This window comes from Trachurus japonicus, chromosome 2 (assembly GCF_045865225.1).
Source record: "Trachurus japonicus isolate A0001 chromosome 2, Traja_1.0".
In the NCBI taxonomy this organism is placed as follows: domain Eukaryota; kingdom Metazoa; phylum Chordata; class Actinopteri; order Carangiformes; family Carangidae; genus Trachurus; species Trachurus japonicus.
Window position 1 is genome coordinate 3,206,071 of NC_140908.1, and position 138,510 is coordinate 3,344,580.

At 44.1% G+C, this 138,510-nt stretch overlaps 12 protein-coding genes across 20 annotated transcripts; 8 read left to right on the top strand and 4 right to left on the bottom strand.

Moving 5' to 3' along the window:
- Nucleotides 1-1,264: 1,264 nt before the first annotated feature.
- Nucleotides 1,265-7,841, bottom strand: dnpep (aspartyl aminopeptidase). Of its 2 annotated transcripts, none has more exons than XM_085795441.1 (15): nt 7,766-7,841; nt 7,260-7,350; nt 6,439-6,527; nt 5,591-5,704; nt 5,359-5,484; nt 4,765-4,889; nt 4,460-4,544; nt 4,236-4,343; nt 4,046-4,123; nt 3,835-3,915; nt 3,480-3,640; nt 2,813-2,852; nt 2,616-2,717; nt 1,884-2,051; nt 1,265-1,433 (listed from the first exon to the last, which is right to left on the bottom strand). In XM_085795441.1, the coding sequence occupies exons 1-15, from the start codon at nt 7,769-7,771 to the stop codon at nt 1,383-1,385; spliced, it is 1,425 nt and encodes a 474-aa protein (XP_085651567.1). In that variant the 5' UTR covers nt 7,772-7,841; the 3' UTR covers nt 1,265-1,382. The 2 variants fall into 2 exon arrangements, with proteins under 2 accessions (XP_085651567.1, XP_085651576.1); XM_085795450.1 differs by having other exon boundaries at nt 7,629-7,841.
- A 3,959-nt stretch (nt 7,842-11,800) lies between these two features.
- Nucleotides 11,801-18,756, top strand: desmb (desmin b). Its single transcript, XM_085795463.1, has 10 exons — nt 11,801-11,986; nt 12,789-13,216; nt 14,616-14,676; nt 14,796-14,891; nt 14,993-15,154; nt 15,769-15,894; nt 15,969-16,189; nt 16,811-16,854; nt 17,051-17,139; nt 18,616-18,756. The coding sequence occupies exons 1-10, from the start codon at nt 11,837-11,839 to the stop codon at nt 18,655-18,657; spliced, it is 1,419 nt and encodes a 472-aa protein (XP_085651589.1). The 5' UTR covers nt 11,801-11,836; the 3' UTR covers nt 18,658-18,756.
- Nucleotides 18,757-21,057: 2,301 nt separating this feature from the next.
- On the bottom strand, nt 21,058-38,626 carry tmem198ab (transmembrane protein 198ab). 2 transcript variants are annotated; one of them, XM_085795484.1, is made up of 5 exons: nt 38,403-38,626; nt 26,896-27,178; nt 24,584-25,165; nt 22,910-23,103; nt 21,058-21,465 (listed from the first exon to the last, which is right to left on the bottom strand). In XM_085795484.1, exons 2-5 carry the CDS (start codon nt 27,050-27,052, stop codon nt 21,313-21,315), a joined length of 1,086 nt encoding a protein of 361 aa, XP_085651610.1. In that variant the 5' UTR covers nt 27,053-27,178; nt 38,403-38,626; the 3' UTR covers nt 21,058-21,312. The 2 variants fall into 2 exon arrangements, with proteins under 2 accessions (XP_085651610.1, XP_085651601.1); XM_085795475.1 differs by lacking the exon at nt 38,403-38,626 and adding an exon at nt 32,408-32,643.
- A 3,042-nt stretch (nt 38,627-41,668) lies between these two features.
- cyp27a2 (cytochrome P450 family 27 subfamily A member 2) lies at nt 41,669-51,162 on the bottom strand. The gene is made up of 9 exons (XM_085795510.1): nt 50,926-51,162; nt 50,001-50,191; nt 48,800-48,999; nt 47,938-48,135; nt 47,688-47,851; nt 44,721-44,887; nt 42,989-43,070; nt 42,044-42,265; nt 41,669-41,955 (listed from the first exon to the last, which is right to left on the bottom strand). The coding sequence occupies exons 1-9, from the start codon at nt 51,154-51,156 to the stop codon at nt 41,839-41,841; spliced, it is 1,572 nt and encodes a 523-aa protein (XP_085651636.1). The 5' UTR covers nt 51,157-51,162; the 3' UTR covers nt 41,669-41,838.
- Nucleotides 51,163-53,024: 1,862 nt separating this feature from the next.
- nhej1 (nonhomologous end-joining factor 1) lies at nt 53,025-70,817 on the top strand. The gene is made up of 9 exons (XM_085795496.1): nt 53,025-53,236; nt 54,443-54,603; nt 55,224-55,438; nt 56,288-56,515; nt 57,012-57,150; nt 57,974-58,032; nt 69,904-70,120; nt 70,236-70,324; nt 70,456-70,817. Exons 3-9 carry the CDS (start codon nt 55,241-55,243, stop codon nt 70,531-70,533), a joined length of 1,008 nt encoding a protein of 335 aa, XP_085651622.1. The 5' UTR covers nt 53,025-53,236; nt 54,443-54,603; nt 55,224-55,240; the 3' UTR covers nt 70,534-70,817.
- Nucleotides 70,818-73,985: 3,168 nt separating this feature from the next.
- Nucleotides 73,986-82,155, top strand: LOC146990579 (indian hedgehog B protein-like). Its single transcript, XM_085795523.1, has 3 exons — nt 73,986-74,701; nt 78,927-79,188; nt 81,184-82,155. Exons 1-3 carry the CDS (start codon nt 74,384-74,386, stop codon nt 81,876-81,878), a joined length of 1,275 nt encoding a protein of 424 aa, XP_085651649.1. The 5' UTR covers nt 73,986-74,383; the 3' UTR covers nt 81,879-82,155.
- Nucleotides 82,156-82,565: 410 nt separating this feature from the next.
- bin1b (bridging integrator 1b) lies at nt 82,566-100,743 on the top strand. Of its 6 annotated transcripts, XM_085795572.1 has the most exons (20): nt 82,566-82,794; nt 82,834-83,012; nt 89,761-89,841; nt 89,940-89,994; nt 90,130-90,224; nt 91,256-91,291; nt 91,453-91,548; nt 91,870-91,977; nt 92,344-92,436; nt 93,512-93,597; nt 94,323-94,398; nt 94,492-94,547; nt 94,652-94,696; nt 95,272-95,314; nt 95,503-95,646; nt 97,956-97,982; nt 98,221-98,489; nt 99,173-99,224; nt 99,620-99,721; nt 99,821-100,164. In XM_085795572.1, the coding sequence occupies exons 2-20, from the start codon at nt 82,932-82,934 to the stop codon at nt 99,920-99,922; spliced, it is 1,647 nt and encodes a 548-aa protein (XP_085651698.1). In that variant the 5' UTR covers nt 82,566-82,794; nt 82,834-82,931; the 3' UTR covers nt 99,923-100,164. The 6 variants fall into 6 exon arrangements, with proteins under 6 accessions (XP_085651698.1, XP_085651659.1, XP_085651682.1 ...); XM_085795533.1 differs by lacking the exons at nt 95,503-95,646; nt 97,956-97,982; nt 98,221-98,489 and having other exon boundaries at nt 99,171-99,224; XM_085795556.1 differs by lacking the exons at nt 92,344-92,436; nt 95,503-95,646; nt 97,956-97,982; nt 98,221-98,489 and having other exon boundaries at nt 99,171-99,224; nt 99,821-100,743.
- A 3,260-nt stretch (nt 100,744-104,003) lies between these two features.
- On the top strand, nt 104,004-106,932 carry LOC146990581 (tyrosyl-DNA phosphodiesterase 2-like). Its single transcript, XM_085795606.1, has 6 exons — nt 104,004-104,131; nt 104,231-104,365; nt 104,820-104,914; nt 105,440-105,558; nt 106,345-106,515; nt 106,625-106,932. Exons 1-6 carry the CDS (start codon nt 104,076-104,078, stop codon nt 106,904-106,906), a joined length of 858 nt encoding a protein of 285 aa, XP_085651732.1. The 5' UTR covers nt 104,004-104,075; the 3' UTR covers nt 106,907-106,932.
- A 354-nt stretch (nt 106,933-107,286) lies between these two features.
- Nucleotides 107,287-118,636, top strand: rpgrb (retinitis pigmentosa GTPase regulator b). Of its 2 annotated transcripts, none has more exons than XM_085795586.1 (15): nt 107,287-107,523; nt 108,504-108,629; nt 108,734-108,826; nt 109,838-109,900; nt 110,007-110,165; nt 110,267-110,416; nt 111,543-111,701; nt 111,805-111,960; nt 112,055-112,179; nt 113,008-113,202; nt 113,317-113,482; nt 114,392-114,486; nt 114,605-114,664; nt 116,809-118,095; nt 118,126-118,636. In XM_085795586.1, the coding sequence occupies exons 1-15, from the start codon at nt 107,493-107,495 to the stop codon at nt 118,522-118,524; spliced, it is 3,264 nt and encodes a 1,087-aa protein (XP_085651712.1). In that variant the 5' UTR covers nt 107,287-107,492; the 3' UTR covers nt 118,525-118,636. The 2 variants fall into 2 exon arrangements, with proteins under 2 accessions (XP_085651712.1, XP_085651722.1); XM_085795596.1 differs by having other exon boundaries at nt 113,317-113,457; nt 114,397-114,486.
- A 597-nt stretch (nt 118,637-119,233) lies between these two features.
- LOC146990583 (uncharacterized) lies at nt 119,234-121,762 on the top strand. The gene is made up of 5 exons (XM_085804216.1): nt 119,234-119,296; nt 119,382-119,609; nt 119,676-119,886; nt 119,982-120,079; nt 121,031-121,762. The coding sequence occupies exons 1-5, from the start codon at nt 119,234-119,236 to the stop codon at nt 121,262-121,264; spliced, it is 834 nt and encodes a 277-aa protein (XP_085660342.1). The 3' UTR covers nt 121,265-121,762.
- Nucleotides 121,763-122,562: 800 nt separating this feature from the next.
- On the top strand, nt 122,563-126,182 carry LOC146990584 (dynein light chain Tctex-type 3-like). Its single transcript, XM_085803099.1, has 5 exons — nt 122,563-122,759; nt 123,213-123,254; nt 123,926-124,049; nt 124,161-124,238; nt 125,706-126,182. Exons 1-5 carry the CDS (start codon nt 122,736-122,738, stop codon nt 125,777-125,779), a joined length of 342 nt encoding a protein of 113 aa, XP_085659225.1. The 5' UTR covers nt 122,563-122,735; the 3' UTR covers nt 125,780-126,182.
- A 1,220-nt stretch (nt 126,183-127,402) lies between these two features.
- On the bottom strand, nt 127,403-136,630 carry cybb (cytochrome b-245, beta polypeptide (chronic granulomatous disease)). Its single transcript, XM_085795619.1, has 13 exons — nt 136,491-136,630; nt 135,945-136,037; nt 134,809-134,919; nt 134,606-134,690; nt 133,378-133,526; nt 132,689-132,870; nt 131,418-131,550; nt 131,162-131,254; nt 130,727-130,980; nt 129,229-129,391; nt 128,999-129,145; nt 128,700-128,824; nt 127,403-128,124 (listed from the first exon to the last, which is right to left on the bottom strand). The coding sequence occupies exons 1-13, from the start codon at nt 136,533-136,535 to the stop codon at nt 128,007-128,009; spliced, it is 1,698 nt and encodes a 565-aa protein (XP_085651745.1). The 5' UTR covers nt 136,536-136,630; the 3' UTR covers nt 127,403-128,006.
- Nucleotides 136,631-138,510: the final 1,880 nt, after the last annotated feature.

The following is a 138,510-nucleotide window of genomic DNA, read 5'->3' on the forward strand; positions in this document are numbered from 1 at the left end:
AAAGGGAGGGAGAGAGAGAGAGAGAGAGAAGGGAGAGAAGGAGGGAGGGAGAGAGAGAAAGGGAGGGAGAGAGAGAGAGAGAGAAGGGAGAGAAGGAGGGAGGGAGAGAGAGAAGGGTTGGTGTGGAGACGAGAGGAGGCGCCACACTGTAAGAAATGAACACAGCCAGTAAAAAGCAGGTTGTTGTTCCACTACAACACTTCCTGTCTGACCTGCTCATCAACCTCTGGACCTGCAGCACCAGACCACACCTGGTCACTCACCTGTAGCTCCTCCCCCTCCTCTTCCTCCTCCTCCTCTTCCTCCCTGGAGGAACTGGAGTCTGACTTTCAAAGTAAAAGCATAAAGAGTGTTTTAACTTCTTATATCTTATCTATCTATCTATCTATCTATCTATCTATCTATCTATCTATCTATCTATCTATCCATCCATCCATCCTTCCATCTATCTATCCTTCCATCCATCTATCCATCTATCTATCTATCTATCTATCTATCTATCTATCTATCTATCTATCTATCTATCTATCTATCTATCTATCTATCCATCCATCCTTCCATCTATCTATCCTTCCATCCATCCATCTATCTATCTATCTATCTATCTATCTATCCATCCATCCATCCAATGGACAATATGAATATAAATATATGTATAAATATCTACATATAAAATCAGTGGTAATGTTATATTTTGTGTATCAATATGCAGACACCAAGTACTGATCTTTTATGTCAATTGCTCATGTGACTGATAAACAGACTGAAAACTTTATCAACTAACAATTCACATGAATCACAAACTTTTCTTCATGTTGTGGTTTTAATATTGTGATGTCGTTATTCACTGCTCAAATAAAAGTCAATGTTATAAAAAAAAAAACCACAGTCCTGTGGTTTAGTTTCAATCAGCTGCAAAAACCGTATTTTATTTGTTCTATTCTTGAAGTTTGCTGCATTTCTGTGTTGCAGCACTTTCTTTGCATTTATTTTGTTGTTGTTTTATCTTCGTGTTTTTGGAACACTGATTATCATGATTATAGATAAATAATAAAATGCACAAGAATAACATTTTCCATCCCCATGATTCATATTTTAATGTTGCTTTTATTTTTAAATGTCACTTTTTGCAGCGTGGAGCTCTGGTGTCTCGTCACTCTGCATCATGACGTGGCTCAGGAGGAGCAGCTCCGTCTGTCCAGAGCGCCACATCTGGACGGCTGCGTTTCCACAGAGACAGAGGACAGAAGACAAGAGACGAGTCCACGGGAAAAAGTGCTGCTCAGCGTTTTAATAATTTTCTAAACAATTTCAGTGTCGTCATGGTTACAGATCTGGGATCAGGAAGTTTTAGAGAAATCACAGTTTCGCGGTTTTTGCTTCTAATCGACGACCAGTGAACTCCTCACGGCCGGGAACAGCTCGAAGAAGCCCTGCAGGAGGAAGCAGACAGGAAGTGGAGTCCAAATTAAAACAATTAAAAGTCAAAACATCTGCAGCGATGTCAAAATAAAAGTCAAAGATTTAGTTTATTCAGCTGGAAGTTTCTTCTTCCTCTGATCCGTGAGTTTTAACAAACCTTAAGTCAATTCTTTGTCAAATATTAAAAATATTTCCAGTGTTTTACGAAGCAGGAGTCGTTGTCTTCATAAAAACACGACTGCATGATGCATTCAGGAGCCAAATTTTTGACTGGGACAATTGTTTTGGATAAAATCAATCATCATATTGTCCATGAAATGACAAAAATAACCAATATCTGTTCGGTTGCTTTGTGTTCACTTCTCGTTGAGACTGTCAGAGACTTTGAACACACCGGATCACAGGTTTGATTCCTGTGCGCGGTCAGAGTTATGCGAAAAAGGGTGCGTTTGTTTTCTCACCTTGAAGAGGGTGGTGCTCTGCAGGACGCTGGAGGTGCAGCACATCTCCCTGATGGAGTGCATGGAGAGCTGCGGAGCGCCGATGTCCACCACGGGGACGCCGAGGCGGGCGGCCAGGATCGGCCCGATGGTGGTTCCACAGGGACTGTCGTTACGCACCATCACGTCCTGCAGCGGTCAGAGTTACAGGTCACTGGAGGCTGTTCATTCATACGTTTTTCAAACATGGCCGCCACTTCTAATGTTTCTATTTCAATTATTTTACATTAAATAATTTCAAAATAATACAAATATAAATTGATATAGTGCATCTTTTTGTTTTTTTCAGCCAAAACCACTTGAACACGTAAGCGCTGGGAATTCCCAGGAGGACTTGAAGGCATCAGGCAGATCTCTTTACTCACTGACTGGATTCATTATGAGACCATAATAATTTACAAAATAAAAGTCTCAAATGTCCATCACTTCCTGCCACACTACACAATGATTCTCTTTTATTTTGAAGGTCTAATAAGGTTTTATTGTTTCCTGTGTCTCGTTAGTGGAAAAGAAATCAAGTTTTTTCTCCTTTTTTCCTCTCGTAGTGATTCAGACTCGTCACAGGTAAAATTAATAAACCTGATTAATATTTTTAAACGAGTGTTCACTTCACTGTCTTTGTTAAACGTCAGGATTTTAGAGTTTTCTTGGATGACAACAAATCTCAGGACGTTTTCTTATTTTCTTAAGTACCTGCAGAGGCACGTCGACCTGGCTGGCGACCTCCCTGACGACGGAGGCGGTGACGGCCGTGGTGGCGTAACGCTGGTTACTGTTGAACTTGATCACTGGGCCCTGAGAGGAAAAGCAGTTAAGTTAGTTCCTTTGTGTCAGACAGACTCTAAATCAGGATTTATAAACCATAATCGATCAATAATTGATCGGCTCACCTTGTGGAAAGACGGGCGGTGGTTTTCTTCGTGTTTCTCCCTGAGGACAGATGATCAGAAAAATTAATTATATATATATATATATATATATATACACACACATATACACCTCTGGAAAAAAATAAGAGACCACTTTCACAAATGTTTCTTAAAAGCATCTCTACATGTATGACAGTCATTCTTTTTTAAATACCAACACAAACACAACTCATTCTCCTTAATGAGACACTGATGAGGTCATCACCTGAACCACATCTGGTTTTATAGGAAGATTATAAATAAAAACCACTGCTGGGATTAAACATTAGACATTATCCCACAAAAACTGTTTAGGAATTAATATGAACATGTTTTCTTTGCATTATTATTATTCAAGGTCTGAAAAGACTTGAGATTTTTGTTATTTAGACTAGTTTAGTCATTTTCAGCCAATAAAAGCTCTAAATGACAATATTTTTATTTCAATTTTGGGAGAAATGTTGTCCGTAGTTGATAGAATAAAACAAACACATACCTATAAATAGTAAAACCAGAGAAACTGATCATTTTGGGAGTAGTCTCTTAATTTTTTCCAGAGCTGTGTATATATACTGTATATATTTATTTTTATAGTTTTTAACTTCATTATTTTTGATGTCTTTGTTTGACTGTTGTCATGGAAACTGACTGGTAGTTGGGATGGATGGCGTGCGCCATGTCAGCGCTGATCATGAAGGAGAGTGGCGCCGCCTGCTGGAAGGCCGTGAGGTTGGAGGCGGAGGCGGAGAGACGGGTGAGGATGAGCTCGGTCAGGTTGGACTGAGCTCCCTGAGCGCTCTCGGAGCCCACCTACACACACACAGACACACACGCACGCACACACACACAGACACACACAGTCAGTACAGGAAATATCTTCTCCATCTCTCTGGAGTTCAAGACTTTTATTTTGTTGAGCTTAAGCAACCAAATATCTTTTTAATCAGTTATGCGTTTCAGCTGTCGTGAGGCGTTCACTGTCACAGTGAATCGCAGTGTCTCACCTCCTCGTTGTCGTACAGCGTGATCATGCGGACGTTGGGGTCTTTGGACAGAGTGTCTCCGGCGCAGGAGTCGACCAGAGCCTGAGAGACGGAGACACAGAGAGAGAGACAGGAAGTGGAGTGTGAGTGAGATGAGCGGCTTCTCAGAGTTCAGAAATAATGAAATAAATAATGAAATAACAAATAAAACTCTGGTGAGTCTGGTCGTGACCTTCAGGGCGCAGTAGCAGCTGTGCAGGTTGTCCAGACGCGGCGAGTAGATGAACTCCTCGTAGACGCCTCCCAGAGCCTGAGGAGGAGGAGGAGGAGGAGGAGGAGTTTACTTCAGATTTCATCTTTGACCATTCTTATATTTCCTGAAACTGAACAATTGATGGTCGGTTGTGTCCTGTCAGACTCACCGCCGGCTGTGTGTCGGTCAGACAAAGCTCAAAGTCCATCAGCTCTTCCGGCTCGACCTTCAGCTCCGAACACAGAATCTTCACCAGAGCCGGGTGGTGCTTCTCCGCCTGAGGACGAGGACCAACAACAACAACAACAACAACAACAATAACAACGATGTGTTTAAAGTCTCACGTAAATAAAAGATTTCATGTCGTTTGTGTTCGTGTGACGTTGGTTTTACCGTGGTGGTGGCGGTGGAAGCGTCTCCAGAAGACGAACTGCCCGTCTCCAGCTCCTCCTGGACGACAGTGGCGATGATGGGAACACTGAAACACACACACACGGTACTAATTATTATTATTATCAATATTATTATAAATTATTAATATTAATCGGGTCTAGTATTGTTACTTTGTTTTTTATTTCACATCTGGAGAAAAAACTTTGATTTCTTTTTAAAATCATTGATAATAACAGTAATGACATCATCAGGCCAGATGTTTTCCAGGTGTGTAACTACAATAAGCAGCTGTGTGTGTGACTGACAGGTGGTTCTCCTTGTTGGGGCCGAAGGAGTCGTTGATGTCTCTCTGCAGGTGGATGGCGAGGTGAGGGACCCTGAGCAGAGGCCGCGGGACGTGGACGAGACGGTGGAGCAGCCGCCCGCCGCTCTGAGGAGGAAGAGGAGTGTCTCATCATCATCATTATCATCATCACATTAAAGCGATAGTTCAACATTTTGGCAAATTGGCCCATTGCCATAATCCCTATAGTCATAGCAGTAGGTTTGTTACCTTTAATTGTCGGTGCAAGATGTTTTTTTAAAACAACTAAGTAACGTTGTGTTATTATCTCATAGCGTGGTGAATGTGCAGGTCACAACTTGTCCACCAGAGCGTTGTGGAGTTGTTGGATTGTGTATTTGATGAGTTTGATGAGGGAAACCAAGAAATCCCATGAGCCTCCGTAGCGTAGCTCTGAGCAGCTCACGGCTCTGCTCCGCCGTTCTAAAAATAGCTTGCACCGACAATTAAAGTTAACAAACCTACTGCTATGACTAAAGCGATAATAGAAATGGGCCAATTTGCCAAAATGTTGAATTATCCCTTTAATTAATGATCAATAATAAGTATCAGGTACCTTGACCATGACGCGGCCGGCGATGGTCAGGTCGCGGTCGAACCAGGTGTTCCAGATGCCGCCGCCGTAGCACTCGACCCCGACCTGCAGGCAGCCCTGCTTCGTCCTCTTCGACCGCGGCTTCACCTGAAACACACAAATCAACAGGCCGATCAATAACTTCGATTCATGCATGCATTTTTCATCACGTGACTAATTCTCTGCTGTGATTGGACGGTTGTGTTGTTCTCACCCTGAGGCAGGGGCTGTCAGTGTGGGCTCCGATCATGGAGAAGCCGTTTCCTGGCAGGAAGCGTCCGCCCACGGCGAAGGCGATGAGGCTGGAGAAGTTCCTGGTGACGAAGTACTGCAGAGCAGAGGCAGCAGAGGTTCTACTGGCGGTTTCTACCTCTGGGGTCGTATCTATCGAGCTTCTGAGAATCACTCCGAACAACTCTGCTAGGAGTCGACTTACGAGTAAACTAATTATTCGCTGAAAGCTGCACTTAAAAGTTAGTTATCAAGCCACTATTTAGAGTTTTAGTGAAGTGTAGGACTGAATCAGAAGTGTCAGTCTCAATTAAACTGAATTTCAGATGATGTCACTGAATGGAAATCCTAATCTAATAATATAGAAATGTCTTAGAAATGTCTCAGTGAATAGTTAAATGGCCAATGTGAGCGTATATTTAACTGTATTTTGGCGACAATCTACAAAATAATACAAAATATAAAGGCCTACATTGGGAATGAATCAATAATAAATGTTTCCTAATCTTCATTAATGCAGCGTTACGTTGTTGCATTTTTCCAGTGGCGAGAAATCAAAGCATTGTGATGTGACAACCTTTAATTCTTCTTATTAAAAGGATGATCCTACTGGCTACTACGAACCACTTAGGACACCTCCAGTTCAGAGGTATCTTAAATATCTGGAGGAGTAGGAGTGATTCACTTGAGAAAATTGATAAATAACTTTTATTCTTAAATTTGAGAGTGAGGATTAAATTCCACTCATTCTCAGCACTTAAAAGACTAAAATGGCCTCGAAGACACTTGATAAATACGGCCGTCCCCTGGACTTTACTGACTCTTGCTCACCTTGCTGGCCGGCTTGATGTCCCATTGCTCCGTCTCCTTCAGCTCGATGAATCCGGCCGCCAGCAGACGCTGCCGGCACTCGTCAACCACTGCAGAGACGGAAAATATTATCAAAGCAGTGATTGAAAGAGCCGATGAGAGGATTTTAAATCATCAATCAATATGAGTTTCGCGGAATAAACACAAATCTTTTCTTCTGGTCATAAAATGAAGATCTTTTTTCCCACATTTTATTTTGAAGTTGCTTTTGTATCAGTTTGTGAATTTACTTCTCAACCACTTTATCTTTTGTTTCCAGGCTGGTTCATTTTTATGACTTTTAACAGCCTCTGGTTCAGAGAGCGAAGGTGAGAGACATGATGAAACATATCTGCTCTTATCTGGAGCTCAAAGTCGTGTCGGAGCCGTTTAACGCTGACACATGAACATGGCTTGGTTTAAATGTTACAGGAGGACAGAGAACTAGGTCGCTGTTATCAAACTCAACTAGGATAATCTGACCTGTTAATCTCTGCTAGAATAAACTAGAAACAAGATGACACCGCCATAAATTAACAGGACTCATGATTACTAAATTATACTATGAAAAACAAGTGGTTGTGTGTTAATTTAAGACACAAAACATTATATTATATATTATTTACACCAATATATGGGATTATTCTAGTGGATTAAGAAGTGCAATACTTGAATATCAAATCACATATAATATAACACAGATTTTCTGTTGGAAAAGTGCAAGTAACAGAGAAAAGGGAGTGTGTTTATAATAGAAAATGTAGAAAATTAAAAGGATAAACCCCCAGTTTTTGTGTCTGTACCATGATATGGAGACACGCCTCTGTTGACAAAGTGCAGGAACTCTTTGGCAGCGGACTGCACGGCCTCTCTGGAGCTCTTCATGATCACAGACTGAGAGAAAAAGACACCAGAAAGAGGAAGAAACATTTAGATTAAATAACAAGACATGAGGCAGCAGAGCTAACAGCTACCGGCTAGTGCTTCCAACCTCGGACACTCGACTAAACTGCAGCGAAATCGTATCAAACCTCACACAAACTATGAATACAAATCTGCTGCTGGTTAAATACATAGAAATAATTATGAAATATAATATGTTCTCCCTAATAATAATAAGTTTAACCCGGTTTAAGCCGGTAAAGGACGTTCATGTCCGATAAAGGGCGCACCGGTTTGTAGCTTAGCTTAGCCAACTCGCGCTTCCCAGCCTCTGCTTCTTCCCGTGTCGTCCGAGGTGAATGCGGCTCTCGGTGGGGGAGCAACACAGACAATTACAGTCATTGTTTTATTATTTTATGACTCTTACCTGCATTAATTGGACTTTCAAAGTCTGAACTCCGCCGCACAGCCACAGGAAGGAAGAGGATCAGCTGACGCACAGACACAGCGCCACACTGACGCCCAGCGGCCAGGCGGCGAACTGCAGCTATGCATCTCTTATACTTTGTTGTTTTCACCTTTAATTTCAGGTGTTTGTCTATTTTTTTTAAGTCATTATAATTGTCATATGATTACAGTTTACATTTTCCTGCATCCAAGGTGAGTAAAAAACAAACAACATAAAAATGTACAAATTAAGGCAAACACAAGAGTTTAAAATTGATCTGAATTCCCCCAGGCTGATAATTTCAGTCAGTTTTATGTCCTTCTGCAAGTCCTTACAACTTTACCAAGCACAATAAAAAATACGAAATGATCACACAAGATAATTAAAATCAAACAAAAACTCAATATACACAGACATGGATGTAATTAAATGGATAAAATGATATAAGAAACAAGGGAGGAGCAGCTCATAGATGTAACCTGGTGCTAGTCAATATTGAAGTGGATATAGTGAAGAGAAACCAGAGCAGAGATAAGATAAACTTTATTGCTCCAAAGTGCTGCAGCTTCAAGGTACACACAATATACTGCAGGTGCACAATCTCTGTGTGCACACTATTTGTAAATGGGGAAAAAACATAAAATAAGAGCACTTAAAAAGATATAAAACAAGAAAACCAGATGTGCACAAGAGGAAAACAGTCTGTGCATTTAAAACAAATATCTTTATTTTTATTGAATATCTGCAGAAATCTGTGAAATAATGAATTAAAACAGATAAATGATGACATCATCAGGTGGGAAACAGAAACTCAACACAGCAGCAATTAAAAAATGTCATTTGAATCATTAATTATTGTAAATATTTGACTTGAATTCCTTCACATGGAACATCTGTGTTAGTTTCACTGTAAGTCAGTGTGACTTATAAATAACAGGAGACTGAATGCTCAAGGGAGCGATGCAGTGTTTGGGAGATTTCTAATCAGACCGATGAGAAATGTGTGGAGTCTGTTAGGAATCAATCAGCAAATCAATGGTTTGGTTTTTAAATGAGGATCGTGTTCGTTTACAGACATTTATCACCGTGTCACCGCGGGAACCGGCCTTATATAGGAATGAACCCTTCGGGGGTAGGAAGAGGAGGAGGAGGATGAAGAGATGTTTGCTTCAGCTGTCAGCTCACATCGTCTCCTCTGCTGTTGAGGAAGCCCAGAGGGATGAACACACACACACACACACACACACACATTAGGATTCAGACTCTATTAATAGCGATGAGAGCAACAGGCTGCAGTGGAGCCGCAGCAACGGGACTAAGTGAGTTGGATCACATTTTTAAAATAAAGTTTAGCTTTTCTGGTTTTTAGTCATTTAGTCTTTGCCTCATGGAGTTTCTAAAAAACCACAGTACAGTGAACGCAGCATCAAATCACAGCCTCAGCTCTTTAGATTAAAGCGTCAATGAGGGACATTTTTTTCAGAAGTGTCAATATTTAAATGTCACATCACAACAACCAGGAACAATTGATTTAATAAGAGAAGCTTGACCACACAAGGTGCTCAGGTGCAAAGGATGCTGGGAAACACTGGGGCCTGTGGGGGGGTTAAAGGTGAATGAGGTCATATCATAATTAAATACTCATTTAGATAATCTAAAACTGCACCAGATCAAACCAAACGTGCACAAACAGTTTAAAGGACACGCAAGACCCTGAACACAACACAATGACACTAATTTAATCAAATGCAAATCGTGGTTTTTCAGAATAAAAGTTGTGACATATGATATCATCATTAATGACACTTATTGTCTGGGAATGTGGGTTTTCTCCTGCAGGCCGTGTGTCGTCTCTCCTCAGCCTCCTCAGGATAGTTTTCCTTTTTAAGGCAGGTCAGTCAACCCCCCCCCCTCCTCCTCCTCCTCCTCCTCCAGGGTGTCGTCATTGACAACCGGCGCCGCCACCTCACCATGTGAGGACGACGGAGCATCCTCACATTGTTATGTCCTGAGATCACGGAGGACGAGGACGAGGACGTTTTCTCATGAAGCAGCGACGTCATCGTCATCATAAAGTGAAGCGTCGTCCTCCGGCTGCAGTTCCCCTAACGGCCACTAGAGGGAGTCAGAACAAACATGTTCACTTCCTGTTGCAAAATCACTCAGATCTCCATGACAACTCACGTGTTTACATGATTATTGCGTTATCATGGCTATAAAATCCTGGTTTCTCTTGATATTGCATTGCAAACTGAAACTTATGTTTAATTTCATCCAAAACGTCAAAACACTCGGTTGTGAATTCCGTGGCGGCGGACGGTGAAAGTTAAAATATTCCAACTTCGGACGCCATTGCCTCCAAGTTTTTAGCGTTGTTCTCTCGTCCACTAAAATGACATCCCGTGTGTCGTGACTGTCGGACTCCATGTGAACGCAGCGTAAGTGCAAGAAAAAAAAAGGTCTTTGCCATATTTGGATTAGCAGGGAGTTAGGGGGTGGAGTCAGACCAGTGGCGTGCACAGACTTTTTGAAGGGCAGGGGCGAAAAGAAAAAAAAAGGGCACATAATAGCGCGTCCTCGCCACTGAAGAGGGCACTTTAGCACGCGTCTTGGCTTCCCTGAGGGAAGAGGCCACTTTAGCACATGTTTTGACTCCTAGATGTGGCTCCTAGAGGGCACTTTCAGGGCTGCCAAGTTTCAGAAAATGACAAGAGTGAGACTGTAGCGACACGGTGCAAAATTTGGCCTTTTTTAACGTTGATTTGGCCTGTTTTATGATATGAATACCTTAAGACTAAAAAACGTCGATGTGGCCTGTTTTAACATGTGTTTTGGCTCCTAGAGGGCACTTTAGTACACGTTTTGGCTACCATGAGGGCACTTTAGCACACGTTTTGGCTCCTAGAGGGCACTTAAGCACGCGTCTCAGCTCCTAGAGGGCACTTTAGCACACGTTGTGGCTCCTAGAGGGCACTTTAGCACACGTTTTGGCCCCCATGAGGGCACTTTAGCACACGTTTTGGCTCCTAGAGGGCACTTTAGCACACGTTTTGGCCCCCATGAGGGCACTTGAGCACACGTTTTAGCTCCTAGAGGGCACTTTAGCACACGTTTTGGCCCCCATGAGGACACTTTAGCACGCGTTTTGGCTCCCAGGGGGCACTTTAGCACGCGTTTTTCAACAATTGGGCCACGAGCCTGTGCACGCCACTGAGTCAGACGCACATGTGGCGTCCATCTTTAAAAAAAAAACCTGTTAAAATCCAGATTAAAGGTTCAGCATGTTTTGCAACAAATCCAGTTTTATTAAAACCCTCCTGTTGTCCTTTGACCCGATCTGTTCCCTTCCTCCATCCATCCTTCCTTCTTTCTTTCCTTTCTCAATTCCCTTCCTTCCTTTCTTCCTTTCATCCTTAGGCTACTTCTTCTTCCTTCCTCTTTTGATCCAATTGACCCTCCATCTTTCTTTCCTTCCCTTTTCCCTTCCTTCTTCCTTCCTAGAACGAATCTGTTCCCTCCCTCCATCTTTCTTTCCTTCCTTTTTCCCTTCCTTCTTTCCACAATCCTTTTTCTCTCCCTTCTTTCCGTCCTTCCTTCCTTCCTTTTTGACCCAATCTGTTCCCTGCCTCCATCTATCTTTCCTTCCCTTTTCCCTTCCTTCTTTCCTCCCATATTTCCCTTTGTCCTTCCTTCCTTCCCTTCGTCTTTCCTTCCTTCCTTCCTTCCTTCTTTCTTTCCCTTCGTCCTTTCTTCCTTCCTTCTATCCCTTTATCCTTCCTTCTTTCCCTTTGTCCTTCCTTCCTAACTTCCTTCCTTCCTTGACCCAGGTGGACAGCAGGAGGGTTAAAGGGACTTGAATGTGTCGTGATGTTTGAGTTGTAACAGACGAATCTGTCGTGATGAAGAGGAGGAGAGGAGGAGAGACGGAGGGAGGGCGGTTCAGTGGGAGGCGGGGGCAGGAAGCGAGGGAGGGGGGGTAACTACAAATAGCCGGGGGGCAGGAGGTTCTTCTTCAGTGCTCCTCTCTGCTGCGGCTCTCAGTCCTCCAACATGGCCTCCTCCTACAGCTCCTCCTCCTCCTACCGCCGCACCTTCGGCCAAGGCGGCTACGCCTCGCCGTCCCTCAACCGCTCGCTGCTGGGCCACGTTGGCGGCATCGGCGGCGGCGGCGGGAGCCACGTCTCCTCCAGAGTCTACGAGGTAGGGCTGGGATTCTTTCTTCTGAAACCTTTCTGATAAAATGAGATTTCAGACTGAGGTAAACTGCTACATTTGAACATTTATCTGCACACAAACACTGTAGGAGCCTAGAAATTAACATACTCCATTATAAAGTGAACTGAAAGGGATAGTTCAACATTTTGGTAAATTGGCCCATTGCCATAATCCCTTTAGTCATAGCAGTAGGTTCGTTACCTTTAATTGTCGGTGCAAGCTATTTTTAGAACGGCGGAGCAGAGCCGTGAGCTGCTCAGAGCTACGCTACGGAGGCTCATGGGATTTCTTTGGTTTTCCCTCATCAAACTCATCAAATACACAATCCAACAACTCCACAACGCTGTGGTGGACAAGTTGTGACCTGCACATTCACCACGCTATGAGATAATAACACAACGTTACCAGACAGAGTTGAGACTAGAGGGAAATTCATGCAAAACTGCTGATGCACGTTGCGTTCGGGGACAGTTTTTCAGCAAGCAGTCTCTGTATTTACCTCGAAAACCGACACCGACAATTAAAGGTAACAAACCTACTGCTATGATTATAGGTATTATGGCAATGGGCCAATTTGCCAAAATGTTGAACTATCCCTTTAAGTTCACTTTATAATGGAGTATGTTAATTTCTAGGCTCCTACAGTAAACTATCCCCTTTTCAAAACCTGGACTCTCTGTATGTAAAAACGGCAAACAAATGCACATTGCACAATATAAAAAAATAAATAAAATACCGCGATAGGCTACTTATGTGAATCGATTTTTTCTCCCACCCCTACTACAAGGTGAGCCGCAAGTCTGCCCCGGCGGCGTACCGCATCTCCTCCAGCTACTATGGCGGCGGCGTCCCGGTGTCGGCGTCCAGGGTGTCACGGTCCTACGCCGGCATGGGCGAGACGCTGGACTTCAGCCTGGCCGACGCCCTCAACCAGGAGTTCCTGACCACGCGGACCAATGAGAAGGTGGAGCTGCAGCACCTCAACGACCGCTTCGCCAGCTACATCGAGAAGGTGCGCTACCTGGAGCAGCAGAACCAGGCGCTGACGGTGGAGGTGGAGCGGCTGCGCGGACGCGAGCCGACGCGGATCGCCGACCTGTACGAGGAGGAGATGAGCGAGCTGAGGAGGCAGGTCGAGATCCTGACCAATCAGAGGTCGCGCATCGAGCTGGAGCGCGACAACCTGGTCGACGACCTGGACAAGGTCAAAATCAGGTGGGCGGAGTGTGTCCCTTTAAGAAGAGATCAGAGTGTGGGGCTGTGTGTGTGTTATCTGCTATTTTTAAACCTGCTGTTTCCTACTGCACTCGAACGCATCACGTCACCGCTTCTATTTATCATTATAAAGTTTATGAACAGAATGTAAACAGAGCAAATCCAATCAGAGACGCTGCTGTTGGTTGATCCACCAGTTTAAGTTTGTAGGATCGTTGTTGACAAAATGTTTTCTATAAATTGTTAATTTTGAGTTAAAAATAATGAATCTATTCTACGAGGAAGAACATGAAGAAGAAGAGTGAGGATGAGAGATTACAACAAGCATCACAGGAACGTGTTAATCTCCAGATAATCAAAGTAAAATACATGAAAGTATTAAAGAACCTGCATTCAAGTTATAATATTAAATTTTTCTGCATTAAAGATTCATATTTTTTCATTTTGGACAATAATATATTTTAATTTTACATTATTTTACTCTTGAAGATGGAGGTTTACTACTTATTTTGCAGTTTCTATTTATGTATTTAATCTGAATCACAAATTCTCTTTTCTCTTTTTTATATATTCTCATTACATTTGATCTTTATCTTGTTTTTTAGCCATATTCTCTCTGTTCTCTATAAAAACAGAACAGCAGCAACGTGACCTAATTATTCTGACTCTTAAACATTAAAACTACAATTTACTAATTTATTCATGATAATTAACATACTACAAATGCAAATGCTGCTTTTTCTTTTTACTATGTGGTTCAGTTGTTGAAGTTGTTCATTTATGAAGAAAATTTAAGATATAAGTGACACAAGATAAAGTCTGATTGATGATAAATGTGTGTGTGTTGCTGCAGACGTCTGACCAAAGTCAGAGCACACACACACTCACACACACTCAGAGTGTTTACAGTTTGCTCTTCTATAAAAGGAGAGGAAAGAGGAGTCTCTGATGCTCTGTCCTTTCTCTGCCTCCCGGTCGTTTACGTCTCCACTGTCACACTGAAATCCCCTCGACGTTGAAACTCAACATCACAGATTAAAAAAACATTCACCTGAACGCCTCGTGACTCAGACTGAAGTCAAAACGCAGCTTTTATCTCAGGATTTTGTCCAGTTTTCCATCTCTCCTCCGTCTCCTGAAGTTTCCTCAGCAGGTTCTGATTTAAAGATGTTTTTTTCTAACATAATTAAATCTAAATAAAGCGTGTTTGTGTTTTAAAGGATCACAGTAACGTCTGCTGCCACCTTGTAAATGTGCTGTTTCTGATTTTACAGTTCGAAGGATCATCTCTCAAGCTGCTCCCGCTGCATTAAAAAAACATTTGCAAGCACAAGACATTTAAAAAAATCAAAGGACTTTAGAGAAATATGTAATTGCATCTGTCTTCTTCCTCCTCCAGACTCCAGGAGGAGATTCTCCAGAAGGAGGAAGCAGAAAACAACTTGGCTGCGTTCAGGGCGGTGAGTCCTCTGCCATGCTTTTATTTTGAAGGATTAGAGGAGGGGTAGATCGCTCTGTGAGTCTGTGATGTTTATATAATGTTGTCTGACACCGTGTGTGATTCACTGACCCCCTGCAGGACGTGGACGCTGCGACTCTGGCTCGTCTGGACCTGGAGAGACGCATCGAGACGCTGCAGGAGGAGATCGCCTTCCTGAAGAAGATCCACGAGGAGGTTCCCTCTTCCTCTTCCTCTTCTTCTTCTTTGTCGACCACCTTCTTAGGACATGTATTAACCTCCTCCTCCTCCTCCTCCTCCTCCTCCTCCTCCTGCAGGAGATCCGGGAGCTGCAGACCCAGATGCAGGAGACTCAGGTCCAGATCCAGATGGACATGTCCAAACCGGACCTGACGGCGGCGCTGAGGGACATCAGAGCTCAGTACGAAGGCATCGCCGCCAAGAACATCTCCGAGGCCGAGGACTGGTACAAGTCCAAGGTGAGAGGAGGAGGTGGAGGCAGCTTTAAAGGGATAGTTCAACATTTTAGTCAGATCCTCCTCACACCATAATCCCTATAGTAACAGCAGTAGGTGTTGTTTTGCATGTTGTTTAGAGATCTCAAACTCATCAAATACACAATCCAACAACTCCACAACGCTCTGGTGGACAAGTTGTGACCTGCACATTCACCACGCTATGAGATAATAACACAACGTTACCAGACAGAGTTGTTTTAGAGGGAAATGCAGCCGGAACTACGTTCAGACACGGCTGCTGGGCGGAGGGATTTCAAAAGCGCAAGTAGTAGCGAGTATTTGCTTCATGTGTCGTAACGTTACATAATTATACATGATTATTTCATAGCGTGGTGAATGTGCAGGTCACAACTCGTCTACCAGAGCGTTGTGGAGTTGTTGGATTGTGTATTTAAGTTGATGAGTCACAAAACAACATGCAGCGATAATTAATGGTAATGAACCTACTGCTACGACTAAAGGGATTATGGCGATAAGAATTTTCCAAAAATGTTGAACCATCCCTTTAAAGGTGCAGGTGCAGGCAGCTTTAACAACAGCAGCAACACATGACCTTTGACCTTTGACCCCTCCAGGTGTCTGACCTGAACCAGGCTGTGAGTAAGAACAACGAGGCGCTGAAGACGGCTCGCCAGGAGACCATGGAGTTCAGACACCAGATCCAGGCCTACACCTGCGAGATCGATTCCCTCAAAGGCACCGTACGTCACACACATGCACACACAACACACACGTACACAACACACACACATACTCACTCTCCTCTCCTTGACAGAACGAGTCCCTGATGAGGCAGATGCGGGACATGGAGGACCGGCACGGACGCGAGGCCGGCGGCTTCCAGGACACCATCGCCCGGCTGGAGGCGGAGATCGCCAACATGAAGGACGAGATGGCGCGTCACCTCCGCGAGTACCAGGACCTGCTCAACATCAAGATGGCGCTGGACGTGGAGATCGCCACCTACAGGAAGCTGCTGGAGGGAGAGGAGAGCAGGTGAGAGGAGAGAGGAGGCTTTCATTGTTTTAAGGGGAGACACTACAGGTGAATAGGGTAAAAAAATTTAACTAACAGATTTCACCATGAAACTTCCCAAGTTTATCACTCACATTAAGACAAATATTTCTTGTATTACAAGTTTTGTCAAATGTTATGTTTAAATATGTAAATGAGGCAATATCTGATGAAATATGCACTAATTTGCATACATTTCCAGAACAGAAATCTGAACAATGGATAAAGCTTCTTAAAAAATTCTTGTTTTATTTTGTCGACATATTAGAGTCAGAAGTTTTTACAGAAGGGATTGTGGATATCTCTTTTTATCACTCTGTAAATGAGAAAATACTGTCACCAGCCCTAAAAAATCTAATTTCTCCATTTTTTAGAGATAAAATATTGTATAAATGAGGCTGTGAATGATATATCAACAATCCCCTCTGTAAAAACCTTCAGAATATATAGACAGGAATAAAACTGGAAGGTTTGGTGTCTGTAAGAGATTTCTCAAAATTGATCAGTGCATGAAAAAAACGTGTTTTTGCCTGTTAGTGTCTCGCCAAAATAAAAGACAGGAAGTGAGGTTTTATTTTGTTAAATCTTCTTCTTCTCCTGCAGGATCACTCTGCCTGTGCACAGCTACTCCACCGTGAGCTACAGAGGTACGACCCTGTCCACCCGTACCTGAACACACCACTAGGGGACTCTGTGACCCACAATTCAGTTCAGCTGCATGGATTTCCCACCTGACCTTCATAGTTTCAGATACATTACAACATTATTTAAATATCCTGAACAAGTTCATCCCATAATAATCTATTTACAATCAATTAACTTGGTTTCATGTTGTGTGAACAGAGACGAGCCCTGAGCACCAGCAGCGCTCCTCTGAGATGCATTCAAAGAAAACCGTTCTGATCAAGACCATCGAGACCCGTGACGGAGAGGTAAACTGATATCTACTGGTATTTGTTGTTTTATTTTGAAAAATATCCCTACAAAATAAAAGTATCTGGGTTCAGTGTGTAAAAACAAAGTGATTAACAAGTTAATCTTCAATGACCTGGTTCAACAAAACCTCAGTTGACACTTTAAACCACGTATTGATCTGTTTTGATTGATTCGTCCTAATGGGTTCAGGGATCAATACTCAGACCGGGTCACTGGTCACGTTTAGTTTAAAGAGTCTGATGCTGAAAATAAAACTAAGTCGACATCTTTTTCTTTTTTTTTCCGGGGCCGTGACCTTTGATTCGGTGCGAATGAGCGTCTCATTCAGAAAGAATTTCAGATGTTTCCAAGTAAACACATCAACACATGCAACGACTCGTCCCACAAACACGCACGACCCACCGCACGGCATTCTGGGAACACGTGTCGAGACAAGTCTTCATCTCTTATCATCACTAGCTACTGTTTAATCTGAGGTCAAATCTAAAAAATGATATGCTCTCTCTCAGGATGAACGACAGAACAACAGAAACCAACTTGTTTTGAAGAACAGTAGAGGAATTTGAAGCAATTAGACATTTTCTGTCACATCAAAGCAACAAATATGATAAATAATATGATCTATAAGAGTGTAAAAACGGAGTAAAACCACAGGGTTAAACAGAGAATCCACAGAGCAGCTGCAGGAATGGGAGCGAGTGAGGCAGCGTCTCCTCTGATATAAAACCTGCTTTGTTTCCACGGAGATTCTTCGCCACCGTCCACAATCTGCCTCATTAGTTTCAGCTATGCAGCAAAAGGAACGTGCAAGTGAACGCACCACAGAGCTCAGGGATACTCTTCCCAGAGGTTCCTACCTGAGACAAAGGTTTCAGCAGGAACCTTGAAAGTGACGCACACACTTTGTAGTTTCACCAAAGACGGTTTATAAACTATATAGAGCAGGGGTATCAAACACGTGGCCCGCTGGCCAAAACCGGCCCGCCAGAGGGTCCAATCCGGCCCACGGGATGAATTTACCAGATTTAAAAATTACATAGAAGAGGCATTATGTTGTTGAAATTCAATGTATTTTTCTCAAGAAATTTCAGGTTGGTCATAATATGTTTTGTAATATAGTTCTTTAATGTAAACATCTTAATAATGCACTTCTTTGCACTAAAACAAAAGAGAAAAGTTTAGAGTTCTTATTATTTATAGGATATTATACTATTATTTTACCAGTCTGGCCCACTTGAGATCACATTGCACTTAATTTGGCCCCTGAACTAAAATGAGTTTGAGTCTTTGGTTTCACAACACAATTAATCATTTTAATGTCTCAGCGTTCTCTTTCACTCCCGTTTGTTTGTCCATGTGTTATAAATAAAGTTAGTTTAAATAAAAAGCAGTTAAAAAGCAGATGTCTGGTGCATTCAAGTGCCCTCACGTGTCTTTGTGTTTTTGACCTTCACTGTGTCTCCGTCCTGCAGGTCGTCAGCGAGTCGACGCAGCACCAGAAGGACATCATGTAACACCTGCAGCAGAGGAAGAGGAAGAGGAAGAAGAAAAGCCCTCCAAGAGATGGACGCATGAAAAAAAAACAAAATAGAAAAAAGAAAAAGAAAAAGAAATAGATGCACGAATAAAAGTAGACAAAAACAAAAAGAGACTTTACAAACTCATCTGTTTCAACATGAAGTGGTTTGTTTTTATTCGTCTCCAGCTCTAAACTTCAGAGTCTGGACGATGCACAGGAACTTTTTAAAACCTGCTCAGGTGAATTCAGCCTAAAAAAAAAAAAAAAATTAAAGTCGACATTTAACCACAGGTTCTTCTTCTGTTGTCTGTAACGTAAACGTGTCTCGACTGTTTTCGTCCAATCGGAGCATCAGGAGGACGAGAGAGATTGTCCTTTATCAGCAGAGAGAGAGAGAGAGAGAGAAGATGGAGGAGATAGAGAAGAGTCTGGAGATGAAGTGAGAGGTTGAGCGAGGTAGAAAAGAAACAGAGAGAGAGAGAGAGAGAGAGAGAGAGAGGAGCGTCCATTTTTTCTGTCCCATAATTAATTTCACTGAACTTTTACACTTTATTTTTCCGTCTATTCATATTTCATTTGAGCGATTAAACCTCACTGATCAATCGATTTGACAATATTTGTTTTTAATTGACCACTTACATTACAAGATGTATAAAATGTGAGTGCAACTTATTTATTTTTGATTTAAACTGCAGAAATGTGTTAATAACTATCAAATAAATGATTAAAAAAAGCCAAAAAACAAAGTGCTGAATAAATATTATAAATTATTGAAGAAAAGTGGTGCTCTTACTCTTATTTTGGAAATAATACATTTTTCCTGAAGAAAGGAACATGGTGAGTTCACTGTCTCCTGTCAATTATGGGACATTTCTGTACAATGACCCAGGAGTGATAATAAAAAAAACACAATAATATATTTATAGATCTCTAATCCTCAGATGATAAAGCGAAGTGGACCTGTGATGCGTTCGAGTGCTTATGTTAAAGACGACGCTCAGGCTGCAGCTGTTACACAGGCCCAGAGGAAACACATGCTTTAATGATCACAGTCAGAGTCAGTTTAAATAAAACATCAAAATAAATTAAAATTGGCAAATAAATAACGTCCCACAGGAAAAAGAGGAGTGGTGGAGGAGGAGCAGGTTCGATTCCCGACAGGAAGTGGTACAAAAAATAAATGAACTAAAAAAAAACCCAAATAAAGTCACTAAGTGTTGTGTTTATGTACAAGTTTCACATCGATGCACGTGATGAGGGGGGCGGGGACAAAGCCACGAGTGGGCGGAGCTATCATGCATTTCAGTCCGGATGAATTAATTAAAAACGCCCCCCCCCCCCTTCTCCCCCCCTTCACACATTGTCTGTTTGTCCTTTACAAAATAAACGTAACAAAGTGTTTCCACGGATAAAGAAGAAAGAAAAAAAAAAAATCAATGCACAAAGTGGGAGGAGCCTGAGCCGCGTTCACGCCGACACCTCAGGCAACGAAGGAAGGTGCGTTCAAGGAGGCACGTTTTCTTTTTTTTCTGATCGTCGCTAAAGAGGAAAAGAAGATTTATTGCTTCACAGCAGAGAAGAAGAAGAAGAAGAAGAGTTTTTTAGTGAAGAAAATATACCTGGTGTCACGGTTGCTAGGCAACAGCTCATCCAGACATTGCACCAATCACATTACAGTACACATTGATTTTAATTTTGGTCCATTTTGAACGCGCTGCATTTTTATTTTATGTCTGTTTTTTTTTTTTCATCCGTAAAATCCTATAACCCTGAACGCATCGTGAATGTGTCGACGACGTGTTGTGCGTGAACGCGGCTCGTGAACAAACTCTCCTCGCACACCGAGGCCACAAAGTGTCGTCCAGCACCAAGGATGAGCCAGGTTCAGGTCCAGGTTCAGGTTCAGGTTCAGCCCCCCCACCCTTTCAAAATAAAACACTTAAAGAGGATGTTGTTGTTGTTTCAGTCCAGATGGCACAGAGAGCAGAGAAATAGTTCCCAGGATGCATTGCAGCGCCCTCGTTTCCCTTTGTGGACGAAGTGTCGAGTCGTTAAGAGGCCGAGGAGCGACGGCGGCGGAGTGTGTGAACCTGAGGCTGGTTTTCACCGGACCCCCCGATCCCTGATCTGGTTTTGGCTTTTGAGATGGAGACTGACGGGTCGGGAGCCGGATCGGAGCCGGATCAGAGCCGGATCGGAGCCGGAGCAGAGCCGGATCAGAGCCGGAGCAGAGCCGGAGCAGAGCCGGATCAGAGCCGGAGCAGAGCCGGAGCAGAGCCGGATCAGAGCCGGAGCAGAGCCGGAGCAGAGCCGGAGCAGAGCCGGAGCAGAGCCGGAGCAGAGCCGGAGCAGAGCCGGAGCAGAGCCGGAGCAGAGCCGGAGCAGAGCCGATCAGGTCTTGGCTGGGTTTCCTCATGTGTGTGTGTGTGCATGCATTTGTGCATCTGGATCAAACCGGTGCAGCGACGGCTGCAGCAGGTTTACGACCTCAAACTGAATTAGTAAAGGGTTAAACTGTGTGTTGCATTGTGGGTAAATCCAGCCCCCTTTGAGCGTGTCCGAATCCTCAAACCCAGATTGTCTGAAAACAGAATCTGTTTCTGCTTTCTAAAGCCGGCCGGCGCTGGCGGTCGTGCGTTTTGTGGTGCTGTCAAACCCGTAGAGAAGGTCCCGCCGCCCCGGTGAGCGGCGCCGTGGAGCCGCAGTCGTAGCCGACGTCCACCACGCCGTGGGGGCCGCCCACCAGTCGCCCGGGGAACGGCTGCGCCTGCACCTGCCGGTCCCGGAAGCTCTGGATGTAGCTCTGGAGGAAACAAAACACAGAAGTTTAGTTTCTACGACTCGACCACCTCCAACCCGCCACGGCCCCGACTCTAGTCCAGTAATTTTTGTCAACCTTGAACAAATTGCAACAGAAGCAAACTCAACTGATTTTGTATCCTCAACATGTCCTGAGTGAGGGAAAAAAGCCCCGAAGAATCCCATTAGGGGAAAAGACCAAAATATAACCCATTCATACACCTATTAATTTATTTTATTTAATGTGAATAGGGTTAAATTTTTAACCTTTAGAAAATTACCCAGTTGATTACTTACATTTAGACAAACAAAAAATGTATAACAAGTTTTTTGAAAATCTTTGTGAACATGAGCAAATTTGCATAAATTAGCATAAATTCCACCGTTTTGACTGCACGGGTATATATAAAGGTGCTGTGGTGGTACCAGCTTGAAAATTGGGATGAGTTGATAATAATAATGAATAAAGACTGGTTTAAAGTTCCTTCTTCCTCCCTGTCTCTATGTATTAATGCTCATGGGTAGCCAAATGGGTTCCATTCAGACCTTAATATTAAGTTTTTTTACTGCAATATGTCAACAAGATTGAACAGAAGAAGACATTTTCACCTACTATACACCCAGTGTTTAGATCTGGTGTTGTATGTATGCAAATTAGCCATACGTAATTAGATTATGCACTGTTTGCTCATGTTAACAAAGAATTTCAAAAAACTTGTAATACATTTTTTGTTTGTCTTAATGTAAGTAATCAACTGGGTAATTTTCATGGAGATATCTAAAGGTTAAAAATGTTACCCTATTCAAGTGAGAAAAATAATTAAAGGGACAACGAGGAGTTTCTATTTGGTTATAAAAAAGTCTCACGTTAATGTGGATGAATCTACGTTACCCACACTTGTTAATGGGCCCATTTTCGATAAATAAATCGTTTTGTCTCTATCGTTATTTTGTTATTATTAGTGGTGGCGGAAATGCTTCTTTACTTTCGGTTTCGTGGCGAGTAATGAGAATAACGCCGCCAAATCGCCGTTTATGGTCGGAACTACGACGGAATGTGAACCTCTTTGAACCTCTGACTTTAATTCTTGATGAATGAAAACATGAGTCTGTCTTGCGCCGGTCAAAGAATTTCACGGTGCGCGGAGGCTCATAAATGTAGTGTGAAAACACTTCACTTTTCCAAAACTCCTCGTTGTCCCTTTAATGTAAGTAATCAACTGGGTAATTTTCATGGAGATATCTAAAGGTTAAAAATTTGAGTGAGAAAAATAATGAATAGGCGAATGAATGGGCTATATTTGGGTCTTTTTCTAAACTTTCCCCTAATGGGATTCTTCTGGACTTTTATTCCCTCACTCAGGACATGTTGAGGACACAAAGCCAGTTGGGTTTGCTTCTGTTGCAATTTGTTCAACCTTTATTCATGAAATGCCTGGACTCCTCACCGGTGACAGGACGTCGGTGTCGTAGCGGCGGATGGGGTTGGGCTTGCGGCGGTAGGCGGGCTCTTGGAGCTGCTTGGCCTGGTGGTGGGCGGCGGCGTGCTGCTGCTGCTTCTTCTTCTTCTTGTTGCGGAAGCGGTCGTCGCGCTGGCGGATCCGCATCACCTGCATCCGCCGCTGCTGCCGGCTGATGATCACTGTGGACGACAGGAGGAGGAGGAGGAGGAGGAGGGGGCGGAGTCAGCGAGAAGGAGACGCTAGGAGCCAAAAGCAAAGACGGTTTATAAACCAAGACCTTCCATGACGAGTCAGCTTCCTGTATGATGTCACTAGGCTTCTGCACGGCCACGCCCCTTTAGAGAGACCAGAGGCAGCACAGAGTGTATTGACTCCAATGGGACAATTTAACGTGAACACCGATTATGGTTGATTCTTTCTCCCCACGGTCACTGAAGTAAATTTTGGACTCATCTTTCACAAGCCACATCTCTTCTGAACAGTTTGACACCAAAATGGTAATTTTCAGACGGAGAGATCCGGAGAAAATCCACTTTGTTCCAGACCTGTCTCTGTCTCTACGACACACTCTCGCCAGATTTGGCACAGATCTCCTAGGCAACGTCAAACAAACGGCCGCAAACTCCTGTGAAAATGATTGAAATTATTTTTGTCATGCTAAATATTACTGTTAGTAGTGTAAATATTGAATGTTATCATAAGAAAATATAAATATCTCACTTTCATCTACCTAAAAATTGTATAAATCCACACACACACGTTCACAGACGAGGTGGTGACGGTTGGCCACGCCCATTTAGAGAGACAGGAAGTGAAACCAGTTCTATCATTGGAGCAGCCTCTCATGGAGGATCTTCCCATATAGAGTGCCGAAGCGGAAGCAGGAAGTAACGGCACCATGGGTCCTCACTTCGAAAAAAGTCTCCATACAAATGAACGGGAGTCCAAGTTTTATTTCGTGATCCGTTTGAATTGTGCCATGAGAAAAAAATATGACCTCTACCTGTTTAAAACATCACGTTTCATGCCGAGAAATCAGCCGTTTGTTGTAAAGCTATTGTAGAATAAAATTCCGAAGAGTCCATAACCAGAAAGACTATGACGTATTTTCTGTGGGACACCAGATTTGTAGTCCGCAGAGCGTCGTCACACAAAATACATTCTTCTGTTGCCGTTTTATGATAAACGGCTGATTTCTCGGCATGAAACGGATCACGAAATAAAACTTGGACTCCCGTTCATTTGTATGGAGACTTTTTTCGAATTGAGGACCCATGGCGCCGTTACTTCCTGCTTCCGCTTCGGCACTCTATATGTGACTGACTGTGAAAGAGCCAATATTTTAAAATGTACGGACAACAATCGACCCGGATCTTGATGAGTTTTTTAATATAAGCTCTTTGTCAGCAGATACAAGTGATTCAAACTAAGACATGACAGCGGACAACCGTTAGACAAAGGTTTAAAATGCCGCGTTTTTACACGTATGTCTATGGGGGAATCGGTTTGTTTTCCCCCACGGCTCTGAGCGGAAGTGACGTTTCCTTGGTTACCGACTCGTATACCACTGTATACCATTTCTATCATTGGAGCAGCCTGTCATGGAGGATCTTTCCATATATTGAATATCTTTGCCATAAGCTAGCGGCGGTTCCTCACCCTTGGTGTGCGAGTATCCCTCGGCGGTCACCTTCCACTGGACGACCACGCCGAGCAGCGTGAGGGCCGGCCACACGCCCAGCACCACCCAGGTCAGCCAGCACACGGGCTTCCCGGGCGCCGCCTTCATCCGCTCGTACATGTAGAGCACGAGGGCGAAGAGCTCCACGAAGTAGTCCAGCGCCACGGTGATGACGGCGGCGCCGAAGACGGCGGTGGACAGCGTGGTGAAGAGGCGCTGCCACTGCAGGGTGAGCACGGCGAACAGCATGCCCAGGCCAAGCAGCACGCCAAGGGGCACCCAGACGGAGCGCGGCGGGCTGTCGGACAGCTCCTCCATGCCGACCAGCGTGGCCACGGCGACCAGCAGGCCCAGCAGCAGGCCGACCATGAAGAGGCCCACGCTGCGGACCAGCATGGTGACCAGGCCGCAGAGCGTGCCGATGCCGAGCCCGATGCCCGCCGACGCCTCCACGCTCAGCTGGGTGTCCAGCACGCGCTCCTTGTAGCACAGCATGAAGATGACCACGGAGCCGAACATCAGCCCCGTCAGGAACATCACCGCCTTGAAGCAGCGGTAACCTAGGAGACCAGGAGCGAGGGAGGGAGAGTTACTTCTCATTCACACATGATAGTTCAACATTTTTGGCAAATTGGTCCATTGCCATAATCCCTATAGTCATAGCAGTAGGTTTGTTACCTTTAATTGTTGGTGCAAGCTAGTGTTGGGCGATTTTGACATTCTCAGATCGTCCCAATCGCCCTCCCAGGAGATCGCCGATAGACCTATCTATCGCCGGGGTCCGGGGGGGGGGTCGTTCCACGTGTTCGTTCGAAGGGGGGGGGGGGGGCATATGAGTTCCGCTTTTACCGTGCCCTGCTGTCATGCATGCGCGCTTTGTCACTACCCGATTTGCAACGCTACCCGATTTGTGACAATACTGGTCTGCGCATGGGCAGACCGGCCACCATCTTGGACAGCTGCCTACGGCAACTCCACTTGGACAAACTTCATTTGGGCACTGCCCAATTTGCGTACATGCTTAAAGTTCTGTGAATTTAAAATACGGTACTGTGAAAATGATTAAAAAATAAAATAAAATAAAAACCGCGGAGGTCCGTCATAAGACAGCCGCGGCAGACTCGTTTATTCAGTGAGTGTTGTGGTAACTTAGTTGTGATTGTTTGTGGTTGTCATGGTGATGAGGCCGGCGAGAAAAGACGAGAGTAAACACTAAAAGTCTCTGCCTCTGTTCCTGTTTTCTGAGCATAAAGATCCAAACCACCACAACCAACCCTCAGTTTACATTACTGATAAAGTATTTTTTTTTTTTTTTTTATAAAAAGATAAACCGTCTCTGGCGACGCACATAGGGCAGTGATCCTAAGTCAATTCAACTAAGTTTGTCCAAGTGGAGTTGCCGTACGTAGCTGTCACAAATCGGGTAGCGTTGCAAATCGGGTAGTGACACGCTTCTCTGTGTGTGTGTGTGTGTGAGGGCTAATAATGGAGAAAGAGCACTATGATCAATGAACGGAACGATATTGCGTTGCCGAAAGCCGAAAAATCTATTCATGGCGGACGTAATTTATTTGTGGCATATCAACATCAGCTAAACGTGTTTCCTCAAATTTGAGGCGCAGTGGCCACCCTGTTTACCACAGAGATGTTGTGTGCGGTCATATGACTACCTGGCTCCGTCTGATTGGACGTCGCCTGTGGCTGCATTTGATTGGTGAAACACTGTCATTTGACAGAGTATCTGTTGGAAGCAGCCAGAGAAGCGGCTTCATTAAAACAAAACAAACAGATTGCGCATTGGATCAATAAAAAAAAGTAGCGAGTATGTGTGTGTGTAAAATCGGCAAGAAAACAAAACATCGCCGATCATCCTTCCAATCGCCGATAGACGATTGGATCGCCAATTGGCACAACCCTAGTGCAAGCTGTTTTTAGAACGGCAGAGCAGAGCGGCGAGCTGCTCAGAGCTACGCTCCGGAGGCTCATGCGATTTCTTGGTTTCCCTCATCAAACTCATCAAATACACAATCCAACAACTCCACAACGCTCCGGTGGACAAGTTGTGACCTGCACATTCACCACGCTATGAGATAATAACACAACGTTACCAGACAGAGTTGTTTTAGAGGGAAATTCATGCAAAACCACTGATGCACGTTGCCTTCAGGGACAGTTTTTCATCAACAGTCTCTGTATTTGCCTCTAAAACAACTCTGTGTGGTAACGTTGTGTTATTATCTCTCATCTCATGGGCCAAACATTAACGAGCTGCTAACGAGCTCCAACTCACCGAAGAAGCAGTAGATGATGCCGAAGAGGCAGCACATGGAGCAGACCACCGAGGGAACCACCTTGTAGCGGCCGCCCGTGTCCTCGCAGCCGTCCAGCCAATCGGGGCTCAGCTCCGGCTCGGGCCGGGCCAGCAGCTTCTCCAGCGTGGTCGTCATGGCGACCAGGAGGAAGAGAAAAAAAGAGAGAGAGAGAAGGAGTGATGGAGGAGGAGCAGGAGGCGATCAGGTGGGAGGCGAGGGACAGCGGAGGCTACGGAGCACCGTCCATCTGCGTGGCTTCACCTGTGGACAGACAAAAAGGAAAACTTTCAAAATAAGACTCTCTCGTGTCAGCCAATCAGAAGAGAGGAGGCTCTGAGGTGGGCGTGGCTTGCCGACTGCTCAGTTGTGACGTCACAGAATCACAGGAAGTCCTGACGCTGGGTTTGAGGCTCAGTTTCACAGCGGTAGCCGCATATATGAAGAAGAGAAATCAGCGTGGTGCGTTCAAGGAAGCTCCGACAAATCAGGACAAAACATTTCCAGCTTTATCGGGAAAATAATCAAACAGTAAAACTGAGCTGATGTGATCCATAATCACATAATGAGCTCAACTACGGATCAGTGAAGTGGCTTTTAAATCTGCTGCAGTGAAAACAGATTTTGTCTTCCGTCCCCACACACACACACACACACACACACACACACACACGCCTCCCCCTGACAGCGGAAACAGTGGATGGTAATAATAGCTCAGATGGCAGCGGGTGTTGGAGTCTCGTGTCTGACCGTGATGCGTTCAGGGTGAACGAGAAGCGTCAAACTCCACAAAACAAACACATTCACCCTCGTAGATCTTTTCCTAACGACTTTCCTGCCTCTTTATGTTTTTATTTTGAAAAAACACATTGTCTTCCTGTGAATAAAGTTTGCTCTAATTCAGCTTCTCCCTCCCTCCCTCCATCCCTCGTTTCCTCTCCTGCAGCCTCATCTGTATTCCGCTCATGTTTTCTGTCTGAAGCAGCTGACTCTCCCCTTCTTCTGTTATTCAGCTCGTGTGTGTGTGTGTGTGTGTGTGTGTGTGTGTGTGTGCACCTGTCAGCTGCAGCCATTCCTGACATTCCCGCTCAACCTCACCTTGCGTTTCACCTCCTCTCCTGCTGTGCTGCCTTCACTGTCCACACCGGCCTCCTCATTAATCTGCATCACTCTTGAGACGCTTTTATTGTGAAATTACCATCACATACAGTATTATTATATCTACTGGTCACATGATCGACTAAAACTGCAGGTACTTCGATTTTAAACCTTAGTTATCTGCATTTTGTATATTATTTAGAGACGGTTAGATCTTCAGAAGTTAAAAATAATGTTAATATGCTTGAATGATAACAGATTAAAGGTTGATTTTGCTCGGCTAACTTTAAGACCAATGTGTATTTCTGTTGCAGGTGTAAAACTATGGCATTCACAGAGCAAGGAATTGAAAAGCTGTACAAGCATATCTCAGTTTAAGAAGATGTTTAAAAAAGAAAAAATAAGTGCCTATTAAAAGTAAGTGTATGAGTTAAAAGTTAAAAGATAGACAAATTGTTTTTTGTTATTATATGTTTTCTCATCTTTAATTCTCTGAAATAATGTGTGGTAGTGGTGTTAATGCTTGGTATATAAGCTAATGTAATTATAACTTTAGAAAGGGGCTTCCTGCTCCTTAACATATGTAATCATGTAATGTATGCATTGCATGTAATCCATGGATGGTATGAATATGAAATGAAATGAAATGTTACTGTAAAATCTTTAAGGTTCAAACAAAAATAAAACATTTATTACATAAGAGGTGAAAGTGAGCGAGCGTGGACAGTGAGAGGACGATGAGTAAACTCTATTATATAAGAGAGAAAACTATGATTCACTGAATTTCCTGAACTCTTCAGGATTTTTCAAGATTTCACTAAGAAGAGGCTGAACTGGACTCCCTCTTCCTCCTCCTCCCTCCTCCTCCTCCTCCTCCCCCTCTCGGAGTCGGGGTGAGTCCAGTCCAGCTGTGGGAGGTTTCTGGGTCAGAGGTGTTTATGTAAGTCCTGTCTGGGGAACTTTACTCTCATTATGAGGAGCTCCACCACCGCTCCTCTCCTCCTTCCCTTCATCCCTCCATCTTCTTCTTCTTCTTCACTCCCTCCTCCCTCTTTTTCCTCGGCCCTGAGGCTCCAGCCACGATGGAGGAGATAAAACTGAAAACCACATCTGTCTCGAGTCTTGAGTGTGACCAGGATGCTAATTTGGAGTCGGTTTCCAGGGGCGCTGCTGTTTTTGTTTTTTATGGCGACTCTGAAGGCACTGTGTGTGAAAACATCCGAAAACTACGTGCAACTCCGAAGGCATCTTGAGTGAAATGTCCAAAAAACATGCAACTCTGAAGGCATCACAAGCAAAACGTCAAAAAACCACATGTGACTCTGAACGCACCATATGAAAAACAACACATGTGCTGCTAATTTTCCACATGTGAAAACCATGTGACTCTGAAGGCATCAAACTATAATAGTTATTTTACAGTTATTATTCTTATTTTCTCCTCTTGTTAAGCACTTTAAGTTGCATTTAATGTCCTGAAATAATCTTTTTTTGTACTTTATGGAGTTTTAATTGAATAAAGACAGGAAGTGGAAGACAATGACGTTTAAAATAGATAAAACTGTCAATAAAACCCAGAGAGGGGGCGGAGCCAGTGAACATGTCACTTTCCCACAGGGAGGGAGGTTAAAACAGGACGGACAGACGCAGCTGTGGGTCAACGCCGCCGGGCCACAGTCTCACACACAATCTCTCACATCACACACACACACACACATCACACACACAATTTCTCTACATGTTCATCCCCGTTTTCATCCAAACATGTCACATTCATAATCATCTTTTTTGTGGAGGATTAGCAGGTCGCTACCGAGTGACCCTGGCCCCGTGTGTGTGTGTGTGTGTGTGTGTGTGTGTGTGTGTGTGTGCGAGGCATTAAGCCGTGTCGTACGGCTGCAGATCAAAATGTGCAGCAGACGGATCATCCTCTGAGGAGTTTCTTCTTCTGCTGTTCAAATCAGCAGCAGCAGCGGCGACAACAACACTAACACTCTCCTCCTCCTCCTCCTGCTTCCTGTCTGTTGCTATGACGACGGTGGGATGCTGACAGACAGACAGAAAGCCAGTCGACCGACCGGCCGGCCGGCAGTCAGTCAGTCAGGCCCCGGTCCACGGCTCGACCAATGGAAGAGCAGCTTAAACTCCCATAGCAACAGGGTGGGAGCCAATCAATGGGCTCGTCTGTTCCCTCTGAATGTACATCAATGTGTGTGTGTGTGTGTGTGTGTGTGTGTGTGTGTCTGCTCCAACAGCAACACTATTATGAATAAAACATAAACACACACACACGACCGAGATGTCACAGCAGCAGGTTACGTTTCTAAAGGAACTGGTTTTATATTAATATTCACATTTATTATTATTATTATTATTATTATTAATAATAATAAAGGAGTCACGCTGGTCACCAGGTGGCAGCAGCGTGCACCTATAAGACATCAAACAACGCATCATTTCCTGCCGGCTATCACAATGTCACAATTTTCTTTCTTTTAAAGTACATAAGTACATAAATCAATCAATCGATCAATCAATAAATCAATATAACCTTTGTCTTTATAGTGAATTTAACTGTTTCACTCCACACGTTGGATTTAAAGCCAGCGGCGTCTATTTACGTTTTTCCTCGTGCAAAGGTCGGACAGAGAGAAACAAGATGGACCTGTGGACTTAGGGGAAAGGGGACAGGTGGCGGTTGACCTTTGACATCATGACATCACCGTGGTAACGCGTCCATGAGACTGAGACGGAGCAAAAAAACAACAAAACAAACATGGCCGCCGCCGCTCTGAGTCAGGTTGAAATAAAATCTTATGATCAGTCGACGCGGCGCCGACGACACACTGACACACATGAGCAGCCATGTTGACTGATGACATCATCATCTTCATCATCATCATCATCTTCATCAGCGGTGGCGGGAAAACAGAGCGGGCTTTTCATGAATAAAGAAAACTGTGTCTATTAATAAACACAGAGCTCTGACCTACATGATGGAGGCCCGCGATGCCTTCGAGGAACCAGCTCCAGGGTCGGAGTTTTCAGCTCCTGCATGAGAGCGGGAGCAGGTGCTGAGCGGCGATGATGCGTTGGCGAAAAACCTTCACTAGTGACTCTTTGTTTGTTTGTTTGGTGGTGGAGGAGGCGGCCACGCTTCATTAACTCTTCATCTCCTGCATCTTAAAGAGACGGCGACCTCAAAAAATGTTGATGTTGTTTTCGTTTCACCTGCAGACGTGTCGTCTTGAGTCTCGGCTGGTTTCATAACCCGGCCGGCGGTGACTCACGGCCTCATTTAAATATATTTCTGCAGACGTGTAGTGATGCGTTTAGGAAACTGAGACAAAATAATAAACGCCCGCGGCCTTCCCACCGTGTCGCGTTACGCAACAACCTCCTGATGCATTAGTCACCGCGCCTCAGCTGCTCCACAAGCAGCTTCACAACCACCATCCAAAACAACACGCACACACAGACACACACAGCTCCGTCAGCCCGGAAACAGGTGCAGCATGGGAAAAAAAAAAAATCTGGTGGCATTCATAAAAAGCGCACAGACTGGTGGCTTGTTAAACTCTGCAGGAATCAGTGATGAGCAGGTAATGATGTCACAGTGAGAGGATTAATGCTGATCCTTAAAACTGGGGATTATCAGCCAATATCTGATTTTACACTAACTTTTTATGGCGACTCTGAAGGCATCGTGTGTAAAAACATCCAAAAACTACGTGCAACTCTGAAGGCATCACAAGCAAAACGTCCAAAAACCGCATTTGACTCTGAACGGATCATATGTGAAATGCCTGGAAAAAAAACACATGTGCTCCTAATTTTTCACATGTGCAACATCCAAAAACTACGTGCAACTCTGAAGGCATCATGTGTAAAAGGTCCAAAAGAACCATGCAACTCTGAAGGCATCACAAGCAAAACGTCCAAAAACCACATGTGACTCTGAACGCATCATATGTGAAATGCCTGAAAAACAACAACACATGTGCTGCTAATTTTTCACATATGCAACGTCTGAAAACCATGTGATTCTGAACGCATCATGTGTGAAACAGCTACTACATTCCACAGTTTTATAGTTATTTTACAGCTATTATTCTTATTTTCTCCTCTTGTTAAGCACTTTAAGTTGCATTTAATGTCCTGAAATAACCTTTTTTTGTACTTTATGGAGTTTTAATATAAACATCAACCTTTAAACTTTAAATAAATCACACAAAATAAACTGAAATTTAACCAAACTAATGTTTAAGTCGATCAGAAACGATGCACAACAACCAAACTAAAACTTTTTTGCTGTTAATTCAGATAAAATCAGATCGTTACTGTTCCCAGCTCAGCGTCCAGACTGAGGTCAGACACCGCTCCATCGCCACTGACCTGAGGAACGAGCCGCTTCCACCGAGGCTGCAGCATCTTTTCATCCGGACTCTGGTCCCTGCTCTCGCCGTCTGAACACTGAGCTGCACACACACACACACGAACACACACACACACCTCTCTCTCTCTCTCTCTCTACCGGTGTGTGAGCTGCCAGGAACCGGAGTTGTTCACCACGAGCTCGGAGCGGAGCTGCCAGCTTCCCGTCGCTCCGAACGGAAGAACGAGTGTGTCATCAGGGCTTCCGGAGGAGGAGGAGGAGGAAGAGTCCCCTCTGCACGCGGCGATCGATGCTGGTTGCTGTGGAAACGTGGCAGGCAGGATGCAGGATCATGACATCTGTGAGGTCACGTGCCACAGAGAGACAGAGACACCCTCCGTCTGTCCAACCGTCATCATCATCTGCTTCACCTGTCGGCTGCAGGTAAAGCCACTCAGCACAGTGCCCCTTCACAATAAGAGTCCCCTGATACTCATTCATAATTAGCTCATTATCTCAGTCTGTAGGTTAAAGGGATAGTTCAACAATTTGGCAAATTGGCCCATTGCCATAACCCCTATAGTCATAGCAGTAGGTTCGCTACGTTTAATTGTCGGTGCAAGCTATTTTTAGAACGGCGGAGCAGAGCCGTGAGCTGCTCAGAGCTACGCTACGGAGGCTCATGGGATTTATTGGTTCATCAAACTCATCAAATACACAATCCAACAACTCCAACAAGTTGTGACCTGCACATTCACCACGCTATGAGATAATAACAGAACGTTACCAGACAGAGTTGTTTTAGAGGGAAATGCAGAGACTGTTTGCCGAAAAACTGTCCCTGAAGGCAACGTGCATCAGTGGTTTTGCATGAATTTCCCTCTAAAACAACTCTGTGTGGTAACGTTGTGTTATTATCTCATAGCGTGGTGAATGTGCAGGTCACAACTTGTCCACCAGAGTGTTGTGGAGTTGTTGGATTGTGTATTTGATGAGTTTGATGAGGGAAACCAAGAAATCCCATGAGCCTCCGTAGCGTAGCTCTGAGCAGCTCGCCGCTCTGCTCCGTCATTCTAAAAATAACTTGCCCCGACAATTAAAGGTAACGAACCCACTGCTATGACTATAGGGATTATGGCAATGGGCCAGTTTGCCAAAATGTTGAACTATCTCTTTAAAACTGGGAGCTGCTGCTTGCCAAATAGTGAGCCCACATGTATCTGTACTGTTCAGCTTCATCCCTTTGTTTACTCCATCACCATCATCATCGTCATCCAGTTTCTGCACCTGCTGCTTCATCACACAACTTCACAACCAACCAGCCAACTCACGAATAAATGATCATGACTAATAACTGAGCTGTGCCATTTTGTCCTATTCAGATTCTTCTCTTTCTCTCTCTCTCTCTCTCTCTCTCTCTCTCTCTAACAAACGACGGCACGACTCGTCCGTGGAGGATTAGACACGAGCAGCAGCAGCGGCGGTGGCGGCGGCGGTGCCAACAGGGCCGAGGCGTTCTCACACCTCCTCAGACGCTCGCTGGGCAGGTTACATAAGGCTGAGAGCTGAATGAGCTGCTCCACTTCTGAAACTCCTGTGATTGGGCAGAATGTGGAGAATCTGCTGATGGAGGAGGAGGAAGTGGAGGAGGAGGAGGAGGAGGAGGAGGAGGAGGAGGAGGAGGAAGAGGACACTGAGGTCTTTGTCCATGTCAGACTGTTTTCACCCCGACAGACTGCAGAGAGGACAACGTCCATCCCCGGTCTCCACAATCTGCTTCAGTCTCTAAAAGCTAAAAGAAGCTCACTGTCTCTTAACCCTCCCGTTGTCCTCCTGGGTCAAGGAAGGAAGGAAGGAAGGAAGGAAGGAAGGAAGGACAAAGGGAAAGATGGGAGGAAAGAAGGAAGGGAAAAAGGAATGAAAGATAGAAGGAGGGAGGGAACAGATTGGGTCAATTGGGTCAAAAAGGAAGGAAGAAGTAAGGACAAAGGGAAGGAAGGAAGGAAGGGAGGGAACAGATTCGTTCAAGGAAGGAAGAAAAAGGGAGGAAAAAAGGAAGGGAAAAGGGATTGTGGAAAGAAGGAAGGGAGAAAGGAAGGAAGGAAGGATGGAGGGAAGGAACAGATTGGATCAAAAAGGAAGGAAGAAGGATGAAGGGAAGGAAGGAAGGAAGGAAGGAAGGAAGGAAGGAAGGAAGGAAGGAAGGAAGGAAGGGAAAAAGGATTGTGGAAAGAAGGAAGGGAAAAAGGAAGGAAAGAAAGATGGGAGGGAACAGATTCGTTCAAGGAAGGAAGAAGAAGGAAGGAAGGATGGAGGAAGGGAACAGATTGGGTCAATTTGACCCAGAAGGACAACAGGAGGGTTAAACACAAAGATTTTCAAAATAAAAGCAACACCATTTTCCCCTGCTCCATATGTGTCCCACTTCCTGTGTTTTATTTTGAAGGGTTCATTCCCACAAACAGTCTGCCTCTGCATGATTCATGTGTTTATTACAAATCTTGCATGGTTATTGTTGTGGTGGTGAGGGGGCGGGGCTTGGCGACTGTTTTGTTGTGACATCACAAAGTCACAGGAAGTCCTGACGGCTGAGTTTTTCCAAGGCTCAGTTTGTGGCTGCGTTCGGATGGATGTCGACATGTTTTTTTAAACAGCTCTGGTGGAAAATGAACCGACTTCACGCTGATCACTTGACACCGGGGGCCTGTGGTGCGTTTGAGTGCCGTAGGATAATCCTGGTATCAGTGTGATGGCGGGCTAATGAGGTCGTGAGCTCTGGGTAGCGACGATAACGACTCCAGCTCTATGCCTGTCTGTGCCAAAAAAAGAAAGAAAGCAGCAGCAGCAGCAGCAGGTTCCTCTCAGGTGTCTTCAGACCTGCAGCGACATGTTCAAGGACCGTAGGAACTCTTGCGCAAATGTAATAAAAGGCTCCTTCTTCTCTTTTCACACGGCTTAATCCTGTGGCGCCCTGAGAGAGCTGCTCAGGAATATCAATGACGTTTGTTCCCTTGGAGGAGAAACCAAACGCAGCGTCGGAGGAGCCCTGAACACACCACAGCGCCTCTTTAAGCTCTGATCACGCTAAACGTTACACGTGACTGCGTTGTTGTGACATCACAAAGTCACAGGAAGTTCTTTGGTTCATCAACCAACACAAGCGAACAAACAAACAACCAACCTCCTCCTGGCTCGTGAAAACCAAACAGAGCCGATCAATGACTCTAATTAACAAAAGACAACTAATCACACGTGCAGGAATCACCCATGATCCTCTCTGTCACATGGCGCAGCCCCGTGCGACCACGCAGCACCGGGTCGATGGTTTCCAACGTGAGGAGCTGTGATGATCTGTCTAATTATTCCCTGTAATCATGTCACTAAATAATCAATAGACGCATTGATGAAGATGATCTACTAATAATGTACTAGTGTTTTAGTATTTAACCAGTTCTTTCTTTGTTCCACAAAACCAAAAACTTTTCATAGCATGGTGCAAAAACTCAAAATCTAACCAAGAATATTTGTCTTATTTCTAATCAAAATGTCATTTCTAGTCAAAACAAATCTATTTATACTTAAAATAAGACTCATCACATTAAAAAGCAGCTTGTTTTTAGACACTTTTTACTTCTTTCAAGCATATTTTCACTTGAAATAAGTAGAAAAATCTGATAGTGGGGCAAGTTTTTCTTCACTGTCAGATTGTTCTACTTATTTCAAGTGAAAATTTGTTTGAAACAAATGAAATTATCTAAAAATTAAAGAAAAGTTAATTTTTAGGTGATGAGTCTTTTTTTTTACAGTGGAAAGAGATTAGTTTTGAGTAGAAATGAGACATTTTGACAAGAAATACGACAAATATTCTTGGAAAGATTTTGAGTTTTTGCAGTGTAACTGGGAAATAAAATGAAATTCCCACAGACAGTGAATGTTTGGTGGTTTTTCCTGATAAACGGCCCGATCTATGTTTGATCCTGAGTGTGGACGGAGGCTGCAGGCTCTGCTCCGCCTCCCGCACCTGTCGGCTCCGACAACAACAGGCTCCTCATCCTCCAACAAACATCTGGCCCTCAGAGCTGCAGGCAGGCAGGCAGGGCCTCCGCTCGCGCTAATGAGCTGGACCCTGAACGCCTCGCAGCCAGGAAACTGACACAAACACGTCTGAGAAGAAGCAAAGCTGCAGGAAGCTTCTACATACACTGAGCAGCAACTGAACGCAACACGACCAGATCACGACCTGATGATCAATCTGTGCAATCTGGTGTGGACATGACGCAGGCCGTGATGCATTCAAAGATGACAGGACAAATGAGACATGTTTTCTTGGTTTGACTCCAACCTGCTGCTGCTGCTGCACTTAGGAGGAGGAGGAAGAGGAGAAAGGAGGGGGGAGGAATGCGAGAGGCACCATGCTGGAGATGTTGACCCACTAGTGGATCCGAGGCGACGTGTTGTGGCATTTTTCATTCCCCCGGCGGCCGCAGAGCTCGAGCTGTGCCGCCTGACTGCGCTGATAAGACGGCGGCCTGACGCTCAGTGAATACACAAAGAAGCAGCAGCAGCAGAGTCTGCAGAGTCTGTCACAGGAAAGTCACCGTTAAATCTGAAAAACAACGTCCAGGATTATTTCAGTACTGAACCCCCCCCCCTCTCTCCGATTTCTTTCCCAGGAGGCCGTGCAACGACCTCCAGGGACCATGAATCCACTCGTCTGTCACCAACTGGTCTGAGAACAGTCCTGTCATCCATGTTTTTGCTGAATTGTGTCCCTGGAAAGACAAGAGACTCGCGCTGCCTTTGTGTGACACTCACAGCGCGGTATTTTTCAGGGTGCAAGGTTAAGTGCAGTCTGCGTGAGATGTTCAAGTGCTTCACTGCTGCTGATAGAATCCTTGAATAAAAGCGTTTTGTTCTGAGACCAAGAAAAGGCTCAGAACTCCAATCTTCCACCGTTACATCCTGTCGACCCAGAGTCATGTACCGGAAGACGTTTTCTAACCTTTTTCTGAGATATCAATGTCCTCAAGAATGAGAAGGACGAAGTAAACAACACGAAAAACATGAATCTTTTAGTGAAAATGGTAAAAAACCGAGCCTCTTGAATGCATCACAACACGTCACCCATCAACAACACTGGACATGACAAGATAAAATCCAGTCAAACACATCCAAGTCCATTTGAACCTGCTGCTGATGTCATGTTGGGACCGGTTGGGACGAGGTGTCATGTGACGTTCAAAGCACCAAAATAAAATAGTTCAGATCAGTCACCTCCAGCACCGACTCTTCAACTCTCTCTCCTCTTGTCTAATGAACAAAATCAACATCAAGATGGAGCTGGTTTCTCTGAATCCTCTCACACATTTACATCAACCAAAGAGAAACGTGTTAAAAAACCTCAGATTCTGAATTCTGAACTGAACTAGAAAAGACTATTAAATGTCAATAAATCACCTTTTCATTCTTTATTTACACTGAAATTAAATGCAGAGCAGCTGAAAATCTTCTGTACTAGTTTTTTATGTTTATCAGTTGCTATTGATTAATTTATGATTCATTAAAAAATAGGTTTAATCGATTCAACCAGCCTTTAGTTTGATTATTGCTGCCACACACTGTTCAAAATGAAGGATTTAATAGTTAAACACACACAGGTTTTCAGTTTGTTTGAGAGCCCTTCAGGGACCGCTGGGACAGCTCAAACTCGACCACCACCACCAACACGGACAAACTCCCCTCTCTTCTGTAAACACAGCGGCCCTTCATCCATCCATCCATCCATCCATCCATCCATCCATCCATCCATGCACTCATCCGTTCATCCGTTCATCCATCGACCCCGACATCACCTGACCTGGATCCGCTCCGCAGAGAGGCCCGGTCCCTCGGCTGTCAAACATCCGCGGTGTTTGACAGCAGGTGTGTGCGTGTGTGTGTGTGCGTGTATGTAGCCTACGTGCGTGCGTGTCTGAGACAAAAGAGACGCACCGTGCGCGTTGCTGGTCCACTCACCGTCCTCCACATGACGGTAAAAGGAGGCTCCGCCGCCGGGGACACCGACCATCATCACCGCTTTATCCCCGACCTGGCTGCTCTCCCGTCGGCGTGGAGCTGCCCGTCTCCCCGCTGGATCCAGACCTCCCTCAGTCCTCCATGGGGGGCGGAAAACCAGGACGGAGCAGCCGGTCTGAGGTGAACCACAGCCCGGGTTACATGCCGGAGCTGGAGCTGCAGCGGGGCTGACTGGGTGGAGGGATGGAGGGATGGATGGATGGATGGAGGATATGGAGCCTCTCTGTCTCTGAACGCGGTGGCCTCCGCTGCAAAAAGTGACGAGTCCGGACTCGTCAGAGCCGAAGTCCGCATCACATTTACAGTGTGCAGTTATCATGAAGTCCTGCAGCGCCCCCTGCAGACACACACGCTCATCATTTACTTTATATGGTCACTTTTAATGTATTTTAATGCATTTTAGAAATATTTCACACGCAGCTCTACAATACACTTACAAATCACTCATTCTTACTTCATTTTCGTCCTCAAACGCACCAGTTTTAAGAAATACTCATTGAAAATCCCATTTAAGTCAATGTTTATCTTATTCATTTACTTATTCTACTGCTGAAACATGTTTCCTCATGTAAAATATAAAATACCACTGTCAGTGTCGATGCTCCTGTGTCTCACCTGCAGCCACAAAGAAGCATTTTCATCTGCACATCTGCTGCAGCTGCATCACATCATCATGGCTCTAGCCTCCTGAGACCTGAGCTTTTTTCTGGTGCATTTTTTATTTCTCCTTGCTATCTGGGATGAGTAGGACCTAATAAGTAGCCTACAATACCTAAAGTTTGTCTTTGTACAGGAAGTAGCCTAGTTTTTGCAAAAAATGATGTCCTCATATGAGGACACTGGGATTATCACAACATAAAAAAACTGTATTTGTTGTTTGGGACCAGAAGGGCCCAATTTGTGTAAATTCAAAATTTCTGCTTTCTACAATAAGTACAATGAATCCTACTTTTCAAAGGCGGTTAAATCGAAATCATGTACGCATCATGTACGCAACTGACCAGTCCCAGCCTGGTCAGTTGCGTACATGAACTGATGAAGCCTCTTGGATGAGAGGTGAAACGTCTTCCTAGACAAATAACTAAGTCCAGTTGCTTTCGATTTAACCTCCTTTGAAATACTACGACCTGGACAAATGAGAATATGCACCGGCTTAATGAATCCTACAGTGACATATGGAAGTTCAACGGGGTTTTATTCTAAAATGCCACATCAGATTGGCCTGATTTTTTCTGAGTGTCACCCTGAGGTCAAGTACTATCAGGCTGAAGTGGAACGGTCAAGTAATAACGAGTAGTTTTTAAGAAATGTGAATCCTCCTGAGACCCTGCGTCCTCATACGAGGACATTATTTTTTGCCTCTTAGCACCATGATACTCCATTTTTAAAAACTTTGACCTATTAGCCACATTTAGGGACACTGCCTGCACCATCTTGTGGTGATGTCACAAAAAAAAAACAATATGGTAGGCTACTTTAATAACATAACATAGTCCCAATGTCCTCAAACGAGGACGTGACATTTATTGATGTCCTAGTCTGCTACTATTACTAAAATGTGTCACATTTTAATGCCATATGAAGACAGAGACATTGTTGTACATAAAAACACTGGTTTCATTCATAAAATTTGGATTTAATTCTTACCATTTTTTTTACCCCAAAGAAATTGGTGTAATTTGTGATATCACCACAAGTTGGTGCAGGCAGTGTCCCTAAATGTGGCTAATAGGTCAAAGTTTTTAAAAATGGAGCATCATGGTGCTAAGAGGCAAAAATAATGTCCTCGTATGAGGACGCAGGGTCTCAGGAGGTTAACATCTGGAAGAGGGAGGAAGACTAAACACAATAAAACAATGCAATGCAAAATGCATTTTAATTAATGTGTTTTATTTTATATTTGTGCAGAAAGAATCACATAAAAAGGGCTGTTACATAGTAAAATATAATATTAGAGACATCAACATGAAAAATATAGAAACTATTTTATGTACATGTTATTTGTGACTTATTAAAGTAAAATTTTTAGCTGCTGAATAAAAACCAACTTCAACTTTTCAACTCAACGTGTGAACATCCTTTCTCTCAATTGTTTCCTGCCTGTCTTCCTGTCCTCCGTTCCTTTCCTGCTCAATAAAACTAGTTTTTATCTTTAAACTAAAATGAACCGACGCCTCATGTTGAACGAGTCTTGACTCATGACAAGTTGAATAAATGTGAATAAAGCACACAGAAAAAGACTGTGGAGAAACTGTCACCAGGTGGCGAGAGGCTGCTGTTGCACCTCACGGTCAGAGGGGGGCACTGTGGTCCCTGAACGCACCACCATGATCAATACTAGATGACAAATAAAAGTGGATTTAAGACTGTGCAGGCCTTGGCTGGACAAACACTGCAGATATTGAGATTATTGTGCAAGAGGCAAAGTCTTTGAAGGCTCAGACGGACAGTGTGTTTGTGTGTGTATGTGTGTGCGTGCGTGTGTGAAGGCAGCCAACATCATTCCTGGACCATGGGACGGAGTTAAATCAGCTGTAAAATAAACCAGTCTGATGATCATGTCTGAACTCTTTCTGAAATTTGCATTAAAAAAAACTGATAAATGCTGTTTATTTGTCTCGTGCAGGTGATTTATGGAGGAAATACTTAGCTTTTTGCACAAACCGTTGATTCTTCAGTGTGATATTTGTAGTGTTTCTGTTTTTATGTGGATTTTTCTGCAGCGTTTTGCGGAGTCAACATAGTTACATGTGGACGATGCACAAAGATTCATTTGGCTTTTTATATGTGAAACATTTAGACAAGCCTGTTACCTGGAGGAAGCATCACATCACCTGACCTCCTTCTCTTTTCTTTACTTTACTTTTCTTTATTTTTTTGGTGAAAATTGATTTTCTTTAGACAAAATCTGGAGTTGTAGCTTCATTTACAGTAATCTGTAGTCTGTTTTTGTTTTTGTTAGTGAAACCAGAAGTCGACACGTTCTGTTCTGTTCTGTGTCTTGTGATGAATTAACTTATTATAAAAGCTGCTGTTGTGTGTGTGAGCTCATCTCTGATTGGCTGCTGTGTGTGCGTGTGTGGGGGGGATTGTGGAAAGAAGAGAGGGAAAAAGGAAGGAAAGAAAGATGGAGGGAGGGAACAGATTCATTCTAGGAAGGAAGAAGGAAGGGAGAAAAGAAAGAAGGGAAAAGGAAGGAAAGAAAGATGGAGGGTCAATTGGATCAAAAGAGGAAGGAAGAAGAAGTAAGGATGAAGGGAAGGAAGGAAGGATTGTGGAAAGAAGGAAGGGAGAAAGGAAGGAAAGAAGGAAGGATTGAGGAAGGGAACAAATTGGGTCAATTTGACACAGAAAGACAACAGGAGGGTTCATCTCTTCAGGCTCTGGACAGGAAGCGCAGGTTGATGGGCTTCGCCGGGATCATCAGGATTCGGACTTTGGGCTCCACAGGCGTGGCGCCGTCCTCGGGCCGGACCTCGTAGTGCTGCATCAACTACACACACACACACACACACACACACACAGGTGAGCGTTGTGTTTGTTCAGTGAGGCGTTCAGGTGTCAGTGTGTCTGTGGCTCACCCTGCTCAGAGCGAAGTACATCTCCAGCTCCGCCACCCTCTTCCCCACGCAGGCGCGCACGCCCACGCCGAACGGGATGAAGCTGTACGGGTGGTGCTGGTGGAAGCCCAGCGCCGCTCGGGACTCAACGTCACGGAGCCAGCGCTCCGGGATGAAGCTCTCCGGTTCGACAAACTCTGTCCCGTCGTGACAGGCGGCGTAGTGACACAGGTGGAACTGAGTCTGAGAAGACAGAAGAAGAAGAAGAAGAAGAAGAAGAAGAAAGGTTAAAGGGATAGTTCATCATTTTGGCAAATTGGCCCATTGCCATAATCCCTATAGTCATAGCAGTAGGTTCGTTACCTTTAATTGTCGGTGCAAGCTATTTTTAGAACGGCGGAGCAGAGCCGTGAGCTGCTCAGAGCTATGCTACGGAGGCTCATGGGATTTCTTGGTTTCCCTCATCAAAATCATCAAATACACAATGCAACAACTCCACAACGCTCTGGTGGACAAGTTGTGAGCTGCACATTCACCACGCTATGAGATAATAACACAACGTTACCAGACAGAGTTGTTTTAGAGGGAAATTCATGCAAAACCGCTGATGCACGTTCCCGTCAGGGGCAGTTTTTCATCAAGCAGTCTCTGTATTTCCCTCTAAAACAACTCTGTCTGGTAACGTTCTGTTATTATCTCATAGCGTGGTGAATGTGCAGGTCACAACTTGTCCACCACAGCGTTGTGGAGTTGTTGGATTGTGTATTTGATGAGTTTGATGAGGGAAACCAAGAAATCCTCTGTAGCGTAGCTCTGAGCAGCTCACATCTCTGCTCCGCCGTTCTAAAAACAGCTTGCACCGACAATTAAATGTAACAAACCTACTGCTATGACTATAGCGATTATGCCAATGGGCCAATTTGCCAAAATGTTAAACTATCCCTTTAAAGCTGAAGGACGACGTACCTTCTTCGGGAACCAGTAATTGTCCAGAATGACCTCATTCTCCGACACAAAGCGTCCGTTTCCGGGGACGACGGGATAAAGTCTGGAGGAGGAGGAGGAGGAGAAACCAGATGGTCACGTTCAATCAACGCTCTGTGACCTGCAGGTGTGAACTCACCACCTGGGCCGTTGCACCACACGTTGTGTAAGGTTTGTGTTCACATGCCTGAACCATACACCTCTGGGCTGTGTGTGTCTCTGTGTGTGTACTCATGTGTGTCACGTTGGCCAACATCCAAAACACTGTCAACTCTTCATCTGACTCATTAACACTCAGAGAGCAAACAGCCTCAGCCCTGACTCTCACTAATCCTCCAACTGAATCCAGTCCAACGCTTCCAGTGTTTTGATTTATCTTACTAATCTTTATTTGTATTAAAAAGGTCAAATGAGTAAAAAAAAAACAAAATTTTAAACATTTTAAAGATCCCATTTCACCACACCAGAGCTGGACTCTGAGTAACGACGCCTACAGCATTAGTGAGTCAGGCTGACTCCGCCCACTTCCTGCATAACGACGACCATCATCACACGTCCACGCCTGAACAGAACTTCAGTCACATGACCACGTGCTGAGCGTTTGGTAAACAGGAAGTGGAACGTGCAAAAAATACTCTAAAGTGGACAAAACTTGGTTGGCGAGACCCGGTCAGGAGGGTCTCAACCTCTGGCTTTTCAAAATAAAACACCGTAGCTACCGGGTATTATTAATATTAGCTATTATTAAAGGGATAGTTCAACATTTTGGCAAATTGGTCCATTGCCATAATCCCTATAGTCTTAGCAGTAGGTTCGATATCTTTAATTGTTGGTGCAAGATATTTCTAGAACGGCGGAGCAGAGCCGTGAGCTGCTCAGAGCTACGCTACGGAGGCTCATGGGATTTCTTGGTTTCCCTCATCAAACTCATCAAATACACAATCCAACAACTCCACAACGCTCTGGTGGACAAGTTGTGACCTGCACATTCACCACACTATGAGATAATAACACAACGTTACCACACAGAGTTGTTTTAGAGGGAAATTCATGCAAAACCTGCTGATGCACGTTGCCGTCTGGGGCAGTTTTTCATCAAGCAGTCTCTGTATTTCCCTCTAAAACAACTCTGTCTGGTAACGTTGTGTCAAATACACAATCCAGATCAAATAACAGAACGTTACCAGACAGAGTTGTTTTAGAGGTAAATACAGAGACTGCTTGCTTAAAAACTGCCCCTGAAGGCGGTTTTGCATGAATTTGCGTTGTGGAGTTGTTGGATTGTGTATTTGATGAGTTTGATGAGGGAAACCAAGAAATCCCATTATCCTCCGTAGCGTAGCTCTGAGCAGCTCACGGCTCTGCTCCGCCGTCCTAAAAATAGCTTGCACCGACAATTAAGGTAACAAAATCTACTCCTAAGACTTTGGAGGATTATGGCAACGGGCCAATTTGCCAAAATGTTGAACTATCCCTTTAACATTATTACTGGAGGCTGGAGAGGTTCAGTTCATTAGATAAAGCATCTGTAGTGAGAGTGCAAATTTTAAAATGGAGGATATGTTTAATCCACTGGCTTCCTATAACGATAAAAGTTTAACATTTTGAATAAGATAATCAAATGCCAAGTCAAATTGAATTCAAAATAATAAAAAGAAAAGAAAAAAGGAATATTAGTGGTCGAAGGTCATGCTGTCAAAATAAGAGCACAGACCGCAGCGTCTCCTTGATGACGGCCTTCAGGTACGGCATCCTGCTCAGGTCCTCGGTGCTCGGCTCCCGTCTGTGGGGACACACCGAGTTCACCTCGTCGTACAGCCGCTGCTGAGCCCCGACGTTTCTCGCCAAGTGGTACAAGGTCCAGGACAAGGTGTTGGACGTCTGGGGGGAAACACACACACACACACACACACACACACACACACACACACTGCTTTAACGCATTTTCTTCTGTATTTCTCTCGCCTGGTCTCTTTGTGCGTTAATCCTTGTAAAACTTCAGCCCTGTGATGCACAATCATGTAATTGACATCCTTTTTTTCAGGACAACCTGGGCTTTCAGAATATTCATCCTGTAGCGGAATCATGTGAATGTAGAAAAAGATATATGATCAGAAAAAGAAAAGAAAATTAAAAACGGAAAATAAATTTAACATATATTTGTTAGAAACGCACAGAAAATGATATGAATGTCTTTGTAGACACTATATAACTGTTCTTTGAGGTCTTGGGGATTAGGGGAAAAAGAATGAGGGCTCCAACTATGACACAAAATATATTATTTACATTATTTACAAAAATGCCTCATTCGCTGGCATGAAAACATCATGTGTCACAGGCTTTTTTGTGAACGAACTTTCCTTCCATATGATCCCATTTCTTGGTCTTAGTTTGTGTAAAATGCGTGCATGGTAATCTGTGCATTATTTATTGCATCTACGGCTGATCCGGGAGATAGAAGCGAAAGAGTAAAACAACAACACCACCGTCGTAAATGATGGCACCACCGACCTCATCACGCATCTGGAGACAACGCTGCAGCTTCTCAACATGCACACTCAGAGGAAACATGATGGTAAAATGATCTCATCTGTTGTGATGGGAGGAGGAGGTGGTGATGATAAGACCTGGGTTATTATGGCTGCAGGGACCCAGGTCTACGTTGTCAAACCTCCAGCCCGAGGATAAAACAGTGGCAACAAGTCTCAACCTCACCTGGGAATGCAGCCAGACAGGCTCTGCTGCGATCGGCTCTGGATCTGTGTTTTTCCTGCAGCCTGACGTTTCTGCTTCCCTCCAGTCAAACCTATCTGCTCTGCCTGGATGTTAACCTCCACTGTGCGCTGGCTGCTCAGCCGTGCAGAACACAAGTGGTTTTGGTTTTTGCCAGCGTGTTTGGTTACACAACGTTCCTGCTCCTGCAGCTGGAGCGTGCACGCCGCTCTTGTTGTTGTTGTTGTGGTTCTGCAGATGTTGTGTCACATGTCACAGACTCTGGCAGCGAGTCGAACATCAGGACCGACGGGTCGAGTCCACCACGCCTCTGACGTTAAATACGCTGCAGGCCGGGGCGTCCTGATGGACCAGTGGTTAGAGTGCACACACTGAGCCCTGAGCTGCTGCAGGTTGCATGTTTGATTCCCAACACGCTGGACCACAGCCAGTGGACAGCCTCTGTCCTGTCTAATTCATGGAACTCTGCATGTTACTGGTTGTTCCTCTATGTAGATATATTTATATGCACATGTTCATTCAGGGTTCTCACACCCACTCCGGCTCTGTGCTGCTCCTCTGGGTCCACAACTGGAAACACTTATCAACCCAGAGTCGTCAGTTTTGGAGCTGGGATGTGATGAATCTTTTTCCATTCATTGACTTTTTTTCTCCTTCAATTTCCATGGAAAACTGGTCAAGCATTTTCCAGGTTTTCTTAATTCTGTTATTTACTTCGTACATTTATCCCCCACAGCAGCATTCTCCCATTCTCGTTATCACGCGATCTCCTGGTCGGCGCCTCGATGGAGCATTTCAAACTTGACCCAGATGTTCAATCAGACTCGAGAGTGAACAGATAAGATCGACTCTGAGCCTTCGACTTCACGTAGACAGCGTCAAACAAACGGTTAATATCTGACCTGCCTGTGAATCAACAGGCTGCGATGTGAGACTCGTGAGTTTGTGAAACACTGGCAGGAAACATTGGTAAAGAAGACAAAAGCATGTTGAGAAATCACAGCTCATTCGCACTTTCGCCATTTCCGTGAACCTGCTCCCTGAATAACAACTAAATAAGGTCAGAGGGAAATGATCTGCATCTCTGTTAGTGGAGTGATTTATGTCACTTCCTGTCGTTTGCCAGGAATACCATGGATGGTTGGGCCTCTCCGTCCAGACTCCTGGGCCAAACACAACAGCTTCCAACCAGTGGTCGGGTGTCAGCAGCAGAGCGAGGCTTAAAGACGCAGGCACAGGTTTAGATGTTAATGCCGAGTTATAAAAAGTCAAATTCACCCGTTTCAGGTTTAAAAACATCAAAACTTCCAGGTGTTAGAAAGATAATGAACCCAGCGATGGACAGAGGAGACGAGGACGATGATGCTGAGGTACACGCGAGATAACAAACATGTCAGATTGGAAATAATAGACGCAAGATTACATCCCTAGGGGCCTTGAACACACCGCTCCAGTCTTATCAGCTGTATGGTTTGTCCCCAGGCGACATTTACTCGACATGTAGCGGCTTGTAACCTACGACTTTGATATTGCTCCATGTTGAAGATTTAATTAGGAGATTTGTTGCTGTGTCTCTTTTCATCTCATCAAGATAATTAAAGCAGAAGTAAGCGGAATGTTTGTGTTAATATACTGTAAGTCTTAAATCGTTCTATCTTCCGACAGCAATCACTTCTATAGAGTGTTTGGTCTGAAACACGGGTCTGTCAGTCACTCTGCTCTGCTGTAAGCCGAGGAGAAAACTTTCCTTGTATCCTACAACCTTTATCCAATGAGGAGAGAGAACGGCATAAAGCGGCGGTCCTCTCTGTGTGTGCAGCCAAGGGATGCGCGTGAATGTGGTGACGTAGGGACGAGGGCGGGGACTGCTAACTGCTAACAGGAAGTTAGCCAAAACCACCGGATCGCTTACTTCTGCTTTAATAATGTTCTACGTCATCATCCTCACCGTGTCGACTCCTCCGAGCAGCAGCTCTGTGACGCTGATGTAAACCTCGGCTCTGCTCATCTGGTCGGACGACAGCAGGTGGGTCAGGTACATGCCCTCGGCCGGCTCGCCGCCGCTCACCTGGGCCTCGATTTCAGCCACTCTCCTGTCGATCAGCGTCTGAGCTGAACGCGCAAACACATGGGTGAGAAAAGCAGAAACCGAATCCACACCTGGAGGCTGGACCGAGTCGTTTCCGCCGCCTGCCTACCGACGTCGTAGAGGTCGTCCCACGCCTCAACGAAGCGTCTCCAGAAGGGGAGGACGCCGCGGCTCCAGCGTGGGAACAGGATCACCATGTCGGACAGGCTCAGCATGTCGTTGACGGCGGCGATGAAGCGCAGCGTTTCCTGGGGGATGTCCTTCTGCAGGCAGCCCAGCCGGGTCTCAAACAGGATGGAGGAGATGCCTGCAGCAGGAGGAGGAGGAGGAGGAAGAGATCAGGGAAAGGGTCAGAGAACCACTTCCCTCTGCGCCAACAACCCTCTTACCACTGTTCCCTCTAAGGTGTTTTACTGTGCAATTGCACACTCAAATGTACCCGACTAGTTTACTGTTTATTTCAGAGGGGAAAGTGTGGCGTGGACAATGTTTCCATCCCTCTCTTTCATTGTTTGGAGCCCATTGGCAAAACATAACAGTTACAATTTTGCAAGCTCTCTCTCACACTCACACTCACACAGACACACACACGCACTGTGGTCTGTAGTGCAACTACGATTTAAGTTTTTGCTCGAGAATTATTATTACTGTTCATATCAAGAATGCTTCAGTGCCAAGAGTTGATGACACCAACTTGATGGTCATATGGCAATAAATGCAAAATCTATTTTGCCAAAACAACATTGTATTTTGTTCTCATTAACTGTAACTGACCTAGATATGGAGTAGCCTTTAATGTTGTCAAAATAATCTGTTATTAATCATTATAGTAATAGCCAATTGTATTGATATTTGGAGTTGGAGAGGTGAGGCCATAGCACCAGCATGTGGATGTACTGTGTAAGCTGTTGCAGTCGCTCAAGCAGGTCTTCAGGGGAGTTGAATTTCTGCTCAGGAACATTGCCTCTTACCCTCAAAACCAAACTTGTAGAGCTCGGGCGCCAGGTCAGAGACCGTGACCCCGTCCTGGCTGCGGTGGCGCAGGAGCTCGATGCGCTGCAGCAGGTCTCCCACCACCAGGTGGATGGTGGAAGCGAAGGCCGACACCTCCCGCAGCTTCAGCATCTTGGGGTTCAGGACGCGGCGGAGCCGGTACCACTCCGGTCCTGTTCTAGAGAGAGACAGAGCTTTTAAAGGGATACACCAACATTTTTTTTGTGTGTGTCTTGCCTCACTCCCGAGTCCATGACAAGCAGATAGACACCATCCTTTCGACTGTGCATGCACAAGGGAAATACGGGCAGAGCTGCCACACAGCTCATTAGCTTAGCTCAAACGCTGGAAGTGCATAGGTAATGTTAGCCGGCCTCCTACCCGAGGCATTTCATTTTAGCTCTAAACTCTGTAAATATATCACTTTATCGACATTTCAAACATTTTTAGGTGAGAAAGTAGCCGTTAATTTGTCAACAAATACAATTTTGTCCGGACGAATTCAGCGCTACTCAAGCTAGCCGTTGTGACCAACGCACTTCCGGTTACTTTCACAAAATAAAACACCCGTTGCCCTTTACATACAGAAAACCATGATGATAGAATTTGTGCTTTTACTTTGAAATAGGAAGCTAACCTACCCTCCATGTAGCTAGCTTGAACCAAAATAAACCGACTTTGCTTGAACCCTCCGTTTTGACCGATCTCGTCCCGTTAGCGGCAAGATGCCTTACCGGAGAGTTTTGTCAGCTCTGAGACGAAGATCGGCCCGCCGGTTTCCGTTTAGAGTTGCTGAAGAGTGTCTCTGATGACTTTAGGTGGAGGCAGGCTAACACTACCCATACACTTCCAGTGTTTGAGCTAAGCTAATTAGCGACTTTAGGTGGAGGCAGGCTAACACTACCCATACACTTCCAGTATTTGAGCTAAACTAATTAGCGGTGTGCCAGCTCTGCCCGTATCTCCCTTGTTACTGCACACACAGTCGAAAGGATGGTGTCTATCTGCTGGTTATGGACTCAGGAGTGAGGCAAGACACAAAAAAATAAATCTTGGCATATCCCTTTAATGGTTCTTTGAATTACGAACCTGAGGGGACCCATGAAGGCACCATGAGGAACCCCCCACACACACACAGACACAGGAAATGACACTTGAAGGTTTAGTGTTAGTCCTCACTCCACGTGCAGACCGTAGGCCTGTCCTCTCAGCTCCCTGTATTCCTTCCAGTGCGACAGCTCGGCGCGGACCGGGTACCGACCCTCCTGTTGGATCACCTGGGATATGAGCGCCGGACTCGCCACGTTGACCAGGTCGAACGGGCCGAACTTGGAGCGCCAAATGGGCCCGTACAGACTCTTCTGTAAACCCTTCAGCACACACACACACACACAGAGGGACAATTATTATTACAGTAGACGTTCAGTTCAGTGACTGTGTAAATGAATTCTGCAGCTCTGCAAAGTGCTGGAAGATGTTGTTCACTTCAATTCCTGCAGTAATCAATATATCACTAACACTAACTAACTACACAGGATTCTGGGTAATTATTCAACACAAACTCAGACAGCCCAGACTTTAAATCTGAACATTACCACAATATGCAAATTACACTCCCTGTCATGTTGTAATTCTAGTTTTTAAAACTCTTCTGAACAGAGTTATTAGACCTGAGAATGTTCCTGATGTTATCATTAAATACTAATAATTATGGTGTTAGTGTCAGTTTTGACCTGAGTCTTAAATCAGCTGTAAAATACACAAAAACTATTATTTATCATCCCATTAGTTTCTCATCTCTTGGTTACATTGTTAGGCTTCCTTAAGGTTGGTTTTGCACATTTCAGTTTTAACTCTAATTACTCTAATTTTAACCAGAGCATTTTAGAAATTTGTGGAAATGTTTTTGTTTGTTTGTTTTATTTTGTTAAAATAGAGGTTCCTGACAAAGTCAAAAAGCCTTGATGCTATAAACCAATTTATGTGGTACTTGTATGCATTTAAAACCTGAAAACGGGTCACCGGTGACCCGAAGGTTAAACACAGATAAAACTAACATTAGACAGTGTATAATCTCACTCTGGAGGCAACACACGGTGATTACCTGCAGTAGGTGACTCTTGTCCGCGTATCCTTTGACAAAGAGCCAGTACAGAGTGGTGGACATACTGGGTCCGGGCAGGTCATCGATGCTCTTCAGCCGTCCTGCCTCTGAAGTGGTCTGACTCTGGACGTTCAGGTTTCTTCTGGCCGAGGCGGCACCGAGACCGGACCGAGCCGCGGGCTGGATCCGCGCGCAGAGCGCAGAGAGCCGCAGCGCGCGGACAGAGCCCATGGTGGTGGAGACGGAGACGGAGCAGCGCGAGGCGAGCGGAGAGTCGGAGTCAAAGTGGTTGTTTCTCGCCAAAAACTGATTTCCGTCCGTGGGAGCGCGCACAGTCTGTTGAAAATTGTAGTTTACATAGCTCTACAGCTGCTTTCATCAGGATCTAACACCTGTACACGGTTTAGCAAATCTTTAAATAGCTAAATGACTGTTGTCTTGCTCGTAAGGTGTTTGCCAGTCCAACAGACCGAAGGCTGTGTATTCCTCTTTTCTCGACATGTGAACCAGGCATTCCAGCCCTGCTGCGTCAACAAAGACATTGGCACACAGAGTTATACTGTATCTAGAAGATACCACTTGAAAAACGAGTAAAGGGCCATATTAATGCATGATTTGGAGTTTTTTTCTTTGCCAAAAATTGATTCAAGCTCCTGATGTTTCAGTGAAAGGGAGTTTCTGCCTCCAAATGACTTCATGTCACTCACCAGAGCTATATTAAAAAGATTTACCTTAACCAGTAGGCTACTTTAGGCTACTTCTTACCCGTTATTACTCGACCATTCCACTTCAGACTGATAGTAGGCCACTTGACCTCAGGATGACGCCCAGAAAAAATCAGGCCAATCTGATTTGCCATTTCAGAATAAAAGCCCTTTGAACTTCCATATTTCAATGTATTCTATGTACATTAGGATTCATATTTCATAAAAACTACCCGTTATTACTCAACCATTCCACTTCAGACTGGTAGTACTAGACCACAAGATGACACACAGAAAAAATCAGGTCAATCTGATTAGGAATTTCAGAATAAAAGCCCTTTGAACTTTTAAATTTGACTGGACTATATGTACAGTAGGATTAATTGTTTAAGAAACAAACAAAAATAAACTACCCGTTATTACTCAACCATTCCACTTAAGACTGATAGTACTAGACCTCAGGATGACACCCAGAAAAAAACAGGCCAATCTGATGTGGAATTTCAGAATAAAAGCCCTTTGAACTTTTTTATTTGACTGTACTATATGTACAGTAGGATTAGGCCTAATTGTTTTTTTTTTTTTAAACTACCCGTTATCACCGTTTCTTCTCTCCCCTCCCCGTTTTCTTCTCTCCCCTCTTCCTGTGTGATTGTCAGCTGACCTCAGCTGCAGTGATGCCAAAGTCTGTCCCATTCCAGTGGCTATAGTGACGTCCATGAGTCTGTTTCACTCATGCAGTCTATGGTTTCACCTTGTGTTTCTGAGCAGGAGATGTTGCCCTCTGCTGGTTCTTCATAGGAAGAAGCAAATAAAGAGCTTCGAGGGTTCCTTGAGGAGGCTACAGCGCTGGATCTGTGCATCAAAGTCAAGATTCATGCAGCTGTAGCACAAAGTGGAAATGGAAGGTTTGTTCATTGGGGTCATAAAGTAGACTTAGGTGTTCTGTTCTAATACAAACATATTGTTCTAATACTATATTTTAAAGGGTGGAGTTGTGACCCAAGAGGAGGAAGAGAGAGGAAGAAATGTGCAGCAGGAGATGCATCTGAAGGAGAAGAGGCAGCACCACCAAGAGTACAGAAAAAGCTTGCAGCACTTGGTCAGCTCTTTGAGGATGAAGACCAGGCCCTGCTACTGCAGACGGAGGCAGATGTCAGTTCTCCCTCAATGACTGAAAAGGTGAAGAAAGAGCTGCAGACCTACAGGAGCTTTCCAGCAATCCTCAGCTCTGTCAATCCCTTCCTTCCTTCCTTTTATGTTGGAGTTACTTGATGTTATTCAAGAAATACATATTCAAAATTAAGTATTTGGTTTGGGGTCAGTAGGTCACATAACTTGGAAGCTATTGTAATAAAAAAGTTTATTTCTCTTGTAAAAAATATTCATATGAAAGCACTTATACAAAGTGGTGTGTCTTGTTATTCATCTAGACTAGTTAGACCATTCTGCTTAAATGTAAAAAATAAAATAACCACGGATGTGTGAGGTTTACAGTAGAGTGTTGAAAGCGGAACCTTTGACAGGTGCTGTTGTTTGACGTCGGCGCTGCGAACCGGAAGTGTCAACCTCAACAGGAACCGACGTCGGAGCAGCGAGAACTGCTGGTACATTTAAAGTCCAGATACTCGTTTGTTTACACATGTTAAATGTTGTTTTGTTCTGTTTTTATAAACCGCTGTGGCTGAAGGTTCACTGCCATCACTTTATTTATTTACGTCAAAGTTCACAGCGACCGCAAAAGCAAACTACGCTAACGTCATCACGTTATCAGCCTCGGGTTAGTTAGCATTTTCGAAAATTAGCATTTTAGCAGTAAATATTAGACAGTTCATACAGATACAGACACAGGTGAATAGAATTAGCCAGATCATAGCTGTGTTGGCTTATAATATGAATAATATAATAATAAAAAACTATTAATTCAGTGATTTGTGAATTCAGGTCTTTAGCAGTTTATTTCCACTTTAATTTGAGGGAAGAAGTCTCTTTTAAAAACTTGTACTTCTCGGTACTGTGCATCGTTTTTTGTCGGTTTTTATACATTTATACATTCACTGTTCGCACCGGACAGTGTGTCGACTTAAACACCAGCTTATATACCTTTTTTAAATATAACACTATTATTAATGTGTGCTTGGTGCTAAGAAGCAAAATGTAGCCTATTTTAAATGGTAGTACTTTTAAAAAAAAAAAAAATCTTTATTTATATTCAACAATGAACAAAGTACAGTGGGTATACAATACATAAAAACAATCAGACATGACCAAACATGAATATAAGAGACAAAATAAAATAATAATAAAGGATAATGAGATGAATATATAATGGAATTAAATAAATAGGAATAACAGAAGCTATATAAAGTGGCAGACAAACTAAAATTAGGTATTCTGAATAAAGATTGAGAGGCTGATCAACATTTCTTTATTATTATTATCATTAATATATTTCAGAGACTCAAAAGTTCAATTAAAAACAAAGTAAATAATAGGGCTGCTTGTTTTGGACATCTTAGCTTTGTGGCTGTGAAATAAATGAATTAAAAGGTTTAAAAGGATTTTAAATGGTGAGGTGGTTTATGAATGAGAGTTTGTTGCTGCTGTTGTTTTTGTGTCAGGACGACTTCCGGCCCTGACACTTTCTCTGACCACTGGCATCCCATTCCCGACTTTGTTTGGCTCTATATTGTAGTCATAAAGTCACTGATTTGGTGTTTTTGCACTCTCCAAATTGGCCTGAGTCACCCAGTGAAACACTCTCGGTGTGTCAAAAAAGCGACTGACGAGAAATAACCTCTGTGCTTTCCCAGAAAAACAGACCCATTACAGATCAGCGGAGAGGAGCCGGGAGCCCACAGGAGCTGCCACCGTGGTCTGCCCCCGGGGAAAGGTGGTGATTATGCGGCTGGGACGGCGTCTGTCGCGGCTTTAACAGATCTCAGTCCAGCGTTTGGGGGCGCATTCCTCGGAGGTGAGTGATAAAAAAGAAAAAAAAAGAGAGAAGACATCTGATAAAAAAAACCAAATTACACCGTGTTTTGGGTGTATCCGCTCCCAGAGCCAAACTCAGACCTGCACACTGTCACATTAAATGTCTTTATATGGCTACACAAGTGTTTATTCTGGTGTTTAGCAGCAAAACATATTAGATTTAAACTCTGACAACGACTCCTCATTACACTGATTAGTATTCTCATTACATTTTTAATGTTTTGGTGAAAATCATATCATCTGAGGTCAAATTTAACCCAAATGACAACTATTAAAACACTAAATTCACAAAACTTTCACTCAAAACACGTGTATTTTAATGTAAATTCAGTTTCTGAAGCATAAAAAGTCCAAAAAGAAAATATGAAACTGGACTGAATGTTAATCATCATGAATTGCACTAGAATGTTTTAATTTTATTTTAATTCATTCTATTTTATTTTATATAAATTCTTAATTCTATTTTTGTTACCTTTATGTTTGCACCTGACACCAAGACAAGTTCCTCGAGCTGTAAACTGACCTTCACTGCTCTTGGCAATAAAAACAGTTCAGATTCTGAATAATCTCATCTGAAGCTCTTTGACTCTCCACCTTCAGTCTCTGTGTCATCCATCATGTCCACCATCGGCGGCGGCGGCGGTGCTCGGTCTGACGTCCTCCTCCAGCGCCCGTGGCTTCCTGTGAGCATCAGCGGCTGCCGGCTCCTCGCCAAGACCTGGTTTGGAGACTCGGAGTATCACGTCCTGCTCACCGACATGGTCTGTGTGTGGGAGGAGAGGATGGACTCGACCGCCATCCAGAGCCGAGCTCAGGTTGGAATAAGTTTAAGGATGAAATACATTTCTTAAAGGGATAGTTCAACATTTTGGCAAATTGGCTCATTGCCATAATCGCTATAGTCATAGCAGTAGGTTTGTTAGCTTTATTTGTCGGTGCAAGCTATTTTTAGAACGGCGGAGCAGAGCCGTGAGCTGCTCAGAGCTACGCTACGGAGGCTCATGGGATTTCTTGGTTTCCCTCATCAAACTCATCAAATACACAATCCAACAACTCCACAACGCTCTGGTGGACAAGTTGTGACCTGCACATTCACCACGCTATGAGATAATAACATAATAACACAACGTTAACGAGTTGTTTTAGAGGTAAATACAGAGACTGCTTGTTGAAAAACTGTCCCTGAAGGCAACACGCATCAGCGGGTTTGCATGAATTTCCCTCTAAAACAACTCTGTCTGGTAACGTTGTGTTATTATCTCATAGCGTGGTGAATGTGCAGGTCACAACTTGTCCACCAGAGTGTTTTGGAGTTGTTGGATTGTGTATTTGATGAGTTTGATGAGGGAAAGCAAGAAATCCCATGAGCCTCCGTAGCGTAGCTCTGAGCAGCTCGCGGCTCTGTTCCGCCGTTCTAAAAATAGCTTGCACCAACAATTAAAGGTAACGAACCTACTGCTATGACTATAGGGATTATGGCAATGGGCCAATTTGCCAAAATGTTGAACTATCCCTTTAATTCTGATCCGAACCATAATATCCTGCCGCTGCCCGTCGTTGTCTCTAAAAACCAACTGATAATTCACTAAAAACAACTGAAACAACAGCAACACTGATAATTTTGATCAGTCGTTTTGCAGATTTAACCGGTTTCCTTCCTCCAGGAGCTGAACCGACGTCTCCGAGCTCCGGTCCGAGCCTTCTTCTCTCACCTCAGTCAGGTGGTCCAGCCCTGTCTGACGGGAGGAGGAGCAGGCGGCCAATTGGACGGCGACGCTCAGATCTCCCTGACGCGGGGGGAGGACGGCGACATCAGCCTGAAACTGAAGAGCGAACTGGCCGGGCTGCCCTTCTACTGGGAGTTCCTCTGCACCCCCGCCCCCGTCACAATGGTACGGTCCACACCTCAAATATCATAATCATAATAATAATAATAATAATTAATAATAATAATTATTATAATTTCCTTCAAAGGTTTGTGATTTTTCACCGACTAGTTAGTAGCTTGGGGTGTTTTGCAATTTGTAAGAACAGAAGAGTTTTTAAAGGGATAGTTCAACATTTTGGCAAATTGGCCCATTGCCATAATCCCTATAGTCATAGCAGTAGGTTTGTTACCTTTAATTGCTGGTGCAAGCTATTTTTAGAACAGCGGAGCAGAGCCGCGAGCTGCTCAGAGCTATGCTACAGAGGCTCATGCGATTTCTTTGGTTTTCCCTCATCAAACTCATCAAATACACAATCCAACAACTCCACAACGCTCTGGTGGACAAGTTGTGACCTGCACATTCACCACGCTATGAGATAATAACACAACGTTACCAGACAGAGTTGTTTTAGAGGGAAATTCATGCAAAACCTATCTATGGTGTTTGTGTGTGTGTCCAGGTGTGTGCTCAGCTGGTGCGCCCCCTGCTGGACATGAGCCGCCTGCTGCAGAGACAGGTGGAGCAGCTGGGAGCTCTGCTGCTGAGGAAGGACGCAGAGATCCAGGACTACAGGGAGAACGGAGCCACGCTCAGCAGAGGTACACACACACACACACACACACACAAAGGTGCATCTCAATAAATCAGAATATCATGCAAAAGTTTATTTATGTCAGTAATTCAATTCAAAAAGTGAAACTAAAACATTATATAGATCCATTACACACAGAATGACAAACATTCCATTCCTTTATTTATTTAATTTCTTTTAATTGTAATGATTACGTCTTATATTTAATGAGACCTAAAATTCAGTATCTCAAAAAATTTGAATATTACAAAAGATCAATTAGAAAAAGGAATGTTGTCCTTCTGACATGTATGCCCAAAAAAGGTAAATACAGAGACTGCTTGCTGAAAAACTGCCCCCGACGGGAACGTGCATCAGTGGTTTTGCATGAATTTCCCTCTAAAACAACTCTGTCTGGTAACGTTGTGTTATTATCTCATAGCGTGGTGAATGTGCAGGTCACAACTTGTCCACCAGAGCGTTGTGGAGTTGTTGGATTTTGTATTTGATGAGTTTGATGAGGGAAACCAAGAAATCCCATGAGCCTCCGTAGCGTAGCTCTGAGCAGCTCACGGCTCTGCTCCGCCGTTCTAAAAATAGCTTGCACCGACAATTAAAGGTAACAAACCTACTGCTATGACTATAGGGATTATGGCAATGGGCCAGTTTGCCAAAATGTTGAACTATCCCTTTAAAGAGTCTTTTTTTTTTTTTTCAAGTTTTGAAGGATTTGTGAAATTAATATCAATATGTTAAAGTGTGTGTGTGTGTGTGTGTGTGTGTGTGTGTGTGTGTGTTTGTGTGTGTGTGTGTGTGTGTGTGTGTGTGTGTGTGTGTGTGTTTGAACCCAGAGCGGCTGCAGACGGATGTTTTTGAGGAGCAAACCTACAGAGACGACTTCATGTCAAAGGTAAGAGGTCACACACACAACCGTCCTCTCTGCTGCGGCGAGCGGCGAGCGAGAACCAAGGCCGGATTAACCATGTGGGCAATTGGGCAATTGCCAAGGGGCCCGTGACCTCTGAAGGGCCCAGGGCAGTGAGGGCAAAATATCTGATTATCTCTCACTTATAAAATAAACTGTCCACCGGAGCCGCTGCGCTGCACCGTCTATACACCGCACAGAAAACCCTGCACCTGCCTGTGGCTGTATCTGTGACATGAGCTGAGACCCTCTCCTCATTGGTCAGCCCGTGAAGGCTGGTCAAAGGTGACGCAAATCAACGTGCACTGAGCGGGGAGTGTCAAGCAACTCAAAAAATGCAAAGATGGAGAAACTAAGTGGGAGCGCTGAACGGAAATTAAAAAAGGAGAAGGACATCAGAAACACAGAAAGTTATACTGAAAATAGGTAATTCCTTCACTCCAGTTAACGTTACCAACCCTTCTGCTACGGCAGCTTCCGTCAATGAGCCGGACAGCTCAGCTAGCCAGGACGGCCTGAAGTCTGACCAACTGTTACCGCGGCTACCGCCACCGCACCGGTACGTCTCTGTCTCCTCCGTTCACGTTCATCCGTGAGAAAACCCGCCGAGGCGCCGCCGCCGCCGTCCACTGGATTGACCGGAGCTCAGACCGACCGGTGACCGCGGTGCGCGCAGAGGAAATGTTCTGATTGACTGGGTCGGGAGTGAATTGCTCCGCGGCCAGCCCAGTATTGGTGAGTGACAGCTATTCATCATCATGCTGCCTTTATGGCGCTAGGCTGTGCATTCAACATGTTGATTTATTTTATTCAAACGGAACAATAACGTATCGTTACAAGTTTAAAGCAGTGGGATAATTCACGTTTGTAATTCATTGAAATAGAAATCCGCTATTGTTGTGCCGGATCTCTATAGATGGTGAAGAGTGTCATAAGGTTGTTGTTGTTGTTGTTGTTGTTGTCGTCATAAAGTTGTTGTCATAGAATGGATCTGATCCCTAACAGTCTGTCTGTGTCCGTTGTGGCCTTCAGTGGGCTACTGAGTTGTTTGCTGCTCCCTCCTTGTTCTCATTTGCTCTGAGTTTGGTTTTGTCACCATGATGTGGAATCTTATCTTATATTCTTCATTTAGGCTTGTGTGATTGCTACAGTGCATGGATCCCTGATGAACACATCACTAATAGAAAACACATGGTTTTTCTGGTATACAGCTTTCTATGAAACGGTGGTGCCCCACCACTTTTCTTTTTTTCCTTCTTTTTTTTTACATGTAAAACGCCACTGATTGCACTATAACTTGATAGTCCTGTTGAATTCTGAGGTGACAAGTTAATTTCTCTGTAAAATGAGCTCAGAACCAAATTGTTACTTGATTCTAGTAGATTATGGAGTGTCTTGTCTGTGGACTTCCTCTGTGATGGCTCTATCAATTCAATACAATATAATATGTGTTGTTAAGTAAATATTGAATGCTTTGAAAGTGGTTGCTTATTTATTTTTTTGTGAAAATGGAGGACACTTCCCTCTCTTTCTATGTAGTGGGTCAATTTTGCCAGATTATACTGATGCTGATGTGTTTTGTTTTCATAGCATCATATGTGAGTGAGTGGCTTTGACAAGAGGACATGTGGTGTATTTAGTTCTGAGCATTTGCACATCTGCACATCAAAGTGCACTTAATGACAGTTGGATATTTAAGTATTGAGTATATTTACTGTGTATTACTGGAATTTATTCTGTATTTTGACAGATTATAGTGATCCTGGGGTCGTGATGATGGGGCCCTTGAATATTGTTGCCCAGGGTACAGCGAAGTGTTAATCTGGCCCTGGCGAGAACCACATGATAAAAAGTCGTTCAGCTGCTGGAACGACGACAGAAACTGTCGACCAATCAGAATGAGGCAGGAAGCTGAGCGTTTTTCATTTTCCGTGTGTGTGTGTGTGTGTTGTGGTTTACTGTATTGAGGTGTGGAATTTCTCATCTCTGACTGTGCTGCCGACCCCTGACTTCTGTCTGTGTGTGTGTGTGTGTGTGTGTGTGTGTGTGTGTGCATTTCAGATCTACCTGTGGAATTTTCCAGGTGTGTCTGATGATACATTCACTTACCTCAGTTTCTTTTATTGAAGTGACTCCAGTGTCTCTTCACCTTCATGTTCAGTTGTTTATTTAAAGACGACCCTTCAAAATAAGAGCTCTGAGACCATTTTGTCAATTATATAATAAGAAAACTGTTTTAAAAGTCACTGTTACTTAACATATTTCACACTTTGTGCCAAAACTAAAATCACATTTGAAGTCATGGTTTAATCCCAAAGAGGAGGTGTGGTGTTTTTATTATTACCTGCCCTGGTCAGTGATGTTAACTCAGCTTGGAACGGCAGTAATAATTACAGCCGAGCCGACTGCTCCTCCTGTAATTTAAATCCCATCTGGAGCCGTGTCCTTATATTTCAAAGTGGATCTTGGAGTAGTTTTTCTTTTTTTTTTTTTTTTTCCAGAAGAGCTTCTTTCCTTCTCCTGAAATGTTAACAGCTTAGTATGAAATTCAGTTTGGAGGATGGAGGAAATGTTTTCACCACTTTGAAACATGTATAGGCCTCTGTGACAGAACGAGCCACCAGCGTGGAGGCAGAATGTTTACATGTTTTTACCCTTAGACATAATTTTAAAGGGATAGTTCAACATTTTGGCAAACTGGCCCATTGCCATAATCCCTATAGCCATAGCAGTAGGTTCGTTACCTTTAATTGTCGGTGCAAGCTATTTTTAGAACGGCGGAGCAGAGAAGTGAGGGATAATGGGATTTCTTGGTTTCCCTCATCAAATCATCAAATACACAATCCAACAACGCTCTGGTCGACAAGTTGTAAGCTGCACATTCACCACGCTATGAGATAATAACACAACGTTACCAGACAGAGTTGTTTTAGAGGGAAATTCATGCAAAACCGCTGATGCGTGTTGCGTTCAGGGACAGTTTTTCATCAAACAGTCTCTGTATTTCCCTCTAAAACAACTCTGTCTGGTAACGTTGTGTTATTATCTCATAGCGTGGTGAATGTGCAGGTCACAACTTGTCCACCAGAGCGTTGTGGAGTTGTTGGATTGTGTATTTGATGAGTTTGATGAGGGAAACCAAGAAATCCCATGAGCCTCCGTAGCGTAGCTTTGAGCAGCTCACGGCTCTGCTCCGCCGTTCTAAAAATAGCTTGCACCGACAATTAAAGGTAACAAACCTACTGCTATGACTATAGGGATTATGGCAATGGGCCAATTTGCAAAAATGTTGAACTATCCCTTTAATATCATCTGAATGGGCCTTCAGTATATTACACGCTCTCATTGTGAAGTTGCAGCAGCAGGAAATGCAGCGTTGGCATTAGCAGTGTTTTAATACAGCTCTGATCCCCCCAACAATTAAATCCTGTGTCTTTTATTCTGAAATCTGCTCCGTTTTTATTTTATTGGATCAGTCAGAAAACAATCGGCCAATGAGAAGCGAGGCTCAGAGCTTCTCATGGATCAACTTCTTCAAAAATAAATCACAGGAAGTGGGGAAACATGGAGCGTTTACATCAGAGAAGGTGATTGTGGGTAAATTTCCCCCTCGTTGGCTCGGCGGCAGCAGCAGCAGCAGCAGCAGCAGCAGCATAAGTCCCAGTTTGTTGAGCTCATCGGTTGCATCATGCGGTGGTTTCTCAGGGAGGAAACCGTCTGTTTGTTGATGCTGTTTGTCTAAAAAGGACAAACCAGGAAAAGATTCACATTTAGAGGAGGAGGTGGAGCGGCTCCAGCTCAGGTACCGACCGACCGACCGGGAGTCATGGAAAGTTACATCAGGGTCACAGAGGCGGCTCTGTTTCCAGACTATTGGTGATGGGTGAGACCGCAGAAGAGGAGAAGAAGAAGAAGAAGAAGATCAAAGTCTCCTCTCTCATGGCAAATTCCACCGGGCGGCGAGGAGGAAGAGGAGGAGGAGGAAGAGGAGGCCGCCTTCAGACCAAAGTCCAAACTGGAATAGAACGTGTTCAGGAAAAATGTCACCGGGATGCGTCAAACAGAGGATCACTTTTGGCATGTGTGTGTAGTATTTATCTATCAGGGTAGGGCCTTTGCATGCCTGTGTGTGTGTGTGTGTGTGTGTGTGTGTGTGTGTGCGCGCACTAGTCTGTCCACCACCAAGCGACCGGTGTTTGTGTTGCCGTCTGTGTCCGTCTCCATGGCAACGTCCACTCCACAGGCTCAGGAGGACTGATGATGTTTGATGTATTTGATTCTTTTCAATTTCTTGTTGAAAGATTGTTTGAAGTTTCAAAATCTAGCGAGAGGTGTTGGCATTAGGCATTAAAGGCATTAAAAGAGCGTTTTTAGAAAGTCTGATGAATCTCTTAAAGAGATAGTTCAACATTTTGTCAAATTCGCCCATTGCCATAATCCCTAGCAGTAATTACTGTTAATTATCGGTGCATGTTGTTTTGAGAACAGCAGGGTAGAGACGTGAGCTCTACACGGCGCGCTGTACTTTCTCTTGTCCCTCATCAAACTCATCAAATACACAATCCAACAACTCCAAAACAAAACGCTCTGGTGGACAAGTTGTGACCTGCACATTCACCACGCTGTGAGATAATAACACAACGTTACCAGACAGAGTTGTTTTAGAGGCAAATACAGAGACTGCTTGATGAAAAACTGCCCCAGACGGCAACGCGCATCATCGGTTTTGCATGAATTTACCTCTAAAACAACTCTGTCTGGTAACGTTGTGTTATTATCTCATAGCGTGGTGAATGTGCAGGTCACAACTTGTCCACCAGAGCGTTGTGGAGTTGTTGGATTGTGTATTTGATGAGTTTGGTGAGGGAAACCAAGAAATCCCATGAGCCTCTGTAGCGTAGCTCTGACCAGCTCGCGGCTCTGCTCCGCCGTTCTAAAAACATCTTGCACCGACAATTAAAGGTAACGAACCTACTCCTCCTATAAGACATAATAGGCGAATTTCCCCAAAATGTCGAACTATCCCTTTAATAAACTGCTGTCAGTGTTTTTCTGACGAGGCACAAAACAGAAGTTGATCAAGGCCGAGGAAACCAAACCGAGTCTTGTTGTTTTGCGCTGCTGTCGTCAAGGAAACCTTCGTAGTCCTGTACGTTGTAGTTGCCGTTGTAGTGTGAAGGTGTGATATCGATCTCAGGAAGTGAATAAGCCTGTTTCCCAAAAACCTGTGCTTTTTTAAAAAGTGAGTTATAATGTGACTAAGAGACGCATCACAGGTACAACACACACACACACACACAGTCGGTTTTTCCCTTCCTTCCTTCAACTTGAACTTCTCTGACATTTACGTTGATGTTTAGGTGCCGAGTGCCAAAAAAAAGGGACGGCGGCAAATATCCACAGCAGCGTCTGAAGCGGATTTTGTGCTTGCGCCATTTGTGGCCTTTTGTTTCCCACAGCAACGGGGCAGAGGGAGGAGGGGGGAGGAGGGGGGAGGAAGGAGGGAGGATGATGATGATGACAGGAGCAGGAGCTTTTATTTTCTACTGCAGCTTTCCATGAAACCCACTCACCCACCCAGTCACCACACAAACACCCCACCCAGCTCAGGTCAACATTTACATGGGTGGAATTAGCCTGCGCTTCCCACTGATACACACACATACACACACACTGAAACACACACACAGAAACACACACACACACACACACACTTGGATTTAACTTGGGTACAGACTAAAAGCCGGTCGTGGAGCTGAAGGATGAAAAAAAAAAAAGTTCAAATCCTTTTAGGATCACATCAGCTTCCCTTAGGACCTAAATTTGGAGTGTGTGTGTGTTTCTCTGTGTGTGTGTGTGTGTCAGTGTGTGGTGGCAGCAGCTCATGACCGGGCAGAGGGGAGTGTCCGTCCGCTCGTCCAACACACAGCGCTGAAAAACCAAAAGCATGTGTCACAGCCTCCTCTGTGTGGTGTGTTGGTGTGTTGGTGTGTGTGTTCTGTATCTTCATGTTTACGTGCATGAATCTGTGTGTGAGTGTGTGTGTGTCAGTGTGTGTGTTGTGGTGACGCGTGCTTTGCAGTTTTTCTCCGCCACCACCACTGCCGCCGCCGCAGCGTCACAGTTGTCACAGCTCTGAATTGAGTCGTCACCGTATCGGGAACGTGGCCCACTTCCTGTCCCACGGGACGATGGCAACAGCAGCAGCAGCAGCAGCGGCGACTTCACATCTCCACGGCAACCGCTCTGCAGCGTCTGATAATTAGTGGCGTCCTCCTCCCTGCGAGACAAACACCTCGCCGAGAGCCTTCTTGGTACGATTATTGTCAGAGAAATAATCACGGTATTACGATTACCACGATTGTTATGCATTTATTAATTTCCAACACTATCTATGTGTAAAATCAAATATAGTCTAAATAATTACGAAGCTAATCATTTACACAAAATATTTAATGTATCTATTAATAAAGGACCAATTATATTCCCCAGGGGAATTAATTGTCATCTTTACCAAGTGTTTAAGTTTATTTTAATCATTTTTTTTGTTTTTTTTAATTACAAATGACATACAAACTTTTAAATTCCTACCGATTCAATGTTACATTAGGTAACTGGACCATTTACCTTTACTTTGGCGCACATCTGTCGAGATGGTTCCGACATAATCTTTTTTTTGAAAGTGACGGTATTTAGGAATCTTTGCGATAAATTAATTGTGGCGTTTCATACTGCGATTAATTGTGAAAACAAGTAATCGTAACCATAACATCCCCTCTTGTGCAAAGGTATTGAAAGTTACGGTGGCCCTGAAGGCACCACATAGGGACAGTATCAGCTCCAGTTCATCCACAAAGGTGGTAGAGCTCTTCCTCCTCTTCTTCCTCCTCCTCCTCCTCCTCCTCCTCCTCCTCCTCCTCTCTTTCCTTGGTAAATCATTGACTCAAACGGAGCAGCAGCTCTTTATCTCACTCACCTGAGGAATTCAGGGCCCAGGTGATAAGTAGGCGAGGCCGATAGGAGCGAGAAACAACACGACGTTCAGCCCGGCGCTGCTGCTGCTGCGTTCAAGTGTCCTCCTCACTCCGGTTCAGGACACAACTTTTACACATATAAAACAATACGACACCCCGTGCATTTGTGAAATAATGCATTAAGAATCACTCTTAGGTCTTCAAGTGCAATTTCTTTTAGTGCAGCCACAGCCACAATACGAAACAAATCCTAAAAAAGCCAGTAAAAACTTAAATGAAGGTCGTGCTTTTTATTAAAAGACACGATTTCTGTTGCCGTGCTTCGTGTTTATATAAATCCAGCACATTAGAAAGTTCTTCAGAGACAAAAAAAATGTCTAAAACAAGGAACCTAACGCAGGAAAACATGCCTGAAGATCCAGGAAGAGCAGATGCAGAGATACAGACGGACCAAGATCTGGGCGTCTGTAGTTGATGAATCTTCAGACAGATTTACCTGAACCGTTATTGTTTGATGGTGCGATTTAAAACGTGAGATAAAAACAGAAACAGACAGAGTTTGTACATGAGATTACGAAGAAGAAGAAACAATCAGTCGACTGTCAGGAAATAAATCTGCAGTTTTATTTAACATCTATTGCTCTTACTTCTTATATCCTGCCACCTTCTTAGATAGATAGATGGATTTATTTGTCCTTTACAGGGAAATTGTTTTCACCATTCCATACATACAGCCTCGAGAAATGCAGACGGTCAAGAAAAAGGACCACAGGAGTGTGTCCTTGACCATATTACATACATTTACATGCATTCCCACATTTCATACACCCACAAATACAGAAAACATAAAACCCCACACCTTACCTACTTTCCCACATTTACATATGCATTCCCCATGATTATATTCTTTTCATTTTCTTATTTAGTTCTGTTATGGCATATGGGATTCTTCGTTGGTTTATCTATGAACGTGAAACTCGTGAAACATGGTGGCGCAAGATGGCCACACTCTCTAAAGCAAGACCCTTGTTATATGTATATATAAAAGAAGAATTATAAGGCTATGAAAACCAAACAAACTTTATTTTATAGCGATTATACACTTATATATATATATATTCATGGGTGGTATATTCAGATTAAAGCTTGACAAATGTTACACACTGGACCTTTAATCCAGTAATGACATTATTTCTGGCTGTAGTTGATGTTTTTGTGACGAGTTCCACGAGCGTCTCCGTACAGTAGCTCTTCCTCCGCCTCCTCCTGTGCCGTCTGTCAGTTGCACACAGTTTCCACAGGGTTGTCCCCGCTCTGCCTCTGTAATTAAAACCTCTGTGGCTTCAGCTGCTGCTGCTGCTGCTGCTGCTGCTGCTGATCGCTGGGCCGAGCCCCGGCCTGGACCGGCCCGGGTGCGGCGTCCCGCAAAGACATCATGAGACTGCGAGCAACATGAGAGCAGCAAACGGCAAAACACAACAACGGCAGCAGCAGCAGGAGGAGGAGGAGGAGGAGGAGGAGAAGGAGGAGGAGGAGAGGAGGAGAGGATACTGTATTTTATTTGTGACACTTAACACTTCCTGTTCCAGCAGCCGTGTGTAAGTGTGCGGTGCGCCGAGCCACGCAGGAACAGCTCTGAAAATCAACGCAGGCCACAAACAAATATTGGTCTTTCCTCCGCCGACACATCTGGAGTTCGCAGATTAAACAAAAACTTTTTTTTTTTTTTCCTTTTTTTTAAACTGTGATGGAGAGTTCCCTGAACGCAGCACCAGCGGCCTCGGCTGACGTCACTCGGCTCTGTGAGGAGTCACGGACAAAAAAATAGAATTATATGTGACACTTGAAGGCAGCGTCTTGACACAGGGATGGTTTGTTTTTATCACGTCACCTGCAGAGGAAACGGTGTCGCCGTAGCAACGCAGCATCTTCATCCTCTGATTTTCCCCCTCGCTTTTAATTATAGTTCTTAATTTATTAGTAAATATTTAAGTTTATATTCGTAATTAATCATTTTTGTGGCCACTTTTTATATGTTTATGAACTTCATTTGAAACACGACGCCTCAACCTCCGCGGGTCGTGACCTCAGGGTTTCTCTCTCTCTCTCTTTCTCTTGGATGGCGGACGGGAAGCTGAGGTGTCGGAGGAGAGAAAACCAGGTCGAGAGGAATGAGGGAGAGTAAACATGAGGTCAGCAACAGAGACGAGGAAGAGGGAGAGAGAGTGTGAGACTCTCCGGCACCAGAACCCCCTCCCCACACACCTCCTCCTCTTCCTCCTCCTCCTCCTTTTAAAAAACAACCTGCTAATAATAGAGAAACACCAACTCCTCCTCCTCTCATCACCTTCACCTCTCATTCTTTACTGTGGAGGGGAGGGGGCGTGGCCAACAGGTGAGCTCTCCTCCTCCTCCTCCTCCTCCTCCTCGTTTCCCGTCCGGTCAGACTTTGTTCTCTTATAAGAGCAGGGAGGGAACTTTCCAGAACATTACTCAGCCCGACAAAACGGGCGAGAGGTCGTTGACCCGCCGTAATCACCTTTTTATTCTCCGTCTGGCATCTCGTCCGTGGTCGGCGGCGGCAGATAACAATCCTCTCGCTGCCGTGTTCGCACCCTGTCGCCACTTTTATACCTCTCCTAAAATACAGGGAGGTATGGAGGCCTCGCACTGTCCCAAAAAAACAACAGCCTCTGAGTCATCTTTATGTTCAAGCTCCATACGGTATAAAGGTAGATGTTTGTGTTAAAGCTCCATACGGTATAAAGGTAGATGTTTGTGTTAAAGCTCCATACGGTATAAAGGTAGATGTTTCTGTTAAAGCTCCATACGGTATAAAGGTAGATGTTTGTGTTCAAGCTCCTTCAAAATAAAGGTAGATATTTGTGTTAAAGCTCCATACAGTATAAAGGTAGATGTCCATGTGTAGTGTGATTATAAAGCAGCTCTAGGTTCTATATTAATACTGTGAAAGTATCAAAGCCTCAGTCCACAGAGAAATGCACACAGCCTGTATTCAGAAACTGAGCCTTAAAACCAGCCGTCAGGACTTCCTGTCATTTTGTGATGTCACAACAAAGCAGTCACACCCAAAGCCCCGCCCACCATCCATCCAACAACTTTGCAGGATTTGGTTTCTGTGAGTGTTTTATTCTGAAATCTGCTCAATTTTTTTTATTAGATCACTGAGAAAACAGTCAGCCAATCAGAGGAGAGGCTCAGAGCCTCCTCTCATCTGATTGGCTGACACTGACCTGTTGTTACTAGAGCTCCAGAGGGAAGATGGAAAACTACACTGAGATTTCTTTTTAGATCTTCTTATGGGTCAACCCTTCAAAATAAAACACAGGAAGTGGGAACTTATTATATTTTAGTAGAATTAAAATGTTTGTGGTGTTTTATTATTTTGTCTCGACGTCTCCCGGTGTTTTATTTATGGAACCAGTGGGCTTCCGTAGCTTCAGAGGAGGAGCATTAAGCCTTCACATAAGCAGGATTTAACCAATTATAAACACAATATTTCAGATCAAATAATGTAAAGTGAGCTTGTTGGCACCAGAGGGGGAGGAGGTGGGGGTGGTGTGTGTGTGTGTGTGTGTGTGTGTGTGTGTGAGTGTGAGTGGGGGGGTTATGTTAAAAAAGAGAGAATAAGGATCGGCTTTCTGCTGCTGTCTCTGCCCTCAGCACATTGGTGTCTCTGTGCCCAAAGCAGCACTAAGCCTCACCAGAGCATACATTTATTTTTACGATATTTAAACAAACAAATAACAAAAATAAATCAATGCGAAACCTCGAAACCTGACCAAAGTGTGTTTAGGAGCCCCTCTGCCCTGACAGCGAGCGGGAGACCACCAATTTCTCCCCCCGGTCAATATTTGAGGAGCTAATTTGGAGAGTTTGTCCTCTCCATCGTGGGGAGAAGAAAAAGAAAAAAAATCAGGATCCAGTGAATAGTGCGTGTTTTTCTAACGCGTCGGCCGTGTGTTCGCATAATGTCGCATGAGTTTACACGCAGCCTTATCTGTCAGAGCTGCGGTTAGATAAAGCTGTGTGTGTGTGTGTGTTCCAGTTGTTCCTGCTCACCTTTCTACCGGTGGTCAGCTGTGCCAATAATGCAGCTTTGATTCGAGGCTTATCGCAGCTCCAGCACGTCTCCCGCTGCTGCAGGGCCGTAAAACAAACATACCCAGACCGCACCGAGCACCGAGCTGCAGCTGAAGGCAGAGCAACTTCACGTCATGTTTTCACCCCATGCATCTGATTATATGGCTTTGAGTTATTGGCTTTAAAGGGATCGCCATAATCCCTATAGTCATAGCAGTAGGTTCATTGCCTTTAATTATCGGTGCATGCAACATTACGACACATGAAGCAAATGCTCGGAACTACTGTACTTGCGCTTTTGAAATCCCTCCGCCCAGCAGCCGTGTCTGCATTTCCCTCTAAAACAACTCTGTCTGGTAACGTTGTGTTATTATCTCATAGCGTGGTGAATGTGCAGGTCACAACTTGTCCACCAGAGCGTTGTGGAGTTGTTGGATTGTGTATTTGATGAGTTTGATGACCTGTACCATTCACCTCCATTGTGTTCACTGAGCAGCTCACGTCTCTGCCCCGCCGATCTCAAAACAACATGCACCGATAATTAAAGTTAATGAACCTACTGCTGTGACTATAGGGGTTATGGTGAGAGGAGGATCTGACTAAATGTTGAACTATCCCTTTAAAGCTGCAGGACCAAACAGATTGAGCAATAATGAACACACAGAGTCTTTATTCATTGTTTCCCTTTTTAGATTTGGTCACATCTAATCTGACAAAAGACAATGAAAAAAACCTAATCATTAACCGTCCTCTGTCTTCTCTCTCCTCCGTCTTTCAGGCTCTTCCTCTGGTTTGTTCGCAGCAGCAGGACGGTGACGGCGGCGGCGGCAGCGACGATGGCGACGCTCTGGGCTTCGGCGCCGACCTGCAGGTCCTGTACGCCGCCATCACCGCTCACGCAAACTCACGTAAACGCAAAGCGCCCGAGGAGGAGGAAGAGGAGGTGGAGGAGAGGCCGGCTGCCACACGAGAGCCGGACCGCAGCCAGAGTTTCGGTGCGTGTGACGTTCACTGCCAACTCCTGTAACACTGAATTAAATCTGCACTGCAAAAAAAAATCTGTAGTTATTGAGTTTAAATCTTAAATCTCGTCTCTGTTGTCGTTCTCAGCTGAGAGCGACAGAGACCTGAGTCACAACGGCCAGTCGGCAGAGACGACGACTGGAGCCAAGATGGCCGACAGCGCAGCAGCACAACAGGTACGAGTCGTTCATTCACTGTAAAAAAAAATATGTAAAAACTACATAAACTGAAGTTAAAACAGGAAATTTACATAAAACAAATACTATTTTACAGATAAATAACATTTGCTCCTCTTTGTCCTCTTCAGTCTGCGGCCGCCTCGTCCAAACCTGCAGAGCGAATACAAAGCAAACCTAAGAAGAAGAAAGTCGGCCTGTTCAAATGAACCTGAGCAGTAGGACACACACACACACACACTGACACTGACATTTTTATTGTTCGAGAAACTTTCTGTTTTTATTCAGTTTTGATTTAATCTTGTAAAATAGGTTTTTAGATTTAATTTTAATTCATTAAATAAGTTTTTCTGTTTTTAATCTTGTGTTTTCTCTGACACTGTCATTGATGTTACATTGAAATCATCTCTGTTTTATGGAAGGATAAATTTAGCCGATTTTTTTTGTACTTTGGGTTTAAACAATTGATTAAAGATGTACATTTTATACTTTTCATGATTGTTTTTGTCTGTTATTCACAAAATTTGTCACAGAAATTGGATGAAATAACTCAGAAACTGAAAACAGCTCTAAACTGAACGTTGTTTTGACCTTTGTCCAACTAAATATTGATTATATTGATCTATTTCAACAAAGTGACTTTCATTTTTCATCAGATTTGATCGCTAAAATCAGTTTTTCTCCTCATGCACGAGCCTCCACGTCTTTATATTCATGTTTCCTTCGCTATAAACCCTGTGTTTATGTCTGAGGAGGCGTTCAGGGACCCGGACAGACGCAGTATAAAGGGTGGATGGAGCGTCCTCCCTCCTTTTCTCAGAGCACAGTGACATGTTGACTCAAGGTGCAGCAGCATGTGGGGAATGCTATTGAAGTCTGGGCTGAGAAGTCGCTGTTTGTCTGCAGGATTTCAAGTGTTTCTGTTTGTGTGCTTTTATTTTGACAGTTCACAGTTTGACTCTTTAGAGCAGGAGGAAGCTGCTGCCTTAATTCATCTCCACCACCAAAATTAGCAGCAGCTTCAAATTAACATTAACAATTTAACAATTTTTTTATTGTTACAACACTGTAAACACACGTCATCTATCAGTCGACTGAACAGCAGCCGTCGTTTAATGAAGCTTAGACTAAAATACTTAGGTTGTATATTAAAATTCATGTTATAATTTGATATATAATTGAGGGTTAAAAAAAATAATAAAAAGCGATGTTACAGTTCATGTTTTACAATAATAAACCAAATAAGAATATAAAAAATCATAATTAAGCTTTTATCATGTGTTTAAAAATCATTATTAAAGCAGAAGTAAGCGATCCGGTGGTTTTGGCTAACTTCTTGTCAGCCGATGGAGTTAGCAGTCCCCACCCTCGTCCCTACGTCACCACATTCACGCGCATCCCTTGGCTGCACACACAGAGAGGACCGCCCCTTTATGCCGTTCTCTCTCCTCATTGGATAAAGGTTGTAGGATACAAGGAAAGTTTTCTCCTGGGCTTACAGCAGAGCAGAGTGACTGACAGACCCGTGTTTCAGACCAAACACTCTATGTAAGTGATTGCTGTCGGAAGATAGAACTATTTAAGACTTATATTAACACAAACATTCCGCTTACTTCTGCTTTAATATATTGAACGATACATATAAATATTAAAATCTGAGCTGTTTTGTTCTCCTCTACTTAATCGCTATATTTCTATCTAATAAGTGGAACATTACACAGAGCAGAGTGAACCTTGACCTCCAGGTTATAGTCAGTAGTGCCTGTCCTGGAAATACCCATCAGGAACCTCCAAAATAAGACATAATTCACTGTTTTCTGTTTTCTTTTCATTGATCCCACGCAGGAGAACATCCAAATCAACTGTAAGAAATAAATAAAGTACGCACATTTATAAGTAGTTGCATTCAGAAAGATATTTTACATAACCTGCATATAAATATTAAAATATTGTCCTGAATCTTGCCAATAACATTCTGGTTTCTTGCTTGGGGGCCGTGGTGGAGCTCAGACCCCGGGTCGGCCTCCTGTGATGTGGGTATGAGGTCACCCTGCGGGGCTCAGCGGCTCAGCCTTCTCCCCCCCACCAGATATAATTCAACACTGCGTTATCCTCCAGCTGATCCGGTCGACTGTAAACGCCGTAAACAGCAAACAGCTGCCGATCAGTGTGGACTAATGTGTTTGTCTGCTGCTGTATTTATAGTGACCTGTGGTCCGGAGGCGTCGCCTCCTCTTGTCCTCTGCAGCAACCAGGATGAAAAGTTCAACGCTGTGACGTCAGGCCAAGAGTTTTAAAACCTCCGTCGTCCATCCAGCAACAAAAACCAGTGCAGTGATCAAATAATCATTCAATCATTTGATCGACAGCTGATCGATGCTGCAGGAGCACAAAGGCCTGATGCTGCTGAGTCGTGTTTTCCCTCACAGGACTTGAACGCACCTTGGTTTTTTGAAGATTGTGAGAATTTGAAAGTGCAGCCAACGAAGCAGGAACCAAATTTAGATCCTCGTTTCCCTGAGAGGAATCATCATTTTCTTCTCTATATTTAAAGATTAAATATAGTTGTTTTTGTTTTGTGATAGCCTGTAGATAAGAAAGAGAAGATACACACAGACACATCTCTGTTGCGTCTCCATCGTGCAGGAGAAGAGTCAGCAGCTCAGATTGAGGAGCAGGTTCAAGGAACGATGACCCATCAGCCTGAGTCCATCATCCAAGGTAACGAGCCCTGAATTTATTGTGTTGGACTTGAACGCACCTTGGAGAGGAGGAGGAAGTGTAACCAACAAAGTGGGAACTAAAGTTAGGTCCTAGTTTAGTTTCAATTAACCCTCCTGTTGTCCTCCTGGGTCAGGGAAGGAATGAAGGAAGGAAGGACAAAGGGAGCGATGGGAGAAAAGAAGGAAGGGGAAAAGGAAGGTAAGATAGATGAACAGATTGGGTCAAAAAGGAAGGAAGAAGCAAGGATGAAGGGAAGGAAGGAAGAAAGGAAGGCGAAAAGGGTTGTGGAAAGAAGGAAGGAAAGAAATACGGAGGGAGGGAACAGATTGGGTCAATTAGATCAAAAGGAAGAAGTAAGGACGAAGGGTACGAAGGAAGGGAAAAGGGAGAAAAGAAAAATGGATGGAAGGAACAGACTAGGTCAAGGAAGGAAGGAAGAATTGTGGAAAGATGAAAGGGAGAGAGGAAGGAAAGAAGGAAGGATGGAGGAAGGGAACCGGTTGGGTCAATTTATTTGGAAAAGTTTAAAAAGAAAAGGGAAACACAGACACATTTCTGTTGTCTCTGATGTCCAGAGAGGGGGCTTCTGGGTAATGTAGTACAGAGTCAGCAGCTGAGATTGAATGAACATGGCGCGTTTGAGTGCAGATCCAGGTGAGGGTTCATGGCCACAGGTGTGTTTGTCACTTCGTCACCTGCAGCACAGACTCTTACGTCACATTGGAGAGAGAGAGACAGAGAGACACAGAGAGAGAGAGAGAGAGAGAGAGAGAGAGGGGAAGGAGGGAGAGGGGGTGAGAAAGTTTCGCAGGTCTTAGGGTCCAAAAGGGCGGAGGAGGGCAGGTCCAGGTCCAGCAGGGCGCGGTCTCCTTCTTCTCCCGCGGCGGCACCTCATGTGTTCTGTAGTAGGATCTCTTCCATTTGCAGCGCTGCCACAGGGAACTGACTGAGACTCACTGAGACTCACTGAGCCGCATTGAGCCGCATTGAGGAGCGCGAGAGGCACAAACCGCTGCGGGGACACGCGCTGACCGCCAGCCTACGCACCGCGCGCCTCCGTGTCTGTCTGTTAGAGCCGTTTCTCACAGCTCCGACACAGAGAGGCCGCTTTGAACCTGCCTGCCAAGATAAACTCACCTCGCCTATTTATTTATGCCCCTGCCTCCTGGCCGGGCACTCGGGACAGCGCGCAGTCCGGGTCCGGATCTCTCTGGGTCTCCGCGGACACTTTTACGCGCCGGGAATGGCGACTTTCCGGGAGCCAGCGGGGATGATGATGATGATGATGAGTCCTGCTCCGTGAAGCTTTCCCAGCGGTGACACTTTGGGGGCGGAATGCTGCTCCCCACGCTGGTGACGTGCCTCGCCGCCTGGTGCTGGTGCGCCTTGTCTCTGCTCAGCCTGGCGCCGCTCAGCGAGGGCTGCGGCCCCGGCCGAGGCTACGGCAAGAGGCGCTCGCCGAGGAAGCTGGTGCCGCTCGCCTACAAACAGTTCAGCCCCAACGTGGCCGAGAAGACGCTGGGGGCGAGCGGGAGGTACGAGGGGAAAATAACGCGCAGCTCCGAGCGCTTCAAGGAGCTCACCCCCAACTACAACCCCGACATCATCTTCAAGGATGAGGAGAACACAGGTGCAGACCGCATGATGACACAGGTAACCCCCTAGAGCCTCTAGAGCCTCTAATGTTCAGTCAGTCAGGAGCTTTTTCTCTGTTACCTGCTGCACTTTGCCCGGTCTTTACACACGTGGACACTTTGGTGTTTTTTTTTCCTGGTTTCTTGTTGCTGCAGGACTCAGACACACACACACAAACACTCAGATAAACTGGTTTATTGCTCTTTGACTCATTTTTGGTGACTTTCTCCACCTTGGCACTTGATTATTGGAGTTTTTTCCCCCCTATTCCACTTGTCTGCTCAATAAAAACACGTCAGATTTAAGGTGGACTTGTCCCAGAGCCGCTGCAGCAGCAGCAGAGGGGGACCGGTCTCCTCTCAGTGGAGCCTTCAGAGGCGCAGTGTGGGCAGCTCGTCGTGCGTAAAAGAGGGCAACCCCGCGTCTAAAAATGTCTGGAAAAGCGGTCGCTCTTAATTAAAACACTATGTCCTCTGTTTTACATCATGTTTTTTGGTGGAAAAACAGCCAAAAGTCGCATTTAGTCAGAGCCCGGGTCAAGCGTGGACTGATGTTTACCGTGTTCGTTTTTAGCCCGACTGGCCTGAGTTAACAGTCGCCTTTTGGACTGTCAAACATTTTTACGACACCGTCATTGATGTGGCCCCGGGTGGAATTTATTTGACTCCCAATTTCCCCAGGAATAAAGTATTTATATCTGGCTCTTGTGACCGCGGGCTTCCTCCCCGAGCGGCGGCGTTTATGTCCACAGACCCACGTGGGGGGGAGTGGGGAGGGAGGGAGGGGAGCGGGGGGAGCGCGCACTCGGCTCCTGTGGAGCTGTCACCTCAGCGCCGCTGCGCGCTGCAAGAAGTGTCCGAAAAGTGGAGGGAAGCCCCCTTTTTTCTTATTTTCTTTACATGCATCTGCAACACGTGCAGCCTCCAGCCCTACAAAGGCAAAGTGCAGTATCTGGTAGAATTTGATATTGGTACTGCTAAAATTTCCAGAGATATTGCTTTTTATTTTGCTGTCCATCCAAAAAAGCACTGTGAAACCAAGGCAAAGTGCAGTATCTGCCATAAATCTGTCAATTATTCGTAATTTGATGCTTAAACCTGACAATGAAAAAGACAAAAAGCAGGTTTTCTCAGTTCTCTTTGCCTTTGTACACTGCAAAAACTCAAAATCTTTCCAAGAATATTAGTCTTATTTCTTGTCAAAATGTCTAATTTCTAGTCAAAACTAATCTCTTTCCACTTAAAATAAGAATCATCACCTAAAAATGAACTTGTTTTTAGATAATTTTCACTTGTTTCAAACAAATTTTCACTTGTAAGTAGAAAAAATCTGCTTGTAATAAGAAAGAAAAACTTGCTGCACTATCAGATTTTTCTACTTATTTTAAGTGAAATCTGCTTGAAAGAAGTAAAAAGTGTCTAAAAACAAGCTACTTTTTAATGTGATGAGTCTTATTTTAAGTATAAGTAGATTTGTTTTTACTAGAAATGACATTTTGACTAGAAATAAGTTAATATTCTTGGTAAGATTTTGCAGTGCAGGAGCGTTTGGCTCCATCGGCCGCGCATCAAACGCCTCATCGGCTGCACACGAGCTTTGTGCATGAAACCAGAAATCTACACACACACACACACACACACACACACACACACACACACACACACACACACACACACACACACACACACACACAAGTCTCTCTCTCTGTCTGTGTCCTCCATGCGGGACATTTTTTGCAGCGCGCACCCCGAGAGCCCCGCTGCGCGTCAGCGGCGTTAAAACCTGCGCACAATTTATGGGCTGGAAGCCGCAGCAGACAGCCTCCTGTTTGTCTTTGTGCTGATCCCGTGTTACTTTTGTGTTTGTTTTCGCAGCGCACGTGTGTAAAAATAACCCTGAAGCCTCAATTATCCCGATTCTTTTTCCTTTTTTTTTCTTTTTAGGTTTTATTTTTTAGGTTTTTTTCTTCGAAGGAAAAAAAACCTCTTTGTTGACGTTGAACTCCGGAGTTTAATCAGTTTCTGTTCGGGGTTTGTTGCAGCCTCGTTGACATGACTCTGTGAAACAAGCCTTTTAGACGCCACATGAAACTCAACGAGGCGTTCAGGGACACTTTTTTTTTCTGCAGCGCTACCTCTGTGCATATAGGCGCATGTTGTCCAATGTTTGTGCAGCCAGCGGTTTGGGTGCAGAAACCGCTCCTACAGATGTGTGTGCGTGCGTGCGCGTGCATGCATGTGTGTGTGTGTGTATACCTTGAAAGGAAAACCAACAAAATGTATCGTCTGATTTATGAACTCCAAGTCGTTGCTGCGACCGCACAGAGAAAACATAAGAGGTTAAAATCCACAGTGGACACTGTGAAAAGGCATCTGTGGCCGCGCAGCCCGCGAGCTATTCTTATCACAGCCAACATGGAAAAAGACATTTATAGGGTTTAATCCCAGTTTTCAGGGCGAACAGGGAGAGATTCAGGAAACGCTGCATCACTGAGACGCGCATTCATCCGATCGCTCAATAAGTCAGTGAACAGGCGCCTTCTTTCTGCCTCTGCTCTCATTTCACTTGACATGTATCAGCTCCTCTGAACTTATTATTGACCTCACCGCAGCGACAGACTGACTGAACCTGGATCAGTTTAATTCAGTGTAACGTGGAGCAGCGCCCCCTTCAGGTCAAAACTATAGAGTAGTTTTTTTTCCCTCAACTTTATTCTCCTCAGTTTAGTTTTTTTATGTTGTAAAATCTCAGATCTGATAATAATAATGACATGAAACAGCAAGCTGTTTTTAGAACGGCGGAGCAGAGCCGTGAGGTGCTCAGAGCTACACTACGGAGGCTCATGGGAGTTCTTGGTTTCCCTCATCAAACTCATCAAATACACAATCCAACAACTCCACAACGCTCTGGTGGACAAGTTGTGACCTGCACATTCACCACACTATGAGATAATAACACAACGTTACCAGACAGAGTTGTTTTAGAGGTAAATACAGAGACTGCTTGATGAAAAACTGTCCCTGAAGGCAACGCGCATCAGCTGTTTTGCATGAATTTCCCTCTAAAACAACTCTGTCTGGTGACTATAGGGATTATTGGCCAATTTGACCAAAATGTTGAACTATCCCTTTAATGTTTCTGTGAAGATGAAACCGCCTCCGTCCTTCAATGGAGCCTCTCACCTCCTGTTTGCTCCCTGACCAGACCCCAGGTTTACAGGGACACTGAGACACACACACACACACACACACACAACCATCACCGCACCCCACCCAACATGGCGTCCTGGCCACAGAGAGCAAACATCAGGCCGAGCAGGGACAGCAGGGGTGCATTGTGGGAAAAAACGCTGCCTGTCACCACAGACAAGGAGGTGACAGGGGTCAGTTGTGGCTTCACAACCAGTGGGCGGGGCTTATTCTGTGACATCATCATCATCATCATCAGAGAGGTCAAACAGGTCACGTCGGCTGTGAGGAAGAAGAAGTTCTCCCAGTTTAAAGCTGCTGTCCATCACAATGTAACATAATCAACAGTCAATACTAATAGTGATCAGACTGATGAGGCTGCAGCTTAATGATGACGAGTGCATCAGCAGTGGGCGGGGCTTAAATATTGACCTCAAGAACAAAGTTCAGAGGTCGCAGCAGCTGTTAACTAAAATAAAAACGAGAAGAAGAAGCTCTCTGAGTTTAAAGCTGCTGAACTATGTTGAAAATATATCAAATATTCCGTTTTTTTGACCATAAAACGGAGGTGCATCATGACAAAAACTTGGCAATTAAAGGCGTGGGGGGAAAAAAAATCTTTTAAATTTTATATGTATGGTTCGAGCAGAAGTTGCTTTACAAAATTAAAAAAAAAAGATTTTTGAAATAATAATTCATAATATTTTTATAGCTTGAATTTACAATCGCAGATTTTTTTACAAAGGTGTGTTAACGCAAGGCTATACTTTTTGGAAATTTGACACTGCAAAAAAATAAATGTTGCTGCTAATCTTTCACATACAGTATACCAGGCTGCAATAATCAAAGCACAAATAATCCAGTTTGCATGAAGTATATTGCAAATATATCAAATATTCTGTTTTGTTAGACCATAAAATGGAGGTGCATCATGACAAAAACTTGGCAATTAAAGGGTTAAAAGGGTTAAGAAAAAGAAGCTCTCCCAGTTTAAAGCTGCTGTGCGTCAAACTGATCAATAATCAATATTGATATGGATCCCTGTGTCCCTGCAGCGCTGCAAAGACAAGCTGAACTCTCTGGCCATCTCGGTGATGAACCTGTGGCCCGGCGTCCGGCTGCGCGTCACCGAGGGCTGGGACGAGGACGGCCACCACTCGGAGGAGTCGCTGCACTACGAGGGCCGCGCCGTCGACATCACCACGTCCGACCGCGACCGCAACAAGTACGCCATGTTGGCCCGGCTGGCGGTGGAGGCCGGCTTCGACTGGGTCTACTACGAGTCCAAGGCCCACATCCACTGCAGCGTCAAGTCAGGTGAGAGAGGGAAGGACAGGAAGTAGATTTAGGAACAGGGTTTGTTTGTTTTTCAAGGTGAAGACAACATGGCGGCTACGAGCTTCCTGTTTCATGCTTCGTTTCCGTGGTTTCCAACGCTTTAACCGCAGCTTCTAACAGGAAGTGCTTCTGCTGCCTCCTCCTCCTCCTCCTCCATCGCTCTCTCCTTCCTCTTCCCTCTCCGCTGCTTTGCTCTGACGGCTCCTGTGTGACCTCACAAAACTTCAGTTATTATTAAACTAAAAACTCCTTTTCCCACAATGCAAAGGGAAGTTATTGATTATCTTATAATAAAGGCGAATGGGGAGTGGATATTTGAGGCTTTTTTTTACATTAAGGTGGTGGTTTTTGTGTAATTTAAAATATTATAACATTAGATTCAAACTGATTAATAGATTAGCAGTTAGCAAAGTAACAGCAGTGTCTCTCTCACACACACACGCTGAAAGTCACACACTCCTGACACATTTGACACTGAGTGGTAATGAGATTTTCCTTTTTCTTTTTCCCCTCTTTCTTTTTCCTACTTTTTCTCTCCTTTCCCTTCCTCCTCCTCCTCCTCCTCTCTCCTCCCAGATCGGGTTGCGAGGGCCCAGTCCTTGACTTGATCAGAAGGGCAACAAATCAAGTTGGTATTTGTTTCACGTTTTTTTTTTAATTTCTCCTGTTTTTTTTCTTCTGTTCTCCTTTAAATTTTCCTGAGGAAAAAAAAGAGGAAAGAATAGAAAATAAAAGTGACAGATGAACAACAAACCCCTTAAAAAAAATCCTCCTTAAAGGTCCAGTATGTAATTTTTGTCAAGGTTTATTCGGTTTTCGTAGCCTTATAATTCTTCTTACGTACGGAAAATCCAGCCAGCCAGAGCACAATTCGCGTTCATAAATAAACCAACAAAGGAAGAAGGAAAGAAGGAGGAGGAGGAAACAGCAGACAGTCGTCCCAGTTGTCCCAGTCCTGGTATACAAGTCTTTTTGTCCTCGGAGACCACCGTCACTTTGCCGACGGGAGCGAGTGAGCAATGCAAACTAGAATCTGAATGTTAGATATCACGGTTAGGTATCACTATTTTTACACACTGGACCTTTAAATCCTCCTTAAGGCAGGAAGGACAAAGGGAAAGAAGGAAGGAGGGAGGGAAGGAGAAAGGGGAGGAGGGAAGGAAGGAAGGAAGGAAGGAAGGACAAAGGGAACGAAGGAAAGGAAAAAGGAAGGAAAGATAGAGGGATGGAGGGAGGGAACAGATTGGGTCAAAAAGGAAGGAAGGGAAAAAGGATTGTGGAAAGAAGGAAGGAAAAAGGGAAGGAACGAAAGATGGAGGGAGGGAACAGATTCGTTCAAGGAAGGAAGAAGAGAAGGAAGGGAAGAAGGAAGGAAAGAAAGATGGAGAGGAAGGAAGAAGTAGTAAGGACGAAGGGAAGGAAGGAAGGGAAAAAGGATTGTGGAAAGAAGGAAGGAAGGAAGGAAGGAAAGAGGGAAGGATGGAGGAAGGGAACAGATTGGTTAAAAGCCCTTAGAGGTGGAGTTGGAGGGAGGAGCCACCAGGGGGCGGCAGAGCACCAGGACCAGGAAACACAGGAGTTAGAAAAACAAACGATAATTGACTTGGTTTATTCCACATGAAGTTTATTGTTTTGTTTTGTTTTTGTTAATAATAAAACATTTAACTGGACGTTAGAACAGAAACACGTGAGCAGGTGTCGTCTGTCAGGTGATTCTGAGTTTCCTGCTCTGCTCCTTCCTCCTTCACCCGACTTATCTTATCACCTCCACCCTGTCCACACACACACACACACACACACACACACACAGAGCTTTTGTTCTTTTATGTAGGACAGAAAAAGTCAATATTTAGCCGAGGGGAGTTCTTACTGAGGCTCGTTACAATGATGACAATGTAAAAAAAAAAAATGTTTAGTTTTTTATTTTGAACTCTAATGACCTCTGACCTCTCTCTCTCTCTCTCTCTCTCTCAGATCACTCGGTGGCGGCCAAGTCTGGCGGCTGTTTCCCCGGCGACGCTCTGGTCACGGTGGCGGGCGGCGGTCAGACGTCCATCAGCGAGCTGCGGCCCGGGGATCGAGTCCTGGCCTGGACGGGCGGCGACGGCGGCGATGGCGAGCTGGTTTACAGCGAAGTCCTGACCTTCCTGGACCGCGACCCCGTGACCCCAAAACTCTACCACGCCCTCCACACGGCGTCGGGGGCGGAGCTCCAGCTCACCGCCGCCCACCTCGTCTTCGTAACCGAGGGCAACTGCTCGGAGGGGGCGGAGCCAGCCCGCGGCGCCCTCAGGACCGTGTACGCCAGCGACGCCCGGCCCGGACAGTGCGTGCTGCTGGTGTCGGAGGGTCACAAACCTTCGGGGCGTCTGTCGCGGGTTACCCGGGTAACGCTGAGGGAGCGGCGGGGGGCGTTCGCGCCGCTCACCCGGGAGGGCACGGTGGCGGTGGACGGCGTGGTGGCGTCCTGCTACGCGGCGGTGGACCGCCACGCGCTGGCCCACCGGGCGTTCGCCCCGCTGCGGCTGCTGCACCGCTGCTGGGCCGGCGCCGCTGGTCACCACGGCGACGGCATCCACTGGTACGCCCGGATGCTGCGCTGGCTCGGCGGGAAGCTGCTGGACTCAGGACGCCTCCATCCGCTGGGCGTCGCCCCGGACGACAGGTGAGGGAGGGAGGCAGCTGAGGCATGATGGGGAAAAAAAGACAAAATCAACAGAGAAATCGAGAAATGGACTCGAACATATTTGAAAAACATTATGACATAATAATTTATACAGAAAACAACTTTACACATTAAATTCAAAACTCATTCATTTACAACTGAACTGGATTTTCATTCAATTTCTCGTATTTATCCTTTAAATCCATGTGTAAATTAAGGGCTTTTTTCTTTTTTTTTTTTTTTACCTCCATGAATAATATAATAATATATAATAATAAAGTGAAGGAAATGAAGGGTTTAGTTTTCTAGTGCTCTTTTGTAAATAAGTTGTATTATTATTATTATTATTATTAACACAGATTGTAGAGTCAATGATATGATAGATGTGTGTTTGTTTACAGAGAATCCAGTGACGTCATTGTGGGTGAAGAGATATTGAGAATAAAAAAGATTTATTTTTTAAATTAAATTATGTGGAAATGAAGCCGAGTGTCTTCTTCTTTTTTCCTGCTGTCTGGTTGTACGTGAACGCACCTCCTGTGCAGCTGATGGATGTGTGTGCAACAGTTGTCTAGTTGTCTAATAATAACAACAGGCCGCTGCGCCTTTAAGACCGAGACCGGGGGGGGGGGGGGGTGAGAGAAACTTAATATGAGTCCATATCCAGCTCAGGTCTCCGTCAATTAACAGTCAGAGCCGAGAAAGGTTCGATTCCTGAGCCTGCCGCCGCGGCCCCTGCTGCACCGAACCGCACCTGACTTCTGCTGCTTTCTTCTTTCCTATTGTTCTGCTGAGTTGTGTTCAGTTCAGTTGTGTTGTGTTGTGTTGAGCGGCACAGACAGAACAGAACCCCGGATTAAATTACGCATTGCACCTTTAAGAAGCTGTCACCGGGATTAGAGTTACGCGCAGCGAGCCAAGTCAAGAGAGAGAGAGAGAGAGAAGAGGAGGGGGAGAAGAAGGGGGGGTTGGAGGTGGGTTTTACGCACCGTCGGTATCCAGGCGACATTTCTCCCTCCAGTCCCGACCGGACTCGAACCGTCGACACCGAGCAGCCATGGCCGAGATGGGGAAAGGAGTCACCGCGGGGAAACTGGCCATCAACGTCCAGAAGAGACTGACCAGGGCGCAGGAGAAGGTAAAGACACGGTGACCCGCTGTGTAACTGGATCCCTCCGCTCTTTATACTGCAGACACCACTTCATTCAGCATTTAATGCAGCTGGAAACTCCTTCTCTCAATGGACATAATTAACATCCCATAATAACCATCAGAGTATCAGAGGGATTCCAGGGGCGACATCTAGCTACTTAAAGTTTAATTAACCTTTATTACCTGAACCTGTGATGAGGAGCGACACACGGTGACATTTAACCAGAGACACGGTTCACACCTCAGTTATTTTTACAGCTTTAAAGTTTAAAACTCAGTATTACCACTTTAAATAGCTGCAATGGTCCCTCAACTGTCAGTTTGTCGTGTGCACTTAAAAAAAAGAAGATATTAACAAGTATTTACATTCACGAGCTTATATTTAAATCCAATGTTTTAATGTGTAATCTGTGCAGTTTTGAATGGTTTGTGAATTAAGGGGAAAGTATCTCCACTCCACCTTAACTTTTTATGCTTTTCTGCACAATTTAAGGCTTTTTTTAGTGAGTTAAACAGCCGCTGCTGAAGTGTCCTTGAGCAAGACACGGCTCCTGAACGCAGCAGCAGTTGTAGCTGATGTTTTCCACTAGAGGAGGCTCATGAGGACAAAAAGTGACAGGAGACATGTCCAGTATTAAATCTGTGATCAGGTTTCATGCTGCTGCTGCTGCTGCTGCTGCTGCTGCTGCTGCTGCTGCTGCTGCTGCTTTACTACTGTTTGTTCTGCTGCAATATCATGATGACACTAATAATAAAACAACAGGAAGATGCATTTAAAGTCTAAAACATGTGACAGTAGAAGACAAACACTCAGGTGTAACTTTATTTACAGAGATGGTAAAAAAGTACTTGCTTTTAAAGGTACTTAAGTATCCAAAAGTACATGCTTTTAAATGTATTTAAAGTAAGAGTAAGAGTAAATTTCTTATTTTTCACATCAATGAATTACTATAATTTTTTCTAAATGAATGTAAGGAGCTTTTAACTCTTGTTTGTGAGAATGAACTCTTTGAAAGCAGCTGCACTGATGTGCTGCTTTTAGGGGTTAGGGTTTCCTTCACAGACAAACACAGCTTGTGTCCAATAGGATTTTAGAAAAAGACCTGAAAGTAACCAGTACTTTTCAGCCTTCCTAGAAATTAACTCGAGTAAAAGTAAAAATATTTGTCTTGGAAATGTATTCAAGTAATTGTAATAAGTACCAAAGAAATCTAATACTCAAGTAAAGTACAAATCCTCTAGTACTCCAGTAAATTTACTCCGTTACTGTCCACCAGTGATTAGTTATTGAATTGACAATAATGTTTTGTGAACCAGAGTTAAACCTGTGCAGCAGCGTCTGAATGAAACCGTCTGTGTCCAGCTCTCTGTCTCTGTCTAAGTTATTATTGTCCTAATCACTCGTGTTGCCTAAGCCTGCTGAGGTTTTACGCTCTAAGCACCTGGGTACGACACCACGGGGAGATTTACATTTTAAACCAGTCTTGTTTGTTGCTGTGTTTACTGATCACTCGGTTTTCCAGTTCAAACGTGAACGCACCCCGACCCACCCCCACCCCACCACCCCCCACCATGTGGCAGCTGCACATATTTAGCTTCTTACTTTCAAACCTTTCAGCTGTCTCTTTCTATTTAAACCATTTATATTCATAATTAAAGTTAGATTTTACTACAGGTGAATAGGGTAAAAAATTAAACTAACAGATTTCACCATGAAACTTCCCAAATTTATCACTCACATTAAGACAAATATTTTTTGTATCACAAGTTTTGTCAGGTTTTTTGTTTAAATATGTGAATGAGGCCATATCTAATGAAATATGCGCTAATTTGCATACATTTCCATAACAGAAATCTGAACAATGGATGAAGCTAAGTTTTTACAGAGGGGATTTTGGATATCTCTTTGAATGATGTATCAACAAACCCCTCTGTAAAGTGGTGATTAACACATTTATTCTGACTAGATAAATACGTATTCATTAACACCACCAGGCTATGACAAGGTTAACAGTTAGTCTGTCTACAGAGGCTTTATCATAATTATTGCCAATAATAAAATGTAAAGACCAAATATGATTCACAGAGAAAAGCTGTAACAGTAAAGTCACCAGTAAACTATCAACCAGCTTACGTACTTACGTTAATACAAGAATTAATTTGCTCACTCAATGATACGTATGACTATCACCTCTTTTGGACAGTTGTTAACAAATCAACTATTTAAAATAGTTTCTTGGCCTTGTGTCTCTTCTTCGTTATGTTTCTGAGCAGAATTGACCAATTATGACCAGTTACAGCTGGATTTAACTCGTATTTGATCAGCTGATTAAGGATTTTATTTTGAAAAGTCGCAGGGAGGAGTAATAACAAAGGCACAGACAAGACAAGACAAGACAAGCAGCATGTAAAGGAACGACTCAAACACAAGCACCTGAATGCAGCACTGAGGAACAAACCAGCTGTTTAATTAGCCGGCTTCGTTGTGCTTCAGTCAGATGTGTCGTCGGTTGCTCTGGACTGGTGAGTAACCATCAACACACTGATTAACACTGTGTGGGTCAGTGTCAGTGTGTGTGGAGATGTGGGGGTGAATTAAAGAGATAGTTCAACATTTATCACCATAATCCCAATAGTCATAGCAGTAGGTTCATTACCTTTAATTATCGGTGCATGTTGTTTTGAGATCAGCGGGGCAGAGACGTGAGCTGCTCAGCTAATGCAACGGAGGTACTTTCGCCTTTCCCTCATCAAACTCATCAAATACACAATCCAACAACTCCAAAACGCTCTGGTGGACAAGTTGTGACCTGCACATTCACCACGCTATGAGATAATCATGTAATGTTACAACACATGAAGCAAATACTCGCTTTTGAAATCCCTCCGCCCAGCAGTCGTGTCTGGAATGTAGTTCCGGCTGCATTTCCCTCTAAAACAACTCTGTGTGGTAACGTTGTGTTATTATCTCATAGCGTGGTGAATGTGCAGGTCACAACTTGTCCACCAGAGCGTTGTGGAGTTGTTGGATTGTGTATTTGATGAGTTTGATGAGGGACAGTGGACCTGTACCGTTCACCTCCATTGTGTTCACTGAGCAGCTCACGTCTCTGCCCCGCCGATCTCAAAACAACATGCACCGATAATTAAAGGTAATGAACCTACTGGAGCATCTGACTACATGTTGAACTATCCCTTTAGTGGACTGGTGGCTGGTGGACTGATGTGAAGCACATCTGGATCTTTGCCCAGACGTGTTTTAAATGCTTCAACTTTTGGTTTGGTAAACAGTGGATTTTGGATAGAAAGCTTCATTAGCACATTGTGCTGATGAAGCTCTTCAGGACGGTTGTACAGACAGATATGAATGGATATGAGGACTTCCCCTTGGATGAACTTTGACCTTCGCAGCAGCTGCTGTCCATGGCTGCACATGGATTCCTGTCAGGAAGTAGAAATAGACCAGGAACAGAGGAGGGTTCCCTGCAGGCTGAGTTTTATTCACCTTACGCTGGAAATTTATACAGTGTTGTGTATTTGTCCTTTTAAAAGCCGGACTGCAGCCGAGTATCTGTGACACATGCACTGTGCACTGCAAAAACTCTAAATCTTATTTCTTGTCAAAATGTCTCATTTCTAGTCAAAACTAATCTCTTTCCACTTAAAATAAGACTCATCACCTAAAAATGAACTTGTTTTTAGATCATTTTCATTTGTTTCAAACTAATTTTCACTTGAAATAAGTAGAAAAATCTGCCAGTGAAAGCAAGTTTTTTGTGCTTGTAATAAGAAAGAAAAACTTGCTCCACTATCAGATTTTTCTACTTATTTCAAGTGAAAATATCCTTGAAAGAAGTGAAAAGTGTCTAAAAACAAGCTGATTTTTAATGTGATTAGCCTTATTTTAACTAGAAATGACATTTTGACTATAAATAAGACAAATATTCTTGGTAAGATTTTGAGTTTTTGCATCAGTGTGACATCATAACACCATGACTTCAGTGTTTATAACAGCGGTTCTGATCGTTCATGGGTTTTAATCTGGAGGAAGAACCTGGACAGATAGAAAGGCTTCGTTCTGGAGGCAGTATGACAGAGTGTGAGGCGTTCAGGTCCCGTAGACGAAGGTCAGAGTATCATCTTCCCTCTGAGGAGGAGGAGGAGGAGGAGGAGGAGGGGGCGGCGGCCTCAGCTGTCTGTCTGCTGGCACGCCGCCCTGCACCCCTCACCTCGTTCAGCAGCAACTCTCTCCTCCTGAGCCACAGCAGGAAGTTCAGTCATCACAGCAACAACAAACTTTATGATGTCACAAATGAGAAAAAATGAAAGTAGAGATGCACAGTTAATGGATCTGTGTCGTTGTGTTGTCGTTGTGTTGTTAGCACCGTTAGCTTTGTGATGCTACAGGTGATAATCTGCAGATGTAAACAGAGGCCCCTGAACGCCTCACCCAACGGTCTCACATCCTCCAGTCTGAGCCCTCAATGCAAATCAGCTGAAAATTTGACCTAAATCAGTGTATTAATTCCAACATAATGGATCTTTATATATAGATTGTAGATATGTGTTCCGAAAGTAATAAATGATAATAAATAGAATAATCTTTATTTCTTTGGGACGTTGCAGAGTTTTTAAACTGTGAAAAACAGGATTAAATCAATTTAACTGCAGAAAAAAACAGCAGAGCAGGCAAATTTAATAATATAGCCTATAGATATAAATGGTAAATGGTCTGTATTTATATAGCGCTTTTACTATACCTGAACGATACCCAAAGCACTTTACAGTTCATCGCATTCACCCATTAACACACACATTCACACACTAAATATATAGTAAATATGACAGAGATGAGTCTAAAGAACAAACAAGAAAGGAAAATAGTCACATAAATTATAGTAATTATATGAAAACATTTTAGAATTAAGAATTTAGAAAACTTTGTTGTCCTATTCATCTTTGGTCTCACTTACATAGGAAGAACAGACGCTTGCCAGCAAGACTTACATGAGACAAAACAAATCAACCATGATCACATAATAAAAAATAAAATAAAAATACATACATACAGGTAACAACCGCACAAACATCCTACAGAACGACACTTTTCTGTGTTAATATTACTATTTTTCTAACATCCACACTGTAAAAAGTGGAACTCTCTCTCTCAACACTGTAAAAAAAACCTGGAGCAGATATTTTTATGACTCTCTCTCTCGGATCAGTAACTCGAGTCCAAACTTATCAAACCTCGAAGTTGCCCTGCTTGGCCCGAACACCTGTCCCTCCCTCCCTCCCTCCCTCCCCGCACTCCCAGCATGCCTCAGTGCTGTGGGCAGGGCTCAGATATGTGTGTGTGTGTGTAGAGGGAGGGAGGGTGTATCTATCTATAGCCCCACCCTCCCTCCCCCAGGCCTCCTTCTCATCACTCTTAATACCCCACAAACTGACCGGTGTGTATTTTTGGGGGTTGAAATCAAACACCGGCAGCTACGGCCTTTTGTGAACACACACACACACACACACACACACATACACATGCACGATTACAGCAGCGCACTTTCCCATTGTATCTGCATTTACAGTATAAATAACACAAACACGCACCGGCCAATATGTCGCCGTCATGTGATCTTTCCAGACTTTCGGAGGGATCGCCTGAACGCACCACGACACATCTGACTGGAGCACAATGAAGCCGGTTAATGAAACAGCTGACTTTATTCTCCAGTGCTGCGTTCAAGTGCTTGTGTTTGAGTCTGTCCTTTACATGCTCCTTTCATTCAGTGTCTCTACGACTTTTCAAAGTAAAATCCTTCACAAAATAACAAATAATAATCATCTGATTGAATACAAATGATTAGTTTTATTATCAGATTAATGATCATGATAATCTGACCTTTCACAATAAAAGTTTTTTACTGTATTAAACTTCTACTAAAGTTTGACATTGATGTGTTTCCTGTCAGAGCTATAAACAGATTCAGTGTGTGGAGCAGGTGTGTGTTTGTGTATGTACGTGTGTGTGTGTGTGGGGAAGTCCCCTCCGGTTTGTGTATCCGTCCCAGGATTAGGGCGGCAGGTGGTGGTGGTGGCGGAGGAGCCGGAGTCCATGTGCTCGCAGTCACTCATCTGAGCTGATTAGTCACCGATGACCTCGTTTGACTAACGAGCACAAAAAAAAACAACTTTCCCTCCTCGCATTTAAACGTCACATCGGACTGATTCTGTTCTGCAGGAGGATCAGGGAATGAATCTTTGTAATTAACTAATCGCATATTTGACACAAGATGGAACATTTTGCACTTAAAATTGATTTTGTATGATGACTTTCTATAGGTTCATTCATACTTTGTATAAAGCATCTGCAATGGACCAAAGTGTTGCACAGAATAATAAATGAAAAACATCAGAAATAAAAGACATAATGGCTCACTTAAGGCATAAAATTACATATACATACAAATAAAATAAATTAAAAGACATACAACAAGGAAAAAAATAATAGCAGTAGAATAAAAGAACAATAAAATAAGATAAAATAAAATAAAATGAGACAGAGTCAATGTTCTTCTGGGGGGTCAAAGGCCAAGGAGAAGAGATTTAAAAAAACATACTTTTAATGGGTTTTTATTTCAGGCTTTATGACAGAAAATCTTCATATTTCTATCGGCACTGTATTTTAAAAAAGCAAAACCATATTTATTTATGAAACATGTTTTTTTTTGTTGCAGGTTCTGCAGAAACTCGGCAAAGCAGACGAGACCAGAGACGCGGCCTTCGAGGAGATGGTGGCGAACTTCAACAAGCAGATGGTCAGAAATCATTTCTACTCTTCACAGACATTTAAAAACTCTTTATAATAAAAACTGAACCAGTGATGAATAAAAACGTTTCTTTCCTGCTGTTTCAGACTGAAGGCTCCAAACTGCAGAAAGACCTGAAGGCCTACGTGCTGGCAGTGAAGAGTGAGTGTGTTTCTGTTTGTAAGGTCATCGATTATTTAACGGCATGTTAAGATGTGTGGAAGAAAACTGTCCATATTGATTAGACATGATGTGTGTGTGTGTGTGTGTGTGTGTGTGTGTGTGTGTGTGTCTCAGCTCTCCACGATGCGTCGCGGCGGCTGCAGGACTGTCTGGCCGACATGTACGAGCCCGAGTGGTTCGGTAAAGAGGAGATGGACACGATGGTGGAGGTGAGAACAGGAAACCACTTCACTTCACTTCCTGTTTGCTCGTCTCGTCTCCTCAGCCAGATGTCCTTCTGTTCCCTTCTTCCATCCTTCCTTCTTTCCTTCCTTTCTCCCTTCCTTCTTTCCACAATCCTTCCTTCCTTCCTTCCTTCCTTCCTTCCTTCCTTCCTTCCTTCCTTCCTTCCTTCCTTCCTTCCTTCCTTCCTTCCCTTCGTCCTTACTTCTTCCTTGCTCTTTTCCTTTCTTTTTCCCTTCTTCCTTCCTTGAACGAATCTGTTCCCTCCCTCCATCTTTCTTTCCTTCCTTCCTTCCTTCCCCTCATCCTTCCCCTCATCCTTACTTCTTCCTTCCCTTTTGACCCAATCTGTTCCCTACCTCCATCTTTCTTTCCTTCCTTTTTCCCTCCCTTCTTTCTACAAACCGTTTTCCCTTCCTTCCTTCCTTCCTTCCTTCCTTCCTTCCTTCCTTCCTTCCTTCCTTCCTTCCTTCCTTCCTTCCTTCCTTCCTTCCTTCCTTCCCTTCGTCCTTACTTCTTCCTTCCTTTTTGACCCAATCTGTTTCCTCCTCCATCTTTCTTTCCTTCCTTTTCCCCTTCCCTCTTTCCACAATCCTTGTTCCCTCTCTTCCTTCCTTCCTTCCTTCCTTCCTTCCTTCCTTCCTTCCTTCCTTCCTTCCTTCCTTCCTTCCTTCCTTCCTTCCTTCCTTCCTTTCCTTCCTTCCTTCCTTGACCCAGGAGGACAACAGGAGGGTTAATATAACAAAACACAACAGAAGGAAACCTAACGAGCACATTTCACTGTATTTCTCCAACATACTGATTTTAGTTTTATTGTTTTTTGACTGTTTCAGATTCTTTAGTTTCTGGTTATCTCTGTTTATTTGAACTGATAATGACTTTTTCTGTGTTTGAAATCTTTCGACAACTTAACGAACTGATGAGCTTCTGTTTCCGACGAGTTTTTCTTCTGTCGTTGCTCTTCTTCTCCCTCCTCTTCCTCACTCTTTGTTTTTCTTGACTTCATGCGTCTCTGAAGGAGATGATAGAAAAGGAGATGGACAATAACCTGGAGGTAAAACGTAGGACGCCTCCACCCTGTCCCGCCTGCAGTAGACGTTTAGACCAACATGTAGACAGATGTTTAGACCTTTATCTTCTCGTTCCAGATGTGTGTGTGTGTGTGTGTGTGTGTGTGTGTTTTATTGAAGCTGTTGCTGTGGGTGTGTGTTTCAGGACACAGACACTCTGTGGCTGGACTTCCACCAGAACATCACCGACAAGTCTCTGATGAGTGTGGACACGTACCTGAACCAGTTCCCTGAAATTAAGGTCTGGACGTTTGCTTCTAGTTTTTAGTTTCAAATATGTCACAAAAAAACTAAAATAAATTCATCATTAAACAGATAAATCATCATTTTTTACAGATTCACACATATAAAGATTAAAATAAATGTGGAATTGTGTGAGTTTTACTTTGAAAAGAGGAAGTTATAATAGATAAATGCATCTGCACTCACAGTTTTAGTGCATGTGTTTGAAAATGGACTAAAGGGCTTTTATTTTGGAGGAACATGTTTAAGTTTATTTATTTATAACAAACGACAGAAAATAAATGAATCAAAATAAAAAGTGTGCCCCGCCCGGCTGCAGGCTCGCATCGCCAAGCGCGACAGAAAGATGGTGGACTTCGACAGCGCCAGGCATCACTTCGCCTCCTTACAGAAAGGGAAGAAGAAGGACGAGGCCAAGATCGCCAAGGTAACGACAAGCGTGTGTGTGCATAATTTGTATATGTGTGTGTGTGTGTTTACAGCGTTATAACCCAATCTGCTCTGACTTCTGTTGGTTTATCTGTTTGGACTTAAGGTGGTATTGATGATTGTGTGGTTGTCATCATTCCACCTTAACACCAGCTGTGTGTGTTGATTGATTTCAAACTGACAGTTGCAACGTGAACTAAATGCTAATTCATTAACATGTTTTGCGTTTGTCTTGAATTGTTCTCGTTTGCTTTTTGTCTTTTTTCTCTCTTCCTCCACTCTTCCACCTTTTCTCTCTCTCCCTCCCTCCTTCTCTCCCTCCTTCTCCCTCCCTCTCTCTCTCTTGCATGGTGTGTGTGGTTAGCCAGCAGCCCTGTTGGAGATGGCGGCTCCCAGCTGGGCTCAGGGTTTGATATCAGCCCACCAGGTGGCTCAGAATAACCTCTCCTACAACCAGGTGACACTCTGGTTCATCACTGCCCCCCCTCACCCACCTCACCCACCTCACCCACCTTCACCCCTCCCACTCCCACTCCCACCCACCTGGCCTTTGGCCCCGCCCCCCTCGCAGCAGCAGGCTCTCTGCACATGATCTGCACTCGTTCTGAGCGGCGGCCATGTTGTTTTCAGGCCGTCCAGAGCCAAGGTTATTATAGTTTTATTATGGTTTTTATTTAGTTTTTCAGTAAGTAAGTTTAGTTTTAGTACGACAGAGTATTAGGGCCACATAGAAAAAACAAAACAAAACACAGACTTCGAGAATAAAGTCGTAAATTTACGAGAATAAAGTCGTACATATACGAGAATAAAGTCATACATTTCCTACGAGAAAAAAGTCATAACATTACGAGAATAAAGTCGTAAATTTACGAGAATTTTCCTTTTTAGTTGCATCCCATAATGTTCCCATCAGTCCTCATCTACCTGTGGGTCGTACTCCAAGTCGTCCCATATTGAGCTGTGGCCTTTTCTTCCTGCAGCTTTAGACATCGACAAGAAAACTACAATTAAGCTGATGTTATCTGACTCTACTTCAGTTTAGTTTTGCTTTTTTGGAAACTTTTTAAACTTTTTTTTCCAGTTTATTAAATTATTTTTTCACTGCTAGTTTCAGTTTTACTCAACTATAATAACCCTGGACGCAGCGTCTTCAGATATGGCACAAAGGCACAATAAAAAACCTTTATAGCCAACGCAAACACATCAGTTATGACAAAACGCCAGTCAACAAACAGTCAAATCTGATGTGGGACTAGTTTGTGTGAAAGAGGGATATAGTAGCCTATTGATTCTGCTCATCATGTGTGGAGAGCTTCACTCTAATCTGACCCCAGATCAGATCCACTGTCCACAGCCGTGTTGTGTCTTAGCTGCCTGTGTGTGTTTGAGCAACAGAACTGTAGTTATTAAACCCTGTGTGTGCGTTTGTGTGTGTCTGCATGTGTGTGTTTGTGTGTGTGCTCGTGGAAAACAACATTGAGATGTGTTAATGTTTATTCTGTGTGTGTGTGTGTGTGTGTGTGTGTGTGCAGGCGGAGGAGGATCTGGGTCGCGCTCAGAAGATTTTCGAGGAGCTGAACGTGGAGTTACAGGACGAGCTTCCAGCACTGTGGGACAAGTGAGAGACAGTTTCATGTTTGTGTCAGAGATCAATCAATCCAATCAATCCTGATCGATCGCACACAAAGATTTAAAGGGATAGTTCAACATTTTTGGCAAATTGGCCCATTGCCATAATCCCTATAGTCATAGCAGTAGGTTCGTTACCTTTAATTGTCGGTGTAATATTTTTTAGAACGGTGGAGCAGAGCCGCCAGCTGCTCAGAGCTACGCTACGGAGGCTCATGGGATTTCTCGGTTTCCTCATCAAATACACAATCCAACAACTCCAAAACGCTCTGGTGGACAAGTTGTGACCTGCACATTCACCACACTATGAGATAATAACACAACGTTACCACACAGAGTTGTTTTAGAGGGAAATACAGAGACTGCTTGATGTAAAACTGCCCCTGAAGGCAACATGCATCAGCGGTTTTGCATGAATTTCCCTCTAAAACAACTCTGTGTGGTAACGTTGTGTTATTATCTCATAGTGTGGTAAATGTGCAGGTCACAACTTGTCCACCAGAGTTGTTGGATTGTGTATTTGATGAGTTTGATGAGGGAAACCAAGAAATCCCATGAGCCTCTGTACCGTAGCTCTGAGCAGCTCACGGCTCTGCTCCGCCATTCTAAAAATAGCTTGCACCGACAAATAGGTTTGTGGCAATGGGCCAATGTGCCAAAATGTTGAACTATCGCTTTAAGTGTGTGCGTGTGTGTGTGTGTTTGTGTTTTCAGTCGTGTTGGCGTCTATGTTAACACATTCCAGAGTCTGGCAGGTCAACAGGAGAAGTTCCACAAAGAGATGAGCAAGGTGAGATCAATCACACTGATGGAACTGACTGATTGATTGATTGATCGATCAGCGATCACAGTGATCAATATCTGTTCTGTTCTGTCGCTGCAGCTCAGTCAAAACCTGAACGACATCATGACCAAACTGGAGGAGCAGCGGCTGCTCAAGTAAGTCCACACACACACACACACACACACACACACACACACACACACACACATACACCATGTGACCCAGATGAGTAACGTTGCTCACACGCCTCCTGCTGCAGAAAAGGTGGAACTGCAGCGGCCAAGACAGAAGACGGTGCAAAGAGGTAAAGAAGACGCGGCGGTCGCTGCTCCTCATTGGCCGAGCATGTCTGTGCTGCTCGTCTATTAAAGGGATACTTCATCCAAAATCGATAATTCACCAACCATCTACTCACCGTCGTCATGACAAGGAAGGGTTTCCGAGTAGATGATTGATGAATTATCGATTTTGGGTGAAATATCCCTTTAATGTTCTAATTTAAATATTAACGAATGAAAGGGACGTTAAAGCTTTATTAATAACCTCACAAGTCACAATTACATCAGATTTTTTACAAGGAAAGTCACATTTGACATTTGAATCAGCTGTGATGATGTCACTGTGACCTCATCAGTTAATCTCTGGTGTGTTGGAGCGAGTTTGGGATTTGAACCTGCGACGCCGCCTGTTTTTTTTTTGTTTTTTTTCTGCCTGACGATAACTCTGTGTGTGTTTGTGCACGTTTTTGTTTTTTTTTTAATCTGAGTGAGACGTCGGCCATGTTGATGACATCACACACTCACACGTCATCCGTCTTTTCCTCCTCCTCCTCCTCCTCCTCCTCCTCCTCCTCCTCATGTCTTTCTTTCTCTCCGTCAGTGAGGAGGCCAACCACAGCGAATCAGCCAGCTCAGCTCCAAAGGTAACACACACACGCACACACACACACACCACACGTGACATCACAGCCTCGTCGCCCATGACGTCGTTTACTAACGTGTCTCTGTCGGCCTCACTGCTCTGCATGTGTGCACGTCTCTGTCTGTCTGTGTGTGTGTCTGTCTGTGCGTGCACGTGTGTGTGTGTTGTTTGGCTCTAACCCACCTGGAGGCGCTGAGGCCCGGCCCCCCTCCCAGTCGACCCCCCCCCAGACTGACGCCGTCTCCGGACCAGAGGAGGCAGCAGGAGAAGGAGGAGGAGGAGGAGGAGGAGGAAGAGCAGGAGGTGAACACAGAGTCCAGGACGACAGCACAGGTCAGAGAACACCATGAGGCGTTCAGGGACAGCTGACCGACACGATGAGGCGTTCAGGGACAGCTGACCGACACGATGAGGCGTTCAGGGACAGCTGACCGACACGATGAGGCGTTCAGGGACAGCTGACCGACACGATGAGGCGTTCAGGGACAGCTGACCGACACGATGAGGCGTTCAGGGACAGCGACCGACACGATGAGGCGTTCAGGGACAGCGACCGACACGATGAGGCGTTCAGGGACAGTGACTGACACGAGGCGTTCAAGGGAGAGTGACTGACACATGAGGCGTTCAAGGGACAGTGACTGACACGAGGCGTTCAAGGGAGAGTGACTGACACGAGGCGTTCAAGGGAGAGTGACTGACACGAGGCGTTCAAGGGACAGTGACTGACACGAGGCGTTCAAGGGACAATGACCAACACGAGGCGTTCAAGGGAGAGTGACTGACACGATGAGGCGTTCAAGGGAGAGTGACTGACATGAGGCGTTCAGGGACAGTGACTGACACGAGGCGTTCAAGGGACAATGACCAACACGAGGCGTTCAAGGGAGAGTGACTGACACGATGAGGCGTTCAAGGGGCAATGACCGACATGAGGCGTTCAAGGGACAGCAACCGACACGATGCGTTCAGGCAACAATGACTAACACGATGCATTCAAGGGACAGCGACTGACATGAGGCGTTCAGGGACAGCGACTGACACCATGAGGCGTTCAGGGACAGCGACTGACACCATGAGGCGTTCAGGGACAGGGACCGACACGAGGCGTTCAAGGACGATGACCATCATTAGTTGTTCAGGGATTTTGTTTTATATGTGACATGAGGCGTTCAAGGACTTTGATTAGTATGATGTGTTCAAGGACAGTGATTTACGTGAGGGATTTAGGAACTCTGCTTGACATGAGACGTTCAGGGACAGTGATTTTACGTGGTTTAAATGATGCTAATCATGATGTGTGGGACACTGCTTGACGTGAGGTGTTCTCCTTACCATGAGACGTTCAGGGACTCAACTCACTGGGTGTGTGTGTATGTATGTGTATGTGTGTGTGTGTGTGTGTGTGTGTGTGTGCGGCAGTGTGAGCCCTGGTCCGGGGTGAACCTGCTGGACTGGGATGTAGAGGTGTTACAGCCTGTCACAGCTCCAGCTGCCCAGGTGGGTGTGTGTGTGTGTGTGTGTGTGTGTGATGTCAGAAGTCAAAGGTCAGACTTTGTTTACCTACATGTCTTATTGACCAATCAGATTGCTTGGTCGGAACTACTTGTTGTATAACTACAGGTCCTGCATGTGTGCGTGTATGTAATGCATGGTGGTTTTTGCATCTTTTTGTTTTCACTTTGCATGTTTACTCTTATATGTCTGGTTTCTGACATGGATCCAGATGTTTGCCACATGTTTTATTGTTACGACCTCGTTTCTTCTGTGTTTTCTTGTCCGTCTGTTGTGTCACATTTGTTTTAATTTTGCTAATTACTGTAAAGGTCGGGTTGGGTTGATCCTGTTCTGTGGCATTTTTGAATTGCTTGAAATCCTCTTTACACCCAGATTGCAACCAATTAACTAAATGCTTTTTTCACAATCACAATCGCAGTCACAATCCGGAAAAACACTGTCCAATCATCTTGAACGCTCAGTTTTTCCAGGATCACCAACTCTACCTTTAAAGGGATAGTTCAACATTTTTGCAAATTGACCCATTGCCATAATCCCTATAGTCATAGCAGTAGGTTAGCTATTTTTAGAACAGCGGAGCAGAGTGGCGAGCTGCTCAGAGCTACGCTACGGAGGCTCATGGGATTTCTTGGTTTCCCTTCATAAAACTCATCAAATACACAATCCACCAACTCCACAACGCTCTGGTGGACAAGTTGTGATCTGCACATTCATCACGCTATGAGATAATAACACAGCGTTACCAGACAGAGTTGTTCTAGAGGTAAATACAGAGACTTCTTGATGAAAAACTGTCCCTGAAGGCAACGCGCATCAGCGGTTTTGCATGAATTTCCCTCTAAAACAACTCTGTCTGGTAACGTTGTGTTATTATCTCATAACGTGGTGAATGTGCAGGTCACAACTTGTCCACCAGAGCGCTGGACAGAGCAACTATAGGGATTATGGCAATGGGCCAATTTGCCAAAATGTTAAACTATCCCTTTAAGTCCATGAATAAACTGAGCTGTGGTACAGGAGGTGACAGGTGAAGGCACCTGAACGCCTCACATATATAGTATATGTACTATGTGTCATCATGTAACACGCTCCTGGTTGTTGTGTGTGTTGTTGCCGCGGCGAAGGCGCCGTCGTGGGACTCGTGGGTAAGTGTGACCTCACCTGAGCAGACGCCTCCTCCTTTATTCTTCCGTGACTTTGGCCTGTGATGTTAAACCTCCATCACACCCTCCTCCTCCTCCTCCTCCTCCTCCTCCTCCCTCTGACCTCTGACCTCTTGACCCCGGGTCGTGACCTTTACCGAACGCTCCTCCTCCCGTGCGTCCACCTCCTCCTCCTGCTCCTCCCTCCTTCCTCGCCACGATCCTCCCTCCTCCCTCCACCTCGTAGCAAGAGCAGCAGCAGCCGCAGCCTGACGACCAGCAGGGGGGGTGGGGCTACAGCGAAGACTCCGCCCCCGGCTACACGGAGCCGCAGTGGGACGAGGGCGACACGGCGGCGGCTCAGGAGAACTGGAACGACGACGAGGAAGAGGAGGACGGAGGCTACGCCGCGCAGACGTACAGCGAACCCAACTGGGACGATGACAACGACGGCGGCGGCGGCGGTGGTGGCGCCAACGTGGGGCAGGGAGGCTGGGGCGAGGAGGAGGAGCAGGAGCAGGAGGAGGTGCAGGTAGAGTGGGGTGGGCGGGGCTTCAGGTGGGAGCTGAGGGGGAGGAGCCAAGGAACGACAGCGGGAAGTCCAGAACCGCCACGAGAAACTTTCAGCACGTCTCTCACTTCCTGTTTACTTCACTGCATCACTTCCTGTTTACTTCAACATATCACTTCCTGTTTACTTCACTGCATCACTTCCTGTTTACTTCAACACTGCAAAAACTCAAAATCTTTCCAAGAATATTTGTCACATTTCTTGTCAAAATGTCTCATTTCTAGTCAAAACTAATCTCTTTCCACTTAAAATAAGATTCATCACCTAAAAATGAACTTGTTTTCAGATAATTGTCATTTCTTTCAAACAAATTTTCACTTGAAATAAGTAGAAAAATCTGTAATAACAAAAGAAAACCTTGCTCCACTATCAGATTTTTCTACTTATTTCAAGTTAAAATCTGCTTGAAAGAAGTAAAAAGTGTCTAAAAACAAGTTACTTTTTTAATGTGATGAGTCTTATTTTAAGTATAAGTAGATTTGTTTTGACTAGAAATGACATTTTGACTAGAAATAAGACAAATATTCTTGGTAAGATTTTGAGTTTTTGCAGTGAACACATCACTTCCTGTTTACTTCACTGCATAACTCCCTCTCTCCCCTCCATCTTCTTGTTTGTTGCTACAGAGTTCGGTGACCAACGGCGCCGGCGGCGACCTCCCTCCTGGTTTCCTCTACAAGGTGAAACTCCATCACATGCACAAAGATCAGGGGGTTACATACATAGAGGCAGTTTTTTTTTTACAGATTGCATTATAAAAATATGTTGTAGAGAGCACATAGGTTCAAGGTCTTGATAGCTTTTGTGTTATTAGATTTTTCAATAGTTTTAATATAGGCCTACTGCTTGACTAAGTTCTTAAATGTAAGAAAAAAAGGATTTTGATTTGTGTATCTACATTTATGAATGTGCCATTTGGATAAAAGGATAATAAGTTTAATGATGCAGTATTGTCTAACTTTGGTAAATGTAAAGACAGTGAAGCCAAACAGTACATTTTCAAATCACATGCACAGTCTCGTCATCAGAGCCCAGTTCAAACACAAACTTTATTTATAACACTTTGTTTCGTCAGGTCAAAGCGGTACACGAGTACGCCGCCACCGACGGCGACGAGCTGGAGCTGGAGATCGGGGACACGGTGCTGGTCGTGGCCTTCGACAACCCAGACGAACAGGTCAGAGAAAAATCAAACGTGTCTGTTGTGTGTCTGTCTGTGGGCTTCGGCGGTGCGTTCAGGTGAAACCCGTCTTTCTCTGTGCTGCTGTGTCTGCAGGACGACGGCTGGCTCATGGGCCTGAAGGAGTCTCAGTGGATGCAGAAGAAAGATTTTTCAGCCAAAGGTGTTTTCCCCGAGAACTTCACCCAGAAGATCTGAGGGGAGCGGCGGTCGAGCTCGTCTCAGATTTAAAAAGTGTCGACGTGGAGAAAACGCTTCAGAGAGATCAGAGACATCTCAGTGGCACCGAATGTATTGTTTGTGCAGTTGAAACCAGTGTCAGTGAACTCATCACGGCTGATGCAGAAGACAAATTTAATCCACTCATATTCATACTGTCTTTTTCTTTCTCCGTATTCCTAAGTTATTTCTGTTGTGCTGAACTCAGACGAAACACAAACTCGTGCTTTAGCAACATTTAAAGACACACTGACGTTTCTGTCGTGGATGTACTGTATGAATGTGCAAATATTTATGTTGTGTGTTGTCAGTTCCTTGCATGAAGCATTTGATTGTTTTTTTTGTTTTTTTGTCATTTCTGTTGTAACACAAACTCAACACTGTGAGCGCAGACGTCAGCAGCTCGTAGCTTCACCACAGGGAACAGCAGCAGTGTTTGTTTCTTATATCGGACTTTTTTTTTTTGAGGACGTGTCTTGGCGTGTGGCTTAAATTTTCTAATGCACATATGGTTTTATTTTGACTTTTGAATCATCTTGTCGTAGAGGCATGAGATGCAAAAACCCGGCTGCTGATTTCTTCCTCGTTACCACTCTTCATGACTGTTTCCTGTTGGTTAAGTCACAGTGCGACGACGTGTTTTATTCCACTAAATGTTTTTCATATGACTCTCTCTGACTGTGGATCTGAGGCTCCGATTCAGAACGATGTGGATCTGCACTGTGGAGTCAGTGAACGTGTGGTAACTGATGCACCATCTGTTGGATCAATCAGACTCATTAAAGATGAATTTAACAACACCAGCAGTGTCTCACTTTTTACTTCACTCTGATTCTGTTCAGGTTAAAGGGATAGTTCACCCAAAATTCAAATTTCACTCATTATCTACTCACCCTCATGTCAACTAAGAGCTGAGAGAATTTTCAGAGTCCTCCGTGGCTTCTCTGAGTTACGGGGGGCTCCGCGCAGCAGTAGGCTATTTGTCCATATAATGGTTGTGAATGGATACCAACTTTCTTCGTCCAAAAAGACACACCAAAAAACATCCAAATACCTCCATAGTGCTCGTCTGTAATGTCCCTCTTGTATTGAAGCCCCAACATGAGAAATTGTTCCGACACAGGAAGAGCAGTGAACCGAGACACTGGGAGCTTCCGCTACAAACAAGCTTAAAATATAGACTTATTTAATTTTTTTCGGAACAATTTCTCATGTTGGGGCTTCAATACAAGAGGGACATTACAGACGAGCACTATGGAGGTATTTGGAAGTTATTTGGTGTGTCTTTTTGGACGAAGAAAGTTGGTATCCATTGACAACCATTATATGGACAAATACTGCTGCGCGGACCCCCGTAACTCAGAGAAGAAATTTGAATTTTGGGTGAACTATCCCTTTAATGTCACATTTTCCTTTCAGATCAATCGATCACTTTATTTCTGTTGCATTTTTAACAGGAAGCATTGCCCGGTAAATGTAGTAAATAATCAACAGGCTTCCAGGTTAGAGGAGCATCCCATTCCCAGAAGCTTCACTAGTTTCTAGAAGAGGAAGAGGAGGCCTGGATGGCTGCACTGAGGGAGGAAGAGGAGCAGAGGCCAATGAGAGAAGTTACCAATGAATTTTGACGTAATTAAATATTGTTCAGTAATTATTGGACTGTAGGGTTTTATAAAACATAAAATGAAAACAAATGTATCTGCACTTATTAAAGTGTCCCAACATTTGCCAGAGGAGCTGCCTGCAGCTCCATCTGTTTCCTGTTGGGAGTTCCGGTGAAAACCGCCGACGTCAAACAAGCCGCGCGACTCAAAGGTTCCGTCTCGCTCCGCCCCGCAGCTGACTGCCCCGGGACAAACCAGGAAGAAAGTTGTTCACTAAAAAATAAACAGACAGTTCACAGTTTCTTCTGAGTGAGTCCAGTTTCAACACTTCTGATTAAAACTGCAGATTCTCCTGAAGGTGAGATTCACACCCCACTAGACAGGGAGGAATCTTCAGCAGAAGAGGAGGGAGGGGCTGACTGTCACTGACTTGACTTTGTGTCTGCTGTGTTTTCACTTTCACTTTCACTCAGAAACGAAATGGCTTCAAGGTTAGAGCCCGATCTCTGCTGCCCGGTCTGTACGGAGGTCTTCAGAGACCCTGTCATCCTGCCCTGCAGCCACAGCTTCTGTAAAGACTGTGTGGAGAGATGGTGGAGAGAGAAACAAGATCAACTGTGTCCAATTTGTAAGAAAAGACATCCAACAGCAGATCTACGTCTTAACCTGGCATTGAAGAACCTGTGTGAGAGCTTCTTACAGCAGAGAGAGCAGAGATCTTCAGAGGCTCTCTGCAGTCTGCATTCTGAGAAACTCAGACTCTTCTGTCTGGACCATCAGCAGCCGGTGTGTGTCATCTGCAGAGATTCAAAAAAACACACCAACCACAGATTCAGACCCATTGAGGAAGCTGCTTCAGAACTCAGGAAGGAACTTGAGGAAAGTCTGGAGCCCTTAAAGGAGAAGTTAAAGGGTTTTGAAGAAGTTCAAGTGAAGTTTGATCAAACAGCAGAACACATTAAGGTCCAGGCCGACACACAGAGAGGCAGATTAAAGAGCAGTTTAAGAAGCTTCACCAGTTTCTACAAGAGGAAGAGGAGGCCAGGATGGCTGCACTGAGGGAGGAAGAGGAGCAGAAGAGTCAGAGGATGAAGGAGAAGATGGAGGCTCTGAGCAGAGAGATAGCAGCTCTTTCACACACAGTCAGAGCCACAGAGGACGAGCTGAGAGCTGAAGACGTCTCATTCCTGCTCAACTACAAGGCTGCAGTGGAAAGAGTCCAGCAGCGCCCCCTGCTGGAGGATCCACAGCTGGACTCAGGAGCTCTGATAGACCAGGCCAAACACCTGGGCAACCTGACCTTCAACATCTGGACCAAGATGAAGGACATGGTCTCCTACAGTCCTGTGGTTCTGGACCCAAACACTGCTCATCCAGGACTCATCCTGTCTGAAGATCTGACCAGTGTTAAACTAGGAGACACATATCGGCAGCTTCCTGACAACCCAGAGAGGTTTGGTAAATACGCATACTCTGTCCTGGGCTCCGAGGGCTTTTCCTCAGGAACTCACAGCTGGGATGTCCATGTCGGAGACAATACAAGCTGGTTGCTGGGTGTGTCAGCAGAGTCTGTCCACAGGAAGAGAAACATCCAGTCCAGATTATGGAGGATAGGGTTTTATAAAGGAGACTATTCAGCACGGTCACCACCAGCTCCATCCACTGATCTCCCAGTGCAGAAGAAGCTGCAGAAGATCAGAGTCAATCTGGACTGGAGCGGAGGAAAACTGTCCTTCTCTGATCCAGACACTGACACACACATACACACCTTCACACACACTTTCACTGAGAAACTGTTCCCATACATTTTGACTGGAGATCCCCTCTCGGTGAAGATCTCACCCCTGTGACAGAGATAAAGCGAAGCAAAGTGGATTAAAATCCTGCAGCGATGTCTGGATCTGCACTGTGGAGTCAGTGAACGTGTGGTAACTGATGCACCATCTGTTGGATCGATCAGATTCCTTAAAGATGAATTTAACAACATGAGCAGCGTCTCACTTTTACTTTTCTCTGATTCTGTTCAGGTCTGTATTTATTGTTTTATTTTATTTAGATTAGGGACAGTGCATATTAATGAACATTGTACATGTGTAAATATGCCGTCTGTTATCCCCAGGCAGGCACATGGGAAATACATAGAAGAACCATAGAAAACCAATGCAAGGAATTATGCTAAGAGAACAGACAAAGAAAATAAAAGCTATAATTTAAGCCTTTATTTCAAACATGTAAAGAAACTGACAGAAGACAAAGCAAGCAACAACAAAAAATTAAACAAATAGTAATAGAAAACAAATCAAATTAATAAATTATATTCATCAACAGTCTTAACATGCTGGAAAGGGAGTAGGAAGAAAAAAACATAACAACAATACATAATAAGTAAGTGAGAGTGAGTTAATGTTGTTGTAAACTCCAGAAACACACCCACATCACATGAGTCAGTAAAAGTGACGCTGCACCACACACACACACACACACACACACAGGAGCGAGCAGCAGCAGCTGGACTGTGAGGCACAGACATGGAGAGAGTCGGTGCTGGAGCTGAACCTCCAGAGGAGAAATCATGGAGACACAGGTGAGTCCAGCTCCAGTTTCATGTTTTACAGTAGACTATGTTTATCTAAATGCAATCTAATCATCTGTGTGTTGTTGTTTTCCTGCTGAAACGCTCCAGAGCCGAGGAGGCTGCTGCGTCCTGCAGCGAGGAGGAGGAGGAGGATAAACTGTCCCTCATCACCTGGAACGTGGACGGGCTGGACGACGAGGAGCAGCCGCAGAGAGCGAGAGGCCTCTGCTCCGAGCTGAGCAGGTGAGTCTGAGCTCAGGAGAAGACATAGTCTGTCTTTCTGTCTGTCTTTCTGTCTGTCCGTCTTAAGTTTCGTTTCCTCAGTTTCCCTGCTGGTGCAAGTGAATCAATCAACAATCCGCTCTGCGTCTCCCCCTGCTGGTGACACGGTGTGGCTGAATCTGTTGTTGTTATTGACTGATTATTGATGATAACAGTGCAGTTATTAATACAGAAGAATAGATATGCAAATAATCAAACAGGAGCTAGAGGGAGTTTTCAAATAATGAGCACAGATGAAAAGTTTTAGCAGCATTCTTGTTTTTAGAGTCACTTTTCCCTTTGAAAACCTATAAATGAAGGTTTGAGTGACTACATTTGGTTTTATGAATATGCTATTTCCCTAAAATGATTTATTACAGATAACTCTTTCTGTTTTCTTACATGCTGTGTTGTTGTTGTTGTGTTGTCTCCACAGATTCTCTCCTGACGTTGTGTTTCTGCAGGAGCTCGTGCAGCCTTACGTCCGCTTCCTGCACAAACGTCTGTCTGACGAGTACACGTACATCGAAGGTTTGTACCGTCAGAGTAAACACTAGATAGATAGATAGATAGATAGATAGATAGATAGATAGATAGATAGATAGATAGATAGATAGATAGATAGATAGATATTTTATTGAAATTGAAGTACATCTCCTGCAGTGCAAAGTCATAAAAAACTCTAAAAGACATAAACCAACACACAAATAGAAACATACAATATACTGTAGTTACTGAGAGGGTGGAGACTGTGCACACACACATGAGACTTTATTATCTAGACAAACCAACAGAAGGGAGGAGAACAAACTCTGTGCTGATTATTATATCAATTATGATTCATATGGAGAGAGACAATAAGTTTGCGTCTGTTACCTGTGTTTTAAAATAGAAATAATATTAATATATAATATTATTATCATCATTATTCCATGTTTATTTATAATAATATGAAATATGGGATTTGTCACTGTTAAATCTTAGCTGTGGAGCTGCTTTAGGTAATTATTATTAATGAATTATTGGGTATTTGTCTTGTTTTGCACCTTTCCTCAGGTGGGAAGGTCGGTTACTTCACTGGGATGTTGCTGAAGAAGTCTCGGGTCACTCTGCTCAAGACGAAGATCGTCGACTATCCGCTCTCTCGGATGTTGAGGAACCTGCTCGTGGCTCAGGTCGGTCGGTCGACAGACACACAGTCACTTCACCTTCACCCAGGGCCGGCCCTAGGATTTTGGTGGTCCTAAACAAGATTTTAGTTTGTGGCCCTGCACTCTAAGCGCAAACACCAAATCACTGGTTAAAACTGAATACAGACGTGTTTATGCCCTCTGAGGTTTGAGGCCATTTTCTCGAATTTAACATATTTTCTTAAATGTATCTTCTTAAGATACTTGCAGATGTAACAATACTCAAGTGTTTTATGTCTAAATATTAGAACCTCCACTGTAAGCACACTGAGGCCAGTTTGTCCTAGAACACTGTAGAAAGAAATAATTTAGGCCAAATGCTGGAAATTTGAGGTCTGCTTTTTGAAAATTTTCAAATCCCTTGTGAAAACACTCCTTCAGTCATGAGAATGAACTGTTTTGGTGCTTGAAATAGGATATGAATACAGTAATAGATAAGTGTAGAAAACAAGTCTAAAATGAAATTTTGTAAGATTGCTTTTTGAGCACAAATGTTGTCATTCTGTCATTCTATTTTCACCAAATGTCTCAAATGTGAGATAAAAGAAGCTGAATATTGACTTCACATTACATATAAAGCTCATAGCTGCACGTGCAGACCTCAGGATGTTTAAATGACTTGATGAACCCCGGTACCTTTCTGATCATGTGGCCCCCCACCTAACGGCTGTGGCCCTAAACAACCGCATAGAGTGTTTATGCCAGGGGCCGGCCCTGCTTTCACCTGCACAGATGTGTGAGTGTGTGTGTGTGTGTCTCTCTCTGAACCAGGTGCTGTTCAGGGGCCAGAAGCTGTGGCTGATGACGTCCCACTTTGAGAGCTGTAAGGCCAACGCAGAGGAGCGGCTGAGGCAGCTGGGGCTGGTGATGAAGGGGATGAGCAAGGCGCCTGCAGACGTCACCGTGCTGTTCGGAGGAGACACCAACCTGAGAGATGCTGAGGTGTGTGTGTGTGTGTGTGTGTGTGTGTGTGTGGAGCTCACAGAGCCAGATGTGTCCAGGTGTTGTGGAGAACAAGGCAGCTCACCTGTGTGTGTCTCTACCCGTCCAGGTGGCCAAAGCGGGGCTCCCCGACAGCGTGTGTGATGTGTGGGAGGAGCTGAGAAGACCCTGGTTCTCCCGCTACACATGGGACATGAAGTACAACGACAACAAGGAGGTTTCGTTCCCTGTTCAGTTCCGGTTCGACCGTGTGTACCTGCGCCGGGCCACCGCGGATGGATCTCCACACCTGAAGCCCGACAGCATATCTTTGGTTGGGCAGGAGAGACTGGAGTGTGGATGCTTCGTTAGTGATCACTGGGGGATCCACTGCACTTTCTCTACTCGTTAGAAACACATGAACTCAAAACAACTGTCTCGAATCCTGCAGCAAGTGACAGGGCTCCCACTCTTTTCTTGAAGCTGTTACAGTCTGACAGACATGTTATTATTACACTACACAAATAAATCCCCCGTCCCGTTCATGCTTTGGAGAAGTGTACATTAACCAGTTTGTTTCTATGTTTATTCCTCTCTCAGCCCCAGAAGTCTGATTTAAAGATATGCACTCTATGGCTCTAATTCATCTATGAAATAATCTCTTACATGCTTAGAAATTATGACAATTTCCATGTGTTTTCCATGACTGGGAAACTGGTCAACCATTTTCCAGGTTTTCCAGGACACGTGGGAACTCTGATGTAAGTGTAAATGTATTATGATGATAATGATGATGATGAAAATTGCACAAAAGTAAATTAAATCAATGAATAAATGTTGTAAACAGCTCCATCTCCAAGGCTTCGTCCTGTCCCTTTAAGACAGCAGCGTCGTAACCTAGGAGACGTTTTGTTTACTTCCGGGTTGTCCGAGTCGAAAATAAGAGGGGCAGCTACACGCCCACGACGCCGAGCAAAGCGGATTAAAATCCCGCAGCGATGGCAGGAGAGGCTGAGGACGAGATACCAGGTCAGGAACTAGAATTATCTCCTTATGTTTCACTGATTATTAACGATTAAAACCCGAAACCTTCGTTTAACGGAACCGTTTTTGCTCATTAGCGGAGCAGGTAGTCGGCGTTAGCTTCGTCTTTAGCTCCCTGGCTAACCGAGAAGAAACCCAGAAGAAACCCGTGTGTTGTTGACTTTCTCCGCGTTAATCTGTCGGTTGATTATGTTTGATTATTATGTTTTTCATAATCAATATTTACGAGCCGTTCAGCATTTGACTCTGTTTGATATTGATTCATTTCCAGCTCTGTGAAGCAGTTTAGAATTATAATTAAATGATAACAGGTTTTCTTCGGGCTCTTTTAATCCTCATATTTTGTCGCGCTCTTATTATACATGAAAATATGTGAAAAAAATATAAGTTTTAGAAATTACAGTCAAGTTATTGATTATTTCTTTTGATTGAACAGATTTGATGTTCATCTTTTCTTACTGATTTAGCCTGCAGAGCTCTGAAACAAACATTCATAAACTTCCCACATATTTACAAATTCACAGCTTCAACTGTTCAAAGTCATTGATTATTTGAGATTTATTTGTATAGATCAGTATTTCTAACTACAGTTGTTTGTTTTAGTTCTTCTTATAACCATCACCATTCTTATTAGATAAGATAAGATAATCCTTTATTCGCGCCACAGTGGAGACATGTACAGGGTTGCAGCAGCAGACAACAGCAATGAAATGTATAGCACAGATAATAAATAGCAATAGCAGTGTTTGTAACAGAGTATGATTAATGAATAATAGGAATTAGAAAGAACAGCTCTTGTTGTGGAGTCTGATAACTGCAGAAAGGAAGGAAATATATTTGTGAATATTGCTGTCTTGTGCTACTATTTGTCATACACCTTGCCTATTGCCTGCCTGTCTGGTTGTAATAGTTGTTAATGTTAATAATTTCCTCTTTCCTCTCGTCTCTTTTCTCTTTTCTCACAGAATCAGGAGCAGTTTTCACTTTTGGGAAGAGTAAATTCGCCGACAACATCCCCAGTAAATTCTGGCTGAAAAACGACGTCCCACTCAGAATAGCGTGTGGGGACGAACACACGGCTCTGATCACAGGTGAGAGACTCTGGAAGTCTGGAGAGAAGATGCTTCTCTTGTTTACACCGAGTCGAGTCGAAGCTGAAGCGTCTTTGTCTTTGTCTTTGTCTCTGTCTCTGCAGAAAATGGGAAACTCTTCATGTTCGGCAGCAACAACTGGGGTCAGCTGGGTCTGGGATCCAAACTGACCGTGAACAAACCGACGTGTGTCAAAGGTCGGTGTGTGAGCAGAACAGCTGTCAATTGACTGCTCTGGAGCGTTGTGTTGTGTTGTGTTGGAGTGCTGCCACTGACAGCTGCTCTCAGATAAAGACGTGACGTGAGGAGCAGAGGAGTCCTGCTGGAGGGGGGACACACAGATTTGTCACCCCTGTAATCCCAGTCTGGTTCATAATCTGCTGTAATCTGAAGACATAGAGATGACGTGTTATGGCTACTTATGGCCTAAAAAAATTAAATTTAGTGGTTGATAAACTTATTTCACTCCTATCTAACATATCTAACCATAGGAGGAAGATGGACCTGAGCAGGAAAGAACCATCATAATAAATAATAGTTTATCTACAATATATAAATAATTAATCATTGTTATAATTAGCATTATTTTGATGTACCATTTTCCAAAAAACGTGTACAAACCAAAAAAGCTCCAACACGACGTGTTCCTGTTAAACAGAGACGATTTCACAATAAAACTCTCAAACTTTTTTATATAGAGTAAATCATGACCCCAGTTTTTTCTCATCAATTCAGTTCAGTAGTTAGCATCCTAATGACGTCAGAACAGCAGATACTGTACGTCTCCATAGACAGATGGATGGATGGATGGATGGATGGATGGATGGATGGATAGATAGATAGATAGATAGATAGATAGATGGATGGATGGATGGATGGATGGATGGATGGATGGATGGATGGATGGATGGATGGATGGATGGATGGATGGATGGATAGATAGATAGATAGAGTTTATTTGCCATTTGTACGTTAGTTAGGGTACAAACATAAAAAGGTAAAGATATATAAAGAAAGTGCACACAATTATATAAAAAAGAAGATGTAAACAGTAAAAATTAAAGAAAAAGAGTGAACCGTAAAGAGTAAAAAGACAATAAATACAACAAATAAAAATAAATAGAGATATTTTACACTGCACCTAAGGATTTTGCACATTTCCCATTTTAACATGTTGATGTCAGGTGTCACTTCCTGTTTGTTTGCAGCTCTGAAGAGTGAGAAGGTCCAGCTGGTGGCGTGCGGCAGGAACCACACTCTGCTCTGCACCGGTCAGTGTCTCCATCTTCTTCTTCTTCTTCTTCACCTTCATCGGCTCCGTCCAAAACGCTTCTGGTCTGACTTTCTGTGTTTATTTTCTTTTTTCCCCCTCTGCAGCCCAGGGGAGGGTGTACGCCTCGGGGGGCAACAGCGAGGGGCAGCTGGGGCTCGGCGACTGCGAGGAGAGGACGTCGTTCCGGCGGCTGGAGTTCTTCGATGCGCGCGGGCCGATCAGGATGCTCGCCGCCGGGTCCAACACCTCGGCCGCTCTCACAGGTGAGCCTCTGACATCATCATCACCATGACAACGAGCGTCACGAGCTCGCTGAGGCCGTGTGACTGACTGATGATGAGGGAACGTCTGTCACCCTCTGCAGAGAGCGGCAGGCTGTTCATGTGGGGCGACAACACGGAGGGGCAGATCGGCCTGGGGAAGGAGAGCCACGCCTCCTCGCCGCAGGAAGTCAGCGTGGGCCGACCAATCAGCTGGGTGTCCTGTGGCTATTATCACTCCGCCCTCGTCACAGGTGAGCACAGGCGACGTTCAACAGACAGACCTGAGGCGTATATAATATAATATAATATAATATAATGTGTCTCTGTGTCAGTGGACGGAGATCCTGTTTTTGATTTTCAAAATAAGATGTAAAGTTTATTATGTATATATATATGTCTCAATATAATATAATAGGTAACACTTATAATAAGTACACACTATTAAGCATTAATTAAAGCAGAAGTAAGCGGAATGTTTGTGTTAATATAAGTCTTAAATAGTTCTATCTTCCAACAGCAATCACTTCTATAGAGTGTTTGGTCTGAAACACGGGTCTGTCAGTCACTCTGCTCTGCTGTAAGCCGAGGAGAAAACTTTCCTTGTATCCTACAACCTTTATCCAATGAGGAGAGAGAACGGCATAAAGGGGCGGTCCTCTCTGTGTGTGCAGCCAAGGGATGCGCGTGAATGTGGTGACGTAGGGACGAGGGCGGGGACTGCTAACTCCATCTGCTGACAAGAAGTTAGCCAGAACCACCGGATCGCTTACTTCTGCTTTAATTAAGCACTAAATACTGAATTAATAATTTATAATCCATGAATATTCATTAGTATGTAGTTTATAAACACAGTAAAAAAATGTTTTACTTATCATTGATAAGCACTAACTTTATTTATAAACTTCATACTAATGAGTATTCATGTTATAAATGAAGAATTCATTATTTATCAATGTTTAACTAATGCTTAATAGTGTGTAACTAGTTATTATATATATTTATTATTATAATATAATGTGTCTCTTTTGATTTTCAGAAGATGCAAAGTTTATTATGCTTTTATATTCCTCAATATAATATAATATAATGTGTCTTAGGGTCAGTGGACGGAGCTCCTTTTTTGATTTTCAAAATAAGATGCAAAGTTTATTATGTATGAACATTTCTCAATTACATATAATAAAATATAATATAATATAATATAATGTAATGTAATGTAATATATTATAATATTATATAATGTGTCTTAGGGTCAGTGGACGTAGCTCCTTTTTTGATTTTCAGAATAAGAACCAAAGTTTATTATGCTTTTATATTCCTCAATATAATATAATATAATATAATATAATATACTGTGTGTGTGTGTGTGTGTGTCAGTGGACGGAGCTCTCTACACCTTCGGCGAGCGGGACAGCGGTAAACTGGGCCTGGGCACCGACCAGCTGCCGCGACACCGCGTCCCTCAGCTGGTGAAGAGCATCAAGGAGCCGGTGACCCAGGTGGCGTGTGGCGGCGGACACACGGTGGCGCTCACAGGTAACCAGCAGCACACACACACACACACACACACACACGTGGAGGTGGGAGGAGCTACGGCGGCCTGTGTGTGTCTGACTCCGCCCCCCTGTCTGTGTCTCAGAGGACGACGTCTACACCTTCGGCCTGGGGCAGTTCGGGCAGCTCGGACACGGGACGTTCATCTTCGAGTCGCGGCTGCCGCGGCCGGTGGAGCACTTCCGCAGGGGGCGCGTCTGTCAGGTGGCGTGTGGCGAGAACCACACGGCCGTCATCACAGGTGAGCACCGCCCACTTTTACACCCTCGCTTGGCCGCCGCCGCCGCCGAGCCGAGCTGACCTCTGTGTGTGTGTGTGTGTGTGTGTGTTTCCAGACGGAGGGCTGCTCTACACGTTTGGAGACGGGCGCCACGGGAAGCTGTGTCTGGGGGAGGAGAACTTCACCAACCAGTTCAAACCCACGCTGTGTCCGCGCTTCCTCAAGTACAACGTCCAGGCGGTGCGTTCAGGGACCGCCACGCCTGTTTGTTGTGAATTAGATAGATTTGTTGCAATGTCAGAAGTTGCGTTTCCATTAAAGGGATAGTTCAACTTTTTCGCAAATTGGCCCATTGCCATAATCTCTGTAGTCATAGCAGTAGGTTCGTTACCTTTATTTGTCGGTGCAAGATATTTTTAGAACGGCGGAGCAGAGCTGTGAGCTGCTCAGAGCTACGCTACGGAGGCTCATGGGATTTCTTGGTTTCCCTCATCAAACTCATCAAATACACAATCCAACAACTCCACAACGCTCTGGTGGACAAGTTGTGACCTGCACATTCACCACGCTATGAGATAATAACACAACGTTACCAGACAGAGTTGTTTTAGAGGGAAATACAGAGACTGTTGATGAAAAACTGTCCCTGAAGGCAACGTGCATCAGCAGGTTTTGCATGAATTTCCCTCTAAAACAACTCTGTCTGGTAACGTTGTGTTATTATCTCATAGCGTGGTGAATGTGCAGGTCACAACTTGTCCACCAGAGCGTTGTGGAGTTGTTGGATTGTGTATTTGATGAGTTTGATGAGGGAAACCAAGAAATCCCATGAGCCTCCGTAGCGTAGCTCTGAGCAGCTCGCGGCTCTGCTCCGCCGTTCTAAAAATAGCTTGCACCGACGATTAAAGGTAACGAACCTACTGCTATGACTATAGGGATTATGGCAATGGGCCAATTTGCAAAAAAGTTTAACTATCCCTTTAAAAGTCTGTTCTTCATTCACAAGAAGAGTAGGTTACACACTTTGTACCTTTTTTTTAGAAATATCTCTTTTATTCTGTGCTCCAGGCCGTGTGCGGCGGCTGTCACATGGTGGTCCTGGCGCGGCCGCGTGAGGGACCGTGTGGCGAGGCGACGCTGGAGGAGGACGACGTGACGGAGGACTTCCTGGAGAAGCCGTACGTGGAGCTGCTGGGCGACACGAGCGACTCCTCCGCCGCCCTGCAGAGGAGCCTCTCCGCCCGCGTCCGCCGCCGGGAGAGGGTGAGCGCACGCCGCACGGATGAGAGGAAGGAAGGAAGGGGGCGGAGCTAAACCCCCCGGACAACAACAACGCAGCTCATTGGCTGACGGCTTGTGTTGTGTTTCCCTCTGCAGGAACGTTCTCCGGATCAGTTCGGCGCCATGTTCCGCACTCTGCCCGTCGCCATGACGGCCGGGTTCCTCCACCCGCCGCTGCCCGTCTCCGCCCACACCGCCCCGCCCCGCCTGCCGCCGCCGGAGCTGAGCCACAGAAAGGTGCTCAACGGGTCGATGCACCAGGGTACCTACCTCACCCCCTCTCCCTCCTCCTCCTCCCTCCTCTTCTTCCTTCTCCTTTTCCTCCTCCCCTTCCTCTCTCCTCCTCTTCTTCCCTCTCCCTCCTCTTCTTCCTCCTCCTCTCCTCCTCTCTCCTCCTCTTCCTTCTCCTCTTCCTCCTCCCCTTCCTCTCTCCTCTTCTTCCCTCTCCCTCCTCTTCTTCCTCCTCCTCTCCCTCCTCTTCCTCGCTCCTCCTCCTCTTCTTCCTCCTCCTCTTCCTCCCTCCTCCTCTCCCTCCTTTTCATTCTCCTCCTCCTCTTCCTCCCTCCTCTCTCTCCTCCTCTTCCTCCTCTCTCTCCTTCTCTCCCTCCCTCCTCCTCCTCTTCCTCCCTCCTCCTCCTCACCTCCCTCCTTCTCCTCTTCCTACCTTCTCTTCCTTCTCCTCTTCCTCCTTGTCTCTCTCCTCACCTTCCCTCCTCCTCTTCCTCCTCCTCCTCCTCTCTCTCCTCCTCTCCCTCCTCTCTCTCATCCTCTTTCTCCTCCTCCTCCTCCCTCCTCCTCCTCTCTCTCCTCCTCATTCTCCTCCGCTTTCTCCCTCCTTCTCATCTCCCTCTTCCTCTTCCTCCCTTCTTCTCTCCCCCCTCCTCTTCCTCCTCCTCTTCCTCCTCTTCCCACCTTCTCTTCCTCCTCGTCTCTCTCCTCACCCTCCCTCCTCCTCTTCCTACCTCCTCCTCTTCCTCCCTCCTCCTCTTTCTCCTCTCCCTCCTCTTCTTCCTCTTCCTCCCTCCTCCTCTTTCTCCTCTCCCTCCTCTTCTTCCTCCTCCTCTCCCTCCCTCCTCCCTTTCTCCCTCTCCTCCAGGTTTAGGTCGAGAACCGTTTGTCTGTTTGTTGTGTTTGTTTGTTTACCTGCGGACTAACATGGCTTCGTGTTCAGCGCAGGCAGGCGGTGAGACAGACGGCGCTGCTGAGAGCCTGACGGACGCCGACAGCGTTAAAGGCCTCGGAGACACGACCGACCTCCTCAACATGGTGAGCTCCGACCTCTGACCCCCCACCCCCGACCCCTGACCCCTGACCCCCGACCCCTGAGCTCTGAGTCGATGGCGCTCTGTGACCTACTTCCTGTTTCTCCTCCTTCCTCCTCCAGACGCACATGATGACGATGGACCCCAGCGACAAATCCCTGGCTCTGTCTCCGGTGCAGAAGGTAACGTTCACACCGACGTCGTCGATAGACCTGATTGATTATGAGACTGATGATTAACGGGGAAAACGTTTAGACACGATCGATCTCCAGGGCCGAGTCGTTCAAAACGTTCAATCTGATCGGATTTGTGATCCAGTCTTGGTTTTAATCTGTATAATATGGTTTTAATATAATATAATATAATATAATATATAATTATAATAATAATCTAGTTTTAATCTGGATCAAACCCTCAGTTTGTGTCGTTTAAAACTTTTTAGTGGGATCAGGAAAACTTTGATCCAGAACATCAGGATTATTCTGATCCCGGCAGTTTGATGGATTCAGGAACAAAATGAGATTTAAATTCAAATCAATCTGTCAAATAAACAACATTTATAATGTAGTATATAAACATTTATTGATTTATATGTTGCACCTGAGTTTTGAACCATTACACTAATAAAGTAAGTAGTAAGTAGTAGTAAGCACTTTTCCCCAACTACTGGATAATTTAATGGAATTTGAAGTTTGAGTTTGAAACACATGAAAAAATATTCACAATGTAGGGTGAATATGGGTAAAGTGGGACAATGGGTAAAGTGGGACAGTTAAGCTTAATCATGTTTATCTTTACATGTGTATACTTCTATTACTAAAAATCATCATTGAGCTAATCATAGGTATGTATGAGATTAAAAAAGAGTGGTTCTGTGTCCATGACATCACTTCCAGGGGCGTGGCTCACCATATTCAACTACCTCCACAGTGAAACAGGGTGGTAGCTAAAATGACATAGCGTTCTTAGCTGAAAGATGTTAGTGTTCTAGAAATAAGCAAACTGGTGGATAGTTTGTAATTGTGATATATTTTGTTAGGGGGTGTAATGGTGATTCATAATTTATAAAAATCACATCCATGTGAGTCTTACATTTTTTTTAAAGTGGCATTTTGCTACTGTCCCAGTCTACCAATGTGCTATTGGTAAAGTGGGACAGAGTGTTATTGGCAAACTGGGACAATCATTTAAGTCATTCTAAAGGTAGAAATAAGTTCCACTTTTATTCATCCCCCATAAATTTAGCTATGGCTAGCTAGATATATAAACAAATTTACTTAAATTGCATAAATCAAGGTAGCTACAATGAAAATTATGCTTGTGATGCTTAGCTAGCCTATCCTAGCGAGCTAGTAGGCTAATGCTAATTGGCCTAATCCTATTTCAGAATCCAATGGCAGAAAAGAGCAGAACAGGGACAAGGAAAATAAAGATTTTAAAATAAAATTGTATTTTTAATAAAAACGTTAATATTTCTATTCATTAGAAATTAATTGTTGTTGTTTATATTATTGTGTTTAAATAGAAATGGAGGTGTCCCAGTTTGCCAATATATGGTGTCCCACTTTACCAATAGTGCCTCAAAATTTTGGTTTTGGGTCAATTTTTTTTGGGTGAAGGGTCATTCATCCAGTGTTTAATGTTTCTTTGTTTTTTCTTCTACATAGTATAGGAGAGATCTTAAGCTATTTAGAATGGTATCATATGATGGGCTAAGACATTTGGTTCATAATCAAAAAGGATGTTGAAGGTAGATTTTCAGAAAGTGTCCCAGTTTACCCATATTCACCCTATTTGACTAATGTATTGTATATTTGCTTTTTATTTTTTATTTAAAAGACATTGAAGAAACAAAAAACAGCACAGAAAACAACAGATTACAGACCGATCAGCCTTCAGTCTGATACACAGTCACATTTAAAACTCATTATCCAGATTTAATAATCTAGAAAAATTTGTATTTGTTGGATCAGACTAATCCAATCCAACTGTGTTTGAACAACTGGGATAAAAGTAAAGACGGTTTAAATTATCCTGGATGGAAATCTGGATAATTTTGATCCAGATTAAACCCTTTGAACAACTCGGCCCTGGTTTTTGTTTCCTCACATAAAAACTTTACCACCGATTGGTTTCTGATCAACAGCTTTGATCCAAACGTCCTCCATCATCTCCCTTCATTCTTCTTTTTTTTCTTATTTCTTATCTCTCTCTCTCTCTCTCTCTCTCTCTCTCTCTGTCTCTCCTGAGTTGTCTGCATGTCTCTCGCCCTCTCTAACGCACGCCTCTCTTTCATCCTCTTCCTGCTTTCCGCCGGCGGCCGTAGACGAAGCGCGAGCACGGTAAGACTGGGAGCGCGCCGTCCGAGCAGAGCAGCTTCTCCTCTTCCTCCTCCTCGTACCGTAAGAGCGGCGAGGCGGCCTCTCCTCGCCAGCCGCTGCCCACCCAGCTGCTCCGAGGTCACGGTCGCTCTCCGCAGAGACGCCGGACGACGACGAGTCAGAACAAAGAGAACGTGATGGCGGCCGAGCTGCGGCGGAGCGGCGGCGAACGCAAACCGCTGACCATCGAGGACATCAGGAAGGCGGCGTCCACCACGCAGCGGCGGCGGCCGACGCAGGGCAGGAGTCAGATGATCCAGGTCGGCAGGAAGCGGGAAGCCTCAGGCGGCGGCGGCGGCGGCTCCTCGCCCGACGTCAGCACAGGAAGTTCCGCAGGTTTGAGTAAAACCTCCAAGAACGAGAAAAACAAAAAAGCTGCTCAGTCCAAAAAGGAAACGCTGAAAGGCGTCGGCCTCGTCGCCACGGCCACCGCCGCCGCCGCCGCCGCCGCCGCCACGTCGGCTCTGGTGCATCAGGTGGCGTCGAGAGGCGGAGTCAGGTCGCCGTCGTCTTTGTCGTCGCCGAGGAAATCGAGAAGCGGCGAATCGGAATCCAGCGCCGCCGCCGACGTCAGCAACAAATCGGCCGTGAGCATCAACATCACGCCGGCGTCGGAGAGTCGGGACGAGAAGGGGACGGAGGAAGAGGAGGAGGAGGAAGAGGAGGAAGAGGAGGAGCAGACGACCTCCGTCAAACAGGAGGAGGAGCAGAGGACGAGTGCAGATGTAAGCGAGGAAGAAGAAGAGGAGGAAGAGGAGGAGGAGGAGAGTGTGAAGAAAGAAAAAGAAGACGAGGATGAGAAAGACAGTGACACTCTGCAGGACGAGGAGGAGGAGGAGGAGAAGAGTGATGTAGAGGAGGAGGAGGGTGAGGAGGAGGAAGAGGAGGAGGAGGAAACAGGAAGTGACAGCGAAGGTGTGACTGTAGGGAAAGAGAGCAAAGGAGGTGATGCAGAGGAGGAGGAGGAGGAGGAGGAGGAGGAAGGGTCAAGTCAGGAGACAGAAAGTAAAGGAGGAGAGAGTGAGGAAGAAGAGGAGGAGGAGGAAGAGGAGGGTTTGGAAAACAAGGATGAGGAAGAGGAGGATGAAAGTGAGTCCTTAAAGTCTTCCGAGGAAGAGGAGGAGGAGAGTGGTGAGGAAGAAGGTGAGGAAGAGAGTGAAGAAGAAGAAGAAGAAGAGGAAGAGGAGGAGGAAGAAGGAGAGGAGGAGGAGGAAAAAGAGAGTGAGGAGGAGGTGGCAGAGGAGGAAGAGGCGGTGGAAGAGGAGGAGGAGGAAGAGGAGGAAAAGGAGAGTGAGGATGAAGTGGCAGAGGAAGAGGAGGAGGAGGAGGAAGAGGCTGAAAATGAGAGTGAAGAAGAGGTAGCGGAGGAGGAGGAGGAGGAGGAAGAAAAGGGCGAGGAGGAGGGAGAGGAGGAGGAGGAGGAGGAGGAGGAAGAAAAGGTTGATAAGGAAATAGAGGAAGAAGAAGAGGAGGAAGAGGAAGAAGAGGAGGAGGAAGAGGAAGAGGAGGAGGAAGAAGAGGAGGAAGAGGAGGAGGTGCAAAAGAAGAAGTCTGTGGTGAAGCGAGCTGCAGGTAAACGGAGGTCTGGGGTCAGAGGTCAGGGGGCGGAGCCAGAGGAGTTCTGGGGCGACGTTTTACCTCAGTACCTCAACCTGAAGTAACTCAGAGGTCACATGGTTTCTCCTCCTTCTCCTTCTCCTTCTCCTCCTTCTCCTTCTTGTTTTGTTTCTGCTCTGCTGCAGTTTTCAGACTCGGTGCCTTTAAAACAGAAGCTTCTCGCTTTTCTGCTTTTTACATTTTTTATTCTTCTGCTCTCAATTCTCTTGTTTATTTTTTGTCTTGTTTTTTGTAATAAACGTGTGTTTTCTTTAGTTTGTGTTTGTGTTTTTGTTTTTGTGGCGTTTCCTCTTCATCTCCATCTTCTTCTTCTTCATCATCATCATCATCAAGTTCAATCTTCAGGTTAAAAGTTCAGTTTCTTTAAGATAAAACAGAGTTAGAAAGTTAGAGGTTTTTTTTCCCGTTGATGTCCGGCAGCGACTGGCGTGACGTCGTCCGGCGCTGTGATTGGTCGGTTTCAGGAGCAGGTGGGACTTGTTTTCTTCTTTCTGTTTATATCGTCCCATCATCCTCCAGTTTCCCTCCTTTAATCAGCGATGTAGCTCCTCCTCCTCCTCCTCCTCCTCCTCCTCCTCGTGTTTTCTCCTGTAGCTGAAACTGAGACTTGATCCTGTGTCTTAATTTCCTCTTTTTTTTTTTTTCAGGATGTGACGAAGGGATTCGCTTCAACTCAGAGCAAAGAAGAGGAGAAAGAGGAGGAGGATGAAGAGGAGGAGGAGGAGGAGGAGGAGGACGATGCTGCTGCTGATGATGAAGAGGAGGCGGAGAAGGAGGCTGAAGCTCCGTCGCCTCAGAACCAGGAGGAGGCTCCGAGTGGAGTAGGTTCACTGATCTGAGTTCAGCGCTTTGACTCTTTCACTCACGCGGCGTTGGTAACACGAACTGATTTTTTTTACAGAAACCTGAGGAGCTGAAGGAGGAGTCGGTGCCTGACGGAGAGCAGAGAGGTGAGAGGAGGAGGAGGAGGAGGAGGAGGAGGAGGAGGACAGGAAGTGGAGGTGAAGGTGAAGATGAGGCTGTAGGGAAAGGAGGCGATGCAGAAAGGGTGGAGAGTGAGGACGGAGAGGAGGAGAAGGAGAGGAGTGACGAAGAGGGAGAAGGTAATGAAGAGGAGGAGGAAAGGGAGGTGGAGAATGAGGAAGAAACGGAGGAAGAGGAAGAGAGTGTAAATGAGGAAGAGGAGGAAAGAGAGGAGGAGAATGAGAAAGAAAAGGAGGAAGAGAGTGAAAAAGAGGAGGCAGCAGGAAGTGAGAGTGAAGCTGAGGATGAAGGAACAGAGAGTAAAGGAGGTGAAGTGGACGAGGAGGAGGAAGGTGAAGAAGAGGAGGAAGAAAGTGAGGAGACTGATAACGAGAGTGAGAGTGAAAATGAAGAGGAGGAAGATGAGGAGGAGGAGGAGGAAGGTGAAAGTGAGAGGCTTTTCATAAAAACTGATCAATAATAAAACAAAGCTTAATCGGTTTGTGATTCTGATGAACAGTTTCCTCGTGTCCAACAGCAGCGGAGATCACAGAGGACGCCACGGGCGACGCCTCCAAACCGGCCAATGGGACGGCAGACGGCGACTCAAAGAGCCAACCAGGTGTCAGCAAAAAGGTAGAGGACTCGAAACACACACAGCGACACGTTTATCAACACAAAGTGAGATATACAGTACATAGACAAATAAAAAATATTGTTACTAAAATAAAAGCAGAATAAGAACAGAATAAAATAAGATCAAATAGAATAAGAATAAATAAAAATAAAAATATAATAATAATACAGTTCAAAGAAAAAAATAACGAAAGGCAGCAAAAAGACAGAAATAGTAGAAAAACAGTGGAAAAAATCCGGAGCGTTCGTTATCATCAAAGCTATACACATATGGCTATAAAATTCAGATTTCTCTTGATATTGGCATTGCAAACTGAAACTTGTGTTAAATTCCCTCCAAGACGTCACATCCGGTTGTGAAATCCGTGGCGGCGGACGGTAAACGTTAAAATATTTCAACTTACTCAAGCTAGCTATTTCACATCTCTACATTATGGCTCTTACAAGTGACATAGATGATAAAGAGTTTTACACTGCAAAAACTCAAAATCGTACCAAGAAAATTTGTCTTATTTCTAGTCAAAACAATCTCATTATACTTAAAATAAGACTCATCGCATTAAAAAGTAGCTTGTTTTTAGACACTTTACACTTCTTTCAAGCATAATTTCACTCAAAATAATCTGAGAGTGGCGCAAGTTTTTCTTTCTTATTACAAGCACAAAAAAACTGCTTTCACTGGCAGATTTTTCTACTTATTTCAAGTGAAAATTTGAGTCTTATTTTAAGTGGAAAGAGTTTAGTTTTGACTAGAAATGAGACATTTTGACAAGAAATAAGACAAATATTCTTGGAAAGATTTTGAGTTTTTACAGTGTACAAACTGTATAAGAGAGAATGAAGGTGAGAAATAAAATAGGCCGACGTGACGTCACAACAGGGCGGTTGCCATGTTGACTGTGAAGATGCTCCAACACTTCTTCTCCCTCTCCCTCTCCGTCCTCCCCCCAGCTCTCCCTCTTCAGACGCCTCTCCTTCACCAGGGCGAAGCAGCCCAGCGACAGAGACCAAGCCCCAGCGGAGGGCACCGTCAGCGGGGAGGCAGCCGCCCAGGGGGAGCCTCCGTCCCCCAACGCCACCGCCAACACCAACGCCAACCCAGGGACGAGCAGAGGTGGAGCTCAGCAGAAAGCCGTGGCGCCTGGAGCCCGAGGGCCGCGCTCCGGGGCCTGCACCCTGCTGTGATCCCTGATGACCACGGCTCGGTTTGGTTTCCCGTGTTTGAGTGCAGCTTTAAGAATCAACTACTTTAACTTTAACCACTGTTCACAAGTGACCTACAGCTGAGCCTCCTGGACCATCCAGCTGCTGGGAGGTTTTACCCTCTTTTTAAAAAATGTTGTGTTTGTGTGTGTGTGTGTGTGTGTGTGTGTGTGTGTGTGTGTGTGTGTGTGAATGTGTGTGTGATTTTTAAACTGTGAGGATGTAAATATTCTTATTTATTAAGACGTGGTCCTTGAGCACATTTGCACTTTTGATGTGATCTGTTTGCATTTCGAGGAGATCCGTCAGTTTTATATTTTGTGGTGATAATCTCATCCGACTGACTCTCATGTTCGTCTTTTTTTAACCTCGCTGGATTTTATGTGATCACCAGTGAAACATTTTTGATATGAAGCTGAACAGGAGTCATTATTTTTGTATTGTGAAAAAGCCTATTGCATAAAAAATATATCAAACGTGTTTTTGACCTTTTTCTTTTTCTTGTTAAAACATGATGAACTGTTTTCTCACACGGGTTAATATTCTGCAGTGCAATATAAAATATAACATCTTGCATAAATCCAAAGCCATTGCAATAATTATAATATAAAATAAATTAAAATTGAATAATAAAATATTATATTATATTTAAAATTCAAATATAGCTAATAATATTTTTTTTAAATTGCAGAAATAATGGTGTTGATCGTTTAAAATGGCTTCAAATGTTGAAATGAGTCATTTTATTCATTATTAAACGTTTTAATAATGTCAGAAAGGTTAGCATGCAAATTGTCTTAAAAAAACAACAACTTTATTCTTTATTTAGAGTTTAATAGTAGGCTACGTATATAATATATACAAACAATCAGGCTTTTCCAAATCGCAATGCATACATGAAATAAATATTTTTAAAAAATAGAAAATAATAAATATACAAAATAATATAATAATAAAAGATTGACGCTAATTCGTGCATTACCATGGTAACATCACCCAAAAGAAGAAGTTCAGATCGCTAATTAGCTCCACCTGCGGTCATTCAACCTTCTGCACACGACACACCGAGGAGCTGACGGTGAATCTTCAAGTGCACAGGTGAGTTTAAACAACATTTATGAAATACACTGTCATAAAACATTCCTGTTAGTGAATAAAGAGAGTTTATTTGACGGTTTTTCGGAGATAAAAGTGAGTTTTGGGCTGCAGGCTGTTGTAGTTGTAGTTCCGCCATTGACCATCAGGGGGAAACCGACCACCGCGCCCTCGCTCTCCCGCGGCTCCGTCGCTCTTGTAGGCCCCGTCGTTGACTGTTGACACCCGGCAGGAAGTCCGCAGCAGCTCCGTTGTTGTCCTCCGCTCACTTCGCCTTTTCTATGCTTTTTTCCCTTTAATTTCAACCCGAAAAACGAACTGTTCGACCCCCGAGAACCGCCGCTAAACAACGGGAACGATGGAGTACCACAACGGAAACGAGGTTTGTACCCGCATCGCCTTTATTTTTTATTTATTTTTGTCCTTATTGCTTTAGCAGAGCAGCCACTCCTTAATGTTGACGTTAGCCCACATCCACATGACTAACACTGTTATTAGAATCATTATATTATACATATTATATTATATTATATTTTATTCATAATAATCCAATAAGATGCTAATGATACGTAAATTACCTGATGCTGCATTGATTTACTGATGAAACCTGCAGGGCCTTGATGCTAAACTGGCAACCATTAGCTTTTATAATAATAATAATGATAATAATAATGTTAAAATGACTTGATTGCATGTTTTAATCTCATATTGCATCATTTACATAGTTGTAGATATGTATTGCCATTTGTTTCCCCCTGATGACAGTGTAATCTGGATGTGTTCTCTGTTGTGTGTCGACTTTAATTATTTATATTTGTGTCATTGTTGTTTTCAGGGCTCCTTCAACTCTGAAGAAGCTGATGGTATTGTCAAAGAGGTGATTCCACTTTTATTTTTATTTTCCAGTAACTTTAAGTTGGTTAAAAAAATCACAGTTTCCCACTGAGATTCAGATTTGTATGAAAAGTGAAAAGTCTAAACTCAGATTTGTCCTAATTCAGTCTATGATTAGATCTTAATATGGTTAGGAAATTATGAAATAAAGTGTCACGCTAACACACAGTTTGGATTTATGATGTGATGTGTTTGAGGTCAGTATCTGTATTTATTAAAGATAGCTCAGGGCTGCTCAATTAAACCAAAACATGTCAAATCTGCTATAAATAACATAATGAATTGATTTATTTCCAAGACGTTGCTGCTTTTAGGTGTTTGTAGCTTCAGTAGGAGGTTTATTAAAGATCTGGTTCATGATTAGTTACTCATTTTTGATTAAAAAAAAAAAAAAAAGTGTGAACACATGATGGGGTTTTGTCCTCCGGCTGCTTCTCGGAGCCGTGTTCACGTCACATTCTGGAGAAATGTTTGTAGAAAATGTGCTGGACTCGGCTCAGCGACACCGATGTTTACTGAAGAGCAGAACAGTGTTTGCTCTTTTACTTCAGCGTCCTCGGGGGCGAAGCAGCATCCAGTGACTTCCACATGACTGGAAACACTCACAGTGTGTGTGTCTGTGTGTGTGTGTGTGTGTGTGTGTGTGTGTCTCAGTGCATCGAGAGCGTCCTGGGCAGCGACGACTACAGCCAGAGTCTGGTGAACAAGTGGACGGCGAGCGTGGTGGAGCGCTGCCTCACTCAGCTCGTCAAACAGGGGAAACCGTACAAGTACATTGGTACGAGACCGTCATGATGTCCACTGCACATGAGAGTGAAACTTTTATTCACTTTTCTTTCATTCACGCATGTATCTTTGTCTCTGTCTTTGTCCGTCTCTGTCTCTGCAGTGACGTGTGCCGTGATGCAGAAAGTAGGAGCTGGACTCCACACGGCCAACTCCTGCTACTGGGACACAGCCATGGACGGTGAGGACACACAGAGACACAGAGACATAGAGACACAGAGACACAGAGAAATAGAGACACAGAGACAGAGAGACATAGAGACACAGAGACACAGACAGTGTCCACACAGACACCACAGATCAAAGGATAAATTCAAATTCCTAAATTGGCCCATTGCCATAATCCCTATAGTCATAGCAGTAGGTTCGTTACCTTTAATTGTCGGTGCAAGCTATTTTTAGAACGGCGGAGCAGAGCTGCGAGCTGCTCAGAGCTACGCTACGGAGGCTCATGGGATTTCTTGGTTTCCCTCATCAAACTCATCAAATACACAATCCAACAACTCCACAACGCTCTGGTGGACAAGTTGTGACCTGCACATTCACCACACTATGAGATAATAACACAACGTTAACCAGACAGAGTTGTTTTAGAGGGAAATTCGTGAAAAACCGCTGATGCGTGTTGCCTTCAGGGACAGTTTTTCAGCAAGCAGTCTCTGCATTTCCCTCTAAAACAATATGATCTTTAGTCAACAGCCGGCCGGTGCAGACGCCATGTTGCTGTGGTTTAGTTACTAAATGCTAATTTTTCTAATAATAATGTAGTTGTTAAGTTGTTTTATCAAGATACAGCCTACTACGTTAAATGTTCGACCATTTATCTAACCATAGTTCCAGCTGCTGTTTACCTTTCAATAAGCCGTGGCATGTGGAGACTTTCAGCTGAATGTGTCCCTGGTTGTGGTGTTTATACACATTATTTGTTTGAATATCAACTTAGAAATAACTCAACTAACTTAGAGGCTACAAAAACAACTAATAACTGACAGATAGTCCACAACAATTTCAAAAACATGGACCTGATGGAGACGTCGATGATAGCTGTGTTTGTGGCTTATGATTAAACTGGAAGGATTAACAGTTCAAATACAAAAAAATAATAAACTAATGTCACAAAATAGCTCTTAACACTTGATTTTGAGGGGATACTAAGGTTAGGGGTTAAGATTGGAATTGGAATTCACCCTACAAGTCAAGGATTTAGTTTTTAACCTTAGATTGTTCCAGTTGCAGCTAAAATCAATCACTCACACCTGTCGCAGCCTCTCAGCTGGTGTGTGTGTGTGTGTGTGTGTGTGTGTGTGTGTGAGGTTTAATTCTCTCTGTGGCTTTCAGCTGAATTGGTTTAATCCCAGACTTCCTCTCTGCTCTTGAGGTGTTCAAGCTGAAACTCAGCTCAAACTGTGTCCTGGTGTGTCTGTCCATCATGGACATTAATGTGGCTGATGGGGACAAAATCCACAACACAACAGATCAGACACTGAGGTTTGGACTAAAACTGCACAGCTGGAAGACGTGCACTAATGATTATCTATGAACAGAAGGTCTTGATTATTTAGTTCAGTGGTTTTTAATTTTTTTTTATTTTTATTGTTTTACCCTTTAATTATTCTATTAAATCCTGTGTTCTGCTTCGTCCCTGCAGGAAGCTGCACGGTCAGATGGGAGAACCGCACCATGTACTGTGTGGTCAGTGTGTTTGCTGTGGCCGTGGCATAGGACACACACTCACACACATACACTCACACACACACACACACACACACACACACACTCTCACACACACACACACACACACACACACACACACACACACACGCGCACACACACACATGCACACACTATATATATATAAATAAATCAATGTACAGAAAGGAGCACCACCACCAGGAGAGAGTTGCAGTGTGTCCCTGTGAACAGCAGGGGGCCACACACTCCACCATGCAGCTGCAGAGGAGAGAACATCTGGATGTCCGTCAGCTTCTTCTCCTTCAGCCTCCAGATGCACGTCAACGTTATTTATGAGCTCGTGTGCTTCAGTTTGTCGTGAGGATCATGGAAACAGGACTTTTGTACTCGATCGGTTCGCTGCAGGAAAATAAACAGGAGATTTCTGACCAACGCTGTTTTCATGAGTTCTCTTTTATTCAACCGCAAACACTTCCTCTGTCAATTGTTTTAAAATGAGAAATTAATGAATGAATGTAGGACACACTGAAAGAGACACAAACAGGTTCTCTGGTCTTTGTCTCTTTGGTCATTTTGCATATTTTTATGATTATTTGGGTTTTTTTTTAGTTATTGTGTCTCTTGTTTGTTTTATAATGAATGAATGAATTGAATTTTATTATTGTGTCATGCATACACCAAGAAAAAAAACGAGGACCAGAGCTCTTCAACACGACAAAGAAATAAAAGAAACAGGTTCAAAACCATTATCCAAAAAAAGAAAAGAAAAGGAAAACCAAGCTTCAGAGGAAATCATCTTGTCTTCTTTTCTAGGCTTTAGAAATAAAACTAGCAGTCTAAACATACTGAAATTAAACAACTACTGCAGCTTCTGCTCATCAGAGCACCAGAATATTTCAGGGTTTTGTCCACAGATTTCAAGAAATAATATCCTCATACTTTGTACAATATAAAAGGAAATGAAACTCACTTCCCACTTCATCTAACTCACACATTTCACATTTTCTGCTCTCCACAGGAATATTTTTGAATCGACCAATAATTCAGGGCCAAAATTAGATTTAATCTGCGTATAATATGTCCTAAATTTTGGTTTTGATGGAACATTTTTGAACCATTTTTCTTCAAATTACAATAAAAGCTTATTTTTAATAGAGTCCTATTAAGAAGTCTACAACACAAATGATTCCTGTAAATATACAGCATGTCCACCTCCTCGTAAATGGAGTAAATCTCTTTTGACCAGGGGGAACTATGTAATTTGCTCCATATAAATACCTTTTTATTTATTCTATCCTCTGCCGTTTTCTTTAGTTGAGTCCACAGTCAAATTATTTCACATTTTCGTTGTACACGTCCTTTTTTTTCTATTGTTTTGTGTCTTTTTTTGTTGTTTTGTGTCTCTTTCAGTCTATGCATTGAAAAACCAGTAAAAGAGATATAAGGAATAATTCTGCAGCTTCTCTCTGCCTCTGAAACATCTGGACCAGCCTTGATGTTTAGAAAGTCAGTTACGTAACATGCATGTTCTCTATTCTGTGTAAAAACCACTGTTTCACAAAATGTCAAGGAATTTAAAAATAGATCTGACTTTTTTTTGGTTGCACATCAATAATTACAACATCTATTTAAAAAGAACTGTGAGGAGGCCTCTCTGAAAGTTCAGGTTTATTCTCCATAAAAGGAAATTCACTTGGTCACGGGCACATGGACGCAACAACACTGAGGGCAGTAAACGCACCACACACACACACACTGACATTCACATAAAAAAGAAGCTATTTCCATTTATTTAGCTAAGTTTGCACATAAAACTAAAACATTCAGTCACGTTTTTCCCCCCAGATAAATAAAACCAAACAGCTGCAGGTTTGTAACTTTTCTAACCAATCAATCATTAGATCATTATTTAGAAGTTTCTCTTTCTTTCGCAGAAGCTTTGGAAACTTCAACCATCTGGATTCAAATCTGCTTTTCAGAAACTGTGACTGTGGCCACGGCACGGCTGGCGGGAGCTGAGGAGGCTGTGAAAGCAGCAGCAGCTTCACACACACACACACACACTGATGTAACAACAAAAAGAAGAACAGAGTAATGTGGAAAACAGCACAGAGGCGTTTGAGCAACGTTAACGTCTTTGCAGAAGGTTTTTGTGGCGAGAAGCGACGAGCTGCACGGCTACTTGGGAAGCTGATGCCCTCTCTCTCTCTCTGTCCTTCTTCCTCTGGTCGTTCATTTATTCATTTATTGACACTTATTAGAAGTTTTCCTTGTTGAAGATGAACTTGACGTCTTCCTCCGAGTGGGACCGACACTGCTTCCCCAGGGACTTGGCCAGCTGCTGCGGGCCGCACAGGAAGACGCCCACTTTGGTCCTGAAGACACAAAAATAACCTTTTAATTCATCGCCATCAGTTTTCACTCATGCAGCTAACAGACGTCATATTAAACCTTTATTTGATTCATTTTTAATCCACTAATTATGACAAAAAAACCCAAAAAACCCTGGTGGTTCATGTGCAGCTGTGCAGAGTTTCCTGTTTCGTTGTTATGGTGCACAGCTCAGATAATTGTGTCCTCGGGAAGTGAACGTCACACTGAGTCTAAAAGTATGTGTGTTCCCATTTGACCGAGAGACTTAAACACTAATTGCGTCAATTACCCCCCCCCCCCATACCCCTCCTCATCTGTTCCGCACTGTATGAACTGCTCATTTGTTTCTTTTATTTTGTGCACGAGGCGTTGGTTGAGTCGGCTTCCTGTCGGAGGCGGCCATGGCAGAGCTGTGCGTTAACAGCAAACGAGGCGTCTTGTGACGCCGCCGTTCCTCCTCGCTTGTGTAACGCTCGCATTAAAACTCACTTTGTTATTCCTCTAAGGTCAGTGGTTATAGATGGATGACTGTGCGCCGCTTGTGTACAGAGAGCGATAATGTGACAAAAGGCCTCACCCCGGGTGCTTTGACGCAATGTTGGTGAACTCGTTGTCCCAGTTGGGTTTCCCATAAAGTGTCTTCTGTTTGAGCCCTGTGATCGGGTCGTTCTCCGCCTCGTGGTGGACACGGAAGTGAGCCGCCTGACGGAGAAGGAGGAGGAGGAGGAGGAGGAGGAGGAAAAACAGACGTTAGGGACTTTCAGCAAACACACGTGAACAAAGGTCGTCGACCGTTTAATCTAATCGGTCCGAGCAGCTTTCCAGGAACAACAGAAACCTCCCGAGTTACAGATGAACCCAGACCATCCGTCCTACCTCGGTCTCCTTCCAGCGGGTGAGGTAGATGTTGTAGCTGAGGAAGTCGGTCACGTCCTTCTCGGCCATCTGACCCTCCAGAGACTGCAGCAGGTCGGCGAACCACTCGAAGGCCTGCGTCTCCGGGCAGAGCCAGTAGAAGTAGATCTGGAGAGAAAACAACACAAAACTTTACCAAACGTCCAGAGGTCGTCGGGGGCGACCGGACCGAGTGTCGGACGGTTTCTCACCTTCTTGGTGAAGACGTCCTGGTTGTTCTGGATGCGTTTGTACCACACAGACTTGAGGATGGAGGCGAAGGGAGTGACACCGATGCCGGCGCCGACCAGCATCACCACCTCGTAGCGAAACACGTCCTCGCTGGCCGTTCCAAACGGGCCGTCGATGGCGATCCTGACACACAAGAGTTGATTGAACAGAATCATTATTAATTAGGGCTGGGACTTTAACGCATTAATTACGATTAATTAATTACACAAAAATTAACGCGTTAAAAAAATTAACGCATTTTAATCGCACTTATTAAATTTTTTTCCAATTTTTTTTTTTCTCACATGCGTCTACGTGCGGTGCACCCGCACGCGAGAGAGGCGGCAGTTTGAGAGGCTGACTGGCAGAGATGAGAGCTGGTGAAACGCTAGCATGGTTATTTAAAACACCATCGCTGATCTCTGCCTGCACATAGATACACAGACACGGGCGCACGCTAAATGCGCTATATAGCGCTAACTGCTCAGCTGCAGCGCTATATCTATGACCTGTCACTGTCACAGGTGCATCTCATCTCATTATGATAGGACTTCACCCTCAGAGCTGTCTGTCTTCAGACTGTCCTGACCTGTCCCTGAACATCACACAGGGACAACATGGAGCTGCCTGTGTGATTGGTTACTGAGTTTTATTAATGTTTACATCAGTTACATCAGTTCAACAAATCAGTTTATGCTACTGTGATTTAAGTAGCCTAGTTAAATACTACAGTAATCATCATAGTGTATTGGAAGGAAAGACCATTTAATCTGTATCAAATAGTATCGATTAATGAATGAATCAATAATTTGCATCCCTAGTCTGTTGGTCTTGGTTAAGTACCACCTTGAATGCTTAAGCTTATGTATTCAGTCATTCAATGGTATACTAAAATCCATGTGAAAAAAAATGCTCCTCACTGTTCTCAGGTCAAATATTTATATGCGATTAAAATGCGATTAATTGTGATTAATTAATTACAAAGCCTCTAATTAATTTGATTAATTTTTTTAATCGAGTCCCGGCCCTATTATTAATATATTCTTTAATACTCCTCCTGTGTGAAGAACAGGAAAGACCAAATGCAGAACCAAAACAAGGCCGTCAGCGTCACTTCTACTAATTTCCATCCGTCGAGTTTCAGTTCATCAAACGGTGAAGTGAGAAACTCTGAAATCTGAAAATCTGGGTTTTCTACACCCGGACGTTTTCAGGCCTGATGGTCGTTTGGTTCGTCAGAGTGAAACCGACAGAACCAACGTCTGGAGCTGCTGCAGCTCCTCGACGAGCCGGAGGAGGAAATTGCTGCAGAATGTGGAGCAATTTCAACCGTTTCCTTTTTTGCCTCAACAATCGCTCCTTGCAGAGATGTGAATTACAGACCTGCAGTATAATAAAGCACTCAGGGCTTCGTACTGTATGAGTCACGGCCCCCCGCCGCTCGCTCGCCACAATCAAGAGCCACAATTTCCCTCTTACTTAGGCAGCTTCCAGGCCTCCTGAGTCTCGTTCTTGTCCCCGCCACAGGCCTCGTACAGCGCCTGGGTCCAGTCCCCCACGATGCGGATGTGGGCGCTGAAGTAGTCCTCCTCAGGGGCGGAGGTCAGGGTGAAGGGATGCCACTCCAGCCTGGAGACGGACGGACACTGGATGAAGACGTACTGCCCCACCTCCATGTTGAAGCCTTTCCTCTTCATCTGCAGCTCCAGAGTCTTGTGGGGGTGCATGACCACCTGGAGAGCATTGATTGATTCATTCATCGTCTAAAGTGTCGCTTTACTTCATGTTGAATATATAAAAAAATAAATATAACGATAAAGCTCAGGAAGCAAAGAAAAACAAGAACGTAAACAGACTTGGAGGACAGATAATAACAGACCTGAACGTCCTCTTCATGTTCAAATCCATACTCACCTTGGTGATAACGACTTTCTGGTGCGATCTGTAGAAACGCACCATCCTCTCGCACACGTAGAGAATCATGGGAGCGAGCACCCACTTCCACGTCTGAGGGAAACGAGCGGTGATTATTGAGTGCAGCTGGAGCAACGCTGTAATTTACTGACTTTATTTTGGTGGTTGTGAAGTGAACAGAAATTGCCCCTTTTCACACCACGGATGTAAAAGCAGAAGCAGAACAAACAGCGAGGTGGTGGTAGACTAGACTCACCCCCGGTGCGTTTCCAGCAAACTTTGGTACCGAACAGTTGGACCCAGGTTTCCCCCAGTCCTCAAACTGGTCGGCACAAACATCTGGATCGTTGTTTTTAAGGTCTTTCTCCGGCTGTCCTCGCACGATACGTCTGCAGCCGGAGACAAAGAGGACGGATCAGTGGACAAATAACAGTTCAGAGACAGAAGGTCCAAATGTGGTTCTGTCCAATTCTGAATGGGCTCATGTCTGAGTCAAAACCATTAGAGGTCTTATTAAAGGGATAGTTCAACATTTTTGACAAATTGGCCCATTGCCATAATCCCTATAGTCATAGCAGTAGGTTCGTTACCTTTAATTGTCGGTACAAGCTGTTTTTAGAACGGCGGAGCAGAGCCGCGAGCTGCTCAGAGCTACGCTACGGAGGCTAATGGGATTTCTTGGTTTCCCTCATCAAACTCATCAAATACACAATCCAACAACTCCACAACGCTCTGGTGGACAAGTTGTGACCTGCACATTCACCACGTTATGAGATAATAACACAACGTTACCAGACAGAGTTGTTTTAGAGGTAAATTCATGCAAAACCTGCTGATGCGTGTTACCTTCAGGGACAGTTTTTCATCAACAGTCTCTGTATTTCCCTCTAAAACAACTCTGTCTGGTAACGTTGTGTTATTATCTCATAGCGTGGTGAATGTGCAGGTCACAACTTGTCCACCAGAGCGTTGTGGAGTTGTTGGATTGTGTATTTGATGAGTTTGATGAGGGAAACCAAGAAATCCCATGAGCCTTCATAGTGTAGCTCTGAGCAGCTCACGGCTCTGCTCCGCCGCTCTAAAAATAGCTTGCACCAACAATTAAAGGTAACAAACCTACTGCTATGACTATAAGGATTATGGCAATGGGCCAATTTGCTAAAATGTTGAACTATCTCTTTACGGTCAGGACCAGCTCCAATAGACATGTTGTTTGAGTAAGAACCGGATCTAGATCTAGGGTTATTTCTGAGTCAGGACCAGGTCGTGGGTTCGGGTTGGGGTTCGGTTGGGGTCAAGAGTCACGTCCAGATGTGGTCACATTGAAGTCATGGGTTTCTGAGTGTTGTCATGGGAACTGGACTGAGTGGAGACGGGGAACAAACACCCACGGGACCAGGACAAGTCCCTTCTTCAAACCCACTAATCACATAATCAACGCTAACGAGCGGCGGCTTGTCTGGTGGTGGTGGTGGTGGTGGTAATTAGAGACCCGTCGTCGTGGTCGTGGTCGTCATGGCGTCTCACCCGTAGCCGTGGAAGACGAGGCCGATGAAGAAGATGATGAAGAGGTGGTGCGTGTACCAGAACACCTCGAAGTAGGACCTGCGGATCACCTCCATGGACGACGTGATGATGAGGATGAGGGCGAGTGTGATGGCCACGCCCGTCAGCCCGGCGATGGTGGTGAACATGACGATGGTCGGGTTCTGCATCGAACACACACACACACACATTACTACACACACACACACACACACACACACACACACACACACACAACCTCCCCTTCACCCGCCAAAGGTCACGGCCATTGATCAACTTCCTTAGTTCCCTCACATTGACCTCGCAAGAGTAACAAGAGTAAAACCAAATCCTCAACGCGTCAGTGAAGTGGTTTTGAGTTATTTAATGTGTTTGTGAGATTTGAATCGTTTAGTTAAATTAGTTTCCTCTTTGTGTTTTTGTCTTTTGAAGAAATGGGAGAATTTTTTGGGGGGGTTGGAGGCTTTAATATTGTAGGCTAAGTGAGGGAAGAGGAAGTTTCAGAAAAGACAAAAAGCTCCAAAGAGGAAGTTTGTCAGATGCAGTAATCCTCCTGAAACCAAATTTAGCAATCAGCCGTCAGAAATTTCACAGAGTTTAGCAACAACAAGAACAACAACAGAAGAGGAAAAAGAAGAAGAGATAGAAGAGGAAGAGGAGGAGGTTCTCACCGTCTCGTTGGTTCTGATCGGGTTCAGGAACGGCAGGTTGTCGTCGGTGCCGATCTCGGACAGGACGAAGGTCAGGAGGCTGCTGTTCCGGTTCAGCTGGGCGTCCATGAAGTACTCAAAGTTAAACAGATGTGCCACGATGTGCACGGCTACGACAACCAGACAAACATTTTAAACATTTTGCAAAACATTTCCTCACATACAGTATGACTTTGAAAATGTGTGATACAATGAGAATAAATAAATAATAAAATGAATAGATAAATAAAAAGGGGAGAGAAGGAGGAGGGAATTAAATTAAATAAATAATTAAAAGAATTAAATAAATAAAATAAATCAATTAATAGAATGATTAACTATTTAAGACACACATACATCTATCCTACACATTCATGCATACACATATAACTTCAAACACATGTGCATACATTATGTAGCCTATAATTAAATTAAGATAAATAGGTATATTAATGCGTAAAAATAATATATTAAAACAGGATAAGTAAATATAACGCAGACTAGAAAAGAATGTGTAAAAGGTAAATGAAAAATGTACATATGGTAATTATGATATTAACAATAGTAACAGCACTTTTTTTTTTACATTAGCCTATATAATATTTAATACAAGTTTTGCATCTATGAAAACAATGTTGATGTCTTGGGCGTTTCAAAATAAAAGCAGCAAAGACGTTTAGGTGTTGATACACTGCAAAAACTCAAAATCTTTCCAAGAATATTTGTCTTATTTCTTGTCAAAATGTCTCATTTCTAGTCAAAACTAATCTCTTTCCACTTTAAATAAGACTCTTCACCTAAAAATTAACTTGTTTTTAGATAATTTTCACTTGTTTCAAACTAATTTTCACTTGAAATAAGTAAAAAGTTTTTTGTGCTTGTAATAAGAAAGAAAAACTTGCTCCACTATCAGATTTTTCTACTTATTTCAAGTGAGAATATGTTTGAAAGAAGCAAAAGGTGTCTAAAAACAAGCTACTTTATATGTGATGAGTCTTATTGTAAGTATAATGAGATCTGTTTTGACTACAAATGAGACAAATATTCTCGGTAAGATTTTGAGTTTTTGCAGTGTACTGATCATTTGAGAAGCAGTTTTTGCAGGTCAATGACTAAAAGCCATAAGGAAATACCATAAACAGCTCTTATTGAGGTCAGTGAACTGAACGCCACCTTGACCTCCTGCGTTATGCTAATGAGGCGTTGTTACCTGTGTGGAAGGCGATCATGTACGCCACCAGCTTGTGGAAGGTGATGTTTCTGTCCAGCTGTCGGGCAGCTGTTCGACTGCAGTGCTGGACGACACAGAAACGAAACAAAAAGAAAAAACTTGTGTCATAGAAACCAAATAATTCATAATAATAACAATAAAAGTTTGTTTTGGAGCGAGTCCTCCACGGTCGTCATGGTTACCTGGATGGAGCCGCGGAGGAAGGAGAGGAGGTTGCGGCAAACAGGAAGTAGGATCAGCATGCAGTTGAAGTTGAGGGCGGCGGCGGGAGCTCGGGCCCAGGGCAGGGCGTGCTGATGATGGGATGGGATGGAGAAAGTAGTGGATTACTCCCAGCCGAAAGAGTAATCAGATTACTCCTGAGCAAGGGGTCATTATTCTCATCTAACGCATATAACATGGTGTTTATGGAAGCTCAGGAGGGCCAAAATTAACATTACACATTGACTTTTTTTCTAAAATTCATCTTTACTTGTTGTTTTCTTGTTCAAAATAAATGAATGAGATATTAAATGTAAAGCTTAATTTTAATATTGACTATAAAAGACGTTTCAGTTTGATTAAATGACGCTGAGTGCTCCTGCTCATTTGACCCACATTTAAACTCAACACAATATCACTGTTGATGTAATCCCTCCATCCTTTACACTGTAAACATCAACATCCACTTATCCTCCTCACACAGCAACAATATAACATCTGTATTTTAAATCTGAACTGAAACTAACATCGTTTACTTTTTAATCTTCCCTATTTCACGATAAAAAGTTCTTTATCTGATGTCTAAAAATAAAAGCGGAGTCTCTTGTGTTTCACTTCTGCAGACTTGAGACCAGCAGCTGTTGTGACTGTGACATCAGAGCTCCTTCCCCACAATCGACATGAGCTGATAAGAGCAGATTAGAGCAGCAGGCGTTTTATTGTGAAGGGCTGACAGCTCTTAAAACTGTGTCACCACCTCGTTACGGGAAAGAAGTGGAATCAATAATTCACCTGGTGATGAACTGAGACTGCCCCACTGGACTCTGGTTTACAGAAGGATCCAGATTAAACTGATTATTCTTAGCTTCCTGTTAATCAATTGATCTATTGATCGTCCTGCTGCAGAGTGAGAGAGGAGAGGAGGAGGAGGAGGAGGAGGAGAAGTGTGTGAAGCAGCTGCTGTATCATGAGGAACTGAAAAAGACCAGGTCCTGTTTTTCAAAAGGTTTCCTCCAACTTTCATGAATTAATTAGTTGTTTTTTTATATTCTCTCTATTGTATTGAAACTGAGAATTAAACCGCTTCATTGAAACACAACAGACGAGTGGGACTCACCCCGAGCAGGGCCCTGCTGTAAAACCACCTCTTGACCAGGAAGTTGAAGTAGAACTGGACAAACAGGTAGCTGTTCAAGCCCAACCACACCAGCTGCAACACACACAAACACACAAACACACTTAATAAAATCGACATTATATTGCAGGTATTAATTCAGTTATCTGACGTGTGTTTTATCTTTAGATGTTTAAAGACACATTAACCACAAGTTCACACAGCTCAGATATGACCTCAATACTAATGACTCAGAACTGATTTGAGTCATTAATTAAATAAAAATTCATATTTATATTTTTAAACGTGTAAAAACTTCTTAAATATGATTCAAACAGTTATTATTAAACATTACAGACGTTTAAAACTAGAGGAAACAAGTTTATTTCAAAATAAACACAACATGACTAATGCATGGACTGTTTCAAAATAAAAGCTGCTTCAAAGTAAAAGCACAGCGGAGTATAAATCTGAAGTAAAGTCAGAAAATGATGCACAAACACAGTATAAAGTTAATAAAAAAGCTAATAAATAATAGTAAATACTCACAATGACAAAGATGGAGAGTCCCTCATTAGCCACGAAGTTCCCCATGGTGAGAGTCGGTTGGTGTGTGTGTGTATGAGGAGAGAGTGTGTGTGTGTGAGTGTTATATTGACAGCGTGAGAAGGAAGCGGGAAGGAGACAGTAAAGAGTTGACAGGCATCGTCACTCATTTTATAACCTGTGTCAGGAACAAATAAGGAAGTGAGGTCATCGGGTCGTTTCCCCCAGACCAACTAAACTACATTCACATAAGAAGAATCATAAAAATCTTTATTTAACATAATAATAATACACTTATCTTATTTTTATTCATTTAATACATTTAAATCATATTTTTTGCTCATAGTTTAGTCTTTTTCTGTGTGTTTGTCAAATATAAAAGTCTTGATTTGACTTCAAATTAGTTTAAAAAGAAACATAACTGTTCTTTATACCAGTGTCTGAATAAAGCAATATAATATATAAAACAATATATAATATAGTATAATATAATAAACTGATCTCCAGCTCAGTGTTCCTCACCCTGCAGATACAGTGCAGCCACTCAGGTCCTCAAACAGACCAATTAACTCATCAAATATGAAAAAACAGACCATATACTCTCCATGCTGTGAAGACAAAGAGTGATAATATGAGTCACTTGTTTCTCTACGACTTTAAAATGAATCAAACGACACAAAAACACGTTTCCAGGTGAATTAAGGTGAAGATGTGAATCTGTGAATCTGTGCAGCGGAGTGTGAACTCAGAGACGGTTGAGGAGGAAGTTAATGTTTGATGGTGACACTGTGAAATTTGGAGGCAGAGGAAGTGGAAGATTTCTAAATGTGAAGTAAAACACAAGATTAATTACCACACACACACACACACACACATACACAAAGACACACACACACACACACACACACACACACACACACACACACTTCCTGTTTCAGACGACAGCGCTCAAGAGGGGAAACACCTGAACCAAAACCTGGACCAGGTTCAGATCACTGGGCCCAGGTCAATATCGATCAATAATCAGACTTTACTTAGATATTTAAAGGGATAGTATCATTTTTTAAAAGTGGGGTTGTATGATCTACAAATAGCCCCTAAGTACTTTAATTGCAGTAGAAGACTCTCTACACTCCTCCTGTAAACAACGCCAGCCCATAGCCCTGCCCAGAGATTTACAACATACAGTGTTGTGAACAGACCCAAAGAAACGGCCTATTTTCGTGGCCTAAAAGAGGTTTTACCTGAAAAAAAAAAGCACAGTTCCATTGTTTGCTATAATATATTATAGTGCTAACGGGAGGAGTGCAGAGAGTCTTCTACTGCAATTAAAGTACTTAGGGGCTATTTGTAGATCATACAACCCCACTTTAAAAAAAATGATACTATCCCTTTAATTTAATCTCCAGCACGTCAAAAAAAACACAACAAACGTCTGTCTTTTATTTTGAAAAGCCTCCTAATGAGTGTCTACTCTACACAGTGGAGAGAGTTTAAAGCGCCGACCCTTTCAACACAATTGCAAGGAATTAAAATGCGACTTTCACTCAGGATTACAGTCTATCAGATCGCTGCTGTGGATTAGATGTTGTAAATTATGTCACACCAGCCGAGGTTAAGACCCCACGAGGTGTCGGGCCGACACAGGAAGTGACCAGCGGCCGAGGCTCCGCCCACCAACCTGGTTTGATCCGGTGAAAAGAGCAAAATAAACGAATGAACTCAGGTGTCAGATTAAAAACGGGTGGCGTCAGCGCGACACTGACACCTGCCTGCTGAGCGCTGCAACTTCAGTTAGAAACAAACATATCGGCAATAAACGTTTAGTGTGTTTTAATGTGATGTGATGATCCGATCAGAAAAAACAAGATCAATGAAGCACGAAGAAAACAACGAAGCGGTTTTAATGACTCTATGAACCTGTGTGTGTGTGTGTGTCGTACAGTATTGGACTCATTCTGTCACATCTCGTGTTTGTCACTCTGCCATTAAACTTCAACCTTGTTCAGACTGAATTATGTAT

Excerpts from the sequence above, each read along its gene's own strand:
- dnpep (XM_085795441.1), bottom strand. Across the intron at positions 6,528-7,259 it reads AGGCGTGTCTCCATATCATG|TGGTTGACGAGTGCCGGCAG; the intron begins GTACAGACACAA and ends CCGTCTCTGCAG. Across the intron at positions 4,344-4,459 it reads CTTCCACCGCCACCACCACG|GCGGAGAAGCACCACCCGGC; the intron begins GTAAAACCAACG and ends CCTCGTCCTCAG.
- desmb (XM_085795463.1), top strand. The coding sequence starts at position 11,837 with ATGGCCTCCTCCTACAGCTCCTCCTCCTCCTACCGCCGCACCTTCGGC. Across the intron at positions 11,987-12,788 it reads TCTCCTCCAGAGTCTACGAG|GTGAGCCGCAAGTCTGCCCC; the intron begins GTAGGGCTGGGA and ends CCCTACTACAAG. Across the intron at positions 17,140-18,615 it reads TCGAGACCCGTGACGGAGAG|GTCGTCAGCGAGTCGACGCA; the intron begins GTAAACTGATAT and ends TCCGTCCTGCAG.
- tmem198ab (XM_085795484.1), bottom strand. The coding sequence starts at position 27,052 with ATGACGACCACGCTGGAGAAGCTGCTGGCCCGGCCCGAGCCGGAGCTG. Across the intron at positions 25,166-26,895 it reads CATCATCTACTGCTTCTTCG|GTTACCGCTGCTTCAAGGCG; the intron begins GTGAGTTGGAGC and ends CTGGTCTCCTAG. Across the intron at positions 23,104-24,583 it reads GGGATACTCGCACACCAAGG|TGATCATCAGCCGGCAGCAG; the intron begins GTGAGGAACCGC and ends TGTCGTCCACAG.
- cyp27a2 (XM_085795510.1), bottom strand. The coding sequence starts at position 51,156 with ATGGGCTCTGTCCGCGCGCTGCGGCTCTCTGCGCTCTGCGCGCGGATC. Across the intron at positions 47,852-47,937 it reads GGACGACCTCTACGACGTCG|CTCAGACGCTGATCGACAGG; the intron begins GTAGGCAGGCGG and ends TTGCGCGTTCAG. Across the intron at positions 43,071-44,720 it reads GTCATCAAGGAGACGCTGCG|ACTTTATCCCGTCGTCCCCG; the intron begins GTCTGTGCTCTT and ends CTCCTCCTCCAG.
- nhej1 (XM_085795496.1), top strand. The coding sequence starts at position 55,241 with ATGTCCACCATCGGCGGCGGCGGCGGTGCTCGGTCTGACGTCCTCCTC. Across the intron at positions 55,439-56,287 it reads CCATCCAGAGCCGAGCTCAG|GAGCTGAACCGACGTCTCCG; the intron begins GTTGGAATAAGT and ends TCCTTCCTCCAG. Across the intron at positions 70,121-70,235 it reads GGACCGCAGCCAGAGTTTCG|CTGAGAGCGACAGAGACCTG; the intron begins GTGCGTGTGACG and ends TGTCGTTCTCAG.
- LOC146990579 (XM_085795523.1), top strand. The coding sequence starts at position 74,384 with ATGCTGCTCCCCACGCTGGTGACGTGCCTCGCCGCCTGGTGCTGGTGC. Across the intron at positions 74,702-78,926 it reads CAGACCGCATGATGACACAG|CGCTGCAAAGACAAGCTGAA; the intron begins GTAACCCCCTAG and ends GTGTCCCTGCAG. Across the intron at positions 79,189-81,183 it reads CCACTGCAGCGTCAAGTCAG|ATCACTCGGTGGCGGCCAAG; the intron begins GTGAGAGAGGGA and ends TCTCTCTCTCAG.
- bin1b (XM_085795572.1), top strand. The coding sequence starts at position 82,932 with ATGGCCGAGATGGGGAAAGGAGTCACCGCGGGGAAACTGGCCATCAAC. Across the intron at positions 89,995-90,129 it reads CTACGTGCTGGCAGTGAAGA|CTCTCCACGATGCGTCGCGG; the intron begins GTGAGTGTGTTT and ends TGTGTGTCTCAG. Across the intron at positions 94,548-94,651 it reads GAGGAGCAGCGGCTGCTCAA|AAAAGGTGGAACTGCAGCGG; the intron begins GTAAGTCCACAC and ends CTCCTGCTGCAG.
- LOC146990581 (XM_085795606.1), top strand. The coding sequence starts at position 104,076 with ATGGAGAGAGTCGGTGCTGGAGCTGAACCTCCAGAGGAGAAATCATGG. Across the intron at positions 105,559-106,344 it reads GGAACCTGCTCGTGGCTCAG|GTGCTGTTCAGGGGCCAGAA; the intron begins GTCGGTCGGTCG and ends TCTCTGAACCAG. Across the intron at positions 106,516-106,624 it reads CCAACCTGAGAGATGCTGAG|GTGGCCAAAGCGGGGCTCCC; the intron begins GTGTGTGTGTGT and ends CTACCCGTCCAG.
- rpgrb (XM_085795586.1), top strand. The coding sequence starts at position 107,493 with ATGGCAGGAGAGGCTGAGGACGAGATACCAG. Across the intron at positions 108,827-109,837 it reads CAAACCGACGTGTGTCAAAG|CTCTGAAGAGTGAGAAGGTC; the intron begins GTCGGTGTGTGA and ends GTTTGTTTGCAG. Across the intron at positions 112,180-113,007 it reads TCAAGTACAACGTCCAGGCG|GCCGTGTGCGGCGGCTGTCA; the intron begins GTGCGTTCAGGG and ends TCTGTGCTCCAG.
- LOC146990583 (XM_085804216.1), top strand. The coding sequence starts at position 119,234 with ATGAAGAGGAGGCGGAGAAGGAGGCTGAAGCTCCGTCGCCTCAGAACC. Across the intron at positions 119,610-119,675 it reads AAGAGGAGGAGGAAAGGGAG|GAGGAGAATGAGAAAGAAAA; the intron begins GTGGAGAATGAG and ends GAGGAAAGAGAG. Across the intron at positions 120,080-121,030 it reads AACCAGGTGTCAGCAAAAAG|CTCTCCCTCTTCAGACGCCT; the intron begins GTAGAGGACTCG and ends TCCTCCCCCCAG.
- LOC146990584 (XM_085803099.1), top strand. The coding sequence starts at position 122,736 with ATGGAGTACCACAACGGAAACGAG. Across the intron at positions 122,760-123,212 it reads AGTACCACAACGGAAACGAG|GGCTCCTTCAACTCTGAAGA; the intron begins GTTTGTACCCGC and ends TGTTGTTTTCAG. Across the intron at positions 124,239-125,705 it reads CTGGGACACAGCCATGGACG|GAAGCTGCACGGTCAGATGG; the intron begins GTGAGGACACAC and ends TCGTCCCTGCAG.
- cybb (XM_085795619.1), bottom strand. The coding sequence starts at position 136,535 with ATGGGGAACTTCGTGGCTAATGAGGGACTCTCCATCTTTGTCATT. Across the intron at positions 129,392-130,726 it reads GAGGCCTGGAAGCTGCCTAA|GATCGCCATCGACGGCCCGT; the intron begins GTAAGAGGGAAA and ends CTTGTGTGTCAG. Across the intron at positions 128,125-128,699 it reads ATTGCGTCAAAGCACCCGGG|GACCAAAGTGGGCGTCTTCC; the intron begins GTGAGGCCTTTT and ends TTGTGTCTTCAG.